At 44.0% G+C, this 144,179-nt stretch overlaps 1 protein-coding gene across 1 annotated transcript; it reads right to left on the minus strand.

Moving 5' to 3' along the window:
• Positions 1-17,143: 17,143 nt before the first annotated feature.
• CCN4 (cellular communication network factor 4) lies at positions 17,144-94,267 on the minus strand. The gene is made up of 5 exons (XM_075581835.1): positions 94,028-94,267; positions 33,782-34,058; positions 31,961-32,218; positions 23,320-23,513; positions 17,144-20,794 (listed from the first exon to the last, which is right to left on the minus strand). The coding sequence occupies exons 1-5, from the start codon at positions 94,073-94,075 to the stop codon at positions 20,495-20,497; spliced, it is 1,077 nt and encodes a 358-aa protein (XP_075437950.1). The 5' UTR covers positions 94,076-94,267; the 3' UTR covers positions 17,144-20,494.
• Between the last annotated feature and the right edge of the window lie 49,912 nt (positions 94,268-144,179).

Genomic DNA, 144,179 nt, shown 5'->3' on the forward strand with positions numbered 1-144,179 from the left:
TTTAAAATATTAAAATAAAATTACCACAATTTAACCTAATAATATCTACAAACCATAACGTGATAGTGAAAAAAAAGGAAAATCCAAATTGAATGTTCCACTCAAACAAAAAATCCAGAGAGAAATATAGTCTCAATAGAAGATCCAGGGAGCGTCTTTGCAGCTTTAAGGGGAGTGGTATAGCCAACCACTTTTGGAATCTATGAACAAAAACAAAAGCGCAAGCTCCATAGCACGTAACTGAGTAAAAAATAAGGTACATTTATTTAAAAAATCAGCAACCCATAAGAATGTGCACTTACAGGATTTCAAACTTCGTCAGGAGTCGCCGCAGTGTGACAAAACGCGTAGAGCTGTGACGTCATCGCGCTTGTGTTGGTGTACAGTATTTGGAGTCCCTGGCTTCCCTGCGCTCCGGCTGGCAGTAATTTCAAGTGTTAGCAATCATTTTATGAGGGAGCAAAGGACGTGCAGGCATTGGATGCCTTTATATCTTGCTGCCAATTGATGGTGAACCTGGGCTGTTTACATCCACTCTGCAAACCTGGGACTCACCCTACCACCGCAGATGACCACAATAGAGATTTCTCTCCCACGAATGGTTCTGTTTGAAATCATCTCTGTGTGCGAATAGTCCTGCCTACGTAAGAACTACCGCATGAGCATCTAAGCAAATAAATGACATATTTAGTGTTACATGTCATGGAAGAACGTAACCTGTAATTCTGTTTAGTATGTACATTTTTAATATGTTTTATGGGGGATGCATATCTGCATAGTCTGCAATTGCCGCAACTAAAGAAACCTTTGATTCTCGGATTTTTTGCATCTTTATTCAGATCAAACAGACTGGGAGAGATTTTATTACCAATGGTTTAGGCTCTCCTAAAAACCATTCTTGGTTGATCTTTTGTATATTTATCCAAGTCCTTATCTAATTTCAGTATACCCCAATGTTTCATCAGGATAGCTCTGATTTGTTGTGCTTGTCTAGAAAAGGTGGTAATAAATAACGGTAAGTCATCAGTCGGTTCTGTGTGATGTAATTTGTTCTTATAAAATGGCTCTCTTTTAGACTTCATTTTATTCAAGAGTACAGACCTATCTGTATGCAATGCACAATCAAATGCGCTTTTTATATCTTCATCCCTGTAACCCCTGTGTTTGAACCTGATAGATAAATGTTCTGCTTGGGTTAGAAATGCTTGGGTTAGAAATGCTTGATCTGTTGAACAGATTCTCTGAAGTCTCAGAAATTGTCCTTTCGGAATACCTCTGATTAAAGGTCGGGGATGCGCACTGTTGGCTCTGAGCAAGGAATTTCTGGAGTTCTCTTTTCTAAACATATTAGTTTGAATTCTGAGATCTGCATCTATATGTAGATGCAAATCCAAAAAGTAAATTTCAGTGTCATGTACTTTGAGTGAATTTTAAATTAAAGGAATTATTGTTCAGATATTCAAAAAACTCATGTAGTGTTTTAGTGTTGCCAAACCAAATAAATAATAAATCGTCTATATAGCGACGATAAAAAGTGATATGGTGTCTAAAAGGATTAACATCACCGAAAATGTGTAGTTTCCCAAAAGCCCATAAATAAATTAGCATATGAGGGTGCAAAAGAAGTCCCCATAGCTGTGCCTTGTGTTTGTAAGTAATAAGTGTTATTGAATAAAAAATAATTGTGTTGTAATAAAAATATAACTGAATCCAAAATAAAAGTGCTTTGTGCCGTGTGAATATTGCAGTGATTAAGATAATAACTAATAGGCACTAAAGCTAACGTATGATCAATAATAGTGTATAAAGAGGTCACATCAAGTGTGACCCAACAATAAGAGTGTGACATGTAATTTTTTGAATATCTGACAACAAATCTGAGGAATGTCGTAAATAAGAAGGAAGGGTCTTAACCATAGGTTGTAAAAATTGATCCACGTATCTAGAGAGACCATCTCCCAAAGATCCAATGCTCAAAATAATTGGTCTTCCAGGAGGGTTGACCAGAGACTTATGGATCTTTGGGAGATGGTGAAAAAGATCAGTGAGGATTTTGACCTCTTCAGCACTGTCATTGATCTTCAAAAATATGTTAGAAAACTCTCATTAAAGAAATTCTTCTTTTCCAGGGCGGATAATAATATCAGATTTCCTCCACGGGACAGCTTGGACGATTCTGGTCCAACCTCTCCTGTTGATGCACTTGAAAGACCCTCCTTTAGGGAGCTGAGTGTCCTCCAAGACATGAATGGTCTGATTACTGAACAAGAATCAGGGGAGGCATCAATGATTAATACTGATGAACAGTACAATTTTCTTACTGACAGTAAACATACCAAGTTCAAGAACAAATCAGTGTTCTGTCCATTTTTTAATAAGGGGGCACACATTGAGACCTTTGAAAAACTTGTTGAAAAAGATCTCCAGATGTTAGCCAGGGGATTTTCTTTCTCTACATGTGCACATGGTAATTTCTCCAAAGATGAAAGGATGCATCTCAGTTCGCTTGGTAAAAGAGGTGACATTATAATTAAAAATGCAGACAAACGTGGAGCTGTGGTAGTTATGCATGTTGATACATACTTAAAAGAAGCTTTGAGACAACTCAATAATATACAGGCTTATTGTAAACTAGATAGAAATCCCAAAGGTCCATACCTTAACGAGATCAGAGAGCTGCTGGAGATGGGCAAGGAATTGGGAGTTCTCACACAACAGGAATTTCTGTTTATTTATAATCCGTTCCCCACAGTACCTATTTTTCACCATCTCCCAAAGATCCATAAGTCTCTGGTCAACCCTCCTGGAAGACCGATTATTTCAAGCATTGGATCTTTGGGAGATGGTCTCTCTAGATACGTGGATCAATTTTTACAACCTATGGTTAAGACCCTTCCTTCTTATTTACAAGATTCCTCAGATTTGTTGTCAGATATTCAAAAAATTACATGGTCACACTCTTATTGTTGGGTCACACTTGATGTGACCTCTTTATACACTATTATTGATCATACGTTAGGCACTAAAGCTATTAGTTATTATCTTAATCACTCCAATATTCACACGACACAAAGCACTTTTATTTTTGATTCAGTTATATTTTTATTACAACACAATTATTTTTTATTCAATAACACTTATACTTACAAACACAAGGCACAGCTATGGGGACTTCTTTTGCACCCTCATATGCTAATTTATTTATGGGCTTTTGGGAAACTACACATATTTTCAGTGATGTTAATCCTTTTAGACACCATATCACTTTTTATCGTCGCTATATAGACGATTTATTATTTATTTGGTCTGGCAACACTAAAACACTACATGAGTTTTTTGAATATCCGAACAATAATTCCTTTAATTTAAAATTCACTCACAAAGTACATGACACTGAAATTGACTTTTTGGATTTGCATCTACATATAGATGCAGATCTCAGAATTCAAACTAATATGTTTAGAAAAGAGAACTCCAGAAATTCCTTGCTCAGAGCCAACAGTGCGCATCCCCGACCTTTAATCAGAGGTATTCCGAAAGGACAATTTCTGAGAATTCGGAGAATCTGTTCAACAGATCAAGCATTTCTAACCCAAGCAGAACATTTATCTATCAGGTTCAAACACAGGAGTTACAGGGATGAAGATATAAAAAGCGCATTTGATTGTGCATTGCATACAGATAGGTCTGTACTCTTGAATAAAATGAAGTCTAAAAGAGAGCCATATTATAAGAACAAATTACATCACACAGAACCGACTGATGACTTACCGTTATTTATTACCACCTTTTCTAGGCAAGCACAACAAATCAGAGCTATCCTGATGAAACATTGGGGTATACTGAAATTAGATAAGGATTTGGATAAATATACAAAAGATCAACCAAGAATGTTTTTTAGGAGAGCCAAAACCATTGGTAATAAAATCTCTCCCAGTCTGTTTGATCCGAATAAAGATGCAAAATTCCGAGAATCAAAGGTTTCTTTAGTTGCGGCAATTGCAGACTATGCAGATATGCATCCCCCATAAAACATATTAAAAATGTACATACTAAACAGAATTACAGGTTACGTTCTTTCATGACATGTAACACTAAATATGTCATTTATTTGCTTAGATGCTCATGCTGTAGTTCTTACGTAGGCAGAACTATTCGCACACTTAGAGAGAGAGTTAATGAACATGTCAGAAGTATTAAAAATAAAGACGAAAGATTCCCAGTAGCACGTCATTTTCTGAGATGTCAATCCGGTTCCTTACAGAATTTTACATTTAGTGCAATTGAAAATATACCATTGCATGTTAGAGGAGGAGATAGAGAGTCTTTCTTAAATTGGATAGAGATGTACTGGATTTATGCCTTTGGGACATTAGCACCCAGGGGCATGAATCTAGAGTGGGATATCTCTCTATATCTCTCTACTTATGATTTTATTTTTATACGCTTGATATCTTATGCGTTATATGTCAATTGATTGTTTTTGCAGTTCACATGGGATTATCCAGTAGAATTGTAGATAATCCATTGTAAAAAATTGTATTCTCTATTGATTGAACTTTACAGCTGTCTCTTGTTCATATGACATTGTTCTATTGTTGAATTGATATGTATATTTGTTCTCTTATAGAATTGTTTTATATATTTTCATATCTTTTTAAAAATATGCATGATTCCATTCATCAGAGAAAAATCTCTAAGATTTAATACATGCATATTTCTTGGTCTATGTCATATTGCCCTGTCCATTTATCTGTTTGATTTATCTGTTTGAGACATCTAAATAATTAAGCTCATAGATATTTATGATACAGCTCATAATTCATTAATTGTTCCTCCATTGCATCAAAATGGTTTAATATTTGTGTTTTTATTACCATTAGCATTTTTGCTACATTTTTAACTGTTTCACTTTGTGTTTTGTATCTTTCTGTATCCCTGACATGCATTGCTCCACAGCCGAAACCCACAGGGGAGGCGAGTCCTCAGTTAGGCACTCCATTGGTTGTCATTTTCCACCAATGGGTTATGCCGTCTGAGATACTTGCGTGAGATTTGATCTCCGTGACGTCATTGTTGGGGGCGCGGGCTTGTGTATGTAAAGGGGAGGTTATACAGACGCGAATCTACTCTTTGACAAAGGGACCTGTTCCCGAAACGCGTCAGAGTAACCCTGTACTCCTCACAGACCACCAAATAAAGTCTTTTAAATAGTTTTTACTGGTTTGTAGCCCCCATTCTTCTACAGCTGTGCTCCGCCATTGGACCCCACGGGACTATCTTTTCCATGTATTCCACAATACAAATAAAAGTAAGTGTGGACTTACTGTACATGTAAGGTGACGGCGATTCAGGCAAGTCTCTTTTGCACAGCACCTAATTCTGGAAGAAGTCGGAGATCGTATCAGTGTTCAGCTGTACAGTATATCCTGCGCACTGGGATCAGCAGTTTCTTCACCATAAGCTCTCTCAACTTGCGGGCAAAGGTCCCAATAACCCCTGGTAAATGCGGGTCTCGGTTCTATACTCGTAGGGTCTTGGAGCTGTTTAGAGAGCTACTGCATTGGACCATAAGGCTGTTCCTACAACAAAACGTTTCACATGCTACGTGCTTCGTCAGGCGTAGTATGCTACACCCATGTCTGGGTATATATATAGCATCATGATTGGTGAAATTCAATTAGCTTTAATCAATCACAGATACACATTGGAATTGGAATATTTTAAAAGTACCCACTTTCTACAGTTTATGGTGCTTTTGGGATCTAATGGCACATTATCATTAATAGAATTAATGTAATCTGTTTTTAAAAAAGTAAATACGTTAGTATTTTATATAGATGTATTCATGAATGATGTAGAGAAGAACATAGGTGGAAGCATTAAAAAGCAGAATGAATTACAGAATGTTCTTAAAAATTGGTACAACACATTACTAAACATCAACCGCACACAATATTTTGAAGAAAGGGATAAGGGGAAGAAATAGAAAGGGGGGGGGGAGAAAGATGGAGGGAGGATGGGTAAAGAAGAGGGGGGTAATAGACAAAAGGAGGAAAAGACAAAATATGAAAAAGAACATATAAGGAAGGGGATAAGCGGGGACAGGATGAAGGAAAGACCTGATGAATAAATGTAAAGATAAAAAAAATGGCAAACATATCATAAAACCAATCTGAATGCAGAGGACCTGAAGGGTATACTAAAAGTGACAATATATATACATATATATATACTGCACCGACACACTTTATTCGAGCAAATACCCAGTATGTACCTGGCAGATACCTGGAATGCGCCGCTCCTCACCTCTGACAAGCCCCGTTGCATTTGCCTTCCCAGCCTGGGTTCATGCCTGGCTGATGGGCGGCTGATCTGTTAAATGATAATGATTAGGATTTAATAGGCTGCAATGCTTCGCGTGTCTACCAGATGGCATAAATTCATGAATTGTAATGCAGTATATATATATATACTGTGCAGTATTGCAGCCAGCGGGAATAAAATGCTTCAATCCCTGCCTGGAAAATAACCCAATATACTCGGGCAGAAAACAGTCACAAACCTCAATACACCCGGGTATACACAAATTCGTGGGACTAGCCGAGCTCGAATAAAGTGTGTCGCCAGTGTATATATATATATATATATATATATATAGCAAATGGAAATATTACTGTATGCTCATTTGCATGTCTGACAGGTCTGCAACCCTGCCTTTCACCATTATCACACAGCACTTCCACTGCAGCAATGGATTCTGGGAAATGACATGCAAATGAGCACACAGTGCCACCTTTTGCTTCAAAACCATTCAACATGGTTCCCCAATAGGATTAAGCTTGCTGCATGGTCACAGCTTTGAGCACAACCAGGTACATACATACATACGTTCCATATTACTGATCTTTCCCCACATTGTATATCTGCTACGTAAGTCCTGTTAAGTTCCAGGCAGTAGCGGGTTAATCTATGGGCCAGTGACCCTCCTCCCCCCACCCCCCCCTTCTGCTTCCCTTGAAAGGGAAGGAAGGAAGGTGGTGACTCTTGGTCTGTGTACAGCTCCTTGGTGGTGGGTACAGTCCATGAGCCTGCTCTTCCAGAGTTTTACAAGGGGAGTAGCTAAAAGTTAGAGAGTCTGATTCTCGTCCCCAAGGAGAGTGGGAGGCTGTCTGTCTACGCCATCGGGGGAAAGCATGCCCACTCTAGGCCGGATGGTCTATAGAGCAAGACCAGAGCCCCACACAATCAGGGTAGCACCATCTAGAGGTCCTGGGACTTTAGAGGTACTATGCTGCTATGAAGAGCTTCTGCAGCAATATCCACAATAAATTCTGCTCAACTATGCCTCTGCCTGGTGTCCGTTCCTGGGTAGTAGGGTTGAGGAGTGCAGTGATGGGGCTGACACCCATACACCGTGGGTTCCATCACAGCTGGAGGCGCTGAAACACCAAGGAAGAAGAACACAGAGATTCACTTAAGCCTATCCTGTTCCTGTCTCATTACCATCTAAGCAGATGACTCAGAACCCCTGCAGCCTACAGGTATAGCACCACACACCTAGTAATACGACTATCTCCCCAGCACTGGTCCCTATGTGAGATTGGGGGTTGGGGAGGAGAAACGTGTTACATATATATAACGGTGTTTCCCCCACCCAATCACAGATAGGGGCCATTACAGGGTGTGTGGTGCATATACCTGCTGGCAACAGGAGGGCTGAGTCGTCCACTGACTCCAGGAACTGAAGGTGATCTCCCACGGTAGAACGTATTACCTCTCCTCCCAGTAAGTTCACGCACCAGGCAGGAGGAATATTGCAAACAGGAACGGGTTTATTACTACACTCTGCAGTAACAGTTACACAGCAGTCTTCTGACGGATACAGTCTGTCAGTTTTCACTGGATGATGGTCCCTGGACAGCCACTATGGGCCAAGGGCACCCGCAGCCGTCCTAGCTCTTTTCCACCTCCCTAGCAGAGGCAGAGGTATGGTCTACACTCACTCTCCCCAGAGGGAAGAGCACATGGGAAGGCCCCAATCTCAGGCTCCCAATTGTGTGACCTGCCTTCCTCAGAGGGAAGGAACAACCCTAACTTTAGGGGGTTCCTGCCCTTAAATACACCCAGAAGGCGGGCACCCCGTTGTCCCAGCTACAACAGGATGTACCACTCCTTGCTGTCACTCAAGTGCAGTACCAAAGGTGAGGGGGGAAACCCCATAGCAACTACTGGCAACCTGATAGTACCAGGGTTTACTGCCAGCCCATTAGACAGAATAGTAGTCAGGGATGACCCTGCTACATATATAAAAAATAAAATGTGTGTGTGTATATATATATTTTTTATATATGTAGCAGGGTCATCCCTGACTACTATTCTGTCTAATGGGCTGGCAGTAAACCCTGGTACTATCAGGTTGCCAGTAGTTGCTATGGGGTTTATATATATATATTATAAAAATTGTCACAAAATATTTTATTTTATAAAGGGTTTAATTCTAGGTAATCGTTTAGTCCCCCTGTCATGTGAACTGCAGCACTTGCTTGACCTTACAGCTTCCCCTTCCTCCTCGCCAACAACGCTCCCTCCTTCACCCCCAACCTTTCAACCAACATCCACCCATGTGTTATAGTAAATCACATGACATAGAGTTGGAGCTAAAATGGACACAGCTTTTATTAACCATAATTATACATTTAACATTGTATAACCAACTTTACCCTACCAGAGCACCCATTCTGTTACTCTGCCATCAGCACTCTACCATGGCTCTCCTCAATGCTATCCGGTACTTGCCTTCCTCCTAAATGAGGAAACTCCCTATATACGCCGCCCAGTAGATACACCTCATTCTCTACCCATTGTCTATAATGGGCCCATCTTGTAACACCTAAGCCTTTGAGTGTTTTCTCCGAAATAAACATTTCTACACCTCTGACAAAGGCAATAGTTTCAAGCCTTATAACATTACACATCTCCCCCTCCCTCCCCTCCCCAGATAACACATTGTCTACAGTATGTCCACTTATATCAAACAGGGAGGGAGGGATGGATGAGATGATCAAAAAAGCAGGGAGAGCGTTCCCAAAGTGAAAAATAAAGCTACTTTATTAGCAACATGGAAACATAGTGCATACACAGGCAAAAAAGCCGCCACCTACCCGTTTCAAGCGTTAGCTCTATCAAGGTGACACATTTCTACCTGCTGGAAAGTAGTGCTTTGTCTTTTTTGGTTCCTGTTTCTGCATTTGAATTACGACATCAGCACCCCTGTACCTGAGGACGTGGAGGACGTAAATCATCACCCAAGGATGCTGCACTACATGTGAGTCCTTGAGAATTATATCTCTTCTACCATTCATCACACTATATTATTTCATATATGTGTCTGGACACTTTATTCTTTGCATAAGTCCATGTGCCTGCTTCCCTTCTCTTCACTGACATACCCTGGGATGTCTATACCTCCCTGGACCCAGTGCACCAGCAGATAAGTACCCCCCCTCCAGCACCATATTATTGTGTGCATTTACCCTCCTATATTACCCTACGACTCGGTGCCCCAGCCATTCCATACCACGTGCTTCTCTGATCAACTCTATTTTGTCTACAGCCATATCCCAAAGACCTGGAAAACTGCGAGTTGTCCCAATCTTTAAAAGTTAGGACAACAACACTGTCTCAAACTACAGGCCAAAGTCTCTTCTCCTAATACTATCCAAAGTCATGGAAAAATGTGCCTACTCCCAATTAAGCAATTACTACTGTATGCCAAGACAAATTTTATCAGCCAACTCCAATCTGGCTTCGCCCAATACATTCCACAGTAACTCCCCTCCTAAAAGATTGCAATAATATCCAGTGTGGAATGGAACTGGGAGAATTTACTGGTGCGATATGCCTAGATTTTGCAAAGGCTTTTGGTACGGTTTTATCTTGTTAAAAAAGCTCCAGTGCTCTGGAATGGGAACACAATTTAAACTGGTTTCATTCCTACCTTTCAGGTAGATTCTTACATGTGTCTATCTTGGGCTCTAACTCCAACACCTTGAATGTCACCTGCAGTGTCCCGCAAGGCTTTGTTCTGGGGTCCCTACCCTTTTCAGTTTTCATTAATGATCTACTGTACCTACTGCTTGTAACAGAGCTTCAATGCACATGTATGCGTATGATACAATGTTAAACAGTATGCACACATCCCTAGCCTCTCTGACCTTGGACATACACTTCAATCTGATTTTTCAAAACTTGAAAACTTGATTTCCCAAAACAACTGTTTTTGAGAGAGTGTGTCAGTGGGCTGGAGAAAAAGAATGTTTCATTGGGGGGGAGAGAGTGTGTGTGACTGGGGGAGGAGAGAGTGTCATTGGGGGGAGAGTGTGTCTGGGGGTGAGAGAGTATGTCAATTGAGGGCAGGGAGAGTTTGTCAGATGGGGAGAGAGTGTGTCGGTGGTGGGGGGGAGAGAGTGTGTGTCAGTGGGAGGGAGAGAGTGTGTCAGTTGGGGGCAGAGAGTGTCTGTGGGGGGAGAGGGAAAGTGTGTCAGTTTTGGGAGGGAGAGTGTGTCAGTAGTGGGGTTAGAGTGTCAGTGGGTGGGAAAGTGTGTAAGTGTGGGGGGAAAGAGAGTGTGTCCATGGGGGGATAGAGAGTGTGTCAGTGGCGGGAGGAAGAGAGCTTGTCAGTGGAGTGAAGTGTGCCAGTGGGGGGGGGGAGAGTTTGTCAGTGGGTGGGGGAGTGTGTCAGTGGGGGGAGGGGGGAGTTTGGCAGTGAGGTGTGTCTGTCAGTAGGGGGGGGAGAGTGTGACAGTGGGGGGGAGAGAGTGTGTCAATGGGGGGGAGAGAGAGTATATAAGTGGGGAGGGGAGAGTTCATCAGTGGGGGGAGAGTGTGTCTGTGGGGGGAGAGAGTGTATCAGTTGGGGGGAGAGAGTGTGTGTCAGTAGTGGGTGGAAGAGAGCGTGTCAGTGGGGGGAGAGAGAGTAAGTCAGTGGGGGGAGGGAGTGTCAGTGGGGGCCAGAGAGGAAGTGTGTCAGTTTGGGGGAGAGATTATCAGTGGGTGGGAAAGTGTGACAGTAGGGGGGGAAAGAGTGTGTCAGGAGGGTAGAGTATCAGTGGGGGGTACAGTGTGTCAGAAGTGGGAGGAAGAGAGTTTGTCAGAGGGGGGAAGTGTCAGTGGTGGTGAGAGTTTGTCAGTGGGAGGGGTGTGTGTCAGTGGGGGAGTGAGTGTGTCAGTGGGGGGGAGAGTGTGTCAGTGGGGGAGCAGAGAATGTGTGTCAGTGGGGGTAGAGTTTGTCAGCGGGGAGAGAGTGTGTCAGTAGGGAGAGAGCGTGTCAGTGGGGAAGAGAGAGTGTGTCACTGGGGGAGAGAGTGTCAGTTTGGGGGGGGAGAGAATTTGTCAGTGGGGGGAAAGTGTGTCACTGGGGGAGAGGGTGTGCCAGTGCAGGAGGGAAGAGTATGTCAGTAGTGAGAAGAGAGAGTTTGTCAGTGGGGAGGGGGGAACAGTGGTATCAGTTGGAGGGGTTGAGTGTATCAATGAGGGGGACAGTGTGTCAGTGGGGAGAGGAGAGTGGATGTCAGTGGATGGGGAGTGTGTGTCAGTGTGGGGGGGAAAGATTGTATCAGTGGGGGAGAAGAGAGTGTGACAGTGGTGGGGGGGAGAGTGTATCTGTGGGGGAGGGAGTATGTCAGTGGGGGGTAGAGTGTGCCAGTGTGGGGGAGAGAGTGTGTCAATGGGGGAGATGGAGTGTCAGTGGGTGGGGAAGAGAGTCAGTGGGGGGGGGAGAGACATTGTCAGGGGGGCACCAACATTTTTTTAATACAAGGCACCGCAATGGCTAAGACCGGCCCTGCCTCCAGGTTCTCCAAACCCTGTGCTGTTGTAGCACCAAAATCCCCTATCTCTCTCAGGGACAAGTTGTGCTCTGTATCAGTGTATCTGGGATACCGGCAACTCCGATACTATCGGAGCACCACTTGTCCCTGAGAGGGGACTTTCGTGCTACAACAGCACAGTGGGTGGGGAACCTGGAGATATTTGTACTCTGTCACTGGGTATATATTCATCTCTATATATTCTACCTCTTTCCTTACCTCTTGTGAGCTATTGTATTCACTTGTTTACCATTGCAGTAGGAGTTTGTATTCAGACAAATAAAAGAACGCCATTGTATATATCATTTGTCAGGTATTGACAGAAGTTCTCTAAGAAGCTACATATGTATCCTTATGAATATCCATTTACTCTGCTTGTAACTAAGCCAGATACTTCAACATCACAGAAGGGCTCAGATATGTGGAACTATCCCTCCACTTAACCTAGTGACTTCTCTCCAGTACAAATATAGGTTATTGTAACAAACAGAGAGAATACTAATTTAATACACCTGTTCTAAACTGGGAGCATTAGGTTCACATTATTGGCTCTTATCTAATACCAGGTTTTTAGCTCGTTTGTCCTTGTTTTGTCCTATGTTGTCTTTTCATCTATGTACAGGTACTTATTTTAAATAGTTGTAATTAATGTTTATAAATATTTTTAACCATTGACATAATCTCATTATTATGATAGGATACTCCAGAGCAGTGATCTTGCTTCTTTGTTTTGTTAATACTAGAAGTCTGCTGCTACTTTTCTCTCTGGTACCTCTCATGAGTGTTTTCCAGCTGCTGCCCCCACGGCAATGGCAACAATGACAGCCACTCCACCCCCTTTTGCCAATATTAGACATCATTGTTTTACTATAATTCACTGAGCATGATTCATCATCAGATCAACCGTCTGTGTGTATAACACTCCAAAGCATTGTTTTCATGGCTAAAAAAGGGCCTGGTTTGTGTTCTCCTGCAAAAGTGTTGTAAAGATCTACTTTGCATCAATGGGGTATTAATCATTCCTTGTAATGTTCACCTCAGTGGATATCTTGTAGCTAACTCAAAGAAAGAAAAGGCAGGACATCGTGTAGCATGTAAAGTGCAATATATTCAAAATGATAACGTGTCATTCCCAGTTACTTTTTCTTAAAACTATATGGGCATGTAATGCAGATGCACATCAGGAATCGAGGTCATAGTTGGCAGCGATGGCGTAGTTTAGCCCTCGAGGCTCCGATCGCGCTTCACCTCCAGCATCTGACGTCATGTCCGGTGGATGTTGTACACAGTGGGCACCCTGCGTTTCGTGCCGCTCTATACTTCTAGGCACCACAATGTTCTCCACAAAATCAGGAACCAGACCCAAAGTGTTTCACCTTGATGACTTCCTCAGGAGTCAGATTTTACTCCTTTTCTATATTAATTGTACTCTACCTAAGAAACTACCAATTGCCTAACTGAACACACAGTCCAGTGAAGGTTGGAGCTGCAATAGTTATTTTTCACTTAACTTCCTTATATTTCACTGTCACTGGGAGCACCTCTTTTTTTCTGTTACATATCTAGTTTGGTCTGGTACAAAAATGAACAAGATTTATTTGGACAGAATCAATGTTTCGATCCGTAACTTGGATCTTTCTCCCCTTTTAGGAGAGTTGCATTTTTATACCGATGGCGCCTTTGGTGCTGGGCATGACCCCCAAGATAATAACTTTATGCACGTCAAGGGAGTGCACCTTTTTTTTCAATGTAACATATCTACTTTGGACAGCAATGCCACTCAGACAAAATATAAAGGCATTAGGGAGAATAAAAGCCATCATGCACAGAATAAATCATTTGAATTGAACTTTAATAATCCTCCAAATCCTGCTTTCATTCATCAAAAACAGAAATTCTTAAATACACTGGCGACACACTTTTTTTCGAGCTCGGCTAGTCCCACGAATTCGGGTATACCCGGGTGTATTGAGGTTTGTGACTGTTTTCTGCCCGAGTGCATTGGGTTATTTTCCAGGCAGGGATTGAAGCATTTTATTCCCGCTGGCTGCAATACTGCACAGTATATATATATATATACAGCATTACAATTCATGAATTTATGCCATCTGGTAGACACGCGAAGCATTGCAGCCTATTAAATCCTAATCATTATCATTTAACAGATTAGCCGCCCGTCAGCCAGGCATGAACCCAGGCTGGGAAGGCAAACACAACGGGGCTTGTCAGAGGTGAGGAGCGGCGCATTCCAGGTATCTGCCAGGTACATACTGGATATTTGCTCGAATAAAGTGTGTCGTTGCAGTAGGTGAAACAATAAAGTACAGTTTGTGCTATGGAAAGGGTTACGTAGCTACGTACAGAAACGAAAAATTTAGCACCTTGTATTTTCATACATACAAATATAACTTATAAAAACAGCTCTGGAAGGTGTATAGATAATCACATTTCAAAACGTTCAGAGAAAGTTTCAAAAGTTATCCCTTTTTTAGCAAACAGTCGGTGTCAGAAAAAAACCGTAGCATAATTTATGTTTGTACAGTAGAGAATATATGCAAAATAGCAGTGCCAGGTTATTATTTATTTTTCCGTTTCTTAAGCCCTTCATTGCCAAAAACATCTACAATTATCTGCAGATTCTAATGGTTCAATCACAGGTATCATTCTACTGACTCCCCATTCCCTCTTACTGTACAGGCAGTCCTTGGTTATCTGACACAATGCGTTACTCAAAATGGCGTTGGATAGCGAAACGTTGTAAAGCGAAACACGTTTTCCCATAGGAACACTGTTTAAATGAAAGGTTCCGTTCCTGAAGTCATTTTTAACACTAAAATACACCAAATATTTTATGCAGGCAATAAGATATGCAGCACATACATAAATTATAGTGTATATACTGTATTATATATATATAATATAACATAATACATAATATATTATATAGTATAATATAATATTTTATAGTATAATATTATATATATACGCTCTTACGATGCTTTGCAACGTTGTTTATGTGAATGTGTGTATATATATATATATATATATATATATATATATATATATATATATATACATATATATATACACATACATAACGTTGCAAAGCGTCGTAAGAGCGTTGGATAAGCCGTTTTGGCGTTGTAAAAATGAACATAGGTATGCATTGCACAGTGTTGGATAAACCATTCGTTGTAAAGCGAAGCGTTGTAAAACGAGGACTGCCTGTACTGCGGGAAATGGGCCCACCTCTATAGCAGGGGAAGTGCAGCGTCAGCTATTACTTTAGCACTAAAAACAGGTTAACTAGGAAGAAGTTTATTTTGATTACACAATTCATGCAGCCTACATTTTGATAAAGTGTAATTGTGGGCAAATTTACCAAAGTTCGGTTTGCTCGTTTTTGAACTTTTGGGAAAAAATGCCAAAATCCAAATTTTCCACACAAAAAAAAAAAAAAATCGATCGATTTGATCTACATTTTTAACCAAACATTTCTAGTGAAATTGTTCAACTTCACTGGAGAATCTATGCTTGAAAATTAGTGGCAAAATCACTTGTGGTACTGTAAGTGGGTTCTTATTTATATTTTGTTATTTTAACTATTTAAAAAGCCCTGAATTACAATTGTTTTCCGGGCTTTGGTAATTAGGTGAATTCGCCCATCTCCACTGAATTGGCTCAGTGGAAAAGCACTTAAATAAAAAAAAATATATATATATACTTGGTTTATTTTTACATAAAACCTATGACTTCATATGTAATTCAGGATTTTCACTGTGATTGTAACCAATGGAAATAATTGTACATGGAATAATTTGCCCTGAACATTTTACACTCAAAGTAGTGAGTCAAAAATTACTCAGACAATAGAATTAATATTTATTTTTACATAAAACCTATGACTTCATATGTAATTCAGGATTTTCACTGTGATTGTAACCAATGGAAATAATTGTACATGGAATAATTTGCCCTGAACATTTTACACTCAAAGTAGTGAGTCAAAAATTACTCAGACAATAGAATTAATATATAAGTGCATATCTCATGCTGATATATGAGCCATGAGCCTACAAGGTGCGGTATTAGAAAATGTTATAATAGGTGAAAGGTGTTAGTACAATAAATTCTACAGGGTAATAATAACATTTTCCAGATGTTGTCTGCTTGATAGTGGACAATTGTAATAGATGTACACGCTCATTAGGAAAGCTCTGTATTCAGCAGGCTGTCCCTGTAGTGCAGAAATGCTACATACACACACCCACAACTCAAACTGTATTATCACCTTCTCTAGTATTTGCATCAATATCAATTTTGTAATATTGTGTATTCTAACTTTTGTTACATTTTAAGGTTACCCAGGCAGATAAGCCTGACACAATCCTAAAACTTACCGCTGAAAGGGGGGCATAATTTGACATAACAAATGCTGGTTCTGATATATTGACGATGTTTGCATCACTATTGGCTGTGTATGTTGAGGGTTAAAGCATTATAGGGCAAATACTGTAAGGCTCAGTGGTGTTTCTGCGAATGTACCAGTCTGTGGAGCTATAATACACACCGTAGCACCCACTGCTTCAAGACAATCTAGCAAGCCCAAGTACTTTGGCCTAGATACATCAAACTCTGATACAGAAAAAAATGCGATATTTGCAGCCATAAAAAGATTTTTTTTAATGGTAAAAGTCAAACTTGTACCTCTAAAAAATAATGCATTTTTTACCGCATCCGATAAAAATATAATGCGCTGCAAATAAATTACAAAATACTGCAAATTTAGGCATTTTCATGCTTGCCATTAACTGTAATATTTATCAGAAGCGGCCTACTGCCGAAAATACGACATGTCACCATATACAATACCCACAGTATGTATATAATGGCTAATATATTGGCCATTACATAACATAAACCAAGCATGGAATATGTGATAAAAAATAAACTACAACACATTAAAGTACAGATTAACCCCTTAGTTTTGCAAGTTGTAGATGCCCCAGGGAGAGAGGTTAGGCCCACAGTGGAGTGCAGGGGGATGGGAGAGGGTCTGGTGAGCGCGGTAGGGATTAACCCTTTGTTTGTCTAAGCGATTAGTAAAGCATTATGTGGCATCACTACCTCTCTCTCTTTCTGCTGGTAGTACAATCTAGCACCCTGCTGGCTTTCACCATTGCTCTGTTACATTGCTTGCCTACTTTTAAGTCTGCAGTAATGAATGGTGAGGTAGATGCAAAACCATTATAGGTTTCTTAGTGTAGTTTATATATATATATATATATATATATATATATATAATTTACAAGTGCTCTGCTCTTGTCAATGACGAGTTCATTATGATCTTTGTATGTTTTTACAATCTAGAATCCATATTAATACAATACTATGCAATAATTACTGTGAAAGAAAAACTGGGACAGTAATTCCCAATATTCTAACTTTACATATTATGCATCCTGACCAAATGTTCTATTTTTTTGTGACTTCGCATTTCCTAACACGACGTAAATTCCATCCCACTGGTGTCATTATGCACCATTTTTTCATCCCTTAAATAAATTAAGTTCGTTGCTGTATTAGAGACACGGGCAGATTGATAGTGAAATGTGGCCTGGGCTTTTCCCCTACCTGTCCTCCTCCCGCGACGTTGCAGTCAAGTGATACAGCATCACATGGCGCAGTGACGTCAATAGAGGAGGGCTGCTCTCTCCCCCGGCAATTATGCTGTGGGGAAGAGCATGGGGACTCTGTAACCATGATGCACCATGGGCGTGTTGTGGTGCCACACGGGCCAATGGTCCCACCAGTCATTTGTCCAGTGTCCTGATGGGCCAATCTGCCCCTGATTAAAGATTCCATATTGAGGAGTGGAAAAAGTAATGCTGAATGCATGGCCCAAATAACTCTAAATCTGCTTTCATTTGATTTGGCCCAAGTGACTGCCATGGATATTGAAAAGGTTTTCTTCATGAAATAAAGGTTTAGCAGATGTAGATCAGTTCTCAAACTAAGCAAAAACCAAATACTGCACGTCTTGGCTATTGTTTGATATATACTATCATCTACATACTGTATAAGTGGTTATGTATTAGGTCTCCTAGCTGTAAAACTAGTGCCAAAAGTCACATCAGTTTTATTGCAGAAAATAAAGGAGGGGGAGAGTGAGAAAGATATGGGAGTGAGAGCTAGGAGGGGGAGAGTGAGAGAGAGGGGGAGACTGAGAGAGAGGGGAATAGTGAGAGAGAGGGGAAGAGTGAGGCACAAGGGGAGAGGGAGACAGAGGGGAGAGGGAAACAGAGGGGTGGGAGCGAGTGAGAGAGAGGGGAAGACAGAGAGAAAGGGGAGAAATTAAGAGGGGAAGAGAGTGAGAGGGTGAGAGAGAGTTGAGAGAGAATGGGGAAGGGAAAGAGGGGAGAGAGAGTGGAGAGAGGGGGAAGAAGAGTGGGACAGAAAGAGAGGGTGGAAAGAGAGAGAAAGAGAAAGGGGATTGGGGAGCGAGAGATTGGGGAGTGTGTGAGAGTGAGGGGGGGCAGACTCACAGGACTGCCAACAACCTGGGGACCCAGTAGAGACTAGTCCCGGGCCCAAGGGAAAGCTGTCGGCTAGCATACTTATATTTCTACTTTTTAAAAAATCACTATAAAATAATCACTGCCATTAGTTTACTTTGATTCTTAGTGGAACTGCACCATGAACAAAAACCCTGCAGGCTGGGAAGTGCTTCATAGTTACATAGTTACATAGTTACATAGTAGATGAGGTTGAAAAAAGACGTAGGTCCATCAAGTTGAACCTATGCTAAATTTAGACAACAGATACTTTATCCTATATCTATACTTACTTATTGATCCAGAGGAAGGCAAACCAAAAAAAAACATTAAGGGGAAAAAATAATTCCTTCCTGACTCCAAGAATTGGCAATCAGATGAATCCCTGGATCAACATCCTTCCCATGTATACTTATTTGGTATATCCCTGTATACCTTTCCCATCTAAAAAGATGTCCAACCTTTTTTTGAACAAATCTATTGTATCTGCTATCACAGTCTCCATGGGTAATGAATTCCACATTTTAACTGCCCTTACTGTAAAGAACCCTTTCCTTTGTTGCTGGTGAAATGTCCTTTCCTCCAACCTTAAGGGATGGCCCAGAGTCCTTTGTACTGCTCGTGGGATGAATAGTTCTTTTGAAAGCTCCTTGTATTGTCCCCAAATATATTTTTATATAGTTATCATATCCCCTCTTAGACGCCTCTTTTCTAATGTAAATAAATCTAATTTAGCTAGCCTCTCCTCATAAGTTAGATTGTCCATCCCCTTTATTAACTGCACTCTCTCTAGTTCCATAATGTATTTTCTTACGATTGGTGCCCAAAAGTGTACTCCATATTCAAGGTGTGGTCTTACTAGTGCTTTGTAGAGGGGCGTAATTATGTTTACTTCCCTTCCATCCATTGCCAGTTTGATGCAAGATAAGTTCTTATTTGCCTTTGCAGCTACTGCATGACATTGGGCACTATTGCTAAGCCTGTAGTCTACAAGCACTCCTAAATCCTTCTCCATCAAGGATTCCCCCAATATATCTCCATTTAATTTGTAATTTGCCTTTTTATTCTTGCATCTGAACTGCATAACCTTACATTTATCTGTATTAAACCTCATCTGCCATTTACCTGCCCACGTTTCCAGTCTCTCCAAATCCTTCTGAAGAGAAATTACATCCTGCTCTGATTCTATTACCTTACACAATTTAGTATCATCAGCAAAGATGGAGACTTTGCTCTCGATACCAGCAATGTAACCTCTGATAGGTATGATTACCTAACTAGATATCAACATTTAGTACAGAATGTTATACTTATATTATACTATTACACAGTATGTCATCATTAAATAGTCGAACGTGTTAGATGATTGAGTATTTCTACTTTAGTATTTGTTGCTAATTGGACTTTGAACTTATTATAAATCAGGATTTCAGATAAAATACATAATTGTGTACATTATTCGCATACTGTAAATGTGAATGGCACAATGAGCTGGTTACATAGTACATAAATGAGTGCGCTTTATTAAATGTATCCAGCAGAAAAGACTGCGTTTCTGAAAACTGGGAGATTTACCAGGCGTATGACTGGATAAGGGATGGTGGTAAAGCCGAATGCTAACTGTTAAACACAAGTGTATCTTTGACATTTTCAATTAACAGAAAGTAATTACTACTTTTGTCTTTCACTCACTCTTCAAATAAAAATCGAAGAGGCATCTCCTGTAACGGACATCAACAGTAACAGTGGTTTGGAATGATAAAGCAAGTATTTGAATAGCAAAAAAATTACTCTAAAATGTAGAATTTGTAGAGGGACTCGAATATCTTCATTCAGATGTCTTGTTAATCATGTGCAGAACATAACACCAATGGAGAGAATCCTTGTAATTTGGGCAATCGCTACTGGTTTCATTAATTGTACCAGTCCTTGTTTGGAGGGTCTTGAATGTATTTCAAAATACACCACTAATGACAATACCACCAACAGTTTACAAAGTTGGAAGGCCACCTTGCTGTATCCTCATGTTCGATCTCTGTTAAAAACTTCCAGCAAATTTGCCTTTGATCATCAGTTTCCAATTTCATAAAAATCATGATAACTTTCAAGATCTGCAAAAATGTCATTGGGTTTCTTGCAACTCAGATTACAAAAACAAGCATTAATCCACATGACATTCCACGAGACTCCACTTCCGTCTGGGCATACGAACTGAACTTGAATGGTCTTTGACTTGTAGGGTGTGCAGCATCTGTCATCAGTGCAGACTCCACAAAATTTGGGCCTGTATGTATTTTTACTCACACAACCAGATATGGTAAAGTTCTTTCGTTCATCTTCTCTGTAAACTGCCAAACATTTTTTGCCAGTCTAAATGAAAAGACAGAAATAAAATAAACACAAGGTTTAATGCTATGGTGGATCTTTCACAAGCTAAACTCTTTCACATTCAGTGCTACTTTCACCAATGCAGTATTGCAAGGACATACTATGTTATGCCTTGCATCCCACTAAAGCACCGAATGAGTTAAAACAAAGATGAAGGCAATGGCGTCTCTGTTGCACTCAGGAACCAAATTTTATAGTCATAGTGACTGTTATATAATGATTTTTTGATTGCAGGAAAAATGCCCCGAAACGTTGTACATTTTTCCTGCAATAGAAACGTTTATATAATGTTCGTATGATTATGAAATGATGTTCCTGAGTGCAATGGAGACGCCAGTGCGTTCTTGTATAGTACTATTTGTGAGAACCTGGATTCTCTCACAGCGCTTCCTTCTTGCACCGAACAACAAACACCAGTAAATGTGAGTGCCTCTACCTCCTGTGTGTCTGCTATTAAAACAAAGATGTCATCCAAAAAGGATCAGAATCAGTTAGGTATTATTGGTTTTGATCAAATGAGCAAGACTACCTTGAAGTTTATAGGCCTGCTGATGTCAGAAACGCAAACGAAATTATGGAGACTTACAGAAAATCAGTGAGAGTTGACATGACTGGCTAACCCAACATGTGTAATGAGTCTGTAACGCTGAGGTGATGTCATATACTATAAAAATATAGCTGGGCTGACACGATTGTAAATTAAAGAGTCTGTGCAGGCTTATCTCGCACAGCTGGTACCTGGCAGCAGCAATAGGGGCTTCTGGAGTACTATAGTAAAGAATTATATGCTTACTCTCCTTCACAACTTCCTGCACGCTTTCCTCTTAGGTCTACTCAATCCCCTACTCCTCAAAGCAACCAGTAACCTGTATCCTTTTATTTGTCTTTAGTTCTCTTCCTTGTCTTCCTTTTTTGCAGAGGTTATAGTACAGATGTAGCAAGATTTACATCTCCTGAGCTGCAGACAAAAAAGCAAATATCTGCTGCTCAGGCCACAGTGTCCAACATGAATGTGCTGCAGGGTGGGGTCGCTGGTTCAGAATAGGACCCCTACAGTGTTAGGGTCAATCCTCAGGTGTTGGGGCCGCCATGGTCATATGACCGCAGCTTGCCCTGGTCCTGGAGACAGTTACCCTTGCCAGGTAAAAACAAATAACAAAACTGTGCGCTACTACCTAACTACCTATTAAGTATAAATGTAGAAATATACACAGTGCAGTGATTCCCTGAAGAAGTAGTTAATTCTACGAAACGCGTTGGATGTAACATTCTATTGCCTTATATCTGCCTATATTGGCCTTTGTCTATACACTGGCCTGTCCTGTTTTTATTTCATCCTGTGTGCTGTTTTGGACACATATGAGAGACTTTGTAAGACTGTTCAAACTTCCCTATTGAATCCACCACTGCTGTGGAGACAGTGACGTCACTACACAGCGTCCCGCGACGGAGCGGCATCGTGGCACGCTGAGGGCACCCCAGTGAGCTGCGGTCCTATCTCTGTGCAGAGGATATACCTGCTGAGGTATAGGAGCAGCTCTATATCGGCCAGGAAGCCGGAGCGATTTCACCGAGCCCCAATACCTGCTGCTGAACCTGGCTGCATGAAGGGAAATCCACTTGGGAGTGAAAGACTGACGTCCTGCCCCAGAATCAACCGAGCTGCATCAGCAGAGGGAAACAAGCACCTGAATCTACAGCTAACAGCTGCCGAGTGGTAAACAGTGTGATACACACTACATGCCTTTTACCAATCTTTTTCATGTACGCAGATATATTACCCCCTTTTTAATCTGATAATATATTGTTGAATTTACTTCACTATTTGGCGTTGTGCGCTGTTTTCTTTTGTTTCCATACCCTTGCCAGGTACTTGTTTTATTTTAAACCTTTTAAACATAGTGCATGTCTTGCACGATAATTGGGGCTATTCATTCAATTGTGACTGTGCCGAACAGGGAACTCTCTCATGAAAACTCTGATTGGTTTTAATAGGAGTTTCTATGTGATGGAGCCCTGATGTAAACTATCATAGCTTACTGAATAACCCCTAATGCATTTGAGTACCAAGCAGCTTAAGATCCAGGTCATTTAAAATTCAGATCCCTGTCCTCAACTTCAAAGCAACAAAAGAAAAAAAGATATTTAAATTAGGATGAACCTTTTCTGAAAATATGAGCGATTATGCAATAAATGGTGGTGGCAGTGCCATACACGGTGAACACATTCACTTCAATAGGTACCTGGTGTATCATACGACAACTGTACTTGGTACCACAATTATCACAATATGTACTATATATGTGAGTATCATCTCTCAGGGACACAGAGAGTAAGATAAAATGAAAACAACAGTGGTTCTAACACAGTAAGCTGAACCCTGTTCAAATAGAGGCTTCACATTTCATGTCCCCCAGGCTAAGAAGGGTTAAAGAACGTGAATCCGGCTTTTTATTGAGATCAAAGCAACACAAATATATCAGTCACTTGTCAAATCTCTTTCGTACCCTTATGTGTTTTGTTATATCCACTTCACATGGTCGCAGGTTACATAGACGACGTTCCTTCAGGAGCTTGCACTTGTCATTATCATTGGATATTCGTGTAGATATTCCCATCCCACAAGTTTTAGAACAGAGGCTCCACTGGGTTGTTTGAATAATGCAGTTGTTGTGCCAGGATTCACTATCATCTGCATAGGCTACAAGCAGAAAACAAAACAGTGGGGAGGGAATATTTATTAGGGCACACAAATGATGATGGTAGCAAAACTATGGAAAGCTGTTTCAAATTTTGTTTGCATTTCAAAAACGCAATTACATTCATTATATGGTATTCTTATTAATCGTTTATTTTTGACTGTTGTGCATTTAATATTGCAAAGTTCAAAGCTTCTTCACACCATCTAGAAGCTTTGGAGAGACCTTACCAAGAAGCATTTAATCATGAAGCGTGTCAAGGTTATGCTACAGAAAGGAAGCTGTTCAATGTAGGGCATTAAACTGCTTAAGCAGGGTGAGAATACACATCTTACTGATGTTTTCAGATAGCAATTACTCCTAGCTATGCAATATTAAATAAGACATTCATACTTATTCAGACATTCAGCTAATTATTTTCTGATCTAGCACCTGAACTATTGTACAACAAGAACTCCCTACAGATATCACCAAATAGAGGCTGATCAGAGTATTGGGATGGGAAGGAGGTCGTTTCAAAGTAACTATGGCAGGGGCATTGCTGGTCTCAGATAACTAATAAATGCAAAATCTCCTTTCCCCACAAAATTATCTTTTAAAGACCTTTATTGAGTAGGTTGTGAAGCTGTCTTCCCCATGCTAAAGAATAAGTCAAACATCTCCAGCAAAGAGAGAGCCTTTACAGCATTTTGAATAAGTATCTAAGTCAATATAATAATAATATTAATAATAATAATAACAATAGAGGGGCGCATGCGCGGCGACTGAACTGCATGGACGTCTGAGCCATTTGCTCCGTCTTCAGCCGGCGGCAAAGTATTAAAAACTAACAGCACAACACGATTAATAAATAAATAAACTGATTCAAAGCTGCCTTAGGACGGCAGGATGTCGAAGGGGACTCGCTCAAAGCGTACATCTACAGTCCTCACCGATTACTTCACGAAAGGGGATTCTGCACGCATGAAGAACCAGGAGAATATGGCGCGCAGCGGCTCCGAATTGGAGGAGGAGGAGGAGGAGGTTGGAGCAGAGAGGGAAAAAAGCACCACGGACAACCCAATCGTTAGACGAAGCGATTTAAAAGAATTCTGCCAGGATATCAAGAGATGCCTGCAATCTGAACTGGCGGAAATACGGGCAGACATATGGGGGATTGGGGAGAGGACTGACTCGTTAGAGAGGAAAATGGATGCCACAGCAAAAGCACCCCAACGCACTGATAAACAAGTGGCATGGGTGCAGGAATCGGTCAGAGAGATTGTGGACAGGCAAGAGGACGCGGACAATCGAGACCGAAGGAACAATTTACGCATACGTGGGGTGCTAGAAACAGAGACAGATCCTGAGGATTTTATGGGGAGGTGGTTGCAACACCTAATGCCTGACTGAGCAGAGCGAGACCTGCACCTCGATCGCTGCCACAGAGCATTGAGAGCTAAGCCCCAACCTGGAGACCGACCACGTGATATAATCGCTCGATTCCATTTCTTCCGAATTAAAGAAGCATTTGGACAAATGACCAGAAATGAGGTGGAGTTTGAAGGTCACAAAATCCACGTGTATCAGGACATTTCCCCCACCACCCTAATAAAAAGACAACAGTTGTCCCCAATTACGAAAGTCCTAAGAGAGGAGGGAACCCGGTATAGGTGGCTGTACCCCTGTGGCCTTCTGGTGGTCCAGAACGGTAAGGCCCACACTATAAGGCGCCTTGAAGATGGTGTCCCCTTCCTCACGAAACTGGGGCTCCAAGATAAGATCCCAGAGGGGATGGAAACAGGAGAGCCAGCTCCCGAGCCAACATGGAGAGAAGGCAGAAGAGGGGAAAAAAAGAAACAAGCCCGCAACACTAAGTGAAGTCCCCCGCGATAGTTCCAGTTTGATGACATTCACTACCTGTTCCAGATGAGGCCTAGATGATGCAAGCTCAGCCCTGGACTCCCTCAGGTCAGTGGCACTCCTGTACCTGGGCTCGGACGGCGCTCCCCTCCAAATGGCGGCCATCTTGGACTGGCATCCACCCCATACTGAAGGAGAGGCGGAGCGGGGAGGAACCAGGGGAGGAGCTATCTCCTCTCGCGAGACGCTAAAGAGATGGTAGCCTTGCCACACACAAGATGGCGCCGCGACCGGAAGGAGGGATGACGACACAAGCAACAGCCGGCGAGCGCCCTAGATACCCGCGCTGGATAATGACAATGCACTAGCACAAACGGGGAGGGAGGAGAGTGAACCGGGGGACCTTGGAGAAAAAGGGAGAGAACAGGGAAGCGCAAAATGAGGGAGAGCAGGTAGAAGAGGGGGAAGCTCTCCGAATCAGAGGAGAAGTAGAAAACATAAGGAGCGCCCTAAAATAAAATAAAATAAAACCAAAGCTAATGGGAAGGGAGGCATGAAGCAATACAACATATGAGGGATGACTCCGTACTACCTAGCTTCACCGCAAATTTACAAATACACAGAGTAGAAGGAGGAGAGGTGGACACACATGACACAGGAGACATATTAGGAAATCTGGAGCGCCCTGAACACAGCACCCTCAGGCTTAGATACTCGCCCTCTACCTCAGCCACACAGACAGGCGACACAGAGGGAGCACCCCTTTTGGGCTACACGAACAGGCCGAATTCATAGAGCATACAGAACACCTACAAGCTCAAATTGAACCCCCAAAATACCCATAACATATATATAAGCATATAAGTTTCACAGAGGAGTGCTACTGAGCATGGCAATATGTATTTAAAACCAGAGACATAACATAAAACACAGCCAAAGCTCAGTGCACATCCAGAAAAACTTATATACGGTACAGTGCCTAAATATACATGTATAAATAACTAATAAATAAAATGGTCTTTTAGTTTAACATTTTGGCCAAATTGTTGTAAGCCCTTGAGCCAAACTTCACGGCAGACCACGTTTCAAGGGTCCCTACACTAATATAAATTCTTAATAACCTGTGCATCCAGATTTATAAAAGTTTTATATGCAGATGCAGCTGCCGGCCGGAGCTGCAGTCTGGTCGGTGCCATGAGCCTACAACCTCGACTCGGGGAACCCACCCCGAAGTGTGAGGAAGTCCTTGGGAGGAGGGGAGTTGGAGCCGCCAAGCAGGCAGGCGGAGGCCTGGAAGCGACCCCAGGAGACCCCCACATTCCAAAGGCATGGGAAGGGCAGTGGCCCGGGGCCACTAGTATCTTCCCCACTACATGTACCTTCCCTATTGTCTCTTTTGTCCCCATTGTGTACCCCACCCCCCCCCCATATCTTCTACCAAGGTGGAGCAACATTGCAGCCTGAAGCACTGCAGGATTTTGCAGGGACGTGGGAGATCCCGAGGACCATCGGGCCACCTTGCTGGGAAACTTGACTGACGACAGGTGAGACACACCATATAATATGGCACTAAAGGTCATATCACATAATACGAAAGGACTTAACTGCCCCCGCAAAAGAAAGGTAGCCCTCACAGACTACAGGAGAAAGGGTGCAGACGTGGTACTACTACAGGAGACACACTTTAGCTCCACCAGCTTCCCAAAATACTTTGACAAACACTATACGCAGGCGTTCCTATCCTCCGCAAAGGAGAAGAAGCGGGGAGTAGCAATACTTATCCATAAAGGAATAGACTTAGTGGTAGATACAATTAAGAAAGATAGAGAGGGGCGGTTTCTCCTACTGACAAGGTCTATCCAACAACAACATATCACATTGGTGTCTATATACGCTCATAATGGACAAGACACTGATTTCCACACAGCAACTTTTAAGGCAATTCAGAGACACACCAAAGGCGCTCTAATAATAGGAGGCGATTTCAACGCAGTGCTGAACACGACTCTAGATAGATCAGGACCCCCAAGGGCGGGCCCACAGGCAAGACCAAACGCACTGGAAAAAGGGCTTCTAGACTTAGAACTAGTGGACATCTGGAGGGAACTACAACCCCTAGACAAAAATTATACTTTTTACTCCCACCCACATAACTCCTTCAGCAGAATCGATTACTTCTTTGTTAATAGCAGACTGGTCCCGCAGATCTCCCACACAGGGATCCACGATATTTTGTGGTCTGATCATGCACCCATAGAGCTACGGTGTACACGAATAGGTATGGACAGGCCAAGAGCAAATTGGAAACTGAATGAATCTCTTTTAAAATACCGGAGATACAACAAAGGATAGGTAATGAAATTAGACAATTCTTTAGAGAAAATAAGGGGAGCGTTCAATCTCATATCACCCTCTGGGAGGCACACAAAGCAACACTAAGAGGGACTTTAATCAGTATTGCGGCCAAGAGAAAGAGAGAGAGAAACGCTAAAATAATGGCAGATCAACAGGAATTGAGAACCCTTTGGGATCAGCATAAGCGGTCTCCTGACCCCGCAACCCTTCAAAAGATTAAAGACACTCAGACGAAGCTAAATTTGTTACTCACATCTCAGGCCGAGAAGGCGCTGACTTGGTCAAAGAGGAAATTTTTTGAAAAAGCAAACAAGCCAGATACCTTGCTAGCCAGAATGCTCAACCCCAGGGGAAAGAGTTATAACATTCAGGTGATTAAAACACAATCAGGTACAACCTCGGCTAACCCTCAAAATATAGTGGGAGAATTGAAAAAATTTTATGAGCAATTATACGATGGGAAGAAGGTGTTCCGCTCCTCTACCACAGACGGGGCCCTTCGGGATTTCCTGAGGGGTGCGAACCTCCCAGGTCTGGGGGTGGTTGAAAGAGAGGTATTGGGTAGAGATTTCACCTTGGAAGAGGTTATGGAGGTAATCAATAATTTGAAACCCTCTAAGGCCCCGGGTCCTGACGGATTCTCTAATCTTTACTATAAAAAATATAAACAGCAACTGACACCTCATCTTCTACGCATGTTTAACCAAGTACTGGGGGGAACCCCTTTCCCTCGACATATGCTCCAAGCGTCCATCTCAGTAATACCCAAACCGGGAAAAGACCCGCAGGAATGTTGTAGCTACAGACCAATTTCCCTGATTAATTCGGACATTAAAATCTATGCGAAATTATTGGCCAACCATTTGAGTCTAGTCCTACCCAGGCTGGTGCACCCAGATCAAGTCGGGTTTATCGCGGGCAGGCAGGCAGCAGATAACACCAGACGAATCATTGATCTGTTAGAAATAGCCAATACAAGATCAATTCCAGTTATGGCACTCAGCCTGGACGCAGAAAAGGCATTTGATAGGATAGACTGGCCATACTTAGAGGCTACACTTGGAGCATTTGGACTGGGGGAGAAGGTGACGAGAGCTATTTTGGCCCTATATTCAGATTCGTCAGCGAGGGTGACCCACCGAGGATACGTTTTGGATCCCGACTCAATTAGAAGTGGCACGAGACAAGGCTGCCCGCTCTCCCCACATCTCTTTGCTTTATGCATGGAACCCCTAGCTGCTCAGATTAGAGACAGTAGGGACATCTCAGGTATTGTCATTGGAAGCCAGTCGCATAAAGTGGCACTCTATGCGGATGATGTATTCCTGATAATCGCTAAGCCCCTTACCTCTCTGCCAAACCTATTTGACTTACTCGGGAGGTTTAACAGGATCTCCGGATTCAAAATTATTCAGGCTAAATCCGAGGCCATGAACATAAATTTGCCAAAACCTTTAGAGAAGCTGATCACCCTCAATTTCAATTTTGCATGGCAGCAGAATCACATTAAATATCTGGGAATTAACGTGACAAAGACAACCAAGCTGCTATACCAGGCCAATTATCGTAAATTAATAAGCACCCTGAATGGGGACATCCGGCGATGGGCTACACATACAATTTCTTGGATCGGGACGATCCACTGCATTAAGATGCATCTGCTCCCCAGCCTTCTTTACCTGCATCAAACCCTACCAGTGCCGATACGATTGAAGGAAACCCTCGCGCTTCAATCAGAAATAGATACATTTATCTGGGGAGGTAGGAAGGCGAGAGTAGGCAAGCAGATAATGCGTAGACAAACAGGGGCAGGAGGGCTGTCGGTACCTTGCTTGTTCTCATATTATAAAGCGGCACAATTATGCCAAATTGTGCAATGGCACGCCGACCCGGACTCAAAAAGATGGGTCGAGATAGAACAGGAGATTTGCTCCCCAATTGACTTGAAACACCTAATTTGGCTCCCTAAAAAGGTGCGATCGGACACCAAATGGCCGCTATCCTCAATGACCAACTCACTCTCGGTGTGGGAGAGCACGAGGCTTAAGTGTTCCCTGACCCATCAAAAATCTGGTATGACCCCCCTATGGGATAATCCATTTTTTGCTCCGGGGCTGAACGGTCCTAATTTCGCAATCTGGAAAGCTAACCATCTCAATAGATTAACAGATCTGGAGGGTAGAAGAGGCATACAAACTTTTGATCTACTAAAGTCTGATAACAATATCCCGAATGCTGAATTCTTTAGATACCTCCAGATCAGAGCATTTTACCAGACGTATCAACCAATAAGCCCATTAACAAATTACGAAAAGCTCTGTCGATCAGTGACAACCACTAAGGGACTCATATCGCAGTTATACAAGGAAGTGATGGGTTCGGAGGTAGAAGTGGCCGAAAAACTGGGTTATATGACCAGATGAGAGTCTGACCTGGGGGAGGAGCTGGAACTAGAGGAGTGGACAAAAATCGCGACTGCGGTCTCCAAGAGCTCCATGTGCACGACCCTACGGGAGAACGCATATAAAGTTATGATGAGATGGTACTACACCCCCACAAAATTAGCTAAATTTCTGCCTGGTTACTCCCCATTGTGCCCCAGACAATGTGGACAGCAAGCAGACTTGCTACACATGCTGTGGTCCTGCCCCAAAATAGTCGGGGTCTGGGAACAAATCAAAGATTGGCTAAATAGAATCCTAGACGTTGAGGTCCCGTTGGACCCATGATTGTTCCTTCTGAACAGGCCGCAAAAAGACCTATCCAAGCATACCCATAAACTGATATCGCACTTTGCAACGGCAATGAGGGGAGAGATCACAGCACGTTGGAAACAAAATATGATCCCATTAATAGCAGCAATTCGGAATAGAATCTGGACGGTCTGTCAGATGGAAAAACTGACCAGCCTCGTACAAGACACAGGCGAAAATTACCTAAAAGTCTGGATGCCGTGGCTGGCCCAGATAGACATACCGGGGGTGGACAGGTCCACAATCTGGCAGTGATAGAGAGAAATGCGTTCTCCCGTGGTAGTGCAGCACAAACACAAACAATGACAACAAAAATAAGAGACAGACGGGAGACATTGAGAGACCCACGAGGGGGGCGCAGATGAGACCGGTGAGATCCCAGCCACCCCCTGTAAGAGATGGGCCGAAGGTGATAAGGTCCGCAGCGGAACCACAGTAGAAGATAATCCCCCCCCTCCCACCCCCCCTATTTACCCTACGCTTAGAATAGAGGTGTCTGTCTGTCTGTATGTCTCCCCAGTCTGTCCTGTGCATAGCTAGAATACATGGAAACTGGACTTTGATCTGATTCTGTGATGGATAAAAATGTATGCATTGTCTGATGTACATATGACCCTTTAATAAAACTTAAGTTGGAAAAAAAAAAAAATAATAACGATTTTGGGCCTTAAAGGGATATTTTATTTGTACCCTGACCTAAACCAGGTTCCCCAGAACACATCCAGGGTCCCCAGATGTCTGTGCACCCACTGGATCCACAGATATGTGTAGTTTCTGTGTAACAATTTTGACACAAAAAAAAAAAGACAAATATTGCCGCTGGACTACAAGCATGACAGCGGTGTCACCAATAGAAAGTCTACCGATGTAGTGGCAGTTTTTCTATTGGCTGCTGGGCCAAGTCCTGACCCTGCCGACATTGTGTCACAGAGTATTCCACCCATTGCCGGAGCACCCACAACATGCTTCCTTCTTTGTCTTCATTTCTTTGTTTTGGTCCTTCAAATATTCATGCAGACTTCAATGAAAGTATCAATCTTTTTAATCTACAAGTAAATCTGCATCTTAGTAAAAGCAGCTGCTTAAATCTAATACATTCTAATAAACTAACTGCTTATTCCTCACCCAAATCCATGGTAAGGCAGTCTGATAGAATTCATTCCTTGAGAGTCTCTCGTCAAGCTTCCATAAATGATTTGTAAGGCCCAGGTCGAGTTGGTTACCAATGGCTTATAGAACCTCAACCAGTGCCGTCGTTTTAGAGTTATTTATTTGAATAATATTGGGGGTTATGCATTAAATAGTATTCTATAGACTTTTGGTGCATAATACGGCTGCTAAAAAAACTGGTGATGACTCTCTGACCTCGGAATTTGCTTTTTTATGTTAAATAATATATATTTCCTGATCATTCCTGGCCCACGGAGGAGACAGCAGTCTGCGTCACTGAACCTCACTTGATATGATACAATTTACTAAACAGACTTCAGAACACAAACCTGAAGAGGCGACATGACGTGGAGATGCTTTTCTAAACCTCTTCATATCATCACATATCCACTGTTCACAGCATTTCCCTGCCATTTTAATGCGCTTAGGGTTTTGACACCAGACTAGTGGTGGTCTGGAGTTTGTGCAGAGTGGCATACATCCTATGTCCCCATTGAGGCATGTGCAGTTGAACTTGCAGTTGGGCTGGAAACTCTGACCGTTTGCGTATCTGATTCCATTGAGAAGACAGCCAACTCCAGTCATTTCTAGCAAACGATAAAGAACACGAGAGAACAAAGGTGTCAACACTAAGAATTATGATCCCCTGTGTTTGCTTCATACCACCTAATCAAATGAAAATAATATTAATCATGTAATGTCAGCTTCACATGTTGTATCCCATGAGCTGCTGAACAGTTTTAAAGAACAGTAGAAATACGAGAAGAGAATACATGGAAATAAGGGAAATATTTTTGGAAATAACCCAGAGTTCCATTATTAAATTCAACATTGTGTGCAAGAGGCTGAAGAATTCCTACGGACTGTAAATATGACTCTATCCAGTAACTGTTACCACTGTGGACTTTCTGTACGCTAGAGCTAAAATAATGGCAAGCAGTATTTCATTCCTTTTGCCAGTGAAGAAACATTCCTTTGGAAGAACTTTGTGATAGGCTTACTTACTACTGGTATGTCTTATCTGACTACGCCTACGAAATTCGATGTACAATGAGCAATCCAACTTCCAGTAGGAAGCACTCAGCTACTCTACTATTTTACCCCCTTTTTTAGTTTGCTTAATGGTTATGTCACAAGATATATTTATTAGCTTTGTGAGTTGAGACATGAAATCTGAACTGCTAAAAGAAATGGCAGGATGGGAGTGGCAAACACATACAGCAATTTAGTTGTTATTTCTAAGGAATTGAAATACGAGTATGCAGACTACTGCAGACTTAAAAATGTGTTTTTGTTCCCACACTCACACATTAAAATGAATTGAAAGAGTAATTGAATCTGAGTGTGGGACTTCCGTTCTTCACTTTCCTTGATGTACAGTATGAATATGTGTTCCGGTGGATGGCCTGTGACGAAACGGCAACGTCTCTGAGCTAATTTGTGCCACTAGTATGTACATGTGCTCATTAATACTAGTAACTATTGTGTATATAATTGCAAAGAGAACAATAACAGATACTCTGTACAGTTGTAAAGTTTTTACAGGCAACTGTACTGTATGTAAGCACTTCTTCCAGGCAGAGAGAGGAATGTACTAGCCTCTCATAGTGAGCAGAATGGAGATATAAAGTAGATTTTAGAAAATCCCAATGCCACACAAAAAATGTGATTATTTTCTGAAACACAAAACTACAGGGAGACTGCATGTAAAATATGAATGGGTAAATTAAAAGCAAAATATAAACTAAAAATAAACACCTGAAACAGCTAAAGTGACTTTTTAGCCTACAACACTAATATATACACATCATTCTTCATCACAGAAACGCACAATAAGATGCTCTAATAACCCTCTTACAGTATAAAGTATATGTCACAGAGTAACAGCGTGAGTACTTGTTTTGAACTAGAGACTTGGTTTCCATGTTATGACATTGGCCAGGACTTACGCAAGTAAAATAAATATGGTATGCTTAGATATAGGTGGAAAAATGAGCAGCATGGAGTTGAGGTGCTGGCATTAGAAGACTGAGAGCCCACTTTACAAATCCTTTCCATTATTTAGTTGAACTGTATTAAGTACTATGTAAAATGCTATTAATACATTAATAATACGATTATAAATATAGGTACCAATATTTAATACTTACGTCCACATAGTCCTACTTCGTACCTAGGATAGTCCCGGCTATAGTCACAGTACAGTCCTTTATGGAAGTCACATACATCAGCCTCTGTGCAATTTTCTCCCAGCTGTTTGGCACATGCTCTACAGCAATCACATCCGTCAGTGACCAGGCTGACTCCTGCACGACACACAGGTGGGATCTTTGGGCATTCACAAGGCCACTTACAATACTGCACCCGCTTGTAACCTTCTGATACTGCAGTGACAGGTGACATGGTGGTGATGTTTTGGGAAATAACCTACAAAATGTAAACAAAAAAAAAAACCTTCACTTCACTTGGTCATATTAAATCAGAGTTAATGATCAATATTGGTATCATACTTAAGTAAATATGTCCCTAAACAGATATAGATAGCATTTGATTTACAAAATTGCCTATTCACGGTCATGATTTGTTGTACAGCAGGTTGAAATTATAGTGTGCAGAGCTTTGAAACTGGTCTTATTTCCATGTGTACTATTTAAAACTACACAACACCAACACCTCCTCAAATAATTAATATTCTGGATCTTTTATTTCAAAACTGAAGAAACTTGGTTTTGAAATATATGATACATTTGATCTAATTGTAGATATCATTAGCATCAGCTTGGAGAAAAAACAGTTAAAATAAATACTAAAATGTATACACCCACGTAAGATATAAATCTAACCTGGATCACTGTTTACTGTTTATAGTTCTAACGCAACAAATGTGAGTATTCTAGTATTAAGACCGTATGCAAAGTAAAGGGTTCAATGATAATTGTAGCACATTGAGGGTGCATTGCCTTTAAAATAAATAGGTTAGAAGCAACGAGTTTCTGGCGCTGAATCACATTCATTTCAGCTCAAGTGACCCCTTGCTTCCCGAGACACTTACATCTGAAGGTGCCAGTACCCCACCTCTGTTTAAAGGTCCAGTGGAAAGCGGCCCCATAGGAAGCATCAAGGTATGACATTACGGCTTCCCATTGGTCCGCGGGACACGGGATCTTTAAGCACACATTTTCTGTGTCCAGCTGCTACCACCAGTCTCTTCAGATGTAAGTATCTCAGGAAGCACATGGTCTCCAGAAGTGAAATCAACACAGTACAGCTCTGGAGACCCCCTGGTTCAAGCCTAGAAAAAAAAATGCATGAGATAAATCCACATTAAGTTGTAATATATTGTGACTAATATGGCAGCAGATAGAAATGTGACTGGTGTTTTGTCTAGACCCGTAAAAGAATATATGCTTCATATGGTATTTTGTGACAATTTGCCAAACTCATGTTGATATTGGAACACATCTTGGGCCTCATGCAGAGAGCATAGAATTTTAAAATTGGCGAATTTCATAAAAAGTAGCTTTTTTGGAGAGTTTTATTCTCCATATGCAGAAAAGTGCGAATTCTGCTATGTTTAACATGGATGCGTGTGGCGAGTTTAAATTGGCGAGATGCGCGCTTCAGAAACGTGTAAAAACAAATTTGCGCCTTTTTTTTCCCCTTTACTATAGGCGGCGAGCGCCATCTTGCCATCTTTTCCTGGCGCGGCAAAAATGCGAGAATCGCGCCATTTTTTGGTGCGAACAGCCGCTACTTGCCGTTCGCACCTCTCTGCATTCGGAGAGTTTTAAAAATGGCGAGATGGAGGTTCTCGCCAGCCGCGAGGCGAATTTTATCAATTGAAAAAACAAAATGGCGCGTTTTTCGGAACTCGCCATTTTCTGCCGGTTTCTGCGCGAAATTGTACAAAAAATGGCGAATTTCGAAATAACGATGCTCTCTGCATAAGGCCCCTTGTTTTAATTCAACATATCTTTTTAACTACCCTGTAATTTTGACCTATCTTTTGACAATCTGCAGAAACAATCAATTCATACGAGACGAAAATAACCCGGAGAAAAAGGAATTCCAGCAAGTCAGAAAAAGTCAAGGACTTTCCAACAAATTTTTACTTTAAGAGTTTGAGGGGCCTATAATGTTCTTACAGTGTACAGGTCGAGCTGGGTTTTAGCCTGAAAAAAATGTCCTCAATATATCTGATACTTAGAAACCGGGTTGATGAATTCTTGATAGAATTAAGATTAACCTTTACATTGTTCTTATTAGATTGCTGATACAGCATGGGCCCTGGCATGCCTGAGCCCCTTCTGATGTACCAGGTACGACATACAATAGGCACTTTTTCTATAGGGTGGACAAGCCAACCACTCCAACAGCTAGATCAGTTAATGGATCGATCACTTGACTTTGAAGAGCCGAGGTCAAGAGGCACCCATGTGCCGCCGGAACCATGGCAGTCAAAAGTTTAAGGCAGCAACTGTTCTTATTTTTACAGGATGGGAAACGTGCGGATTATCGGGAGCTGAACCGTGCTATTTTCAGCTTCGGAGACTACTGGCTCCTAGATACTTATTAGTGAAGTTAACGGGTAGAGATGGATGGGAAAATAATTTACCAAAGATCGAATCTGCGGCAAAAAAAACAGTATTTATTTACAAGTGCAAATATTCGTGAGTTTTTTATAAAAAAGGTTGGTTCGCCCAACTTAAAACGCCTTTAAAACCTGAATAGAAGTTTCCATAAGGGAATGACACCATTTCACTTAAATGCATAACCACCCTATTCTCATAATATGAGCGGGTAGGCCCGATGCAGTTATATTTGCAAAAGATTCACAATGTGTAATTTGTTTTTTTTTTTATAAGGATTACAACTGTAAATGGTAACAATGACATAGCATAATGTTAAGAGCAAAACTATGAAGCTGCAGTTACAGCAATCTAAAACATATGTGATATAGAAAGAAGTTACCAAAGAGTAGTATCTGAGAATGCTAGTATAGTGCAGATATCAATCACATGTAACTCAGAGTACAGATGCAGCCACCAGTATTAGAACTCTTGCCTTTAAAATTCTGGGGCAGTAAATGCCTCAACTTTGCTGCAACTTTGCCTCAACATTTCTGTGAGATTCTTAATGGCCCATGGATTAACACAGCAGGGGTCCCTGCAGTCCCATTCAGTTTGAATAGGACTGCAGGGACGGCCCACTGTGTTAATCCGATGGGCCATTAAGAATCTCACAGAAATGTTGAGGCATTTACTGTGAGACTGCCCCAGGATCTCCCAGAATTTCCCAGGTAAGTGTTCTAATACTGGTGGCTACATCTGTACCAGAATCCAGGCACTCTATAGGAAATTGCAATGAAATCACAAAATATGTGATTGCGTTAGACCTATATTTGCTATGTATATAACGGCCACCCTTTACTGTACAATGCGAAGATAACACTGGGCAACATGGCGGTGATGTTACACCATGTCTAATCGTCAACAGAAAAACTTTTACTATGTTTAAACAAGACCAGTGAACATGCCTGGGAAACATAAAAAAATAAATAATTTGCCCAATAATTAAGTAAAAGTATGTCTGTAATATACTATTACATTACCACACAATTTGATCCTTTCCCTTAGATAAAGTGCTAAAACTGTGCCAAGTCAGTTGCTTTTCAGTTTGTACAACCGTGCTGGCAATGCAACTGAAATGTGTGCATACGTATTCCGTTAGTGTAAGATTAATACAGTGTACAGTATATGAATCACTGTCCTTGTGATAATACGTCAAGCAATCCCCCAAGTCAGGGGAGAGCAATCTTATTTCCCTGTGCCCCCCTGCCGGCTGTACCCCTCTCGGCGTGTTCCCCCTCCCCTCTTACCTTGGCTCCGGCGTCAAGATGTCACATGACCTCGCATGTTGCCATGGTGACGCATCTCCAGAAGCCGTCTGAGCCAAGGTAAGTGCAGTTTACAGAAGCCTTCGCCGCTTCCTCCGGCACTTATTTTAAGTGCCTTCGGGAAGCGCGTGGGGTCTCTGTAAACCTCCAGCCCCCCCGCAGACAATCTTGCGCTCCCCAGTTTGCACACCGCTACCCTGAGACAATGTTTTTCACCCGGGGTTCCACGAACACTTGGGTTCCCCGGGCATCCCTAAAGAGTTCCAGGTAATTTTCAGGTAATTTGAAAATTGTACCAAATACAGAAGATTTTACAATGCATCTGATGTCAAACACAGTATTAGAGAGGGTTGGGGTTCCTTACAATGCATCTGATCTCAGACGAGCTGTTAGAGAGGGTTGGGGTTCCATACAATGCGTCTGATCCCAGACATGCTATTAGAGAGGGTTGGGGTTCCTTACAATGCATCTGATCCCAGACATGCTGTTTAAGAGGGTTGGAGGTTCCTCAGAATTTCACATAAGGTTCCTTCACCAAAAAAAGGTTGGAAACCACTGCCCATAGAAGTGAAATGTAAACACTTTGAGGGGAAAACAGAGCACCTTCATCTCTACTGTATCTTTATTTGTCCTAGGAGAGAAAAAAAACTACAAACATGACCATAATATCACCACCGGTTCAGGTAGGTTTAAAAAAAAAAAAACAATGTAATTCGCACGTTGCTGCTTTAAAATTAAACAAAGACACTAAATTGACAGATAAATATGGTATAAAGAAAGTGTTCAGACAGAAGAAAAATCTATGAGGTTTGTTATCATTTCCTTACGAATACAATTTCTTTCCGTAGAATTGTACATTCCATACATAGAGAATCATCAGGCATCTTCAGATGACACATACTCTTATGTCTGAGATTCGAAAAACCAAATGAAAAAGCAAAAAAAAGACTATCCAGGAGTACAATGTAGTCCAGACAGACCATCATCACCCTGTTTGGTTTGCAGAGATACAGACAACTGCCAAACCACAAATCCAAAAATCAAACTACCAGGGAGTGTGTCAAAAGGCCAGATGGCAAAGCAATGAGAATGTGTCAGGCTATCTGGCACCCAGATCGCAAAGCTGAATCTAAACAGAGTTTGTTGAGATCGGTTATAACCGCTTATCTGCCATATGAGATCAACAAGAATTGTACAGCCTCTGGCTGCAAAGGGATATGTTACCGTTTAAATAGTGCATTAGTCACAGCTGAAAGACTTTAAGGCCACGCTTACAGCCCCGGCTATAGCGATGGTGCGCTGCGTCAAAACAAACAAATGTAATCTATCACGTGTGCCTGTAGTAGGCGCGACCGTGACGTGCGACCAAAATCGCTGAAATCAATTGAATTAGATTTTTACTGCGACTGCCGCACCATGTGACGGCAATAAGCCAATCACATAACATCAGCATGACATCAGCGCCTCTTGCGGTGCAATCACAGTAATACTTTTGGGTAGTGTTCATTGATGTGTTCATGTGGATGATACCAACGGTACCTTCCATGGTAAGTGTCTTGGGAACAAGGGAGTCCCCAGAGCTGCAATGAATGGGGTTTAGGTCCGGGGACAGACTGCTTCCTGTCAATATTTAAAATAAAAATAGGCAGAAGGAACTGCTCCATTAATGTCCTGTTAACCTGACTTTACATCACATGTAATGTTTAGTCATGTGTTCTCCTGTGAGGAGCATTGTGTTAATTGCAACGGCTGTCACTGATATTTACAAGCAAATGATATAAGAATGAGGTGTTCCAATAACAGCGCAAATCCACGACATACTATTCCTCTCATATGCACTGACCGTGACCCCTTGCAGACGCTCTTACCAGAACACCCGCCTACGGTCTCTGTATAAGAGCAATCATAGAAATAAATGGCACACCACTGTTAATAAAGACATGCAAGTATAATTCTGCTTCTGGTGCTTACCTCCCAATGGTCCCGGCGTCTCAAGGCTGGACCTGATAATGGACCTGATAATGGCACAAAAATGAAGGAAAGGAGGAGCACACAGGAGACTTGATTTGAGTTTTGAAAAACTTCAATAAGGTGTTCACAGCATCATAGCTTTAGTACAGATAAAGTTTCAGGACTAATGTGTCCCTTCCTCAGACCCAACTTAGAGTGTAAGCTCTTTGGGACAGAGACTCCTTTTCCTGTTACTTTGAAGTCTGAAGCGCTTATTCCCACTATTTGTTATTATGTCACGTGTGTTACTGCTGTAAAGGGCTATGTACAGTGGCGAGAAAACGCTTGTGAACCCCATAACATTTTCATATATTTCAAACCTAAAATTTAATTCGATCCTAATCTAAGTCCTGATAATAGACAAAGATATTTTAAAAAAGATGGGAAATTAATCCCTGATTGGTGCTCCCAAAACTTCTGTGGTTTGTTAATGTGAAGATAATAGTAAATACTGTTTCTTGAACAAAAACACAGGAACCATGAAAAATAATAAATCAACACTGTGGATCTGTAGTGAATGAGCAAAGCCCAACTGCATGTGGAATGAATGCGGTCTCCACCACACCTGATGTCCTGTGCGGGAATAACAGAGGGGGAGGGAAAGAAACACTACTCTGAAAAGGACCCCGCATAATGGAGCTCCCCCAGCGATCGCTCAAACCCCCTCCCACAGCTCCACGCAACGGTGAGTGGTTGACTGTGACCACACTGGCTATTAAATGAACAGTCCCACTTGTAAAAATTGGTAACATTTTAAACATTTTAAACCGTTCCTGTTTATGAGAGCACTACGCGCCTCATTCCCCATTCAGACAAGTTGCACTCAGCAACATGAATAAGCGTTAAGTGGACAACAGGCATACATACTCCATTATGGAGGCACGACATATTAGTCCACTTATAGATACATCCCTTGGATTGGCCGAGGCGGATAATCCCGCCATCGACCGCCCAGTATTTAAAGTAGGGAGGAGATCCATCTAATCACTCCCATTACCCTGACGAAGCGCCTACGAGCGTGAAACGTACGTCGGTACGTGATGACGCACTTCTGGTGACGTTATCCGGAAGCGTGGGGACCCAGGAAGCGAGCAACCTGTTTGTGAGACTCTCAGGTCGTATGAATGTATGAGATGTACAACAGAAGCTGATTATGGTGTGAGAAAACTGTCGCCTTAGAACATAAGCAGTGCTACACATAAACTGTTCACACAGCTCCAAGTACATAGAGGTATTCAGATAGAGTGATAGCGACGCCACGGGACTGTGAGTGACGCGCTTGTTTCTATTTTGGGGACATAGAGGCACTTAGTTGGCTGTATACATCTGTGACCAGGAGTACACCTAGGCTGTGTCCAAAACATAAGCTGTATGAGCGAGATATATCTCAGGTACAGCGGTACTCAGGTGACCTCTTCTGTATACCATATATAGTGACGTCACCCAACCATTGAATAGTCACATGGAGGCACTATCATATGGGGCTCACTATATTACAGATACCTAAATTACTTACCAACTCCTCTATAAACCATCCAGGTTATATCCTGTACCCAGAACCTATAGGAATTTTTTTTTTTTATTGTATTATACCCTATATACTGTCCTGATTAAAATTAGGAGTCTCGCCTTGCTCTGGTAACTATACCAGTACTTGTTCCCTACACCCCTCTGCTTTCCCTTTTAGCCACATAGTGGTGTTTTAAATAAGTATTGTTGCATATATGTTCAATAAATATGATTTTAAAATTGTTTATGTATGGCTATGGGGGTAACTCCAAGGATTGAATCTTTCCTAGCCTAGCATTTGGAATTAGTGAGTGCAAATAGGATTCTTTTAGGCCACTGCTGTGACCTTTCCCCGTACTCTATTCTGAGGTCCCCCAAGATTTATTTTGATCATGGCATGACGTGTTTCTACACACCTGTATGGTGAAGACCAAACTCACAAAGTTTCTGATCTTTATATAGGGTGGGGCCTCCCAAACTCACCCCTGAAGATCTACCTAATTATTTAAACACCTTATTCTAATTATCCCCTTTAATTTAGCTGATAAAACCAGAGTTTCGCATACTTTTGCTCATACGCTGACTTTTAATTACTCATTGTTTGTTTAATTCATACATCACTTTGTTTCAAAAGAGATGAAACTGGTTAATATAAAACGTATTGGATATTTAAGAAAAGACTGGTTTTGATTCAAGGAGGTTATTATAGAAAAACTATGGAATTTCCGCAATCATTGGGGTTCTCAAACTTTTTCTTGCTACTGTACATGGACAATGCTACAATATATAAATAAAGATATATATTACGTTAGTTAGGTTATATCTAAACTTGCCGTTACTCACATCCAGACCCTGAAATAGGGTTTTCAATAGGGTTTTGATAGGGTCTGGATGAGTGTAACACCAGTTAGGTATGACTTAAGGCAGGGGTGCGCAAACATTCTCCCTGCCTGCTCTCAACCCCTCCCCCAAACCTCTCCCCTAACCTCTCCCCTGGCTTGGCTCCGGCTTCAAATGACGCCGCAGGGTCATGGGACGTCATGTTGCCATGCCGTTGGAAAGTTAAAATAAGTAAAGTTACAGAGGCCTCGCGCGATCCCATGGATTTAATGTAAATGCTTTCGGGGAAGCGCAGGGTCTCTGTAACCGCCGCCCCCAACCCCCCCCTCCCCCAGAAAATCTCTCGTCCCGCCAGTTTGCTCACCCTTGACTTAAGGAACATAGCATTATTTCCCTCTCTTTCTCAACTTTAGTTAACTTATTTCATGGTCTACATCTGGGTAATACCATGACATACGTCATATTATTGTTAAGCAACTGCTAATCCAATTCTAATGAGATATAGAATGCCCATTGTCTTTGCATATAATTAGCTTTGTGGATATGCTTTAACCTCATGGAAAATACTGTCCATTCCTGAATTTGGTAGCATGATTTCCCAAGCACTGATTTAACAGAGCTAGGTGGATCTAGTCCTACAATATGTCTCGCTACACTCCAGAAATCTGGAGACATTAGGGAAAGTCCATGCACCTGTATTTTCTTTATTGTAGCATAGAAAAGTTACAGCCTGTTCCTCCTAAAAATGTACTTTTAAATTTCCGAGCCAGAAGTAGAATATTTTCAATATACAGCATGATAGTGAAGAGTAAACAAACGTAAATTCTGTTTATTCATTAAATAAAAATGATGACATTGATGTGGCATAAAGCACTTGAGCACAAAGTCTTGAGTCTAACATATTTTCAGAGTGTTAGACTGAAATTAGTAGGTAAAACATTTTTCTTTTCTTTTTTTTTTACTGCCAAAAACCATTGCACAATTAATACTGAGCAATTAGCTCCTCGTCCTAGGAGTTACACCAACAGCATTATAGCAGTGAACACTAGGTGGCTCTATTTAGCTCTGTCTACAAACTTCACCATGAAATCACAAGTAAAGCAGCATTGTGGCTCTATTTTAAGCAGTGTGGCTTTCCCAATATAAAACTAATTCAGTACTTAACAAGTATCATTTTAGGGAGTTTTTATTGTGGGTGAATAATAACACTTTGAAGCAGGTATATATTTTCTTTAACTGTGCATACAATGTCTTGTATATCAGGTATACCCTGTTCATTTATGTAAATTGTATTTGTAACCATGTATTATTTGTCTTAGCTCTATGCTCAGTATATACTTGAAACCGAGAGCTAACTCTCAATCTATTACTTCCTGGTAACACATTTTATAAATAAAAATAAACAAGTCTGTATATAAAGTGTCACTAAAATGAATTGTGACGTAACAAATTCATACGTCGCGGTGCAGCAATGTATGAAGCCGAGTTTGAAGTGAAGCTCACTCATTTCACCTATTTAATTGCAGCTCTTGCCAAGCTCTCCCTCCATTAGACAGGTTATGAGAGCTTTCTGCAGGTGCAGCAGTGTTAGGACTTACAGATGGGCCATACCGTGAAGTGTTCTAGGCTTACATACAGGGTGCCCATAAATTATTCACCTTAATAATTTATACTGGGGGTGAATCATTAATGGACAACGTGTACATGGGCCAAAAAATTACACTAAATGAATGACCCTTACTTATGAGAATATAAACTGATAAGTATTTCACCATATAACATGTCAAGTTGGATGTAGCACTAGGCCTTATTAACTTTCCTCTATACATGAGGTCACTATCCTAGTAGCATTCTTTTACACACACACACACACATATATATGTATATGATTTGCAGAATTCGGGTCTGTGCCCAGTGTAAACTATTTTCCCCACAAAGGATAAATGACGCTAGGGGAGGAGTTAGAGGCGGAGTTTGTTGGTGGCGCACAGATGTAATGATATGAACTTGTGTGCACCATAATTGCTTCAAAAATGCCTGCCAATTTTTTCTTGGCGTAAAAGATAATGCATTCACACGTATGAACCTGACAACACCATGCAAGGAATAAGAAAATGGGTGCCAAATGTAAGAACATAATGACATCTTTAAATATGCCACTAAAGATTTTAGGTGAGAAATCCATTGAAGCAATGCACTCTTGCAATTCATTTTCATATAGCAATTTTATTTTATGCCCATGTGTTTAAAGGCACTAGAAAAGGCCAACGGAATGCAATTATTCCACTCTGATGTAATGAATGAAAATAGAATTGCGCAATAACAAGATGGAGTCTGGTGTAGTCAGCTTAACTGGGTGAAAAGCAAATTCCACTGCACAGGGAACGCAGGGACTGTATTCAGAGTTTACATGACAACCGGTTTTGTTTCTCTAGCATTGCATTCACAAACAGATCCAAAGAAAATCCTAAAAGCAGTCAGTAATTATATTCTCTAATGTAAAACAAACACAAAAAGGTACAGCATGGAATAGTTGAAACGTAGAAAACCAGAGAAACGCAAGATATTCTTTTTTTCGCCCTAACCCATTCACTACCACAACAACATACTGCTTTGCAAAGAAGGGGTTAACAGAAAAAATTATTTTTATTAAGGGGCAACACAAATATTCTATTCCTAGTGTAGCGGTCATGTAAAATGGCTACAGTCATCTCTCCTGCTGACAGTAAGGCCTGGTAAGTTGTGGGCATGCCAGCAGTAATTATGGAGGTTTGCCCTCACACCCTGGTGGGGTGCCCTGTGTATGGATGGGAGTAGTCACATGCTCTGACTCCATGGTTAGTGATGTCAGAGGTGTGTCAGCTTCCAGAGTGTACATAAGGCACAGCACTGTGTCTAAGAGTTAGTTCTGGCAGGAGTTCTAGTCCTAGTACAAGTTCTACAGAGAGAGGAGGAGGAGTTCAAGTTCTAGCCTGAGTTACTGAGAGTTCTAGTTATGTTATAGTAACTGAAAAGGAGACTGTGTCCAGGGACCTGGCACAGGGCAGAGATCCCTGCGGGGATAGGGAATCCCTATCTAAGGAGAGATACACCTTTTAAAGGGAGGCACTGACTGGACATGAGTGGCTAAGAATCTACTGTGAGGGGCAGCTAGCCCACTCAGGCAATAAAGATGTTCTCAATCACAAACCCTCTCGTGTACATGTGTGGAGTGAATGTACAGAGAGGAGCACCACGGAGGAGTTCCTCAACAGGACCATCCCCATGCGGACGCAGGGACCCTGATGAGGTGGAGGCGCTGCACTGGAACTAGGTGAGACTCAGCACACTACCTCAGCTGCCTGTCTGGACGGGTCCTCCCCACACACCATCATGCGGGAGACTCAGGAGTCCTGTTGCCAACAGGTGCACCACCAGACACTACCACACTGTAATGGGGGCCGGTTAGACCACAGGGGCCAATGTGAGATTGGGTGGGTCAGGCCGGTTCAGAAATACCGTTACACTAGCATGAGAAAATTTTACTTTTTTTATCACCCTTCAAAAACATACATGCAGATGTGTATTATAAAATAAAGAATAGAAGATGATATTTTCACGAGTACCTGACCAAATCCTACCTAGTCCCTACTCTACCATTGAAATATTTATCCATAATGCCTTCTCCATGGGGTTATTCCAGGGGTGGCCAACTCCAGCCTCAAGGGCCACCAACAGGCCAGGTATTAAGGATACTCCTTGCTTCAGCACAGGTGGGTCACCTGTGCTGAAGCAGGTTTATCCCTAATACCTGATCTGTTGGTGGCCCTTGAGGACTGGAGTTGGCCACCCCTGGTTTATTTGGTCTCCTGGCCATGTGCTACAGTACTTCCATTATTTTGGGAGTTCCTTTATGATATGTGCACTGTAGCTTAGTGTTTACAAGATGGTGTTCTCCTCCACTGCACTTATTGCAGGTACGGTAGTAGATACAGAACTTGGCAATGGGCAGGAACCACATCTGACCTACAGTTTTATAACAATAACTTTATTTAATATAGAGCTTTTCTCCCAAAGGGACTTAAAGAGGTTTACAATATTGTCATTGTCTGCACAGTATGCATTGCTGTAGATAGAATATTACAGGCACAGCCGCTGTCCCGTAGAGCTTACAATTTGTTTTTGGTAGCTGAGGCACAGGGAGATAAAGCGACTTGCCCAAGGTTACAAGGAGAGGACACAGATCTTAACTGAGCTCCGGTGCTTCAGTGTTTTCAGAGTCAGAAGCTTTAATCACTGAGCCGCTCTGTTGCAGGGTACATGCAACTAAACACGCAGGTTCTTTGAATAAGGTTTATTTATTTTAGCCTTAAAACATACAGCACACCAAAAACAAATAACTTCTCATCAGCAAACAAAAGAAAAATAGCTTTTTTTTTAGCAGGCAGAGCAAAAATAAGGCAGCTACTCTTTTGTATGCAGGAGCCAGACAGTTCATAAACCATATACTTTGCAAACAGACCTTGTATCAGTAATCTTTTCAGTAACTCACTCCTGTCTCCTGACCAGCTAGCTGCATGTGTGCACATCCTGGGGTTTTTAACACACCTTGATTAGGCAGCTGGGATTCAACTAATTGCCATGAGCTTCCCAGCTGAAGTTAACCTCATCACTGCTGCACTGCAGACTAAACATATGTCACGCTCCTTCAGCACTTCAAACTGGAATTCAGGGGCACAACCAGAAATTCATACTGGGGGGTGCAGTTTTTGTTTTGTACATAAATAAATGAACGTGCAATATATCTGCTATATGAATGTATTTATTATTGCACATGTAATGGTGTTTCCCCTACCCTCTGGGAGATTCCACTGTTACCAGGTGTGTAGTGCTGGATACCTGCTGGCTTACAGGATGCTGAGTCGTCCGCCGGTGGTAGTGGAGACATGATTCTGGGGTAGATTCTTGCTCTTTAGCTCATGGGTGTCAGCACCTCCATCCCTTGCAGGCTCCAGGAAGGTGTAAGCAATCCCTGCAGGAGAACTTACACTGCTCCCCGCTGATAGATTGCACACAGGCAGGACTATAGTTGAACGGGAACACTTTATTATCTCTCCTCCTCTGTATACACAGCATAAACGGTATCTGCCTTAACAGTCAATTGGTCTTAAACATTAGGATGGTCCTTAGACGTCCACCCCTGGCCTAGGGCACCAAGGGCAGTCCCAACTCTTCCCTGACTCCCTAATAGATTCAGAGGCAAAGTACCCACCCCCACTCCCCAAGGGGAGGGGACAGAATGTGCCAGAGCTCTGCACACCCCTGTTGTGGTACCTGTTTCTCTCAAGGGGCGAGAGACACACACCTACATTTGGGAAGTGCAGCTACTTAAGTACCAAGGAGGAAGGTCCAAGGTCTGAGCCCCTAATTGAGCAGAACACAGGCCTTAGCCCACCTCCTTCCCTGTCACTCGAGGAAACTGCTTCTGTGGGGAAAACCCAGGATTGGTCCTGATACTGCCTGCACTGTTACCAGGGCTTGCATGTCAGGGGGGGCAGACTGGTAGCCAAAACCGGACATGGCTACACACGCAAAAGAATAAACTACTATTTCAACTTACAAAACGAAGTCTAGTTTCCTTCTATTGTTGTATAGTATCTTAAAAACCTTATCCCCCGCTACTCTTATGTTTTTATAAATATAAAATTACTGAGGGCAGTGGTTGCAGGATGGAGAGAGACAGATAAAGGGGCAGTGGATGGAGACACAGGGCAGTGGGTTCAGGAAGGCTCAACAGAGGGGTGGAGGGGCATTGGTTGCATGAGTGAGAGAGACTGGTGGGGTCGTGGGTGCAGTGGGCAGAGAGAAAGGAGCAGTGTGTGCAGTGGTCAGAGAGGGACAGTGGCTACAGGAGAGGGGGTAAGTGGGTGTTGAAGAAGAGAGAAAAGGCAATGGGTGCAGGAGAGGAGGTAAGTGGGTGTAGGAGAGAGGTCAGAGATAGAGAGAGGGCAGTGGGTGCGGCAGAGGGGTAAGTGGGTGAAGGAGAGCGGGCAGTGGGTAGAGAGGGGCAGTGGGCATAGAGAGAGGGGGAGTGGGTGCAAGTCCTAACTCTGAGGGCATGATTACAGAAGGAGTGCATCTGCTCTGAATGGCTGCTGCCTGCCATGTGACCTCCTCCTTCTCAATGGATTCTGGGACATGTGGTCCTGCTGCCTTGCTAAGTTGTAGCATTACATTAGGTGCTGACTACAACTCCCTGTAGAGGTGGGAGGGAATCTCCCACATGTTGTCCTCCTTCTCTGCTGCCCAGCTCCAATATGCACCCTTGCACCATTGCTTCCCCCCTGGTTAGTGCTTGAATTATTGCAGTGGGGCATACAGCTCATTTGACATATGGATACTGTATGTGACACTGCTATATAGTATCAATTTGTCTCATATGATATAATCTACTTATTCCAATTCTGTCAGGCGACATTAAAATGAAAAACTACATTTGTTTACTTCACTATTTTCAGAAAACGATATGGAAGACCTTTAGCAGAAATATAATTGGTTCTTTTTAGTTTCTGTCAGAGAACTGCTCAAAATGTGAATATTTTCTGCTACCAAATGCCAGATCCTTGTCTATGTTGCTTTCAATATTTAGCCATTTTGGACCATATTTACTAAGCAGTGCTAAGGAGGTACAACACCTTGCCACACACTCACTTGGTGACTATTTTACTTGTGGACTTCAACACCAAAGTTTTAAAGGAAAATATAGTGATACGATGCTTGTCTTTTTAAAAAAAAATACATTTGTCACATGCACACAAAAAAAACCCCATTCAATTCTCATAAACTTTTGGACATATGAATTTTCTTGAAGGTCGGTTTCTATGGTTTTCAAATATTATTTTGGAATTCTTCCACTTCCCACATATAGCATTAGACGTACATTAATTGTGCCAGATCACAGACGTAACCATATATCTCTGTGCTTCTAGCTTTAGTTTACAGGTGTTTTCCAAGTCACAGAGTAAATTCCGATTCAGTCTGCTAGCCCAGTCTTCCAAGCCAGCCTAATTTATATGTGGGCAAATTAACCCTTTCACATTTTTACAATCCAGACTTGAAACAAGCCGTTACTCTCTTTTTTTATAAATAAAGATGCATGAATCCAGATGTTTTATAGACGATACCAGACTGTGAAAGTCAACCGTTTGATTGCTTCATGTTTTTGTGATTGCCAGTTTTTTGTTTTTTTTTTGTATTAATATCCTTCCATCAAGAACGTTTGCTGAAATGTTATACTGCTGCCGGTATTACTACAATGCTTGCAACATAGTGTGCACAGACAGATACCAACACAATGGATGCTTCATCTCCTTAATTCAAAGGGCAGCCGGTTGGGATAAGATTCAATCATCCTAAAATGAGCAATCCATGCAATATCCTACATGTGTTTGTTTTTTAAAATAAATCAGTGATGTAGTATTAGATAATACGTACAGTACTACATTTTTTTAAATTCAACTTGTAATGCCATTTTAATGAGCTTTAATATAATGAGCATCCTTTGATTTCTATAGCAGGTTTTAACACACTACCTCAGCAGTGCCAGCTCTTTGCAACACTTAACTATTTGTGATAATCTGTTGCTAAAATTCCCAGCAGTTTGAGCTGCAAACTGTAACAATGGATAATGTTACCTTAGTAATATAAGAATACATTGTAGCTGCTTAGTTACACTGACTGAAGGATTGATTGAAATTGAAAAGAAGCCATTTAGTCAACCCTGGGAAGAATGATCTTTGCTGATCGATTACAGAACAAATCGATTGGCAGCTTAGGTAATTAATTATCCATAAAAGGTAATCAAAGGCTGCATATATTAAAACGGGTATTCATAGGAGTGGAATCAAATGGAGGATATAATATAAAAGAACAGAAAGAAAAAGACACACATAGTAGAATACTGTATGGTGGAGAAACAGTATCCATATAAGCCACATTCTGTGCTCAAGGCGGTAGAAAATAATGGGCAATTCCCTAGAGGTGTGGGGCTGAAAGAGTTGCAATGAAAATCAGACTTGAAGAGTGTAGAAAAAATGCACATAAAATGTATCGTAAAAGTCTTCTTATCGACGAGTCAGTCAAATTGAAATCCTACTCACAAGATTCTTCTTGGAATAAAAGCACAAGTGTCTCATGGGGTCCCGAATGTCAGCCAGTCCGTGCGCGGTGCTGCAAATCCACTGCTGGGCATCTCTTAAGGAAGCCGTCGAGGAAGCGACACCAGTTGTGAAACGCGTAGGGTTACCAGCAGAGACACCTGGAAATCCCTTGCCAAACACTGCACAATTCTGTGACGGCGTCAGAGAGAGGTGGAGCCAAAGATGCGACCACGACACCTCACAGAGCTGCAGCTACTTGGGCATGCCCAGATCCACAGACACGTGATCGTGAGGGCATACAGAGATGTGCAGCAGTGGAGTAACAGCACCCCTAAGTTAACACTGGCGTTAACACTGTACTCCCTGAAGAAAGTACTGTGGTGTTTGAATCTACAAAAGTTGGCATTATTGTTATTTTAACTACAGTTATTTGTGTGTTCAACCAGGGAATCTGGAGTTAACGCAGGGGAAATAAAGCTCATTTGTTTTGATTAACATAATGTTAGTTTCATGTTGCTTAGTGAATCTGGATTTACAGGGAAATCAGCAGAAATGAATACATGTGCATACGTGTCCAAGAGAAGAAGGAGAGGTGCTGGAGTCATATTTTCAAAGATGTCAAATTGCTTTATTGAAAGTATACATGGTATATTTTGGTATAATATTTTTACTATAGGAAAAAGGTTTGCATTTGGGATAAGAAGAGGTAAAGTTGACCATACTAAAAAAAGGTCATTGAAACTATGTGGCTGGAAATATATGTTTTAATGGCATTACATTATGTGCTTTTAGCTTGCCAAGTACATGAACGTTAAGTTTATAAGCTGGATAATTGAAATACCAACTTTTTCAATGAAGTTGTTTGTTAGTCAAATGGAAAAGGTGAGGCTAGGACAGAATCCAGTCTTATCTGGGCTACTACTATGTCACTGTAAAATGTTACTTCTACTACTGACAAAAGAAAAAAAAAAATATTCTATAGTATTAAAGAAACCATTCTAGATACTACAGTGCCCAACATATTTAAGCCTGAAGACTGTATGTGTAGTAATGTTTTTGTTCAACAATTTTAAGAAATATTGTATTTAATAGTATTATTAATAGTATTATTATCTTAATAGACCTGATTTCAAGACCTATAGTAGACCTACAGTGTCCATCACTATAATCGGGTGTACTTCCCGAGGACTTGGGGTGCCAGAGACTGATAACGCAGGCCAGTGAGCCGGACCTCAGTAGTAGAGAATGAACACTGCTGAAGATCAGAGTAGTTGATTGCCTGAAATCCAACAGGTTACACGTTACTAGACAGCATAGATCTAGTAGAGAAAGTGGTTGATCTTTTTGACTAGGTGACTGTGACTGGAGGGGGTAACCAGGCTATATAATAAAGGTCAAGCCCGTTTGGTTACCCCTGCTCCGTGAAAGGGGGCAAAGAGAGTTAGCTCTTGGACCAATAACATTGTATTATTGTATTGTACCTTGTGTAATAAAACCATTTTTTGTTTTGTTCCCTTTCTGGGCATGCAATCAAACAGGGATTGCTAGTGTATGAGTTTCAAGTGGGGATTTGCGGAGGAACCGTTATCTGAATGTGCCTAGGAGGTTGGGGTCCTGAGTTACCGGGTCCCTAATAAATGTACCTGGGAATCATGCCTCATTCTCAGATACATGTAGGCACATTGTCCCGGCAATACCTCTCCTTTAAAATGTAAGCGTGACTCAGTACTAGGGCGCACTGCTTCAGCACAACTCGGAAAGGGGAATGAGGCACAGGGATAAATATGTGTTCCTTTAGCTAGGAAATCCCTTGGTTAAGGGGGGTACTCCAGCGAGTGCCAATGTGACCCACAAACAGTATATGGTTTGTGGTTACCCAACTATACATAAGGTTGGGGGGAATCTGAGAGTCCAAACCGAGACAAAGGGAAAGCATGGGGGGCATCATGTAGACAGAAATAAAAAAGAGTACATTTTTCCATTTTCTGTTCCCTGTACCCAGAGACTCAGAGTGTATTAAAATGTAGTTTTAATATGTTTAAAAATTCGGAACCCGTGTCCAAACAGGCTGCCCGTGCAGACCCATAGGCGCCGGTATGTCTTCTGGACATCGGAGTTCAAAGCAGCTAGAGGATGCCCACAGGTGTGAACAGCGTTTGGTTTGCGTTGAAAGGCGGAGTACTAGGTCAGGTGATCAATGGCAGTCCTCCGGGTTGCCACTTGTTCTGCCAGACCTAGGGGCGCCTGCCCAGCGGGTGGCATTGGGATAACTGGGGGGAGATGTGGCAGGCTTGCACATGTCCCTTGGCTATTTCAAATTTCCTGCTAACCCGGCTTTTCTACCCGGCTTGGCTCTGATTGGCTGCTTAAGAAAGTTCCCACGCGCTGATTGGCTGTCCGGTCTGCTTCTATTTTATGAATGAAGCAGGGAATACTATGAGAAGCCATGAGCCAATCAGATGGTGTATTCCATTTGAGTCAGAGACGAAAGAGCGCGGGAGGGCTTTTCAAAGTTGCTTTGTTTGGAATAGCAAGGCAACCGGCTTCAGTTTCAAGCCTGAAAAGCCTGCCCGCCAGAGACTAAGTCGAACATTTTGCGCCCAATTTCTCAGAATCAAACGTAGTGGTCGCGGCTGGGATTTTATGTCGATTTGAGTTCCAGGAGATTCTGGGATAAGACCTGGTCAGTGTAAAACTCTCCTATAGAATTCCCGGCACCTAGCTAAGTCCAGTTTTCGACCCCAGACCCCCATTAAGTGTGTCTTTTCATCTGTATTTTGTGTTTCACTGTGCGTATGCAAATTTATGTCACCGGTTCCGGATTCCAGAACGGTACTGGATTTTGCGTTTGTCCCCGCTGTTGACCGGGAGAGCCCTGAAGACCTTCCAGGGGATCCCGACAGCAGACAGCAATTATTACCAGCATGTAAAGGCTCTTTTACTGCACCAGTATGCCCTCACTACAGAGGCATACCGGGGAATGTTCCGGTCGGGGGAAAAGACCATCCAGGACACTCACATGATGTTCGCTGCCCGGCTCACCTAGCATGGCACCCAGTAGGTGGAAGGGTGCAAAGCCACCAAAAACACATCTTGCTGGACTTGATGTTCAAGGAACAGTTTTTACAACAGTGCTAGCTTGAGGTGAGAGATAGGGTGTTTGATCGCAAAACCCATCACTTGACGGGAAGCAGCTAGCCTGGCTGATGAATTTGTAACCGCTGTCAAGCAGGAAGGCGCCTGCCCAGAATGGAGCAACCCTGGCTCGGGCACACAAGGGCACCGAGATCAATACCGGCGCTCCACACTGGAAGCCCAATGCGTCTGCAGAGGGGAGTTCACCCAAGCCTGCAGAATTCAGAAGCGTTGCTACTAGTGCAATCGGACTGGGCACATAAAGCTGGACAGCCCTGATTTGCCACGTTCTCCAGTGGTCAGACCGGTCACCTTTGTGGTTTATAACATCTTCCCCTGTGGACAGCCACCACAGGTGGATCATCAGGAAAGGAAGGAGTGATGCTGTGTTCCTCTACTGTCTGACTCTGTGTGGTCTCACCACCTATACATAAAGCTTATTTGTAAGTGTATTACTGAACTTTTATTTGCATCATTTATAAAATAATCTGCACTATTCTTGTGTCTTCTCTGTTCGTCTCATATGGAAATTCTACCCATCATATCCATCTGGTTCTGAGGGACGTCCTCTATGAATACTTGAAGAATTGCCCTAGAGTTGGTAACTCCGAACAACCACAGTGCCCCTTTCAGCCACAGCAATTGTGAGTGAGATACCTATGAACTTTCATCTTTGGTGTCTGCTAAGCATTGAAAGAGTGCTGCCCCTAGGCTATTGTCAGAAATATCTGTGTATAGTTCTAAGGGCAATTTAAAGTCTGCCAAACAAAGCACAGGTACAGATATCAATCTGTTTTTTAAAGCAGCTAATGCTTGTTCTTCGGCATCAGTCCACATAAAAACGGTATCCCTTCAGGTTAAGGCAGTCTTGCACTCAGCAAGCAGGGAAGAGTTTTGAATACATGGTCTAAAGCAGCCAGCAGGTCCCAAGAATTGCCTTCATTGAGGAATGCTAAGTGGAACAGATTAAACTTTTATGGGTCTCCACCTAACCCATCCTCTGATGCCCTGTGACCCAGTGCTAAGATATTTCTGGACCCAAGAATACACATTTAGAAGCCTAGCTGTCAGGCCAGCTCCAACAAGTCTTTCACATGCTGAGGCATTGTCCGAAAGATGTTGTTGCAATGAAGAGTAATCCAGAGAACTCTATCCATTAAGCACTGGAAAGAAGCAGTGACATTGCACAGTCCAAAATGTAGCAACTGTAGAGGAGAAGAACTCCGAATGTAATAGCACTCTCTCACCAGATTAGATGATTAATATATGATTTAAAATATATTTTAATATGAACAAACGATAAAATACAGGGCTTTAAAATATTATTATAATATTATTTGAAAGCCCTGTATTTTAACGTTTGTTCATATTAAAATATATTTTAAATCATATTAATCATCTAATCTGGTGAGAGTGTGCTATTAAATTCGGGGTTCTTCTCCTCTAAAGTTGCTACATTATTATCGCTCCAATAAGCACCATCACCTCTAAAATATCATTATTAAGCTGAAGCGGGGGTTTCTCCCTAGTCTATCGCAGTACAAAATGTAAAACAAAGAATTGGAAATATGCGAGATGAACGCTATTTTTAAGCAGGCTGCTAAATCCAATTCCAATTGCTAGGTCCAGTACAAAGAAGCATTTTACATTAGTCAGAAATGACAGAGCATCGTTAATCCACAGCAATGGGTATTTTAGCCTTAAGGGTTACATCACAGAGACGTCTGTAATCTACACAAAATCTGTGACCTCCGAAAGGGTCAAAAGTAGTTGGTGAAGCCCAGGGACCAGTCGTGGTTTCAACAATTCCATTATGCAACATTATGTGTTGACCAAAAAGTGCACATTGAGCAGGAGACACTGCAGAAAGGAGATGCCACTAGCAATGCAGATCATATGCTTACATGATGGATTACCAAGTCATTTTTCTGAAACAGCACAGGGCAAAGCTTGGCTCTACACAATGCCTATCTTAGCTTGGTCAAGAGCCCCTTTAATATTTATCAACAGCTGATCACTGGTTCCTGAAATAGTTGGAGTAGATATCGTAACAGTTTCATATACAAGATGCATTGACTAAACGGTCCCCTTTACTCCCGTGAGGCGGTTGATATTATGATAAGTAGAAAAAAAGGAAAAAGTGCTACAGATGCAGTGGCCGTTATCCGAACATTTCACGATTTGTTTTCCTGGGCATACCCAGGTCGTGCAGCATGATTTCTTCAACCTTTCCCGCGTTACTTGTGCCAGCGCGCATTCATGGAATACAGTAGAGTTCGCGAAAACGGCTCCGTGAAATGTTCGGATAATGGCCGGTGCATCTGTAATAGCGCTAATGCCTATATGTGATCTAACTTAGGGGCCTATGAAGAGAGCAGCGAATTTAAAAATTGGAGAGTTTCAGAAAAAGTAGCTTTAATGGAGAGTTTTATTCTCCATATGCAGAAATGGGCGAAATCCGCTATTTTTAGCATTACTGCATGTGGAGAATTGTAAAGGAGGAGATTCGCGCAGCTGAAAGGGAGAGAAAAAAAAAATTGCGCATTTTTTTTTTCCCCCTATAGCCGGCTTCTTGCCAACTTTAGTTGGCGGAGAAAATTGACGAAAATCGCGCCAAAAACAGCCGCTAGATGGCGAGCGCGCCTTTCTGAATTTGGATATTTTTCAGACTGGCGAGATGCCAGCCGCGAGATTTTGAAAACGAAAAAAAAAAATGGCGCGTTTTCCGTTACTCGCCATTTTCGGCATTTTTCTGCGCGACTTTCGTCAAAAAATGGCGAGTTTTGAAATAGCGCTGCTCTCTGCATAGGCCCCTATATGTGAGAATATTGGAAGATCGTGGTCTTCCAATATTGCTAGCACACAGTGGTGATAACAAAATACTTATACATATAAGTGAGGCTGCCTGAAAAAATGACCGTTACAGATCAAAGAAACATCACACTTGTGGCCACTATACCGGCAGCATTTCAGCAGACGTCCAAGAGCTATTGCCATTCTGTACAGACACAGAGGGGGAAAATGCACGCTGAGGATGAGTGCTGATGCAGTCTGAGTGGGGCTGGATGTGAGACGCCAGTGGGGACATCACAGAGCTCTCACCGGGCAAAGGCGCTTTGGAAGGAAGCAATTGCGGGTTATCTGCAGATTATCCGACCACATGGAGTCATCTCACATGCCTGAATATATCCTACTTCTCCTAAGTAGGATTCCAGTTTTTCCCCCAACCGGACGAGCTTCTGTGCCACATATCCAGACAATTTGTTGTCTAAATATAATAAGGCACATATCACATTGTCTATTTTTACTTTCATTTAATAAATTAGTTTTCTATATCTTAGCATATCATTAGGTGTTGTCTCGTGTATAGATGTTTGTTGGTCTTGTTGGTTAGTGCTGTGTCTCAAGTGTAGTCCTGTCTTGTTAGTTTCCTGCAGTATACACTATGATTTTTCCATCTGTTTATTCCCACATGTCCTGAGAACCTCTCCGTGGACCTTTGGAAACCCATCCGGATTTACCAGACTGGACATTACAGTACCTGCATTATTGGACCATTTCAATTCCTAATATCTGGACATTTACAGAGGCGCCTGAATTTATTTGTTGTCCATTGTGATAAGTAGGGTAAACAAAATTTTTGGATTTGAATGTTTTTCCACAACCTCATTCTGTCTCAGACTGCAAACCATTAGAAAGAGTCACTTGCACCATGCCATCATAATTAATGCAAACCTTGTACTTATACTCTGCCCAGCAAAATAGGTTAGGCACTATAAGTCATCATGCATAAACTGTATCTCATGCCTGGTGAAGGTCAAGGTAGTTGCTTTACGTGGTAGAAATGTATGCCATCAAGAGTGAAGATCCGTTGTAAGCTAAGGTCTTAGAGCCAGTGCATCCACCACCTCACTATCAATAGTAGCTGCTGCACACGTAACCAGAAATACTGCTACATTTTGTACATTAATCATGATTGATAGATGTGGCCCAAGAGCATCATAGGATGGCTCTGAACATTCTCTATAGAACTATTTGACATGTCGCTGCCCCAGCCATGTCGAGTTAGCAGACGGCCATTCCTGTGCCCACTGATTTAGCTGTTCTGATGTCCAAGGTGGAGGTGTGTGTGTTACATGTTGAACACATTTGCTTGAACACATTGGCTCTCCCACAGCTATAGCATGTGGCTGGTACTTGATTAAATCCCCTATGCTGTTCCCTTTGCCTGTACTGTACTGTGCCATTAGGTATTCCTGAATATTACCCCTTACTAAACCTTCAAGTAACTTCCCCACTATTGCTGTTAGGCTTCCAGGTCTGTAATTCCCTGGTTGTTATCTAGCTGTCCTTTTAAATACAGGCTTTATGCCAATCTTGTGGTACTGAACTTGTGGAAAAGGAGTCCTTGAATATTAAGTATAATGATTTGGCTTGAATATGGTAGTTCTCCTTGGCGCAGAATACTCTTAGATGATTACAGTTAGTGTGTAGATGAATATTCTTTTGTTTGGTTCCTCAGTTCTCACACGTATGAGGAAGAGATAGTGAGAAAAAATCATAGTGTAGTATGTCGAATACAAATTTGACTTTAAATACAATTTCATTTGGCTGACAACCCAACAGGTAGTATCACTCTGAGTAAACTATGGGCCTCATTCAGAAAGCGTTCATAAGCCACTTATCAAGCACTTATCACCCAAAATGCCTACTGCTATTCAGTAAGCAGTGATAAGTGGGTGATAAAAGACTGAATTGCTCAAAAAAAATTGGTCATAAAAAATATCACCGAGGCAGCGGTGATAAGCCACTTATCACCACTTTTCGGCATGTTCATAAACTCGTGCAATTCTAGTAGCAGTGAACGCCTATCACCGCTCTAGAATGGTGATTTTATCACAAAATTCTCACGCCAGAAAAAGTTGGCTTAAAGGTGTTGGAAACCTGCAGAGAAGCGGCGAGATGGGACTTAGAAAAAAAATGCATTTTTCCTGCATAGGATTGATGCCGGGAATCTCTGGAGCTGATATCCATTATTATTAGCACCAGAGACCCCTGGCATGAATCCTGTGCAATAAAAATGCATTTACAGTAAACTTCATTACCATAGCGGAAAGCCTCAGGGACCCCCAACTTCCTGAGATACAGGCCCCGTTAGGGGGGCCAGTATCTCTTATGCATTTAAATGTCCGCGTCACTAGACCATGGGATTAAAATGCATAGGAGATACCGGCACCCCATATCGGGGCCTGTATCTCGGGAAGTAGGGGGTCCCTGAGGCTGAAACCAATGCGGTTCAGCTCAGGAGACCCCCTGCTCATCTTAACTATTAACAAAATTTAAATTTATACACATAAATTTCGGGCGAAATTTGCACAGGGATAGACGGCTCTCAGAGCAGCTCTCTCTGCAGCAGATACAACTCGCCGGGTAAGGCCTTTTCAGACGGTGGTTCATCAGATCACCGGCTTATCACCCGTTTTGTGAATTTTGCTATGACAGGTAATGAAGGCTTTCTGAATACCGTGATAGCAACGCTCATAAAAAGGGTGATTTAAATGGTCCGGGGATTTTTTTTATGAACCTTCTCTGAATGAGGCCCTATATCTCTTATGCCGCTACAGATTAGCTTAATGGTTGCGATTTTTGAGGTTAGTGGTTCTAAACACCTCATAATCAGTAAGCCTTTAGCAACCTGCTTATGACCCCGGTAGATATAAGACTGGGAATGATGGCTAGTTAGTTGAACTCTGTGTTTATGATACCCTCAATGCCTGACACAAACATTTAACTGCTGTGATTGGCAAGAAAAGTGGTTCCCAATAATACACACTAAAGATCGTTCTGTACATATCCAGCATAAATTCCAGCAAATTTAACTGGATCGTCCTTGCTTTTAAAATTGACCATTCACTGCCAGGGTGAAACATATTTGGAGATTCGCTAGTATATAGAGTCAGAAATGTATCAGGTTAGTTAACGCATTGTGGCTGAATGCAACATTTGTATCCAATCTCCAAGATATTCTAGGGAAATTTTCAACAAAATCCTCCCTGTGAGTTAGTTAGTTCATGGAAGCGTTAGCATCAGACCCCACCAGTTTCAAAACTAACAACTACATAGCAAGGTTTAAAGGTACATCTCTTTTAATCACAAGAAATCTGCAACTGCAGTACATATAGGGCAAATACCGGCCCTCTGAACTCAGACAAATCATGTCAGCTTTCTTCATCAAGTGACTAATCTGTGACTCTGATATTCACTGTTCTAATATTGGCTTATTAATACTGACAATTAAGTCCCGCAAACCCCTGTCGGATAGCAGATTGTTGGAAAGCGGGACCAATGTTAACCGGTGGCAATTTCCATCAGATACACAAAATTTGCGGCGGATAATGCATTTTTTTAATTGAATTAGCCGCCATCGAAAAACGCATCCGACGGAAAGAGGAACGTCGTAAAGCGAGGACTACCTGTATTATACTGAGACACCCTTAATTTGGCTATCTGTTTGGTCAAATGAGTTTATCGTCTTTGTACACTTAATTTTAACTTTAAAACATTATTTTAAATATAATTAACTCTACTCTACTTCTGGTAACCGAGTGCTCTCCAAGCTGAGTTATTTTTTCTTCTGTAGATTACATTCTTAACTGAGCTGGCAATCGTTTGGTGCTCCTGTTATAAATCTGTCAAAATCCTGCTTGTGTGACTAATGAAATGGCTGCCTTCTAACTGTGCAGTTTGCCGTTTGGAACACAGCAACAAATCTGTTTTATAATACTTTGTTACCAAAGGGCAGAGCTCAAAAAGGTGTGTGTGAGAACCTGTTTCAAAGGAGGAAGTGTATATGACTCTTTCTAAATGGATGCTGTTGTATTATCTAATACTACAGAACTGATTCATTTTTAATATTGGTGCCTCCCTGCTTGCTAAACTCCCTATTCACTTTACTCCACCCCTATGATCCATAACTAAAGGAGAGGAGATTTTAAACTAGAAAGGATGGGGGAGGGACAAGCAGGAGGTCATGGACTAGACAGAATAGACAGAAAGGGGAAGCCGACTGCAAGCTAATTCTCAACCCCTCCCAACAATCTGTCTACCTGATCCACAATGAGCCGAACCCGAGCATCTGAGACAAACTGTTTAGTTGAGGCGGTCATGTTCATGCCCTCTCTACTCTCCTAATGAATGAGTCCCCTACCACCACAACCTGCTTACGTCTCTGAGTATCCTGCCCCCTGTGCTCTAAATCAATATCCCCCAGTCATTCCTGCCCTAACTCCCCCAATATCTTTACTCAATCTGGCAAATCTTGTGGGATGGGTCAGTTTAGAACTGACCTGCCCCTTCCTCCTGCTATTGTGCCTTCCTTTTCCTGGTTCCCGGTCACTGCTCCATCCTCTGTACCACTAACTCTAGCCAGGGCCAGCTAAGTGAACAATAAATAAACTCCTTTCAATTAGAGAATCTCAAGAGACCACCTGCTCACACTTCTCACAGCGGTATGCTCCCTGGAATGGCTGCTCCAAGTGCACATACTGTACATGTGGCAAGGTGTGCATTGAGTGGCATTCTCAACACTGCTCATTTTGGCAAATCTGGAGTATTAAGTGCTAATTAAAAATTTACTTCTCTAATCTATCTACCTTGTTTCAATCGTCCTTTGTATTAACTTCTTCTGGTTATAACTTCACATTTAATTCAACTGCACTTCAACTAAACTGCAATTCAGTCACACAGCTCAGGGCGTGCAAGCTCATTCTATTGTAATAGCCCAACAATCCCTTGCCTCCCCCTTGAATTGCAAATGGCAGGTGCATGGGACGGGTTGGTGTTGGTTTACTTTGGTGACTGGGTGAATGGGAGAGAAGAAGAGATGCAGAGGATGCAATTGCGCATGTCAGTCTGTGCCAGGCTTTGTAAAGGGAACAGGGGTGTTGCTGACCTACAGGATAGTCACACGTTGTTGGTACAGTACAGTAGTCAAAAAATAAATAAAAGTGTACAGTAACGGGAACACTGCACCACTCACCTACCTATACACTGCCACAAAAGGATTCTGGGTTTTTAGATTTATTCTTAAGGCACTGGTTATAATTGGGCAGACAAAATATAGAGTTGTTCAGAACAATATAATAATTAACATAAACATCACTATCAAATTTTTTTGTGTTTGGTTATTTTTTATTTTTTTTGCGTTTACTCAATCTGACAGATTTGACGTGAGATTAACCTTTGCATATCTGGGACCATTGAAATTCTAGGTGTACCATTCTAAGTACTTAAATCCTGGACTTCCCACTCTTGAATTGTATATCAACTGTGTAATGCGTATAAAGAAATACACAGCCTTCTTACTAGGTATTGACTAAATATGTGTGCAAGTCTAAGGATTTTTTACATTGCTGACTTGGCTTGCAAAAAACGAAACAGCTGGAAGTCTCACCTTCCGACGTAGGTGTATTGCCAAGCAGAGATGCCAACATATCACACCAGAGAGAAAGACGTATTTTCCTCTGCTCTCAATCTGACTTATTACAATAAATTCACCAGAATTTACAAGTTATGGGGAGTAAAAAGATGGGGGGAGGGGGGAACCCTGCAACATACTGTATACAGCAAATACTTGACAATGAGTGGTAACTTTCAATGTATCACTTCCTGGCAAAACAATACCACTGGTGGGTACATTTGCATGTCTCAGACAGGTCTGCAACCCGTGTTGCCCTATTATCTCTTAGCATACAGTCCACTACAGCCAGGGATTCTGGGAAATGACATGCAAATTAGCACTCACAGAGTGTCACCTTTAGGTTCTCATCCATTTTAACATGGACTGCTATAAAAACATATGCCTGCTGGATTACACAGCTTTTCCAGCACAGCCTGGTTTAAATAAGTGCAAAGCCAGCAAATCTACTCACATACAGTACAGTTGTGTCACCTTTCGGGTCTCCTCAGTGTGAGGTTGGTTACTGGCTATGCAATGGGAAGTCGGTAGTAATAAATTCACTGACACTGAGAATCCTTCCAACATCTTGAACTATGCAAAATCCCTGCTGCATTGTAGTATGTAGTTTACACAAAAATAATAAACAAGCTCTTTTTCCTGGCCTCCTTATCCAAAATAATTATTACCAGTGCCAACACATAGCTTTGAACTACTCTGCATACACAAATGAAAACAATATAAACAGAAATGTTGAATATGTTAAAGGAGCAATCCAAGCAGGCCGTTTTTTTTTTAATTTATGTAGCACCCCTGTGAGAATACTACTTACTTAAGGGCCCTCGAGGGTTAACAGCAGGTATAGCTACAGTGTACCGCCTCTGTCCATATATGGGAGATGATGACTAGGCGGAACCTAGCCACTCCAACCTTCTACATGGTGCCTAGTGATGTCACTAAGTAATGATAGGAAGTAGAATGTCATCCCGCTCCCCTAATCGGCATGGTGACTAGTGATGTCACTACAGGGTATATATGTGGGGATGTAACTGTAACGGATTTTCTGACCTGTCTGACCCACCCAATCTCACATTGGCCCCTGTGGTCTAACCGGTCCCCATTACATAGTAGTGTCTGGTGGTGCACCTGTTGGCAACAGGACTCCTGAATCTCCCGCATGATGTTGTGTGGGGATGTGAACACAGACAGGCAGCTGAGGTAGTGTGCTAGAGTCCTACCTACATACAGTGCAGCGCCTCCACCTCATCAGGATCTCTGCATCCGCATGGAGATGGTCCTGATGAGGAACTCCTTCCTGGTGGTGCCTTCCGCTGTAGAGTAACTTCAGTCTCACACAGTGGAGTTGATTTAGAACTGGACATCTTTATTGCAGTTAGTATGGGCCAGCTGCCCTTCACAGCCAGCAACTCAGCCGCTCATCTTGGCTGGTACTTCCCTTTGAAAGGTCTGCTCTCTTAATGAAGTGGAATCACCTCTCCCCTCAGGGAGATCACCTCCTGTGCCAGGTCCCTGGACACAGTGTAGGCCCAGCCAGCCTTGCTGCTGCTGGCCTTTGAATTAGAGCAGTGTCACTAGTTACTTCACTAGTACACTCTGGCCTTCTGCTCTGCTCAGCCTTGTAGAACACCTAACTTTGGACAGTGCTGTGCCTTATATACCTCAGGAACCTGGCACATCTCTGATGTCACTAACGGTGGACTCAGAGCATGTTACCACTCCCCTTGAATACATATGACACCTCACCAAGGTGTGAGGGCAAACCTCCATGATTGATGCTGGCAAGCCTGTAACTTTCCAGGCTTACTGCCAGCATGAGAGAAAACTGTAGGCCATTTTACAGCATGGCTACATAACATTCTAGTATAAGATCCCAGCAGGAGACAGAGATGTCTATCTCATGGTATATAGAGTAAGTCCTGTTATTCTGCAACTATGTGTGTTAGTAGTGGGATCAAATTGTTATTTTCCAGTCAGGGAAATAGTCACTCCAAAAGAATAGGGCCCCTCTATATGGCACTGAGGCATATCCAACCCACAAGAGGGGGTGGCAAGGTAATCCATAGGAAACTCCTCAGTAAGGGCCTACGAGTATCACCCCAGAGCTGTTCTGATAGAGTGATAGGGTGTGAATCGTCATGCAAGAAGTGGGTATATCCAGCAGCCAGGCATTGGGTTGCCACATACATTGACGCAAAGTGAAGAAATGTGCCTCTTTGGGGGATTCTGCCTGAGCATCCCAAAGAAGAGGTTGGTTAATGATTCATGTGAATAAAGTTACACAAAAGTCCCTGGTGCCCTTCTCTTGTTTGCTTACCATACCAGCCTACCCGGATGCCAGCTCCCTGAGAAAAAGGTAACAAAGGTACTGAGCATCACCTGAACAGACTTTAGACACTTTGGTGTGGCACCTTCTGTTGACCGGGGGTAGAGGTGTTACATAGAATTAAAGCAGGGGGTCTGCTGATCTGAATCCTATTAATTTCAGCTGCTTCCAGAGATATCTCCGAAGGTTTAAAGCTTGCACGTAACATGGGCCAACAGGAATCCATACTGGATGACGCCATAGCCTCCTATAGGCCCACAGGAGCTTTGAAAAGCGGCTATTATGTGAACCCTAGCTAGCAAGCCGGAAAGGCTACTGGCACCCCTACGGAGGTAAGTTTCTCCAGAAGCAGAGGGCCCCAGAGCTGAAATGAATGAGGTTCAGCTCTGGAGACCCCCTGTTTTAATCCTATTAAAAAAAGTGGAAATTGGAAATAAACCTTCTTTTGTTTATGTAGACAGGTTCCTCCTGGGCTACTAATCTGCGTTGCCTAACACATAAGCCCTCGTACCAGCGCAGACAGTGTTAATGTTAAATCTATGCTCCTTGCTGCAGCAGTAAACAACTCCCTTGAGTGAGAGGGGGGATGGAGCTAAGGCCTGAGTACTGCCCTATCAGGGACTCAGACCTAGGACCCTCCCCAGGGTACAAAAGGGTCTGTAGCCTAAATTTAGTCTGTCTGTGCAGAGTTGGAAGTGTGAAGCCAGGGCTCTGGTTCACCTTCCTTCCCCTCCATCAGGGAAGTGGGGGAATGGACCTCTGGGGCCTCAAGCCCTGGGGGCTGAGTCCAGGGACCAAAGTAAAGAGTATGCTGATATGTATGCTGAGTACTACTGTACTTGCTGCAATAAATAACCGTTCCTGTTTTTATACTCCTGCCTGAGGCTGCAGTTTCTTCAGGGAGGGAGTGAGTGTTTGTGAGACACACAAAACAGTGTTTTCGCAACTATTCGTATAGGCCCTGTGGGAATGGAAGCACTGCAACATGGAGTGAATAGCTGTGAAGATCCCTAAACCTGTCCTGTTTATCTCCAAACAACACCGGTGGATGCTCAGAGCCTCCTGTGAGCCATACAGGTAGCACCATCACCAGGTAACCACAGGAAATCTCTGTTAGGGTGGGGAAGATGGGCTACACCTAAAAAATGCTTGCCCATAACTCCCAAAAAATGAATGAGTATTTTATGCAAGGACAAGATTGATAACAGACACAATATCTGGACAAGTTAATGTTCCTAACATCTTATCCATTCGGTAAGCAACAGAAGTGTAATAGTATCGAAGTACATAGTATGTGAAATCTCTAGGGTATATTTGAATTAATTGAAGAAGAAAAAAAAACTCTTTTGCATGTGTATCGGAGAAGCTATGTTGGAAAGAACGAAGGCTACTCATTCTACTCCAATAAATATGCAATGCATATCTCGTGTATTATAATTGTACATATTTTACTATTCTAGCCACAATTTACTATAGAGAATATGGTAAAAGAATCATGTTACATTTGATTGCTATAACAGTAAGTTTAGTATACTGCTATACAATTCAAGTTTTTGCCAAAATGGTGACTTCATTTTTTTTTTAGTATAAAACTTTAAACTCTGAAAAAGATAGCAGTCTTTGGGTTGTCTCCCAATTGGTAGTGGATATTCCTCTCTAGCACAAGCAAATCAAGAGAATATGTGAGCTGCAACTATAATGGTTGAATCAAATCTTACATGTACAGTATACTGTAGACCACATATTGGCTCCAATTGTAAAATAGAGAAGACTGACTGTACTCCAAAAGCAGTACCTTTATGTTAGTGTAAATTAATAAATTAATATTATGTTATGATGAAGACAATAATAAATGTTATAAGTGAGATTATTTATAATGTCTGGCTCCATTTTTTAAAGATATACATATATCTGTATAACGCGGTCCTCGAGGTCCACCCGATACGACTGCGTTATAACCAGGATCACAATTTTAAAAAAAAATGGCCGCCGCGATCAGGGATTCCGCGTCCGCTGGAGGGGGAGAGCTGGGTTAACTCTCCCAGCTCTCCCTGAAGCCAACGTCGCAGCAGCAGCCCCATGAAACACTTAACAGCAGCAGCAGAAGCTGATCTGTGCAGAGAAGATGTGAGTCTGCGAAAGGGAGGGGAGTAGGGGGAGGATCTCACAGAGTCTGGGCCGGGATGTCAGCTTTTTCTGTGAGTCCTGTTGCTAGGAACCAGCTTCCTTCTGTCCACCCCCTCCCGCCCCCCCAGTGGAGGTACAGGGAGGGAGGGAGAGGTGTATGTGTGTATGTGTGTGTGTGTGTGTGTGTGTTGTGATGTGCAGGAAGGGGGTGTGTGATGGGCAGGGGGGATGGGATGGGATGTGTAGGGGGGGTGATGTGCAGGCAGGAGAGATATGATGGGCAGGGGGATGGGATGTGCAGGGGGTTGATGTGCAGGCAGGGGGGATGTGATGGGCAAGGGGGGATGGGGTGGGATGTGCAGGGGGGTGATGTGCAGGCAAGGGGGATGTGATTGGCAGGGAGGGATGGAATGGGATGTGCAGGGGGGGTGATGTGCAGGCAGGGGTTGTGGTGTGCAGGAAGGGGTGATGTGCATTCTGGGGGGTGATGTGTAGGCTGTGGGAGTGATGTGCAGGCAGGGAATGTGATGTGCAGGAAGGGGGGATGTGATGTGCAGGAAGGGGGGATGTGATGTGCAGGAACGAGATGTGATGTGATGTGCAGGGGAGTATTGTGTATGTCCATCCGTCCATTAGCAATAAAGCTTTAAAAATGTTGCTGTTAAAAAACGGGTGCCACGCTCACACCGTGTTATAAGCGGATCTGCGTTTTAGCGGATCACATTATAACGGGGTTGAGCTGTATATATATATATATATATATATATATATATATATATATACAGCACAGCTCAACCCCGTTATAGTGTGATCCGCTAACACACAAACACATATGCACACACACACTCACATTTTCATAACACTTTTTTAAAATATTATATAATTAAAAACTAACATTTGATTCTTTATAAATAAAACAATCCTTTTATATTATTTTTTATATGAAAATGTCAAAATAATTTTTTATACAATATATGTCAATTCATTTATTAACAACCTAATTTAATTATATTTGATGTTTTGGAAATATTATTTTATATTTGGTACTCTATTTTAAAGTAAGTGAGTTGTTTCTTAAAGAGGGGTCCTATAAATAAAGCCAGATAGTCCTTACACAAACCATCCCCTGATGGAGTGGCTGAATGCTATGAAACGCGTATGGTCGTTTGTGTTTCCAACGTCATAATTGGTATTTGTGCCCTGCATCTTCTGGCTGGTGAGCGGGGAGGATTTAGAAATGACATCTGGGACTTTGGAGACTCTAATGCAATCTACTGTATTTGGCGGAGTGTATGGACACGGAGGCTTTGTAATGACAGCATTACACACAGTTTTCCGTTTCCCTGACTGTCCGGATGTGGATGCTGTACCATCTCTGGAATAGTGACAATCACCAACGAATAGTGGGAAAACAGAGGTCGACGAGTTCCGAATCTACTCTGCATTTACCAGCAAACCTGTGACTTGTATTTATTGAGAAATCCATCTACATGCTTATTTATCTTCTATGGCATTGAGAGGCAATACCTATGTGTTCCACATTTTTATTAATTCAGCAAAATGTACTTCATTATTGGATTGTGGGCACTTTTCCTCTTTTTGAGATTCAACAGTCAATTCGTTTGGAAACTATGTTAAGAAAATATAATGGCTAAAGCTCCATATGTTAAACGTTCGAAAAACAGAGTTATGAGTCTACCATCATGGTCCGTGTGTTTTGTTATGAAATGGTTCTCACACGTGTACGAGGTCTTAAAAATCCGGGAGCCTTTTAACGCTGGGACATAATACCATGGCCTTCCAGCGAATGAGAACCATTCGGAATGAGCGTGTATTGACAAACCTAGTAACAGTGAAACCCCAAACAATCACAATAGCGGACATATCCTACAACTTATTTACTGTGTGTTTGTTTCTCTGCTTTATAATATAATGAATGCAGGTTACTCTATAGACAGAAACCGTGCATTCGACAGAAATAGGGCACAAAAACATTGAAAAAAAGCGGTTATTTCTTGTGTTCACAACAAAGAGTGTACATGTTGAGGGGCTGTAAACCAGGCACAATTGAATTGCTCTTCTTTCAGCTGTATCATGTTTATTTCCTTCTGAGGATTATTACAGCACACAAATTAAAGTCTCATGAAAGTTAAGTGACATGACCACTTCCTTGTTTCAATGACTCAGCCTCTTGTAAGTGTAACGGGTATTCCCTGTGAATACAGACGCTACTACCTGCTGTGTAACCTGTGTGGCTCTCAGTAGCCTAAGCCTCCGCTTGGGGAGCCTGGGGTACATACATATAATACGATCTCGTGGTGCAACGCCTCCACCTGGGAGGGATCCCAACGGAGTGGGAGGAGGCCCTCACAGGAAACAATCACGTTAAGCAAACAGTTGTAAAACAGAACTGGCTTTACTGCATATATATAAGCATAACATTCACTAAACACATTAACGGTTAGCACTGCATAAGGATATTGCATAATCCCCACACTCACCACCGTGTATCCCCACACCGTGTCCAATCACACTATACAAGGCCCTTGGCCACTCTCCACGTAAGTGTCCCCAAGTGATACCCCCACCCTTTAGGCGTGCTTCTTGCGTTGCTGTACAGTGTTGGTGCACTTGAAGAATGATACCTGCCTGGGGCTCCCACCCTGGGTTCCGCAGACTACGACAGTGATTCAGCTCGGTCCGACGTCGTCCTCCGCACCGCGTTGGGTGAATTCCAGCGTGGATAATATCACCTTAGTCTCAGTGTCTTTGGTGGCGTTCTGAGCCCAGAACCGACCTCGCAGGGCTGCACAGCTTCAGCGCTGTGTCCCTGACTATGCAAATAGCTAATGGGGCAGTGTCCCTATCTAGGGCCTGTCCGTATAGCACAACAAGCTACACAGTGGCTCAGGGCTGTCTGGGGCCTAGGGGGCTGCTGGCCTAGTACAGGGAGTCACTGACTCCTGCACCCTACCTCCTTCCCCTAGTTGCTCCTGACGCCGACTAAACATGCTCAAAACCCCGCGAAAAGTATCTATTCTCCTCTGCAGGGAGATGCTGTAGCCCTATTGGGATCACGTGGGGCACTCCTGAGGCTCATGGGAGATGTCCCTCCTGTGAGCCCTCTCCTGATTGGCCCTCGTTCGCGCGATTCTCCTGCGCATGCGCGGACTTCCCTGCTGGCCACCGCACCGAGATCTTCAGTGCGCATGCGCCAACAGTTAGAAGATGGCGGCGCCCTCGCCGCCCTGCTTCGGGAGCGCCGGGAGCCCTGACAACCTGATCGCAGCCTTGGCAACCGGCCGCACGCATCCCCGGCAACCCCCGAGCAGGATCCTGACCGCCCCCACTCTTCCGAGCGGCCGACGGGACCACCATTAGGCTCGGCGGCACCCGCGATCGCGAGGAAGGTGAGGGGGGGGGGGCGGGCTTGGCAGGCATGAGGGACCTGGCTACATAAGCTTTGCCAGTTACTTTATTACAAGGGTTGATGACTCCAGTCCTCAAGGGCCACTAACAGCTCAGGTTTTCAGGATACTCCTGCTTCAGCACAGGTGGCTCAGTCATTGAGTCACGGATTGAGTCACCTCCTCTGACTCAGGAATATCCCGAAAACCTTGGCCAACCCTTGTAATAAAGTAACTGGTAAAGCTTGCAAGAGGCTGAGTTGGCCACTTCTGCTCTAATACATTATTTGACGAATTAGATACCATAATCATCAAGTTTCTGCTCTCTGATTAATAGAAATATGCCCCAATGAATAAATGATCAGAAGTGCGTGATTTTACACATCATAGTAGCTACAACCAGGGCCACAGACAGATTTTCTGGGGCCCGGCACTAGAGCTTCACCCAGAAACAATAAAAATACTTACTGTACTTATTTACTGGTTTGAAAACATTTTATTACACCACTCCAATGATTGTGTGCGGATCCAAAATATTTGTAAAAATAAATAAATTGTGTTCTTAATGTACCATAGCATGTAACACACGTCAAAAGTATTAGTGTGAGTTATATTAAAAAGTAAGTGTGTAACAGTCATCATGTATTCTGTATACAGGCATACCCCGGTTTAAGTACACTCACTTTAAGTACACTCGCGAGTAAGTACATCTCGCTCAATAGGCAAACGGCAGCTGACGCATGCGCCAGTAAGCACGTCCTGAACAGCAATACCGGCTCCCTACCTGTACCGAAGGTGTGCGCAAGCGGGGAGACTATAGAGCCTGTTACAAACGCGTTATTAACATCAGTTATGCACGTATATGACGATTGCAGTACAGTACATGCACCGATAAGTGGGAAAAAGGTAGTGCTTCACTTTAAGTACATTTTCGCTTTACATACATGTTCCGGTCCCATTGCGTACGTTAATGTGGGGTATGCCTGTATTGAGATGTACAAATAGTTATTGAACAGATAACTAAAGAAAACATTATAACCTACAAATTACTGAAGATATTAATCTAAGAATTTTCATAAATGGTAAATAACATAACAGTTGAACTTTTAATTCTGTGATTAATACAATCTAGTACAGCAGTACAGTATGTTAATAGGGGTCATAGGGATTATTATATTACTTGGAATACCATTCTCAAAACTTCTTTTTCTTTTTCTCTGTCTTTTGATCCTGTGGATCTGACCCGAAATGTTGTATGTCATTCAAGACTGTATAATATTTTCCTGAATTTGCAATGCCTTTTTTTCTAGCCTCGGAGCAGAGCACAAGGTTCTCCCTAATCAAGAATATGGCTGAACGAGCCAGAGCTTTTGCAGATTTTTTTTTTCTGAATTGAAAACAATTTAAAATACGCTGTTTTAGTATGCAGTTTCCCATATAAAGTAACAACAACCACTCATAAAGTTTCCACTATGTAGCTTTGAATCAAGCATGCAAACAGTTCAGTAAAAATCTGCAAACTAAATAGAATGAAACTAAGTATAAAGACGATATCCAGGTCCAAGTTGTGTTATTTTTGAGTATGCTTAAACATAATAAAGATTGTTAATTGTCTGATCTATTATAATTTACCTACCCCAATCCAGCACGTATAGATATAGTAAAATGTCGACATTAATATATCTCAACTTTTCAGTTCTTTTGGGGGTTTTTTTTACGTGAGAAAAAGACAAATGATAAGGAGATATTCTGCTTATTTCCCCTGCCTGCTCTCAAGTCAAGAATCCCATTGTGATCTTTGGCTTTTTCCTAATGCAGACACGGTTATTTATGTCTCCCACACAATGAAATCCTCAAGGCTAGCACAGCATTGTACTTCAAAAGCTCTGTTGTACCCGGTCCTGAGGAGCCACAAAGATTTTCTTGGCGTAAAAATATTTTGGCCAGACTCATAGTAAAGAAAAGTGTGTGTCATTAAATGTACATATTTATTCATGGTGATTCATTGCAGAGATGTCGTCCTCTAAGGACTCAAATCAGCAAGATTTAGGAACTCCAGACTAAAGAATGCCATTTTCATTGGAAAAGGGCTGACTTCGATCAGTGAGATCCCACTGACGTCTGAGACCATTTGATGCTAAGAATCAGCAAGACGGACTGCAAATCAGTTAATAAATTAGTGAGAGTTGCCATGCCTGCGTTTAAGCGTCTGTAACACTGACTTTAAGGGAGCAATCCAAGCACGCAATCATTTGACATAGGATTGAAGTAGGGGGTCTCTGGAGCAGAACCCCATTGATTTCAGCTCCAGGGACCCCCTGCTTCCAGAGATACTGACCTTCAAAGGAGGTCTGAGTATCTGCTGCAAGTTTAAAGGTCACACGTCACATGGGCCAATATGAAGCCCCACCGGATGAAGTCATGGATTCCTATTGGCCCACAGGGCACGGTAGCTCTGAAAAGCGGCCAATATGTGATCGCTGCAGCAAGCCGGAGCACCTACAGCAATCCCTCTGGAAGCATGGGGTCCCCAGAGCTGCAATTAATGGGGTTCAGTTCCGAGACCCCCTGCTTCAATCTTATGTTAAACATTTAAAAAATTCACACCAAAAATTGTGTGCTTAGATTGCCTCATAAGGGAGATTTGAGGCAGCAAGATAATAAGGACAAATAGGATTGGCAGGGAATAGCCCTAAACATCAATAATGTCAATGCCCTTGTAGAGGTTTAACCCGGGTGTGAAACCCAGCCTCAGCTCTCCTTGTGATCTTCAGCAAGTCACTTTATCTCTCTGTGCCCGCAGCATAGGAACTTAGCTATATAAAAAAAAACTAAATATTACTCTTACTACTAAATGTATGCTTGGTCGACAGGATCGCTTTAAGGCACTGGTGGGTCCTGGGCAAAGTATAAACGAGCTGACCCTTTGCTTACAAGAAAATACCATACAATTTAATATTCTAAATGTATTTGGGATAAAAAACAATTGGACCTGGGTGGAGTTTCCCTCCCATTAAGGGTCACTAGACTCCTTTCTTCTATTGTGAGATTACAATATCCTTCCATGTAATATTTGCATATTTGCATATTAGAAATGCAGATATCTTTTAACTTGTATCAACACCACCCACTGGAATGTTAATGAGCCAAGAGGACACAAAGAACTTTTTGTTCACACTTGCATTGAAAATCAACCACCTCAGTGTACATTTGCATTGCCCCAAAGGTGGACAGCCGGATGGGGCTCCCCAAGAGCTGCTCCCCTCTGCACAGGACCAGCGAGCTAAGGGTTCACATTTGCTTGTACTTTGTGGAACATCAACCCCACCCACTGGAATGTTAATGATCCAAGAGGACACAAAGAACATTTTGTTCACAGCTGTATTGAAAATCAACCACCCCAGTGTACATCTGTGTTGCCCCAAAGGCGAACAGCCTTTGGCGCAGTCGAAGGGCGGCCAAAGAGTGTGAGCCGTTTGCTGCTGTTTGCTGTTGTTTCGTGATGTTAAAGCTGCTCTATTTCAATCAGAAAATCACAAGCCCTTTATCCCCTATACCCAATTTTCCAACTCTCTCGTTCCATGAACTGTCTGTGAATTGACTGTATAACCCTGTTCTTTTAATATAACCATGTATTTTTATAACTCTGTGCCCAGGACATATTTGAAAACGAGAGATAACTTTCAATGTATTACTTCCTGGTAAAACATTTTTAGAAATAAAATTAGGTGCTCCGTGAAAATAAACCCTTTCCCCCAACAAAATTATGAAGGTATATACAGTAAATATTGTTTTCTTTGTTTTTTTTTTTAATGAGAAGCAGCTGTAATAAATAAGAATTGCATTGTGTGCGATATTCCTCATATTGCTTCTATACTACAGCATGTTCATTTTCAGGAGTGTACAAGTCTCTAAACATGAACTTTTGTCTGAAAAATAAACCCATGTAATAAATATTAAAGGCTTAAACTCTAGAATCAGCCACTTTGGATCCACAGATCTCTGATGGGTTGAAATTTTGTTTTTCAAAATTCTGGGCATAAACCAGAAAATACTCACACACAGTAACGTTAAAGTAAATAAAATAACAAAAGTAGAGTATTTAGCATAAAGTCATTAGTAATAATTAGGCAAGGGCATAATCTTGGGCCAACAACACATATGTATAAGGCAAATATCAACATACAAATAAAAAATAATATTTTTAGATAGAGCATTGCCGAGCACATAGACATTTTCAGGCATGATCCCTGCTCCATAGAGCTTACAATCCATTTTTTTGGTGTCTATGGTACAGAGACAATGTGACTTGACAAGTCCCACATGTCTGACAATGGTCTGCAGCGGTGATGTGATCACTCCTTCCACCTTCTCTGTTCAATTGTCTGGTAATGTCATTAAATAATAAGCCAAACCAATTTATTAAATCTCTGTTAGTGTTCTGCTCTCCATAGAGTAATCCTGTTATTTTAGTTTAGATTGTTCTAGTCTCTTCAGCCTCTATTTGTATTCAATAAAGAGCAATTTCCAAGAAACAGGTTATGTTTCCCTCTAGTATAGCTATGTTACGTATGCTCAGTAAATCTCATGGTTGCCTGAATCATAAATGTAGACTGAAAGTAAACAGGATATTCTCAGCAGAATACCCATACAGTAGCAGCTGCTGTCTACATGGTAAGAACGCCATATGGGAATATGTATCAAAATGGTGCAACTTGTTCCAAAGCACAGAGCAAATGTTTGCATCGGAGTACTGTGCGCCTGCGGCATATCTCTGTATCTTTGTAATATGGCTTCATTTAGCGCAGATCTCTTTGGAGCAGAGGCTTACACCTCCTAATCCTGGTGCTTTTATAGCACCAAGGAGCAGAAAACTGAATCAGGTGTAGGCACAACTTTGATACATCGTATTATAATTATTATGCTGACTCTCCTCCTCTCACTCTGCCTATAATACCTCCCCATAATACGCATGGCTCAAGTGGAGCTAATTGGGACAAAAAAAAATCTTATTTGGAAATGCATTACTCTATCATAACGAGACCAGATGATGCTGGGAGTTATAGTATATATGTAGCGGGGTACCCCTTGGCTACTAAATCTACCCAATGGACTGGCAGTAAACCCTGGTGTTCACAGGTTTGCAAGTAGTTATCATGGGGTTTTCCTCCTTCATCCTTTGGTGCTACGCTTGAGTGACAGCAGGGGGTGGCATATCCTGTTGCGGCTGGGCAAATGGGATGCCCACCCTCTGGCTGTACTTAAGGGCAGGACCGCCCTGCTAGTGGGTGGTTGTCCTTCTCCATGAGGAAGGCAGGTCACGTCTGAGAGCCTGAGATTGGGGCCTTCCCATGTTCTCTTCCCTCCGGGGAGGAGTAGAGTGACTATACCTCTGCCTCTGCTAGGGAGGTGGGGAAGAGCTAGGACAGCTGCGGGTGCCCAAGGCCCGTAGTGACTTTCCAGGGACTATCTCCGGTGATATCTGAGAGAAGAGACTGTGATCCGGCAGGTGACTGCTGAGTACATGTATTACTGCAATAAGAGTAGTAATAAACCCGTTCCTGTTTTGCAATATACCTCCTGCCTGGTGTGTGATCTAACTGGGGGGAGAGTACAAGTTCTACCATGGAAGATCACCTCAATATCCCTGGAACCTACGGCAGATGAAGGAACTGCACTGCTAAGTATTACATGGGGTATGGACCCCAGAAGCCTGTTCCCGTGTCCCAAAGTTACTGCGGACGACTCAGCCCTCTTGTTACCAGCAGGTATGCACCACAAACACCCAGTAATGGCCCAGATATGTGATTGTGGGGGAGGGGGGACACCGTTACATATAGATTATAAACATGATTAAAACATTTTTTTCATATAAATGTATAGATTTATTTATTCTGAAATTAAGAGGTCTCAGATGTCGGCATGGTGTCTTTTTTTGTTTTGTGGCAATATCTTGTGTTCTTGCAAGGTTCTTAGATAATATATGAGCTATGGTGTATGTGTGGGGGGTGACTTGTGGGAGTGTAGGGGCATAATAGTTATAGATAAGTTTAGTTTTTTTCATGAATTTTTGTATTTATTTTGTTTCGTGTTATTTAAAAACTAATAAAATTATTTTTTTTAATATTAAAAATGGAGCAAAAGCAACTTGATACATTGATGCAGAATCATTCAGTGTTAAAAGCACCCGTTTGCAACACTTGGTACAAATCCCCCACAGACTGCATCAGAGAGTTGCAATGTGCCTCCGACCACAGTATTCCTAGTGCATTATTCAGCTTTCATTGTAGCTGTCTGAGCCTCAGGGTCTCCCTGCCCAGCCAGGAGAAAGCTGGTAATGGAAGTTATGAGACAAATCAATATAGAGTAATAAAGAGGAAAATATTCCTGAGCTTAGTCTCTAAGCCACAGCCTCATTCTATAGATGTACAGTCTCGGATTTCACTCTGCCAGGTCATATTGTGACTAGCAATCATACATAATCAGAATGAAGAGGAATATAACAATTATGGATAGCATTTAAAGCCATTTCTGAATAACCTCACTGGTTTACTGTGTCATACTGTATGATAAGAAGAGACAAAAAAAAGTTACAAACAAATTACAGTTCCTTCATTAGAGTAGATTTTTTTTTTTAAAAACAGAGTTTTAAAGACAACCACACCCTTATTAAAATCTCTATATACTTAAAGCTCTACAAATAATTATATTAAATTAATTAGCTTCAGGTGCCAAGTGGTAGCCATCTTAGATTTGTGATACTTTAAGGGCTCTCAAACTCAGTCCTCAAGGGCCACCAACAGGCCAGGTTGTATGATATCCCTGCTTCAGCACAAGTGGCTCAATCAGTGGCTCAGTCTTCGACCGAGCCACTGATTGAGCCACCTGTGCTGAAGCAGGGATAGCCATAAAAGCTGGGCTTGTGATGGCCCGTGAGGACTGAGTTTGAGACCCCTGCTCTAAGCGATGCCAATGTAAATAAAGGAGTAGGCTGCACACCACAATGAAATAATAAATACATACAGTTTACCGGTGCTGCTGTTCAAGGAGTACCTGTTAGAGTAATTCCAGGGCAATACTCAGGAAAAAAGGGGATCCAACCCTCTATAGTTTTGATTATAATGCTAATTTATTTGTGCCACACAACGTTTCGACCTAAATAGGACTTTCTCAAGTGACTAGGCATGCCAAACCAGGTGACCTAATAACATCTTTTGGGTTTAAATATCACCTCTATGCTGACGACACACAAATATACTTTTCAACACCCGACCTTACACCTGCTATACAGACCAAAGTTTCTGAATGTCTCTCTGCTATATCATCCTGGATGGCCTTAAACTCAACATGGCTAAAACAGAGCTCCTCATACTTCCTCCCAAACCTGGCCCTACTACCTCCTTCCACATACTGTTGGAACTACGATCATTCACCCAGTAGCCCAAGCACGCTGCCTAGGGGTGACACTCGACTCCTCTCTCACATTCGCCACTCACATTCAAAACATTTCTAAAACTTGACGCTTTTTCCTCCGCAATATAACAAAGATACGCCCTTTCCTCTGTTGCTCGACTGCTAAAACTCTGACTCAGGCCCTCATTCTCTCCCGTCTTGATTACTGTAACCTCCTGCTGTCCGGCCTTCCTGCCTCTCACCTGTCTCCCCTACAATCTATCCTAAATGCTGCTGCCAGAATCACTCTACTCTTTCCTAAATCTGTCTCCGCGTCTCCCCTCCTGAAATCCCTCTCCTGGCTTCCAATCAAATCCCGCATCTCACACTCCATTCTTCTCCTCACTTTTAAAGCTTTACACTCTTCTGCCCCTCCTTACATCTCAGCCCTAATTTCTCGCTATGCACCATCCCGACTCTTGCGTTCTGCTCAAGGATGTCTTCTTTCTACCCCCTTTTTATCTAAAGCCCTCTCCCGCCTTAAACCTTTTTCACTGACTGCCCCACACCTCTAGAATGCCCTTCCCCTCAGTACCCGACTAGCACCCTCTCTATCCACCTTTAAGACCCACCTTAAGACACACTTGCTTAAAGAAGCATATGAATAGCACTGTGGATATTCTGAACACATGATACATAAAGCTTGGCCCCCTGCAGACGCACTTACCAGAACTCCCTCCTACTGTCTCTGTACGTTCTCCCTACCTACCAATTAGACTGTAAGCTCCTCGGGGCAGGGACTCCTCTTCCTTAATGTTATGTTTATGTCTAAAGCACTTATTCCCATGATCTGTTATTTATATTATCTGTTATTTATTCGATTACCACATGTATTACTACTGTGAAGCGCTATGTACATTAATGGCGCTATATAAATAAAGACATACAATACAATACCATGAGACAACTTATGGGTCATACACTTGACTGGCCTGTAGTTCGTCTTATTACTTAGAACTGCTAAGCAAATAATGCCCAGAACGCCCCAGCCATTCTTTACTAATGTCTTTAGATTCTACTTCTTCTAAAATACAATTCATTTTGTCTCCCACAGTACCACTGCTTCATCTTTATGTATTTCACTGTAGCACTCAGGGTGGTGTGGTGGAGTCCCAAGAAACATAGGTATCACTGTCACGGGAGACCAGGCAATTTACAATGAGCAAAACCAAGGAGTAAAACAAATTGCGATTTATTCCTTGGAAACAGACGTACACACAGTGGATTACAATTTACAGACGAAAACACACTTACTGGGGGTCTGGGCTACCTTTCCTAGTGAAATAGCAACGAAAATAGAGTTTTTACAAAGTCCTTTAGATGACTGGGACTAAGCCCGAAAAGTCCTAGAACTGAACTTACCATGCAGTTCCTGACGCCACCGCTCTTTCCCCTCTGGGGTGCTGAAATCCCTTGACCGGGAGCGAGTACCAAACGTCCTGGTACTCTTTTCGGCTTGCAGTTCCAGCCGCGACTGCTATGAAGTATTCTGAGAACTTGGCCCCGAAAACGTAGAAAAATTCTCGCCTTGAAATTTCCGAAGCCGGCTCACTGACATCTCTCACAGAGCATCTTTGAATTTACCGCTGCTGTTTTGGCGCTTAGAATCTCCTGAGCTGATTGGCCGCTAGGTTTCTTATAGGATTTCAGCCCCTTTCACAGAATACCTCAACCAATCAGAGCGTGGGAATTCTGCCACCAGCCTATCAGCGATTTGTGGTAGAATAATTTGAATTATATTATACTGCGTACAAGTACTAGGGACATTAGCAGCAACGAGGAATATGTAGTAAAATTGTGGAAAACTAGAACAAAACAAAGATGAGTGTCTTTTCTTAAAAACTAATTGTTGTGGTGTCAGCTGTAACCTTCAAAATACCTGCGATTGTTTTAGACGAGTTGTTAATCTATTGAACACTGAAATGATAGAGGAAATGTCTCACAGGGCCACACTAAAGAATTGCAGGTCTTCATTCAACATTACTTCTGCATATTTGTACAAGTAAAGAATCACTGGGTATTATTTAACAAGGACAATATGACAGTACATTTTATTGTGTCACAAAACAGCATTGACATAAAAATGAATGTTCTCCCAACTCTATTTTTCAAGCATAACAAATCCAAACAACATGACAACTGAAAACTGCTTAGGAATACAAAAATACATTAGCACCACACAAAACGTATCCACAGTACAGGCATACCCCGGCTTAAGGACACTCACTTTAAGTACACTCGCGAGTAAGGAAATATCACCCAATAGGCAAACGGCAGCTCAAGCATGCGCGTGTCCGCACGTCCTGAACAGCAATACCGGCTCCTTACCTGTACCGAAGCTGTGCGCAAACGGGGAGACTGTTACAAATGCATTATTTACATCAGTTATGCACGTATATGACGTTTGCAGTACAGTACATACATCGATAAGTGAAAAAAAGGTAGTGCTTCACTTTAAGAACATTTTCGCTTTACATACATGCTTCGGTCCCATAGCTTACGTTAATGCGGGGTATGCCTGTACTGTAAACTCCTGGATTTGCCAAGACCTCAAATTAAGCCATTCTTAGAAGTCTTGTAAAGCTAGGTCTAGACAATTGAATAAAGGGATGTGATGTGATGATGTGATTACATAAGTGAAATAGTGTCATCTACTGTTTGTTTGTTTTTTTATAAGCAGCACAGTATGCAGAATTATAGAATTATTATCGGATTGTAGGTGTTCTTATGGTGTGTATTTGCACAGTTATAGAGTTAAATGCTCTTGACTAATAATAGAAGGTCATTACAAACATCCAATTGGTAGTCAGGCCAAGACAAGAACTTCAACTATATGTACATTGCTTGTATCTCTTAGCTAATATTGGTATATTTATTACCTCTGGTGTAAACCTAGGAGTCAGATTATGGAGGCAAATACAGTAAAGCAAATAACAAATGGTAACCCCAATAGAAGGGAAAACAATTGAGATGAAAATATTATCTAACTCAGGCTATATCTAAAGGATTGAAATCCATCCCATGTAAACCAAGTCAATTGTGTGTTCCACAGAAAAAAGAACCAAAGTTCCAATGCCAGTGCTCGTGTTCACAGACGTATCCAAACGTCTTCACTCATATATAACATGTATCAATCATATTGTTATAACATTGTAAAAATGTCTTTCTGGATAAGCATGAAGAAGTTACATGTATAAAAGTCAATGATACTCGCAAACCGGAGGTGAACCTCAATAATTGCACCAAGAGGGGATGTCTGAAAGATGCCACAAAAATGGCAGATCCAGGCCCCCTATAAAGATAACACCTCCTGTGGTTAGACTTAAACAATGTCTCTTTAAAATGAAAGTCGATATAAATCATATGATCACATCCAATTACTCCCGACCGTGCTGTTTGGAGTCCGGAGATAGCATGCTCCTAGCTTGCAGTCAGATCCCGGGAGCGAAAGCCTGTGCGGGAGGATAAAGCAGGGCGACACTTTTCCTTCCCCCCTGGGATCCACTTCCGGAAATTGCGTGTTCTAATTCTTTGGTTATTCTCAAAACTTGGTCCATCTGGACTTTCCTAAAGATATCTTGCAGCTACAGATGACGATCACTGGTCTAAGACTATGGAATACATTATGAGCAGACAAGAGGGCCCATTCAGTAAAGTCCCAAAAAATGATTTCCCCTTTTTAACATTTTTTGCAACTGTAACTAAAAATTCAAAAGTATAAGATTTCACCTATATCAACAGAAATATCACGTTCAAAATATGCTAATCTACATTCAACTATAAGCGGAGGAAAAAATACGGTGATGCGATTTCAATATTTGTCCTTTAGTCTAATAGTCAGATATAGCCATCTTACCTACCAAAGACCACTGGAATATACTGTGCTGCAATATATTCTTGCTAGCTTGTGCAGGGAAAGTACAACATATCTATTTATATTAAACTCTTACTAGCAACGGAGGGCATGAAAGCATTATTAGTGTATGCCTTCAAAATCGTTATTACTAGTAAGCTATTGCTTACTACTCCTAACATCTTATACCTGAGACAACCCAATACAGGCATACCCCGTTTAAGTACACTCACTTTAAGTACACTCGCGGGTAAGTACATCTCGCTCAATTGGCAAACGACAGCTCACGCATGCGCCAGTCAGCACGACCTGAACAGCAATACCGGCTCCCTACCTGTACTAAAGGTGTGCGCAAGCGGGGAGACTATAGAGCCTGTTACACAAGCGTTATTTACATCAGTTATGCACGAATATGACGTTTGCAGTACAGTACATGCATCGATAAGTGGGGAAAAGGCAGTGCTTCACTTTAAGTACATTTTCGCTTTACATACATGCTCCGGTCCCATTGCGTACATTAATGTGGGGTATGCCTGTATTGTTTATTTTTTATTTATTTTTTACTTTGAATCCTAATTCTAGAGTTTTTGTATTATAGGCTATGTAACATAGTAGGTGAAAGCTCTAGGGGAAACATCCTTGTATAAAATGGATAAAAAGTAACACTCAGTGTGTTTATATACGTATCATGACCAGAATCCTTGTTTGTAGTGTAACCTCAATATGACTCTAGTATTAGATGCCATATTTCCTAAACAGTACTAAGACATAAGAGACTTTACGACACTGTAAAACACCTTGGCCTATAATTCCCAAATGATGCTATTCCGTAAAAAAACACTTAATAACGTGCTCCAGCGTCTGACTCCATGAGTTCCATTCTCTAAATAATGTGTCTTACAGCACGACAAGGTTTAACACCACTTATGGCCCTCTATTTATAATATCAAATCCAAGTAATTAACCAGATTAGGATTACTACAAATGAAATGTATAAAACCAAAAAACTAAGGGGGGAACTCCGTTATATACTAGACTGAAATTTTTGCTCTGCGCCCCAGGAAATCTGTTGGCGGCCCTGAAGCTCACTCTCCTTACCAATTCACTCAAAATGACTCCACCTGGGGTTGTAAATTGTAGGTTTGTCGTTTGAATTCTAATTTAGAATATTTGCTTTATATTTGAAACACTAGCAATCCATTTGGGTCTAAAATTCTGAAACTATTTAATTTACAATGTAGCTAACGACCATTTTCCATATGATCGCAAATCTTCTTTGTCTTATCCTTTAATACGGGCTAGTGGGTTAATCAACAGACAAAATGGGAAAGGAGAGTGTCAATATCATCAGTATTGGAAGTCAGAGATGGCATCAGAGAGACAATCTACATGTTTTATGTTTTATGATTTATGTATAATCAACATTGAAGGATGTTCCTTCAAACATGTGTAGCCAGGACTGGTTTCTGGCTACCAGTCTGCCCTCACTGACAGTAAGGCCAGGTAAGAGCATGTCTTCCAGTAGTAATCATGGGTTTCCCCCACTCCTAGCAGTACCCTTGAGTGATAGGGGGAGGAGGTGGAACTAGGCCTGAGTATATCCAATCCTGGATCGGACCTGGTTCCCTCATCCTGGCTGTACTTAAGGGAGATTGCTGCCCAAATTTAGTAGTGTCTCTCCCACTTGAGAGAGGCAGGTCACACAGCTGAGAGCCTAAGCATTGGGCCTTCTCTGTTCCTCTTCCCCTTGGGGGAGGGTGAGTTTGGACCTTTCCTCTGCCACTGCTAGAGGGGTAGAGAAGAGCAATGACAGCTGTGGGGGCCCTTGACCTGTAGTGGTTGTCCAGGGACCATCCTACAGCTGGGTAGCCGACTCAGAGACTGTAATTGGGCAGGCCACTGTCGTGTTGTAAGTGCTGACACAATAAAACTGTTCCTGTTCATATACCTCCTGTCTGGTGGCTGATCATACTGGGGAAGGAGAGGGAGTATTTATACCGTAGGAGATCGACTCCATACTTCTGGAGCCTGCTGCAGATGGAGGCACTGTACTGCTAGAGAACCACATGGGGTATGTACCCCAGAAACCCCACAACCACTGGCGGAAGACTCATCCCTCCGGCTAACCAGCAGGTAGCATGCACCACACACGCTGTAATGGCAGAATCTCCCATCGGGTGGGGGGAAACACCATTACACATGATTGTAAATGTACTACTAATACATGACACTAAGCATTTATATAAGTATACAAAACTGAAAAGTTCAATAAAATGTGTTTTTTTAAAAAAAAAAAAGGAAATGTACAAAACAAAGAACTTCTCACTGAAGGCCATACTATTTACAAGGTCTAGGGTGCTCAACTCCAGTCCTCAAGCCCTCCACCTCCCCGCAACAGGTCAGGTTTTCAGGATATCCCAGCTTCAGCACAGGTGGCTCAATCAGTCCCTGCTTCAACTGAGCCTCTGATTGAGCCACCTGTGCTGAAGCTGGAAAGCTGGAAAATCCTGAAAACCTGACCTGTTGGGTGGGGGGGGGGGGAGGGCGGCGTGAGGGTTGGAGTTGAGCACCCCTGTACTAGGTGGTTATTCTGGAGGCCAGGGTCATGTGTAGTATGATTAGCCCAGATAGGTTAAACTCAGCCCCCTTCCCAAATCACTCCAAGTCCTCTAATATTTCCTTCACTTTATTGGAAAAGCAGCAGTAAATACAGGCACTTGTGGATGGTGTGTTGTAGTGATTTGTAGTTAGAAGCAGGTGAAAAGGATAAGGCCCTGTCACTAGAGCAATTACAGGAGGGGTACTCACTCAGCCAGTGTTGGAGGTGGAAAAGGAAGTCCCAGTGTATGCTGGGTAGCACGATAGCCTGGGAACAGACCATCTGTAAGCACTGCAGAGGGGGAGAGGGCAGACTAACCCATTCTGACAGAAAGGCTGAGGTTGCTGTAGCAACTCACTCGATGAGTGTGGGGAGAGCTATCTTCACTCTGTTATCCACTGAACGTATCACGTAACCGCTTGCTCTTCTCCCTGTTGACTCAGTTGACCCTGCACAGGTTCTGAGGGTATAGGGTGAGGCATTGTCTTGTAAGTTGAATAAGTTGAAGAACTCCGTCTTCGCCAATGATCTGTTGCTTTGGTCGTCGAGGATTGCATACATCCGAATAGCCTTCTCAGGTTGTCCTTGGGGGTGCACTGCGACAAGGTATATTTTGGAGCAGGACATTTTGTCACTTTCTTTTTCCGCAAACCTCAGTGCGCTGAGACGTGACGGATGTTGGATCTCCTTCCTCCTCGCCATGCTCTGCTACGGGAGGATGGGTTGTTGAGTTGGTGGAGTGTCAGCGACTCTGGATGTAAAGATGTTACGTGCTTGTCACTTTTGCACACTGTACATTTGATTTCTTCTTTACAGTCTCTGGCTAGGTGAGTCGTGGAACCGCAGCACCTGAAGCAAACTCTGAATTCTCCAAGTAACCTCTTGCGTTCCTCTAGGGACTTCAACCTGAACCCAAAGTACTTGTTAAGTGGGTGTGGCTTCTTGTGTATGGGACATTCCCTATTTGGGTCACTTGGTTCCTCGTCTCCGGTGACCGACTGATCGGGAGTAGTTTGGGTCGTGGGAGGCACGTCCGTCCTGTGGACCGAGATGGGTGTTTGAGTGTTACCGTATCTCGGCACTGGTCTCTCATTCCTCGGGCTGCTTGCACTGTGTGTGGTTTGCGCACCCAAGATGAAACTGGGATCGTTCCTTGTCCTTGCCGCTTCGCGGATGAAGCTCAAGAAGAATGAGAATGTGGGGAAGGCGACTTGCTTCTCCCTTTTGTACTTGGAGCCTTGTGAAATCCATCTTTCTTGGAGGTTGTAGGGTAGCTTCTCCAAGATGGGTCTCACTCCATGAGCTGAGTCCAAGACGTTGAGACCTGTTAAGGAATGGTCTTTCCTTGCAAACTCCAGCTCTTGCAGCAGGTCCCAGAGCTCTCGTAACTTTGAGTAGTCTCTAGTTGTGATCTTGGGAAAGCTGTCGACTCTTTTGAAGAGCGAATCCTCGACTGCTTCGGGGCTACCGTAGCACTCTTCTAGCCTTTCTCAAGACCTACTTGGGGGTGGTTCGCGTTTGCCGTCCGAAGCCTCCTCGTGTGCTCCCTGGATTCGTTTCCCAGCCATTTGGATAGCAGGTTGAGCTCTTCCCTTGCTGAGAAACCCAGGATGTTGAATGCGTCCTTGAATGTGAACTTCCACGTCCGGTAGTTCTCAGGACGGTTGTTAAAGTTGGTGAGTCCTGTTTGCACCAGGTCATGCCGGATCATGTACTTGGCTATGTCTGTCAGGCCTGAGGCATCGGCGTTTTGGTCCCGTGCGGAGGTAGTTGCTGGGAGGGTCTGTGCGGTCGCCTCTTCTTTGGCGTGGACGCGTGCTGACTGCTGGTCGGTGTGATGGGCTGTGTTCTCCCGTGTGGGTGTACCTGGATTGCGAGCCTGTTGTGGTGCATCTGTGTGCGCGCTGGCGTGTGGATCACTGTTGCGGCTGTGGTTATCCCAGGCAGCATGTACCACTGAAGGAACAGCGTCTTCTCCTCGTGGACCTAGCAAGTCTTCGGTGTCTGTGGAGTCACTCCCTCCGTGTTGAGATGGTGCGCTGGTGTTTACACTGAAGAGGCTCCTTATGTAGTCTTCAGTGCGTTGGGCTGGATCCTCTAAGGCTATCCGCCTGTACAGTTGCTCCCCACCGTCCTGTCTCGCGGCTGCTTCTAGGACTTCAGCTTGGGCTATAGCGGCGGCGGCGTCGTCCTTCTCTTGATTAAGTGCCTCTAGTTCTGCATCAAACTCGGCTTTCCTACGCGTAGTGGCCGCGGCAGTAGCGGCGGCGGCAACAGCGGCGGCGGCAACAGCGGCGGCTGCGGCGGCAGCAGTGGCGGCAGCATTAGCGGCGGCTGTGGCGGCAGCAATGGCGGTAGAGGCGGTGGCATTAGCGGCGGCTGTCTGCTCCTCCTCTTCTATGCACGCTCTTCCTGCTCTTACGGCTGCCTCTCTCCGACTATATTCGGCCCTGGCACGTGCGGCCTCTGCGGCGGCTCGCGCCTTGGTAGCGTTTGTGCTTGCGCTGGACGCCTTAGATTGCGCTGATCTTGCTGACCTTGACGAGTGTCTGGATGTGCTAGAGCGATGTGACGCGGTCTCCAGGAGGAGCTCTTTTCTCTCGCTTTGAGCGTCCGTGATGGCGTTCTGCACGATGCCATCACGTTCTAGGTCGATCGCCTTTTGCAGGTCGCGTTCTCGCAGGCTATCTTCCGCGTTAGTTCTTGTTAGATAGGTGAAATATGCCTGTGACAGTGCATGGTAGCGCGAGTGATCTATCTTCAATTGAGTTATTGCCTGCTCGAGCTGTTGTACATAGTTACCAGCGCCGGCGACATTGCATATCCCAAGTGTGGTTGTTTCCCTGGCCAACTCTAATTTAGCGCGGTGCGCTTCAATGTCAGTTTCATATTTTTCGAGGGCCTTTTGTGTCAGTGTGACTGTCCGTTTAGGCCTTGCGTCTGCCTGCACCTGTTGCAGTTGCGCAGCGGTCTCTGTGTCTGAGTGGTCACTCTCCTGCGTGATATCTGGTGAGGCTCTGAGTTCTGCCATGCTGTAGGTGTGTGTAGGCCTTTAGCCAGTGCGTGTGGCGTGCGGTCTTTTACCTGTGTCAGCGATGGGCGACTGTCTCAGATGATGCCGAGCGGTGTCCTGCAGCGTTCAGCATAGGGATAGCTGTACTCACAGGTGTCCGGTCGCTCTGAACCGTGTCCTAGCGGGTGTCCGGTGGCGTGGCCCTTGGTGGCGTCAGCCAGGAGACATGCGCAGGGATAGGTGAGATGGTAGCTCTTCACTATGGAGCTGTGCAGAGAGTGGGCTCAAAGACAGAAAAGAGCAATCAAAGTTCTGTGTATATTGCAGTCTGACTGCAGTGCTGCTGCCTTGAGTGAGGTTGCAGGCTAGTGCAGTGTAAGCTGCTTGCTGTTTGAAAGGCTGCTGCAGGCTGTGTGCAGTGTAAGCTGCTTGCTGTCTGAAAGGCTGCTGCAGGCTGTGTGCAGAGACTGTACTGTGTTAGCATAAAGTCTTAGAGTAGCAGCTCCTGTATGTATATTTCCAAGACACACGGTCTTCCTTTTCACTATTCTGGAGGCCAGGGTCATGTGTTATGTGTCATATGATTAGCCCAGGTAGGTTCAACTCAGCCCCCTTTCCAAGTCACTCCAAGTCCTCTAATATTTCCTTCACTTTATTGGAAAAGCAGCAGTAAATACAGGCACTTGTGGATGGTGTATTGTAGTGATTTGTAGTTAGAAGCAGGTGAAAAGGATAAGGCCCTGTCACTAGAGCAATTACAGGAGGGGTACTCACTCGGCCAGTGTTGGAGGTGGAAAAAGAAGTCCCAGTGTATGCTGGGTAGCAATATAGCCTGGGAACAGACCATCTGTAAGCAAGGCAGAGGGGGAGAGGGCAGACTAACCCATTCTGAAAGAAAGGCTGAGGTTGCTGTAGCAACTCACAGGCATAATTCAGAGACAGGGATTGCAACACTGTGTCTTTCACACGGGCACTGTGTGTGTGCACAGAGCAAAACACATGCAGATGGAAATGAGAAACTGACAGGCAGAAACTGCAAAGGAATGGGGGGGGAAGGGTCAAACAGAAATGTGGTTCTTGTTCCATGACAGTGGTACTAAGCCATAAGACATAATATGGCACCATCACTTGTTTTATGGCACCGTAAGGTGTCTTATAGGCTTAGCACCACTAAGTTAATATGGCGCTTGTCTCAAAATATATAGTACTAAAGTATGGCATTGTGCATGGCATTGTTTACCTGTTTTGCAAGTTTAAAACCAAATTGATTTCCAGTGTGTCGAATGTAACCCACCTCCTAAAGGGGGTGTTAGTGTTGGTTAGGCTCGCCCTGATTTGCTATGGGGATCCAGATGCCACACAGGGGTATTCAAGGAGCCGAAATGGTTCTGGAAGCTTAGGTTCCAGGAGGACATGAGGAGAGGAGCCTCGGGGAGAGTAGACACCCATGTTCTTAATGTAATAGTATAGACCAGGCCCTCCTACTTTGTTATGTTCTAGACAGGGACAGTAACCTTGTCAGTTAGGATCCCTAGAGAAGAGTAAGAGAGTCCAATATAAGTGCTAAGTATGAAACTGCATGTTCCAGAGGTGCATCAGTAACGAGGATTCCCGAATGCCAGCGGAACGTCTCTAACCGTGGATCTGCATACACATTCCTCTCTGTCTGAAGTGGAAATATCCATAATAGCTAAAGGTATTGGGTTACATATACAGAACCCGCTATGATCCCCAAAGGGCCTAGTATTACCGAAATAATGAGGAAAGAGGTTCAACAACTATAGGAGGGGGTCCTGGTCTTATTACAGTAATGTAACAAGATATGTACCTTCATTCAAGTGTTAAGCAAGGGCACTGATCAAAGAAAAATTTTCATGTATGTCTGATGTAAAATACAGTGTAACGTGTCAATATATGGATGAACGGTCCCTGTATTTGGGGAAACAAATAAATGACAGTTGTGCTATAAAAGTTCCTGGCACAAATTATTTTACAACCTTGCTACAGTACCTCATCGCACAGCCGCCTGAATTCCTGCACCCTGAGTCAAGGTAAACCATGTGGAGTAGCCATGTAAACATCACACCAATGTAATCTCCCTAGGAAGCCGGGCAGGGAGAGTTACACAAACATAAAGCAAATATCCTACATTACTTTTAGTAGCATTATTGCATGGGAAAATAATAGTTGACATCGAATAGTAAAAGCCCACCGTTTTTGGTGTCTTCCCAACAGAAAAGTGCTTGAGTGGATGGATGATTTCTGCTTCTAGCTTTTTGCAATTATCTCACAAATATCTTATTTTTCCATCATCATCATCATCATCATCTGAACGCAATCTTCTGAGTTGCTCATAAATTCATAACTATTCAAAAATATATACATCTGAGCTTCTTTTGGCATATTTCCAAAGTTCTCGAAACCACAGTATATCAGTCCTGGAAAGATATATTTATCCCTTCCCACATGCACATTATATTGATATTTTCTCCCTTTTGTCCTCTGAAGTACTTTTCAAGAATTCAACTGTAAGAAGCTTATTTCTACATAACATAGCTGAGAATCCTTCTATGTTCCACTAAACTGTTGGAAAATGAGTAAGTACTTCAATTGGTCAATAGCAGGTGATACTTTTTTTTTTTACACCAGTATTACCCAGAACTCTGTCTTTTTAAAATCACAACCTGTTGCTTAGCATTTGCCTTTCTCTATACTAGTCCATGGATTCCTTCCCCCATTCTCCTGATCTTATCAGCTCTGCCTGTTTGCTTTTCTACATGGGAAAAACAATCTGTAGATCAGCACTGTTTGACAGAAGAAGAAGAGAGAAGAGAGCATTTCTCCAGAAAGCTGATTTTTTTAAAATATATTCTGTTAGTCCAAATTAAAACTATAAGCTGCTGTTGAGGTACTCATTGGTTTTTGCCCAATTGTAATCGGACAAACTAAAAAACCTGTACAACCAGCAAAATCACAAATGCACTTAACCTTTCATTTTTTTTGCTGACTACCCTTCTATAATATGTTCTCCTTGCGTCTGAGCTCCTTCCTCTTCAATAAGCACTGACACTACAGTAGAATACTCTTTACTTAATTATTATTATTTTTTACCGGTTTCCTATGAATTACTGTATTTCCTTAAACGTTCAAGGCTTTTTAAGTTTGGTTCAAATAATTACACTCCTCTAAACCTTTTTACATGTCACTGCAAATCTATTCACTCAGCTTTTATCTGTGATCATGTTACACCTTAAAGCATTCTTCAGTGTAGCACCTTACCTGTCTTCCAACTGCTTTATCCTATTTTTCATAATTGAACTAAAACATACTGCCCTAAGAAAGCCATTCAGCAATAATTCAATCAATTATAGCCAAACCTCGCATACTGTAACTTTCTGCCAAAAAAATGACTCTTCTTCTTAACATCTAATACACTTATAAGTCTACTGTACAGTAGCTAGTTGCCTTTCTGTACTTACACTGTTATACCATATGTAATTATTGTTCAAGTTTCCCATTCACAATATTGCTTAGATAAGATCTCTTGTGTTGGGACTACCTGTTCACTTTGGTTCCATTAATGATTGTAGCATATACCCTACTTCTGACATTGTGCACTGTGTAACAGAGGTAAGATTAGTGTATATCAGTAATAGCTTTACAGTACACCATACAGTACTTCCATGCTTTGTTTTTGGAAGCAAGCCAAATAAGATCTGTTACTATGAAGGTGTGTACACTTTAAGTCAAAACTGGTGCAAAAACTATTTTAGCACATTTGTTCAAATATTTTTTTTTCTTTTTAGGTGCTGTTATTTTTTGTCAAGTAATGTAAATACATAGTCACTTTTACTATTTGGAATCATCCTGTAAGAGTTCAATCTTTACCAACAGGAGAGTATGTAATGCTACAATGCTTATATTCCAATGCTCTTACTCCCAAGCATACAGTATGTAGGAGTCTACAAATCAATATTTGTAGCAAAGCTGAGACAATACTTAAGTGAAACTCTTTTGAAATTTATTCAAAATTTTGCTACACATTGTATATGAACACTTGAACTTTCTGTACATTTCTTATTCAGATTAAAACAACGTTTTGATTTTAAACAAAAAGGTCCACTCATGTAACATGATTAAGGACATAACAAATATACTGCAAATTACATTATAGGATAAGTATCTGTCATTTAAATGTAGCATAGGTTGAACTTGATCGACACAGGTCTTTTTTCCACCTCATCTACTATGTAACTATGTAACACACAAGATTATTAACATTACATTCCAGCACAACCATTAGGCATAACTACTCTATGCAAACAAAACTGGGCAAACATTAACCATACTGTAAATGTTGGTTAGTAGGGATTTTTAAAACATTCATCCAAGTGGTATTTGCATTTCCCATTAGTTGGATGTGGGTCAGCGGTCCGAGCTACATTTTAAACATAGAGTTTAATTTCATGGCTAATAAGACAAATCGCCAATAACGATTATCTGCAAAAACCTTGAAGAATTCTGCTTATTATGTTTCATGCATAATAATAAAATATATTAATAATATGTTCTTGTATAGCACTGCTAGTTTTATGTGGCGCTTTACAGAGACATTTTGCAGGCACAGATCCCTGCCCCATGGAGCTTACAATCTATGTTTTTGGTGCCTAAGGCACAGGGAGATAAAGTGATTTGCCCAAGGTCACAAGGAGCCAACACCGGGAATTGAACTAGGTTCAAACTCAGTGCCAGTCAGTGTCTTTACTCACTGAGCCACTCCTTCTCCCATAATTCATTTTTCTTTGCTTTGTTTGGCTTCAGCTTGTCCAGCACAAGTTTGGGAAGGAATGTGGAAAGATACTTAAGAAATCAATCAATTAATTATAAGATTAGAAAAAAAATTCACAGCTGGTGTATTTAAACCATTGTAATGTGGGAAAGGATCACGATGTAATGCATTGTGCTCTAATGAATTGCACTCAGTTCAATATCGCTCATAGCAACTTATGTTCCTGGAAACTTTCCAAAGATATGTAAGACGAGTTGAACTTCTTTTATCTGATTTGGAGGTAATAATTTACTACTAAGAATAATACCTGAGGCAACTGGCATCGCTCTCCATGGCCTGAACTTACATGATATTAGATACAAAAACACAATTGTATAACTCTTCTGGTGTTCTCTGCACCCTATACAGTGAGGTGATATTGTCTCTGTGAATTCCATTCCCAAAGCTTGTACATGTGGCATGGAGAGATAAAAATCCTTTTCCCAAAGGCCCACATTCTTGGTTTCAGTCTTAGATCTGAGCTTCTCACCTCCACTTTATAATCAATCAATAAGTCTGTCTTGCATTCTACAACCTTTATAACAGTTCTTGCCATTGCAGTTGTACAGCACTGAGAACCTTATAGGCAGGTGTTTATTATAGTTACAATGTTTCTTACAAGGTGATATTTACCAAGCACTTCAGCTGACAGTCATGCAAAAGACACCTTTTTGTTCATCATGAAACCAATATCAGTTCCAAACCCCATAAACTGACACCTCCGCTTTATTACTTCGATGTAAAAAAAAAAAGAATTATACCAAAAAAAAAAACACAAATATTAATCTGCCATGATATTATGTGTTTTAAATAATGACACTTCTGTAAAGCAAGTACTCTCATAACATCTCCATATAAATATGTCCTAAACTACATGCTTCTGTGACCAGGAGTAATGCAGCTAAATGTATTGAAATGAAGAAAGAGTTATGCTGCATTTCAAATGACTCAAAGGCTCTGTATCATGCCACAAACGTTAGTGCTTATTTTGCTGCAAATTGGGATGCAATATCTATGCAACAGGCAGCGCCTTCTATGTATTAATCCTCTTTGCACCACTTTCTTATATGTCTGCGTTGGTCTGTGAATATATTCGGATTTATGAAGCGTGAGGAGAGTTACAGTATTTGCATGTTGGTGCAGGTAAATGTATGAAGAAATGTGTGGCTTGCGTTACTTTTGTTGAAAGGTTTTCTGCATTGGTTACCTCAGTCACCTTGAAGATGGCATTTAAGGTGTTTGGGAGCACAGTTACAGCACAAAAATGTACCACATTCTACAACAGTATAAATACTCTCAATACATACTGCGCATCACACAAAGAATACGGCAATTGTGTAGACGCAAATGCTGCATACATAGACCCAAAAGAAGTCTCTTCAATATCATTCAATCGCCATTGTTAACAGACATTTTCATTTTAGTGAATAAACCAACCAGCGCAGAGGTGGGCAATTCCAGTCCTCAAGGGCCAACAACAGGTCAGTTTTTCAGGATATACCTTCTTCAGCACAGGTGGCTCAATAAGTGTCTCAGTCTTCAACAGTGGCCCTTGAGGACTGGAGTGTCCCGCGCCTGGCCTAGTGTGTCAATTAAATGTCAGAACACCCAGCACCAGAGATTGATTCATAAGCCATGATGTGTGACAGTGATAGAAAGTATTAAGTGAAAAACAGTTAGGACCATGACATACTGTACTTCATACTTCCATGCTTTGGTTTTGAAGCAAGTCAAACAAGGTGTGTTACAATAAAGGTGTGTACATTTGAAGTCAGAACTGGGGCCAAAACTATTTTACCAAATGTATTCTGTTACTTTTTGTTTCTTTTTCGGATTTTGTGCCGGAATTGTGCCAAATGAGCACCAAGCAATGTAAACACATAACCATTTGTAATATTTGGAAGCAGCCTGTAAGGGTTTCATCTTTAGCCCACAAGAGACTACAGTATATACTGCTACCATGCTTACATTCCTGTGTTCTTACTCCCATGCACATATATAGGTGTCTACAAATCAATATCTGAAGCGAAGCTGAGACAATGCTTAAGAAAACACAAAAGTGCATCACATGTACCAAGGAAAATCCTCTAACTGAAATCCTTTTTTTCCCAGTATATGACTAGTTTGGCACCAAATTGATATGATAACGATCCATGTTCTCTTACTGGTGTCACTGGAGTTATTAGGGGCAATGTGGATGTTACATGCGTCCTCTAAAAACACAAGGGACTGCACCACTGGACAGCATTGCTGCAGTTAGTTTGCAATAAAGTGGATGCTGATTATTCTGTTTTCCAGCCACATAAGACAACTTGTTTTCCACTGTTCCTCGCCTCCCTCCCTGCTTGCTTTTCCTGTGCTCTGTGCCACGTGTGTTGACTCTGACCCAGAAACTCATCACTTACTGTATCATACACGAAGCTTGTAATAAGGGGTGCACTCTCATTCCTCTTGCCCATTTGTTTTGTGATGTCCAAGTACAATAAGGTTTTATACAGCACATCACACATAATGCTTCATTTCTTTCTGCCCCAGGGCATTGGTTTGGAGAGTCAGAAAATAATTTCCTTCCCACCTTTTCCTGGTCAGTCAGTCTAGTTCTGTTCACCAATGTCTCCACTTGACTCTATTTCCCCTGTGTGTTTCTGGATCAGGACTACACAACACATACTGCACTTAACCCCTTTACTGACAAAGCCCCCTGCTAATGCTATAATTATACACCAGTGGTGCAGTTCATGCTAAGACAGTGCAGAAGCTGAAAGCAATTCGTGTGCCTCTTCAACTCACCTGACAAATGCTGCTTGCTGCTAGAATCCAAGGTAGGAGCCACCTCATCACTGGAAGCCAGTGTCAAATACATTGATTGAACCCAGACTCAATTCTCTTAGGTGCAGAATCACTACTGTGAAGTCATACCAAGCAGTCCTTAGCTGAGAGGTACATAAAGGCACATATGTCCTTTTGTCTGTCTCTCTTTTGCTTTTTATTAAAGACAGAACTGACGTCAGGTTTAAGGACAAGCCCTGCATTTTCCCTCTTGAGACACTTTCCCTGCCTCCCCTTCCATTCTCTCCACCTCCTGCATTCACTTTGCTGTGCTCTCAGCCTGAAGTTCCTTAAAGGGATAGTAACAATACGCTGCTCATCACCAGCACACAATTGCAGCACTGCTTTCAAACACTTTCTCATGCATCCTCAAATTGCATGTGTGCCTGTGTGCAACCTGTATGTGTAATGCATTCCTGTTACAGGTGTTGTGCCACCAAACCACTAATGCCAGGATTCACTAGGTGCAGATACAGGGTATAGCACCCTGATGCGTTAACTTCCATTGACTTGAATGGCTGAATCTGGGTGCGATACCCCACATTGGCGCCTAGCGAATCACAATTTGGTTTTGCTGGCACTCGATTGGTTTTGGTTATAGATTGGTAAGGAAATAGAGAAAAAAATTAAAATAAGCAGGATTTAATTTTTTTTTTAATCCAACCACTTTTGTACCTAAGCTTGTGATTTTTCCTTTCGTCAATACAAAAGTTTGCCTAGTTTATTTAAAAAAAAAAAAAAAAAAGTTAGAGGGTGATTTTCTGGGGTTTGGCTCAAATATCGCTTGGATTAAAACATTTCTCCTGGAATTCCACTCAGACATTTGAGCGAACGATGAAGTTAGCAAAGTTGGACTTTCGAACCACAGAGCGGCCGATCCTAAGGGCTCGCTCAGACAGGGCGCTACGCCTACTTGCTAGCGTTCGCACCCCCGCCGCTCGCTCCTGCAGCCCAGCGATCTGTGCTCAAACTGCAGGAGGCAGATCGCGACATTTGGGGCGTGGCAGGGGCATGTAACGAACGCGTCACGGAGCTGGTTCGTCTTTATTGGCTGAACCAGCTCGTGTCACGCGACAGTAGCCCCAAATTTCAATTTGGGTTGTGCCGGCAAAATGTCGCAGCGACAACGCTGCACTTTGCTGTCGGTGGAGTTTTCAGTTTGAAAACTCTCACCGCCTAACCCAAATTTGCGACGGACGGGTGCGCGCACGTTAGCGCTCGCACGTCGCATCACCTTCTGTCTGAGCTCAGCCTTAGGCTAAGTCCAGGCTGCCGCAGACCGCGCAGCGCAATCACATCGCCTTAAGGCATTGATTGCACCCATAGACCGTGCGAGCGCACGCATGACAGCAACAGGGGCGAGACAGGCAGGTCACGTGAGCTGTTCGCCCAATGAGGGCGAACCAGCTCCGTGACGTCACTCATACGCCCCTAAGACACGCCCTCCGATGGCACGTCTACCGTCCGAAAACCGCACCCGCATCACGAGGGTGACGTCACGGACATGCACGCCTCCTCTCGGGCGAAGGCAGCATGGACCTGCCCTTAGTTATGGCTTAGCAGATTTTTCCCAAAATATTCATTGCAGACACAATGTTGCAGCCTGTAAACGTAAAAACTGTCACTATTAGTGGATAAACTTTTCTCCACCGAAAACACAGGTTTTTAAAAAAATCGCATAAACGACATTTAATAACTTATAATAGTTCTTATAGGTAAAGTAATAGACTACAAACAGTACAAGATATATAACCCAGCATATTCAATAATAAACCGTATGAGAAAGACACCAGGCAGATAATAAAGATACAGATGCAGCGGCCATTATTTTAACAAATCACACAGTGTATTCATCGGAATACCCATGTCATGGCGCGTGATTTCTTCCAACCTTACCGCCCCTTCCCGCCTTAAGACACGAGTGCAGAAAATTGTATTTTAGTGTTAAACAGTGTTAAACACTGAAATTGACACAGTAGCACAGTAGCACAGTACTGTACACTTACAATTCATTCATTTCATTGCATTTAATTGCACACTATCCATGAAATTCCAACAAAGCGACCGCGATAAGCGTGGGTGCCTGGGGCGATTGGCCGCGTTTATGCCGCGTGGAGTACTGCAGCGCACATGAAAACGGCGCCGTGATTTGTTAAAATAATGGCCACTGCATCTGTATATAAAAGTGCATTACATGTGTGAGGTCTAGTCTGTATTGCAGTTGCTAAGAGGGATAGGCTTGTTTTTCTTTATGTTTCCCGAAAACCAGTTATACATTTAAAACATTACCGAGGAGTAATCAGAAATGTCTACAGTGTGGCGTGAGGTGTACTTGTTCATTTTACAGTGTGCAACATTTCTGTTTATATCAATAGTAGCGAATATGTTTGTAATTTGGAAATTCTGCAATGTCTGAGTTCACCATTCCTGGAGATATTGATTTGACTTTACCTTTAGGAGAATAAGTCCTTTAGTGCATTATATATGAGGAGTGCTAAAGAAGCCCCTGAAGCTTACGGAAAGGGCATATGACTGTGGCCAGAAGGGGCTAGCCCTTGTTCAGTAAGGGGTTAAGGATATGGGGAGAGCATAGGAAGGCCAGGGAATTAAAGGAAGTGTGGGGAAGATGCCAGAGGATGGCGGTGCAGACGCATATTTCATGGGGGTGTAAGAACATGGTCCTCTGGCTGTCAGTGATGATCCCTCAAAGGCCATCTCCCTTTCAGCAGGCAGCTGACAGCTCTATGTACACCGGGCAGTCGACTGGGGCAAAAGCTGGTGTCTGCTGGTTGTACAATGAGGGCCAATGCAAATTTAGGACAGGATGCAAGTTCAGGCATGAATGTGCATAGTGCAAGGTGGCCCATCCTGCCTCAACATGTTTTAAGAGAGGTAAGTTTGGCAGGTCTAGACAACAAGGAAGGGCTGCTGTGGGCTTGGATTTCAGTCTAAGGGTTAAAGATCTGAACTGGGGAAGGGATCTGGGTTTGGTTTGGTTTAGCTGAATGGTTCCTCCCCCTCTTATGGTTTGGTCATCCAGTGAGGTGATGATGTTGCCTCTGGCTGGGTCGGCAGGTGGCAATCAGGTGGTACGGTATATATGTGCTCGGGTTCACCTAGCCTGGTAGCTCCTCACCCCCTGTTTATTAGTATTTATGTTAACGATGTTGATCAACAAAAACTGTGGACTTTCCCCCCCAAAATGCAAGGCTTTTGTCGTTCTTTAGGTGGAGAAATTGGGTCAGGTTTGGTATTTAGCTTTTCTTCCCATAGCCCTTAGGCAGTCCAGAGTCATGTTCAGCCCTTGGTGCAACCTGTGAGGGCCTTATTTTAATCAGTCCGATGTGGCAGTTTGAACTCTTTTCAGACTTTTCAGGCCCAAAACAGCCTGAACACTGCACTACACTATATTCAATTAGCTGACAATATGGCTAAAGTGTGGTAAATACTGTAAAAGGCAGCGGTGCACAAACGTTTCCGTCTGCGCCCCACCGCCCTGCCTGCTCTCCCTCCGTGCTCTCACTCCTTCCCCCCTTACCTGTTCTCTGCTGTTTTCTGACATAATGATGTCATGTGACCCCGCTGCGTCATTTGACAGAAGCCATAAGCCACCTGAGACAGGTAAGGGACGTACAGAGGCATTGAGCGTGCTCCCCTGCTGAGGAAGAGTGTGGGGCCTCTATAAGCGCTGCGCCGCCCCCAGAAAATGTTTTGCCCCCCTGGGGTGTGCCCCCCAGTTTGCACACCCCTGATATATTCCTCCATGTCAAAGGTAAAATAATTCACAGTGGATGAACGTAAAATACATTCTTATTATATCTTGTATTATCTATCTTTTAGTAACACTGATCATGTTGTGCATCTCTTGAGATGTGGTTGTTATACGTTATGTGGATTTTAAACTAGACCTCTCAAGGTCCCAATTATAGAAGATTGATTAAAAACAAAGATCTTAACTAACCAATATCTAAACATTTTTTATGTCCCAAAGTAGGGTTGCAAAATCTTACATTTTGCTCTATCAAACATGTCTCTCCTGGTGGGAATAGGGTTTACCTTCTCCACTGCAGAGAGGCATACTGCATTTTTAGTGTGTAGCAGGGTCACCCCTGACTACTAATCTGCCCTTCTCCTGGCAGTAAGTCCTGGTATAAGCAGGCCTTGCCAGTAGTTATCATGGGGTTTTTCCATTCACCTTGGGTTCTGCACTTGAGTGACAGCAGGGGGTGGTACATCCTGTTGTAGCTTTGACAACGGGTTGCCCGCCTTCTGGCTGTATTTAAGGGCAGGAACGCCCTAAATTTGGAGGTTGTTCCTTCCCTCTGAGGAAGGAAGCTCACATGACTGGGAGCCTGAGATTGGGGCCTACCCATGTGCTCTTCCCTCAGGGAAGAGTGAGTGTGGACCATACCTCTGCCTCCACTAGGGACCATCTCCAGTAAGAGCTGATCTAAAAAGTCTGTATCCGGCATAAGACTGCTGATTAGCTATTGTGTTAATGCAAAGTGTGTAGTAATAAACCGTTCCTGTTTGCAATATACCTCCAGCCTGGTGTTTGATCTAACTGGGGGGAGAGTACAAGTTCTACCATGGGAGATCATCTCCATACATCTCTGGAGCCTACGGCATATGGAGGCACTGCACTGCTAAGTATTATCTGGGGTATGGACCCCAGTAGCCTGTTCCTGTGTCCCAAAGTCATCGCGGACGACTCAGCCCTCTTGATGCCAGCAGGTATACAGTATGCACCACACATACCCTGTAATGGCCCCTATCTGCGATTGGGGAGGGGGACAACAACGTTACAACTGTATACATAAATACAGAATGGGATCTTAAGCACTTTTTACAACATTGACCTTGATCTAGAACCAAGATCACAAGTAGTACTGTTTCTATAGGGGATTAAGATTTATTGAAGTTTTTTGATATCGTATATTCTGTATTATTGGGTTTATTATGATTATTTATTAAGATAATACAATTTCTTTGCTGTAATAGAGATTGAATGCAGGACCACATTCTTTTGTATGTTTTAAATTGTTTATATAATTTGGAAGGATTGTTTTTAATATATGCTAATTGAGTGCTTTATATAAACGTCATTTCCGTTACGTGTAGACTCTCCTTGAGAAAGCGCCGATGGGTACAAAACGTGTAGGAGGTTTTTTTGTCCTGTTGTATGAAGATAAACTAAATAAAGCTTTTTTTTGTTTTATATTTCCCTCTATTCGTGGTCTCCTGAAGAATTTTTTTTCAGCTGTGCATAGTTGTTTTTTGCCATTTGTTTATATAGAATTAGCCCGTCAATATACTGTACTTTAAAAAGGGATTGTGATTGTCTCTGAAGTACATTGGGCTATATTTACTTGGCAGTCTTAGACACCTTCAAGTGCTGGAAGATGCCTTACAGACCATTCAAGTAAATGGGCTCTAAGGTGCCTTGCAGCCTGGTAGACATCTTACTGGATGACAGAAGACTGCTAAGTAAATATGGACCTTCTTCTGGTTTCATTGACTAATTATAGTAAGTTTGAAATATCACTGTGTCCCATCTAATTGAAGTCTGTCAGCTTACAACAATATTTCTAAAGCTATAGAATATACTTTGCATTTGATGTGGCCATATTAGTGTACTGTACAGAACAAAAGAAAAACACTGTACGCCAATTATATCAAACAAATTAGCTTTCTTTGGTTCCATTATTGGGACACAAACTCCATACATTATGGTTCCCAGGTTTCTTGAGAGACCCTGCTTTGGACACCACATTTTATCTAGGAATTGTGAGCTGCGGACTAAGTTTGAGATGAATAGTATACAGCTGAACTTGACACCTGGAAGCTGAGGAACATGGCTGTGAAACAGTACTGTAAGTCAGACGTGCTGTGAATCATCTTCTGACTAAACTGTGCCTGCTTCTCTCCCAAACGTCTGGACTGTGATCTAATTTGTGTTACATAGATGTTAAGCAACAATCTCTTTCTTTTTTTTTTTTTTTTTACAGGGTTGGAAACAATTGAGTTTCTGTGCTGAACCACGTTTTTTTCCAGTTGTGGGGAACACCCCAGTTCCTCTACCTTGGATCTGGGGTCAAACAAAGTGTACTGACTTTAAAGAAGATGTATTTTAAACAGGGTCTTCCTTCACAGGGATACCATCAAACAGGGTTTCTCTTCACATAGATAACATCGAGCAGGGTTTTCCTTCACAGGGATTCATTCAAACAGGGTCTTCCACCTTCAACCTTGCCACCTTCTATTGAAGAAGGATTTGGAGAAAATGGTGCTCACATACAAGTGTATACTCAAAGCATAATGTGCCATACATATATTGTATAAGCATTGATGAAAACACTGGAACTGTCCATAAGAATTAGAAGTCCATAAATATATAGGAGGGATAAAGGACCTAGTGGTGTCAACTTGGCAAACACAACCAATGGCCTTTGTATATTAACCCCCACTGAGTAGAGTAATCACGAATAATGAGGCTACGTAAATATATAAGGGCTATTGCCCATTACCTGCCCATAAAGGTGTCCAAGAAGGTCCAGTGTTCCAGGGCGTGCAATCCTCCACATTAGAAGCAGCAACAGGTAGTGTAGAATGTATGAGCACAGCAAAAAAGTCCAGCAGGAAAAAGATAAGTTGAGGGCAACTCCAACTTAAAATAAAAAGGCTTTATTGAATCAGCTCACAATGGAAAAAGAACGTGAAAGAAACGCACCAACGAGGTTCATCCCGTAGGACTTTATTGTGCCAAATTTGAGGGACATCGGGAATGTGCTCGTGATACCTGACCACTACACTCGGTACGCCCAAGCCTTCCCCACCAAAGACCAAAAGGCTCTCACAGTGGCAATGGTATTATGGGAGAGGTATTTTGTCCACTACATGCTACCCAACCGCATGCATTCGAACCAGAGGCATGACTTCGAGAGCAAATGCATCAAAGAGCTGCTGAAACTACTCAACATTGAGAAGTCCCGCACGACCCCCTATAATCCTGAAGGAGATGCCCTTCTGGAACGATTCAATCAGACCTTGCTGGACATGCTATGCAGGAAAGAGTAAACATGTGGAGCACTTGGTGCCGCCTACAACTGCACTAGGCATGAGTCCACAGGGTTTTCACAATATTTTATGATGTTCGGGAGAGAAGCCAAGTTAGCAGTGGATATTTGCCTGACGGTGTCAACCGATGGAGTACCCCATACAACTCTTTATCATTATGTCCAAAGACTGAAAGACAATCTCCAGAGCGTGTATCTATTAGCGGAAAAAGCACCAACAAATTGAACAGGAACAACAAAAAGCGACATGATTATAAAGTACTCTATCAGGAAGTTCAAATGCCTGGGAGTCTGCCGTGCGCTTCAGTGTATCAACACAGGTCTAGGAGAATCAGACACTGGAGAGATACGAGGGAGCTATGCAGGGCCACAGAATCAACCGGTGCAGGGGGATAGCAATATTACCTCACCTGCTCCTCCGGTTTGGGACCCACTCTCCTCGCCTGCTCCTGCGTGCCACCGTCGGTATGAATCAGGAAAATGGTGAAGAATCGGCGCAACTGCGCATGTCTGAAAAAAGGCTCCCGGATGTCTCTTCAATAAGCTTTATTAAACACACACCAGGGCTACACCAGCATCTCCCCCTCAACGCGTTTCACCCTTACACAGAGGGCTTCGTCTCGGAGTGGGGAGAAGTGGTGACAGCCTGTTAAATACCCTAAAAGCCAGCGAAAGCGGAATAAAAAATTAACCCCTTCAATACTTTTCAGCCTCTTCATAAGTGACTATGTTATTAATTCTTAAGTCTATGTTAATCCCTTAGAGCATTCTCAGGTCCATGTTAGTCACATAAGGTGCATAATCAAAACATAAACATATACAGGATAAGACTGTTTGGCTGCATATTGAGGTATGTAAATATATTAAAATGCTGGTTACAACACTGCATGAAATGATAATCCCTATATTACATTATTAGAGCCAAACTGATATAAGTCCATTATTATGCATATATATTTGGACTTCCTTTATCTTCAATTACACCATTGCTAATAATGCGTATGCTGTTTGGCAATGAATTGTAGGGAGTAAAAATATATAAAAAAACAACACAAGACATGTAAATTGAGCATGGGAGAAGGGGAGGGAGGGGGAAGGAGGGGAAGGAGGGAAGGGGGGGGGGAGGGGGAGGGAGGGGAGAAAAGGGTGGGTGGGTGGGGGAGGGAATGATGAGGGTGGGGGGGGGGGAAGGGGAAAGATATGGAGTGAGGGGAGGGGGGGGGGAAAGGGGAAAGGGGGGGGGGGGAAAGAAAGGGGAAAGGGAAAGAACAAAGAACAGGGAAAGAAAAAGAAGAAAATAAAAATAAAAGACAAAAGACAAGAAAAAAGAAAAAGACAGAGCGGAGGATAATAATAATATCCAATTAACATACTGTACATTCTGTAGTTAAGAGGACAATTATATATTAGCATGATAGCATAAGCTTTCCCCAAGGTAAACTCCTCTATATGTTTTATAGAAAACATCGCAAGTCCCAATCCACATTTAGTCCGTTGGGCTGTAGCGTATTTAATGTATGGATCCAATGCGCCTCTCGTTGATATAAGAGCTTGGTTCTATCACCTCCCCGAGGGGGTATGGCTATATGTTCAATTGCGCAACATTGGAAATTTTCTACAGTGCCCAACGGACAGTTGTTAAAATGTAATGGGACCGGATGTGTCATGTCTTTGTTTTCAATTAACCTTAAATGTTCTAAAATGCGGACTTTTAGGGCTCTACTTGTTAGCCCCACATATTGTTTTTTACATCCGCATTGTAGCAAGTAAACAACAAAGTTCGTCTGACATGACATAAACGTTCTTATATGGAATTTCCGTGTTTCCTCTTTGTTAGAAAAATGCATAGTTTTCATCATCTTAGGGCATATCTTACAATGTCCACATTTAAATGATCCGATCAATTTGGGAAAAAAGGACAGTTTGTTTTTGTTATTGTTTGATGTTTTCAACATACTAGGTGATAAACGATTCCCTAACGTAGCTGCTCTGCGAAACACTATTTTGGGTCCCACACAGGCCATTTTATTTAGTAACGGATCTAAAGATAATGTGGCCCAATGTTTGCGTACTATTGCTTTGATCGCATTAGCTTGCTCACTGTAATTGGTAATAAAGAATGGTGCTTCTGCGTTCTCGACTTTTGTATCTGACTTAGCACAACCACCCGGCATATTTATAAGGGTATTCCTATCTATATGCAGTGCATGCTGATATGCCTGATCCAGATCTACACCGTCATATCCCCTCGACAGGAACCTCTCTCTCATCTCGTCTGCCCTGTGGACAAAGGCCTCCAATGTGGAGCAGTTCCGGCGCAACCGCAGGAACTGCCCCTTTGGAATGCCTCTGACCAGGGGGCGTGCATGACAACTTTTAGCATGAAGCAATGAATTTCTGGCATTCTCTTTTCTGTAAATATCTGATTGAATTTGATACTCAATATCAACATATAAATTTAAGTCCAAAAAATGAATTTGGTTTTTGTTATATGTGTGAGTAAATTTCAGATTAAGTGTGTTCTTTGCCAGGTATTCAAAAAACTTCAAAAGGTCTTCTTCCCCACCACTCCAGATCAGAATCAGGTCATCAATGTAGCGTTTGTAAAACACCACATGATGCCTGAAGGGGTTAATATCTCCAAACACGTGGGACATCTCCCACCAACCCATGAACAGGTTGGCATAGGAGGGGGCAAACGAGGTCCCCATAGCTGTCCCACGTGTTTGGAGATAATACTGTTTGTCAAAGAAAAAATAGTTATGGGTGAGTGAGAATCTAATACTGTCCAAGATAAAGGCTATATGTGCTGGAGAAAGCGTGGAGTGATTGTGCAGAAAAAACTCAGTAGCTGTAAGACCGTGCTCGTGATTAATAATATTATACAGAGAGGCCACATCTAGGGTTACCCAGATGTAGCTCGGGTGCCAAGTTAAAGGTGCTAAAAGATATAAAACATGCTTGGTGTCAATAATGTGTGAAGGTAAAGAAGAAACAAGTGGCTGTAAAAAGTGATCTATGTATTGGGAAAGGTGTTCACCCAGGGAACCAATAGCTGAAATTATGGGTCTACCTGGGGGTGCAGTGAGTGTTTTGTGTATCTTGGGCAGGTGATGGAAAATGGGAATGATGGGATCTGGAGTGGTAAGGAAGTCCCGCTCATTGGGTGAGAGGACGTGTAGAATCTCACCTTCGTCCAAGAGATCCTGGAACTCTCTACTGAACTGTGGAGTTGGATCCCTGTCGAGGGTACGGTAGGCCTCTGGATCATCTAGTTGCCGCTGAGCTTCAGATATATAATACTCTCTGTCGAGCACCACTGTTGCACCACCCTTATCTGCTTTCCTAATAAGGATAGAATCATTATCACTCAGAGATTTCAAAGCTGCCCTTTGATCAGCCGTCAGATTGTCTCGCTGCATACCCCTGGATCCTATGCCTTTTGCTAGGAGTGAGAGGTCTCTCTCAATGCCCTTTTGGAAGATGTCAATGTACTGCCCCCTCATATGTGAGGGGTAGAACACTGACTTCTTCTTGAGGCCAGAATTTACACTCCCCAGGAAATCAACAGGATCATCTAAGGTATTATTCTCCATAAGGAGATCCATAAGGTCCTGTTGATTACATTGATCCTGAAAACCCAGAGGGATGGGGACAACTTGATTAACATCATAAATGGGTAACAAAGTGTTAGATACATTGCTTCTGGTGGAGAAAAAACGTTTGAGGGTTAACTTCCTCGTGAATTTGAATAGATCCACCATTGTAGTGAATAGGTTGAATGAAGTGCTAGGGGCAAAAGATAGTCCTAGATGTAGAATAGACAGTTCTGCTTGCGTCAGTTGATATTTAGAAATATTTATGACATTGCTGTTTTCAATACTTAAGTTTTCAATCTCTTTGAGGGCATCCCATTGTGGGTTCTTCCTCCTGCCTCTTCTTGTCTTCCCTCGTTTTTTGAAGACTTCTTACTGGCTGGTCGGTCTGGATGCATCATCTCACTGGTACCTGCCTTCTCATCTCCAGAAGATGGGTAGAAGTCACTCTCCGAGAATGAAAAAGATACAGCATGTGATGTTAAATCATTGTCCCTATTCCCCTTCAAGATGGATCTATTACCCCCACCTTCCTTGGGTGATTTCTCGGTTTTTGGTTTTCCTTTACTCCCTACAATTCATTGCCAAACAGCATACGCATTATTAGCAATGGTGTAATTGAAGATAAAGGAAGTCCAAATATATATGCATAATAATGGACTTATATCAGTTTGGCTCTAATAATGTAATATAGGGATTATCATTTCATGCAGTGTTGTAACCAGCATTTTAATATATTTACATACCTCAATATGCAGCCAAACAGTCTTATCCTGTATATGTTTATGTTTTGATTATGCACCTTATGTGACTAACATGGACCTGAGAATGCTCTAAGGGATTAACATAGACTTAAGAATTAATAACATAGTCACTTATGAAGAGGCTGAAAAGTATTGAAGGGGTTAATTTTTTATTCCGCTTTCGCGGGCTTTTAGGGTATTTAACAGGCTGTCACCACTTCTCCCCACTCCGAGACGAAGCCCTCTGTGTAAGGGTGAAACGCGTTGAGGGGGAGATGCTGGTGTAGCCCTGGTGTGTGTTTAATAAAGCTTATTGAAGAGACATCCGGGAGCCTTTTTTCAGACATGCGCAGTTGCGCCGATTCTTCACCATTTTCCTTATCAGGAAGTTCAGCCTGGGGATAAGGTTCTCCTGCGAAATCTGGGCGTACCCAGAAAGCATAAGTTGGCTGACAGATAGAGGGATGCCCCCTTCGAAGTAGAGTCACAGATGCCTGGCCTCCCTGTTTATCGTATGAAAGATTTGGAGGGTAGGGTAAAGGTATGGCATTGGAACCATCTGCTATCCATTCCGCAAGTGGGCAGTGATAATGAAATTGGTCAGTCGGCCATGATGCCAATAAAGGTGAAGGAAGACTCCAGTGGAATCCAGGATCCCACAGATGAAGAGAGCAAAGGTTCAGTGAAAGAAGGTTCTCCCATCACAGAGGAAGAGTCAGGAAATAGTCCTGTTCATCAGCAGTCATCTCCGGTGGCTTCAACCAGTCGACCTCTTGACACAAAAAGTCATAGCTTTACCCCCAAAAAAGACTGTTCAGATAGACAATTATGCTCTATAGGCCAAGGCCTCAAGCCACTGGAATCCTCTCAAACCAAGAAGATGTGGAAGAAGAGTCAGAAGAAATGATTCAAGAGGTTCGCAGCGGTCAGAGACTGAGACGCCACTCCAATGAGGATGGCTTATGATTCATTAGGGTCACCCCACTATGAATTCTCAGAAGTCGTCTCGGTGCAAGCTTGCGTCTATAATGGTGATACTCACGGATACTCAATGGTGAATGCTTTTTAATTACATGCTGTATTATGTTATGTTGTTGCATTTTCCATTATATAAAGTTATGTTTATTTTGGTTTCTCATGCAGGGACTTTGTGGTCTTCACTGGGAGGAGAGTGTAGCGCAGGGTGCTCCTCTTACCTCCGTAGGAGATGTCTTGGCTGATTAAAATAGAAAGACTACAACTCCCAGAAGCCCTGGGGGGGAGGTAGCATCACATGGGACGTTACAGCCAATCAGGAGTGCATCCATAGTATTGCAGGGAGCTGGTTCTGTGGCTGGGGGATCGGAAAAGTTGCTGCGGCCATCTTGCGGTTGGCGCCGCATGTTAGGAATGGTCGTTGCATAGCATGTTGGCCATCTTGGGACTGGCATGGCCGGAAGAGGTTGAAACTGACAGGATGTCCTCCGGTGACCTTGTCAGATCATCCGGAGCCAGGCTAGAGGAAGTAGTGTCAGGGGAGCCTGCCAAGCTCCCGGACTAGGCCCAAACCTGCCCCTAGGCCCCAGATAGATTCCCCTCACTGTAGACATGTGTCGCAGGGCTGGCATTAAGTATAGGGAGCTCCTGTAGAGAGAGACAGAACAGCGGAACCCATCGGAGAAGACCGGAGCACAGAGGAAGGCTTTCCAGTGCGGCCTACGGACATACATCACCCGGGACCCAACGTGGGACACGGTTGTTGTGCTTGCTCCTACTTGAAATGTTGCCTGGCTGTACCTGTGAGGTCCCTACTACTCGGGTGTGAGTGCTGTACCCTTCCGAAGCTGTGAGCTGTGAGCTGTGAGCTGTGGTAAATCACATGCTGGTGTAGGAATATCCAACATTTCAGCATTGCTGTGTTTGGTGCACGTGGCCCGGGCAGACCAGGAAGTATCTGTGTGTGTGGTCCTGGAGCTTCTGCAGTGCTGGGAGAGGACTGAGGCAGACGCAGCTAGCTGGAAAAACCTGTCCCTGCCCATAAGAGACTCCTCGTCTGAGCCCAGGTGTTAACAACAGCAGCAGCAGCAGCAGCAGCAGCAGCTATCCATAAGAGGGGATACTCTTTGAATTATCCATTGCCTGATTACATCCTGTTTTCGGTAAGCAGGTACCCCCACCCGAGTTGGAGAATCTAATCTAACTAATATATGTTTTTATGTACTATTTTATGTGTAATAAGTGTATTTTATGATATTAATGATATGCCATATTAAATGCCATTGTGAGTAGTTACCTGTTGTTCTCAGCATCTGTTAAGTGTTGTTTGTTTATGTATGTGTATGTTTTACAGTATTATGCTATGATTTGATTTCTTTGTATATTTACATGTTCACCCTTACCACGTGGAGCATCCAATCGGACGGGCGATTTCCGTGGCTCTGGTTGTATATTTTATAATATATCTACTATATATTTGTGAAATCACTGTATGTCTGCGTCCCAAGGGTCAATCGCATTGGACCTTGGCCCTGTCACTCCAGCTCAGGCCATGCCCGCCCTCGCACACCTCTCATTGGCCTACGTCCAACACCAATGCCACACTGTCCCACCCCTCACTGACTCTCATTGGCCTGCGTCCAATGCCCGCCCCCGCACACCTCTCATTGGCCTGCGTCCCACCCCTCACTGACTCTCATTGGTCTGCGTCCAATGCCCGCCCCCGCACACCTCTCATTGGCCTGCGTCCCACCCCTCACTGACACTCATTGGCCTGCGTCCAATGCCCGCCCCCGCACACCTCTCATTGGCCTGCGTCCAACACCAATGCCCTAATACAGTGTTTCCCAAACTGTGCGCCGCGGCGCCCTGGTGCACCGCGGCTTGGCTAAAGGGGCGCCGCGATCAGGGCAGCGGGAAACAAGGGCTGCTAGCTCATTTAAAAAAAAAAAAAAAAAAAACATCTGAGGGGAAGCAGAGGAGCGGTCACGTGACCGCTCCCATCCAATGGGACTGCAGCCTGCCCGGCATTGCAACTTCAGTGCCCGGCATTGCAACTACAAAGCCACCAGACAGCAGTGTGTGTGTGTGTGTGTGTGTGTGTGTGTGTGTGTGTGTGTGTGTGTGTGTGTGTGTGTGTGTGTGTGTGTGTGTGTGTGTGTGTGTGTGTGTGTGTGTGTGTGTGTGTAAAACGGGCTGCAGGGTGTGTGTGTGTGTGTGTGTGTGTGTGTGTGTGTGTGTGTGTGTGTGTGTGTGTGTGTGTGTGTGTGAAAAACGGGGTGCAGGGTGTGTGTGTGTATATATGTATATATGTGTGGTGTGTGTGTGTATATATGTATATATGTGTGGTGTGTGTGTGTGTGTGTGTGGTGTATATATATATATATATATATATATATGTATGTATGTATGTATGTATGTGGTGAGTGTGTGTGTGTGTGGTGTATGTGTGGTGTATATATATATATATATATATATATATATATGTGTGGTGTGTGTGTATATATATATATATATATATATGTGTGATGTGTGTGTGTGTGTGTGAATATATTTATCAAAGTTGCACAATGTTAATAATTTATTCTCACATGTCTTTTTTTTTTAAATGTTTAAAATATTATATAATATACACACACACACACACACACACACACACACACACACACACACACACACACACACACACACACACACAGCTACCAAGTGACAAACACACACAGTGATACCCGCCTCCCAAGCGCGCTTGCTGTCTCCTCTGCCAGGACAGCAAAAAGCTCCTGGTAGAGCGAGCGGCAGCAAGCAAGAGCGAGCAGCAGCACCTAAGCGCTTACTATGTCCCAGGCCGGAGGAACTATAGCCGCGTTGATTACAGATGCAGGGGCTTTGTGCATCTGTTCAGCCCGGCTCAGCGACGCTGAGCTGCCTACGCTGAGAGAGGGAGGCCCGGCGCTCACGCTGGAGGAGCAGCACCGGGAGACAGATGTCTCCCAGCAGCACTGCAGCGTCACCCCCCCCCCTCCCTCCCCGCAGCACTGACCTCCCCCGTGCAGGGACCGGGCCGTTCAGCCATACCCTCCCCCACCCCCCCGTATCTGTGTGTATTTATTTGTGTGTGTGTGTGTGTATCTGCATCAGTGTGTGTGTATCTGTGTGTATTTATTTGTGTGTGTGTGTGTATTTGTGTGTGTGTGTGTATTTATGTGTGTATTTATTTGTGTGTGTCTGAGAGAGAGAGTGAGGTCAGAGAGAGAGAGAGAGAGAGAGAGAGAATGAGGTCAGAGAGAGAGAGAGTGAGGTCAGAGAGAGAGAGAGAGAGTGAGGTCATAGAGAGAGAGAGAGAGTGAGGTCATAGAGAGTGAGGTCAGAGAGAGAGAGAGAGGGGGGGGTCAGAGAGAGAGTGAGGTCAGAGAGAGAGAGAGAGTGAGGTCAGAGAGAGAGAGAGAGAGAGAGTGAGGTCAGAGAGAGAGAGAGAGTGAGGTCAGAGAGAGAGAGAGAGAGTGAGGTCAGAGAGAGAGAGAGTGAGGTCAGAGAGAGAGAGAGTGAGGTCAGGGAGAGAGAGAGTGAGGTCAGAGAGAGAGTGAGGTCAGAGAGAGAGAGAGAGAGAGTGAGGTCAGAGAGAGAGAGAGAGAGAGAGAGAGAGAGAGTGAGGTCAGAGAGAGAGAGAGTGAGGTCAGAGAGAGAGAGAGTGAGGTCAGAGAGAGAGAGAGTGAGGTCAGAGAGAGAGAGAGAGTGAGGTCAGAGAGAGAGAGTGAGGTCAGAGAGAGAGAGAGAGAGAGTGAGGTCAGAGAGAGAGAGTGAGGTCAGAGAGAGAGAGAGTGAGGTCAGAGAGAGAGAGTGAGGTCAGAGAGAGAGAGAGTGAGGTCAGAGAGAGAGAGAGAGAGTGAGGTCATAGAGAGAGAGAGAGAGTGAGGTCATAGAGAGTGAGGTCAGAGAGAGAGAGAGAGGGGGGGGTCAGAGAGAGAGTGAGGTCAGAGAGAGAGAGAGAGTGAGGTCAGAGAGAGAGAGAGAGAGAGAGTGAGGTCAGAGAGAGAGAGAGAGTGAGGTCAGAGAGAGAGAGAGAGAGTGAGGTCAGAGAGAGAGAGAGTGAGGTCAGAGAGAGAGAGAGTGAGGTCAGGGAGAGAGAGAGTGAGGTCAGAGAGAGAGTGAGGTCAGAGAGAGAGAGAGAGAGAGTGAGGTCAGAGAGAGAGAGAGAGAGAGAGAGAGAGAGAGTGAGGTCAGAGAGAGAGAGAGTGAGGTCAGAGAGAGAGAGAGTGAGGTCAGAGAGAGAGAGAGTGAGGTCAGAGAGAGAGAGAGAGTGAGGTCAGAGAGAGAGAGTGAGGTCAGAGAGAGAGAGAGAGAGTGAGGTCAGAGAGAGAGAGTGAGGTCAGAGAGAGAGAGAGTGAGGTCAGAGAGAGAGAGTGAGGTCAGAGAGAGAGAGAGTGAGGTCAGAGAGAGAGAGAGTGAGGTCAGAGAGAGAGAGTGTGAGGTCAGAGAGAGAGGGAGGTCAGAGAGAATGTGAGGTCAGAGAGAGTGTGAGGTCAGAGAGAGTGTGAGGTCAGAGAGAGAGAGTGTGAGGTCAGAGAGAGTGTGAGGTCAGAGAGAGAGAGAGAGGGAGGTCAGAGAGAATGTGAGGTCAGAGGTCAGAGAGAGAGTGTGAGGTCAGAGAGAGAGAGTGTGAGGTCAGAGAGAGAGAGTGTGAGGTCAGAGAGAGAGAGTTCTGAGAGAGAGAGTGAGGAGAGAGAGTGAGGTCAGAGAGAGAGAGTGCGGTCAGAGAGAGGTCAGAGAGAGAGAGAGTGAGGTCAGAGAGAGTTAGAGTGTGTGAGAGAGAGTGAGAGTGTCTGAGAGAGACACCAACTGCGCACTGCAACTGTTAGGTATGTTTGTACACCTATGTATGTATGTACACCTTTGTTTTTACTTTGGGCGCCGCGTAAAAATCCTGATCGCCTTGGGGAGCCTTGAAAACATTCTGATTGCCTTGGGGAGCCTTGAACCGAAAAAGTTTGGGAACCACTGCCCTAATACTTCCACACTGTCCCACCCCTCACTGAGTTTTGGGAACGCTTTGCTTTTGCAACACCTAATCCTCTAATCCTCAACCTGCTCTGGGGCCACGCTTCACAGCTATCAAAACCTTCACGTCTGCTACCACAGACTGCCGAATCAGGTACAGAATCTACACACAACGCACAAACACAGCACACACACACACATTCACACAACATCAAACACTGCAGACTGCCTCTTCAAACCCCCCCTCCCCTCCACGCCACACATCTCCCTCCCGCAACCGGACCGCGAGGCCGCGGCCTCCACTCACACACCATGGCAACGATGTCCCTCCCCCTATCCCGCCACCTCACACAGTGTAGCTCCCGCGAACCGCACAGCACGCCTCATCTCCTGCACCTCACACAGCTCCCTACCGCAACCAGACCGCGAGGCCCCCTACCCCGCTACACCATGCCACCAATGTCCCTCCCCCTATCCCGCTACCTCACACAGTGTAGCTCCCGCTACACACCACTCCCTCCCGCTACACACCACTCCCTCCCGCTCCATTCCCTCCCCGGCGGGGGAACAGGCAGGCTGCCACGCGGCGCCTAAGATGGCGGACCCCCTTCCTCCCTCGCGCTCCATTCCCTCCCGCTCCACTCCCTCCCGCTCCACTCACCACCCTCCTGCTCCATTCCCTCGCGCTCCACTCACCACTCCCTCCCGCTACACACCCACTCCCTCCCGCTACACTCACCTCCCTCCCCGGCGTGGGAACAGGCTGCCACGCGGCGCGTAAGATGGCGGACCCCCTTCCTCCCTCGCGGCGCCGAGTGAGAAGATGGCGGCGGCCGGAAGTACAGGTAGGTGTCGTGTGGTGTGTGTGTGTGTGTGTGTGTGTGTGTGTGTGACACTGCCCCCCCTCCTGTCCACTGCCCCCCCTCCTGTCCACTGCCCCCCCTCCTGTCCACTGCCCCCCCTCCTGTCCACTGCCCCCCTCCTCCTGTCCACTGCCCCCCCCTCCTGTCCACAGCCCCCCCCCCCTCCTGTCCACAGCCCCACCCCTCCTGTCCACTGCCCCCCCTCTCCTGTCCACATGCCCCCCCTCTACTGTCCACTGCCCCCCTCTCCTGTCCACAGCCCCCCCCTCCTGTCCACTGCCCCCCCTCTCCTGTCCACTGCCCCCCCTCTCCTGTCCACTGCCCCCCCTCTCCTGTCCACTGCCCCCCCTCTCCTGTCCACTGCCCCCCCTCTCCTGTCCACTGCCCCCCCTCTCCTGTCCCACTGCCCCCCTCTCCTGTCCACTGCCCCCCCCCCTCCTGTCCACTGCCCCCCCCCTCCTGTCCACTGCCCCCCCCCTCCTGTCCACTGTCCACCCCCTCCTGTCCACTGTCCACCCCTCCTGTCCACTGTCCACTGCCCCCCCTCCTGTACACCCCTTCCTGTCCACTGTCCACTGCCCCCCTCCTGTCCACTGCCCCCCCTCCTGTCCACTGCCCCCCCTACTGTCCACTGCCCCCCCCCTCCTGTCCACTGCCCCCCCCCTCCTGTCCACTGCCCCCCCCCTCCTGCCCACTGCCCCCCCCCCTCCTGTCCACTGCCCCCCCTCCTGTCCACTGCCCCCCCCTCCTGTCCACTGCCCCCTCCTGTCCACTGCCCCCCCCTCCTGTCCACTGCCCCCCCCTCCTGTCCACTGCCCCCCCCCTCCTGTCCACTGCATCCCCCTCCTGTCCACTGCCCCCCCTCCTGTCCACTGCCCCCCCCTCCTGTCCACTGCCCCCCCCTCCTGTCCACTGCCCCCCCTTCCTGTCCACTGCACCCCCTTCCTGTCCACTGCCCCCCCTTCCTGTCCACTGCCCCCCCTCCCCCCTTCCCACCGCCTCCCCTCCCCCTTCCCACCGCCTCCCCTCCCCCTTCCCACCGCCTCCCCTCCCCCTTCCCACTGCCTCCCCCCCCCTTCCACCGCCTCCCCCCCCCCTTTCCACCGCCTCCCTCCCCCTTCCCACCGCCCCCCCCCCATTCCCACCGCCCCCCCCCCACCACCCCCCCACCGCCCCCCCTTCCCACCGCCCCCCCCCCCCTTCCCACTGCCCCTTCCCACCCCCCCCCCTTCCCACCGCCCCTTCCCACCGCCCCTTCCCACCGCCTCCCTTCCCACCGCCTCCCTTCCCACCGCCTCCCTTCCCACCGCCTCCCCACCACCTTCCCACCGCCTCCCCCCCTTCCCACCGCCTCCTTCCCACCGCCTCCCCCCCCCTTCCCACCGCCTCCCCCCCCCTTCCCACCGCCTCCCCCCCCCCCTTCCCCCTCCGCTCCCCTTTCCCCCCCCTCCGCTCCCCTTTCCCCCCCCTCCGCTCCCCTTTCCCCCCCCTCCGCTCCCCTTTCCCCCCCCTCCGCTCCCCTTTCCCCCCCCTCCGCTCCCCTTTCCCCCCCTCCGCTCCCCTTTCCCCCCCCTCCGCTCCCCTTTCCCCCCCTCCGCTCCCCTTTCCCCCCCCCTCCGCTCCCTTTTCCCCCCCTCCGCTCCCTTTTCCCCCCCCTCCGCTCCCCTTTCCCCCCCCTCCGCTCCCCTCCACCCCCCCCCTCCGCTCCCATCCACCCCCCCCTCCGCTCCCCTCCACCCCCCCCTCCCCTCCCCTCCACCCCTGCACCCCCCTCCCCTCCACCCCCCTCTCCTCCCACCCCCTCCCACCCCTTGCCCCCCTCCTCTAACCCTTCCCCCCCCCGCTCCTAACCCTTCCCCCCCCCCCGCTCCTCTAACCCTTCCCCCCTCCTCTAACCCTTCCCCCCTCCTCTAACCCTTCCCCCCTCCTCCACCCCTTGCCCCCCTCCTCCACCCCTTGCCCCCCTCCTCCACCCCTTGCCCCCTTCCTCCACCCCTTGCCCCCCTCCACCACCCCCTCCTCCCCTTCCCGCCGCCCTTCGCCTTCCTGCCCGCCTTACCGCCTCCCCACCCCCGCCTCTGCCTTTCACCCGCCCTTACTCCGGCCGCCTCTGCCTTTCACCCACCGCCTCACAGCCGCTGCACGCACTCAACAGACACCCGCCACACTCGACACATACCTGCCGCCACACACACCTGCTGCCTCCCGCCCCTACGCACCGACATCACTGTCCCACCGCCTCACACCCTAGCAGGACCCCCACGCACAGACAGCACTCACAACCCACGCGCCACCCGCCGCCTCACACCCTCGCCGCCTCACACCCTAGCAGGACCCCCACTCACAGACAGCACTCACAACCTACGCGCCACCCGCCGCCTCACACCCTAGCAGGACCCCCACTCACAGACAGCACTCACAACCCACGCGCCACCCGCCGCCTCACACCCTAGCAGGACCCACACTCACAGACAGCACTCACAACCCACGCACCACCCGCCGCCTCACACCCTAGCAGGACCCCCACTCGCAGACAGCACTCACAACCCAAGCGCCACCCGCCGCCTCACACCCTAGCAGGACACACGCCTCACATTTTTACATCACTTATGGCACCAAAATATACATTGTACTGTGGTGTGGTTACAATAAACCATTTTTATACAACATCGTATTACTTTTCTTCCATCTTTCTTTTCAATATTATTATCCAACCTTTACAACAAATACTCACCTATTGTTCCACAATTTATAAATAATACTACCTATTACGCATTTACATCCCGGGCAACGCCGGGTCTCTCAGCTAGTATTTTATAATATCTATTAGAATTGCTTTGATCATTACAGTGTTGAGCGCCACTGATATAACTTCTTTCCACTTCTATAGCCTGACTAGGGGTCAGGGTTATATCACCGGCTGCCAGCTCACTGTGGGATATAGCGCTACCTATTTGTTTTTTCTTCTGGCTGTACCTTAAGCCAGGGAGGTATTGTGCACCAATGCAAGGGGGAGGATAGCGCTTCACTCACACACATTAGGACGGATTTGCTTGCAGGACACTGGGTCACAGGTGCCCGAGCACCTTAGGTACTATATGGGGCTAGTTACCCCATGACTATTGTTGTTACTATTGTATTACTGTGCATTGTGTTGTAAGTGTCATGTTATGCTTTTTGTGGGGCCACAGTAAAGGAGTTATATTTTATTGATTGTGAGTGTGTTATTGGAGTATACCCTAGGTATACAAGTCCTATGATGAGTCAATCCTGTTACCCCAGGATCCTCATAGGTGGAGGCGCTGCACCATTTAGAGATATACAGAACACACAGTCACCCCAGGCTCCCTATGAGCAGAGGCCTTCTGTACATCCGACAGGTAGCACCAGCAATTTAGTAGCCGCTGATTCCCTTAGAGTGGGGGAACACCTGTTGCAGACTGTAACAGGGGACTTACCCTGTTCAGAAAACTTGCCTCTAATCCAGACGTGTGCTGGTTAATTGACCAGCACCTGGTTGATTGGAGGTGTTAGAAAAAGCCTGCCTCTGAGACAGGAAGTGAGACTCCTTAGCTCACATGTGAGCTGAACTAGGAGACAGACCAGAGGTTCCTGAGTCTTCCAGGTGAGACTGACCGAGAGAACACAGATGTCTGGAGCTGACAAATAAGACTTCTAAACCTGGATGCTGATTAGCCGGAGAAAAGGCAACAACCCAGCAAACAGATAAGACTTTATTTTCAAATGACTGTTGTCTATATATATATATCTATATGACTTGGGCTGATGAATAGCTTGGGTCGCCACCCAGTTAAAAAGGACTGTATTATAGGGATACATATATGCCAAAGTGGAGCAGGTTTTGTTTGGCTCATTATTTCTCCTTTGTTGTTTTTTTTGCTGTGTTTAAAGCGACAGGCACAATAAAGCCTTACTTTAATTTAATCTTAAAACAGTCTCCCTTGCGTACCTCTGCACATGTCCTCCTACACAGACATATCAGGCTACATATGCCATAACCCAAGGAAAGCTTTTTTGATTAAAATAAAGTGTAAAGCTTTAAAAGACCAGGTCAAAAAAATTCACATTTGAAACATCGTAGCAATGGAATCATACTTAAAATTTTTAATGTTTTGGCTTCCCTCACAATTTGATTAACTCATTTTTTTTAATAGGTACTCTGAAAATATAGGTGTATACCAATCAAGAGTTGGGATAGTGAATTAAAGAAACATATGGATGATTATCACACAAAGATAGGGATAAGGAACAGAAAAAGGTTAGATAGAGACTATGAACAACAAAGGGTCTATATGTGGCCAAGAAAAAATAATAATGTTCAAAGGTATTTTACACTCTATCATTCACAGAGATCTTCTAACAGTGATCTCTCCTCTGAACAAGTTTCCATAGGAGGTGAACAATCTGATTTGGGAACTGGAGCAGTCCCTATGGTCACGAGATCTAAATCAACTAGAGAGAGGAACATACAGTAGATATGGTTGTGGGAGTTCATCCTGTCCTTCTCCTCTTTCTTAGATATGCACAAACACAATTTAAGGCAACACAAAGAGGAACAAACAAGGGCAAGAAGTCCAAACAGGTAAAGGACACGACAACAGTACAAAAGCCCATCAGCCGATCTCCAAGTGGCCCGTTATAAGTGGCAGGACTACTGAACAACTGACGTTTAAAATGAAGTTCAAACGAAGTGAAGAAGTGGACACCCTCAATTGGCCCTGATTCCTGCATTTGAACTATGCTGGAAAGGAGGATATCATCTATACCAGATTGCATCATTACTGCTGTGATGCTGCCTTTACCATTTATATTTGCTGTGACTTCACTTCTTCTCAAATTATGCACTTCTTTTTAACAGCCTCAGTATGTCTCTAACTCTATTCATCTATCTCCATCTCTCCTTCCTTCACCACTTCTCTGTTCACATGAACTCCTTTCTTACCTGCATCCTCTGACACCACACAGCTATATCCCCGCACTAAAAAACACCCCTAAAAATCATCCTCACACATCCTCTTTCTATCCATGCTTCTCCTCCTTGCTTCTGGGGATATCTCTCCCAATCCTGGTCCCTGCCTTATTCCTACATGCGCTCGTCCTCGCCTGCCAATTGCCTCGCCTGCCATTCTACTCCTTCTGGTGTCAACCCCTCAAACCTCATACCCATCCCCTGCCACCCTCCCTCCTCTCTCCCATTCTCCTGTGCCCTTTGGAATGTTCGCTCCCTTTCTAACAAGTGCCTCTCCGTACATGACTTTTTTCTCTTGCACTCTCTGCTCCTATTTGCTATAACTGAGACCTGGCTCACTCAGTCTGACTCTGCTCTGGAAGCTGCCTTCTCTTATGGTGGCCTTTCTTTCTCCCACACTCCTCACCCTGATGGCAGGGGTGGAGGCGTGGGGCTCCTGCTCTCTTCTCTCTGCCTTTTCCTCCCTCTCTTGCTTTTCCCTCCTTTGAGGCTCACACTGTCCAGATCTTCTCTCCTCTCCCTGTCCATGGGGCGGTCATCTATCGCCCACCTACCTCTACTCATCCCCCTTCTGCCTTTCTCTCTCACTTTGAATCCTGGCTCTCTTTCTTTCTCTCCTCATACTCCCCTGTTCTTTTCCTTGGGGACTTCAACTGCCACATTGATGACCCCTCTCTCCCTTGGGCTTTCCGCTTTCTCTCTCTAACCTCTTCTTTTGGCCTTCAACAGTGGACTGCAGCCAGCACCCACAAGGATGGCCACTACTTAGACCTGGTTTTCACTAAAAACCTCTCTCTCCAATTTCTTCATTTCCCCTTTTCCTCTCTGACCATCACCTCAATCTCTCTATCTCGCTTCTCCACCTCCATCTATCCCCCGGATCTGCAGACACCAGCCCTCTATTCACTTACCTGACTTTGAGTCCACTTTAAGCTCCGCCCGCTCCTCTCTCAGCTCTGCTATAGACCCTGACAACCTGGTCAGGAACTACAACTCTGCCTTGTCCTCCTCTCTTGATCTACATGTCCCGCTTTCTCTCTGCCGCCCTCGCCCTTCTAACCCTGGACCCTGGCTAAATTCCCACACGCGCATGCTGCGTTCCTCCACTCGTTCCTCTGAATGCCTCTGGAGGAAATCTCATACTCTCGCAGACTTCCTTCAATTCAAATTTATGCTATCCTGTTTAAACTCTGCCCTCTCGCAAGCTAAACAAGCCTACTTTTCTTCACTAATCAACATGCACAAGTCTAACCCACGCCGACTGTTCTCTGTCTTTGATACTCTACTCAAACCACCCTCAGCTGCCTCTCCTTCCTCCATCTCCGCTCTGGACTTTGCTTACTATTTTAAGGAAAAGGTGGAATCCATACGTCAGTACATCCCCTCTGTTTCTTCCTCCCATCCTACACCTCTTCCTAACTCTGTTCCTGCTTTCCTTGACTCTTTTTCCACTCTCTCAGAGGAGGATGTGTCGCTGTTGATCGCCTCTTCTCACTCTACCACTTGCTCTCTTGACCCCATTCCCTCCCATCTCCTAAAACCTCTTGGTCCTACTATAATCCCTATGCACACATGACATTTTTAACTCCTCCCCCTGCTCTGGAACCTTTCCATCCTCCTTCCAACATGCAACAGTTATACCATTACTCAAAAACAGCAAGCTTGACCCTACCTGTCTTTCTAACTATCGACCTGTCTCCCTCCTGCCTTTTGCCTCTAAACTCCTTGAACGTCTTGTATTCTCTCGCTTGTTCCATTTTCTCAACACCTATTCTCTCCTCTACAATCTGGCTTCCGCACTGCTCACTCCACGGAAACAGCCCTCACTAAAATAACTAACGACCTCCATGCTGCCAAAGACAGAGGTCATTACTCGACCTCTCTGCAGCATTTGACACCGTCGACCATCCTCTTCTCCTTCACATTCTCCATACTCTTGGTATTCGGAACAAAGCTCTATCCTGGATCTCATCCTACCTCTCCCATCGTACTTTCAGTGTCTCTTCTGCTAGCACCTCCTCCTCCTCTATTGATCTCTCTGTGGGGGTACCCCATGGCTCTGTCCTGGGACCTCTTCTCTTTTCTCTGTACACATTCTCTCTAGGTGACCTAATAACATCTTTTGGGTTTAAATATCACCTCTATGCTGACGACACACAAATTTACTTTTCAACACCCGACCTTACAACTGCTGTACAAACCAAAGTTTCTGAATGTCTCTCTGCTATATCATCCTGGATGGCCCTCCGCCGCCTTAAACTCAACATGGCTAAAACAGAGCTTCTCATACTTCCTCCCAAATCTGGCCCTACTACCTCCTTCCACATTACTGTTGGAACTACAATCGTTCACCCAGTAGCCTAAGCACGCTGCCTAGGGGTTACACTCGACTCCTCTCTCACATTCGCCCCTCACATTCAAAATATATCTAAAACCTGTCGCTTTTTCCTCCGCAATATAACAAAGATACTCCCTTTCCTCTGTTACTCAACTGCTAAAACTCTGACTCAGGCCCTCATTCTCTCCCGTCTTGATTACTGTAACCTCCTGCTGTCCGGCCTTCCTGCCTTTATTTTTTGGGGTTAGTGGTGGGAGTGAAATGTAGTATTTCAAGAAGAAAACATGGTATATATAAAGATCATGTTCTTACATGGCTTAGGTTTATGCTACATCCAATATGACAAAAATACACAGTAAAATACTTATATATTCTCTAGAAAAAGGGTCATTTAGTTTAACCCTTTGGTCAAAGCATTGTAAGCCTGCGAGCCACAACAAGGCAGACCCAGTCCGCAGGGCAATGCTCAATATCTCTCCTTTTTGACACTTTGTGATGGTAAGGGGGTACCCAGGCCAATAATAAAGGTAGAGAAAATGGAATTACCCAGTATACCGAGGCTGCTAACAGGTAGTGCACACACTTTATGGCAACTTGATTGAAGAGAGACCCAGCAATGATTAATGAAACAATAAGCCTCCGGTATTGAAAACAGGGAGTTGGGTAATAGTAAGCCGGATAGAGGTACAGGGGGACACCTCCCTAAGGGGCGCCCCCAAGTAAATCACAGCCCGGCACTAACCGCCTCAATAATCTCCCTGAAATACCGCGTGGAGGTTAGGAGTACTCACGAAAAAGCCGTCCCTGTTGGTGCAGGGAATTCTGCAGCGGCTTCCTCCTCTGGTGTAGCTGGCGTCAGCGTGCTCCTCCGGAAATGATGACACAGGAAGAAGGGGGTAAGATGGTCCGTGGTTCACAGCAACTTCAGCAGCCAACGCATGGATGTCTAAAAAAACTTTATTGATCGCTAGCAGCAAACATCAGGCAACCACTCTAACATGTTTCGTCCAGGCTATGGACTTTTTCAAAGTCCATAGCCTGGACGAAACATGTTAGAGTGGTTGCCTGATGTTTGCTGCTAGCGATCAATAAAGTTTTTTTAGACATCCATGCGTTGGCTGCTGAAGTTGCTGTGAACCACGGACCATCTTACCCCCTTCTTCCAATAATAAAGGTATTATGCCTGGCTGGGTGCCCCTGAGCCATATTGGGGAGTTTGAAGTGTTAGCTCTGAAACCCAGTTATGGCATGTGCACTGTATTTCAATAAAAATGTATGTGTGTGTGGGAGGCGCATGCGCGACGGAACGGAGTATGGTTGCATAGGATACTAGCTCCGTCCCGCGCGATCATAAAATACCGAATAACACTACCTAAAAATTAAATTTGGGGGTTCAAACTTCTAACCGGAGCACTATCAATATACCAGGATGGCGCCAAAGAAGTCGGGAGGGCAAAAAAAACAAAAGCTGGCAGATGTAAGGACATATTTTGGTGGAGCAGCAGAAAGTGCCCCAGCCAGAGAAATGGCCGACACAGACACTGAGATAGAAGGAGACGATGAAGATATTAATACTCAATCTCAACTCCCAGTCAGACGCTGTGATTTCGAGCGTTTATATACAGACCTGAAAAAACTGCTGCAAGCTGACATTAAAGAACTCAAACGTGAACACACAAAACTGGGGACGCGCACAGACGAACTAGAAACTAAGGTAGATCTCACAATTAAAGCAGGGAGAAAAACTGACAGAAAAGTGGCTGACCTACAACAACAGATGGAAGACATAAAAGACAGACAAGAAGACGCGGAAAACCGCGACAGAAGGAACAACATTAGGATCCGCGGAGTCCCTGAAGAGATAGGAGACTGCGAGGCCTATACAGAAAGATGGCTGGAGTCCATCATGCCGGACAACCCAAAAGACAAACTACTCATGGACCGCTGCCACCGGGCCCTACGATCACGTCCGGCGCAGAAGGAGCAGCCGAGAGATATAATTCTCAGACTGCACTATTACTCCACCCGGGAAGCACTACTGCGAGTAACAAGAGGATTGCCAGAAATAGTGTTTGAGACCAATAAAATACAGATATTTCAGGATCTGTCTCCCCTTACCTTAGCGAGGTGTCGCACCCTGTTCCCGGTAACCAAAGTGCTCCGGGACTCAAACACACGCTATCGCTGGCTATTTCCGTTCGGACTCCAAGTCACCCAAAACGGAAGATCCCTTATACTAAAAACCATCGGAGACGGCCCAGGATTTCTGAAAGCTCTTGGCCTACACAGCCCCCCGATGGGAGCAGCAGAGGAAGAACCAGCCCTGGAACCGGAATGGTCCAGCGGCCCATCCACCCCAAAACCAAAGCGCACAAAATGAGGCCAGCAATAAAATGCAATAGTTTGTTACACAGAACACGTTGTTTTGAGTTCTCCCAAGTTTATTGTTAAAAACCACGTTGTGCCAAGGCGGGTACCGACTAGAAATAGTCCTACACCCACACAGTGATGGCAGCCCCATGCCGTCTATCAGTAACAAACCCCTGGAAAAAGGGAAAAAAAAAAAATCCAAGCCTTCTCGTCACGTCCGCCCAAGAAAGAACCAAGGTCTACGGAAAAAACCTACGAAACTCACTTTTGGGGATCCGCCATGCGGGCTGAAGAAGATGGCTGACATGCTGGAGCTTCTTGCACCTCACAGTGAAGCGCACGGTGAAGAAATGGCCGACGCGCGGGAGCAGCAAACAGCACATCCTACTCGGACTATCCACAGAGCCAAAATGGCCGCCGCCGGAAACCGGAAGCGGATGTCTCCACACAGCGGAAGAGACACCCACGCCATCTTGGAGGTGGCAGAGCAACCCAGCACATCCACAAGCCGCGAAAGCCCCCGCAGGCAGTGGAAGACATCTAAGAGACACCGGCTGGCATATCTGACGAAAGTCAGAGTCCGGGCAAGTCTCATGCTGAGACACGGAACACGACGCAGAGGAGGACACGGACGTCCAATAACGTCATCAACACCATGTTAACACCCATATTGTTAACATTGAGGGGGCAGAAAGAGAGGGCTCCCAATCAGAGGCAGATAGTCACTTTAGTGATACTGTAGTGATACCGCCCGCAGCATGGGTCATGAGAGAGGAGTAGAGAGAAGAGAACTAAGGGAGAGTTACAGAAATAACTACGAGAAAAGTAAATAAGACATCAAGGGGTTGCAACATCAGTTGAAGGAGAGAGGAAGGCACAACACAAGTTACAGTCAGAGGTTATGCTCCAGACACACATAAGACCCTATACACTTATATCGGTCTATGTACATGTACAGGCTGCATGTACCTACAGTTACATAAGAGTTAAAGTTGGTATCTAGATATACCTTTCAATGGTAGTAGACAAAAGAGCGCGGGCCGGAGGGTATGAGGGAGCTCTATACCCCGAGGTAGGCATGTGCCTTAGACAGGATTCGGGAGGGAGGGTCCCCCAGAATCTTGTCAAAGTCCTATGGGGAGGGAATGCGGGAAGAGGCCCTAGGGGAATGGGGCCACACCCCCCTAAGGCGCTGGACTCTATATCAGGACTGGGGAGTCTTGATGGGGAGCCCATACTGTTTGAAAATGTTCATTTAAACAGTCTTTCTTGTGTTATATCATGTCTGTACCTACCCTCTCGTGTCCTACCTTCCTTCCCCCCCCCACCTCCCATCCCAGCGACTGAGGTCGGCAATGAAGCAGAAGAAGAAGCCCCAGCAGACCGAAAAAGGAGCAGGACGTCGCAACAGGCACCCAACCAGAGGTTATCAGCTACCATACAGCTACCACCAGACGCAGATCCAAATGGGTAGAGAGATATGTTGCCTTTCCCATAATGTAAAGGGACTGAATCACCCAGCTAAACGTAAGTTAGCCTTTAAAGACTATAAGAGATACAGAGCTGACATCCTCTTCCTTCAAGAGACACACTTCTCCAAAAAGAGTTACCCTAAATATATAGACAAGGAATATCCCACAATCTATCTTGCCTCCGCCTCATTGAAAAAGAGAGGGGTGGCAATTATATTCCACAAGAACCTACTGTTCGAACTAGAAAAGAAAGTTATAGATCCTGAGGGCAGATACATTATCTTAATAGGTTCCATTCAGGGTCAAGCTATAACATTAGTCTCGCTGTACGCCCCTTGCGAACAAGCAACAGAATTCTTTACTCTTTTTTTTAGGCGCCTACAGAGGGAAGCGAAGGGCCAAATCATATTAGCAGGCGACCTGAACAGAGCGTTAAACTCAAAGCTAGATAGATGTACAGCCCCTAACCAGTCCAATAAACGAGACATACTAACAATCTCCCATGGACTTCGGGACTGTCAGCTAGTAGACATCTGGAGGGAGCAACATCCACAGACCAAGGACTATACTTTTTACTCCCACCCCCATGACAGATATAGCCGGATAGATTACTTCCTTGTATCCAACAGACTGGTCCCAATGGTCTCCCACACGGGCATACACGACATTTCGTGGTCAGACCATGCACCGATAGAGCTGCGGTGCGAGCTACAGTTGCGGGATAGACCGGGAGCGAATTGGAGAATAAATGAACTACTGCTAAAAATACCTAAATTTGATCTCGAAATCGCAGACAAAATCAGAGAATACTTTGAAGAGAACGAGGGAAGTGTATCCTCACCTGCCACTTTGTGGGAGGCCCATAAGGCTACCCTCCGCGGTTCTCTCATGTGCCTAGCTGCTAGACGCAAGAGAGAACAAGAGAGTCAGATTAAGGACCTGAAGGGGAAATTGACCTCCCTGACAGCAATACATAAAACCTCAAAAAACGAGGCAATCTTGACCCAGATCCAAGATACCAAAAAGCAATTAAATCTAAAACTGACATCTCACGCTGAAAAAGAGATGAGCTGGACGAAACGCCGATTCTTCGAGAAAGCAAACAAGCCAGACACGCTTTTAGCAACTAAACTTAGAAATAAACAACCAAATTACCAAATACAATCAATTCGAACACAGGGAGGAGAACTTACCTCCAACCCTACGCGAATCGTGGAGGAATTTAAGCACTACTACGAGTCGCTGTACGATGGGGGTAAGGTTATCCACAACCAAAAAACAAATAAAAATCTCCAAGAATTCCTGAAGGAGGCAAATTTGCCCAAATTGAGTAGAGTGGAAAGAGAGGCACTACAGGTAGACTTCTCTGTAGAAGAGTTGACGGTTGTCGTGAAGTCTCTTAAGCCAGCCAAGGCGCCAGGTCCAGATGGGTACTCCAACCTCTATTATAAAAAATACATAAAACTCCTAGCCCCATACCTATTGAAACTTTTTAACTCAGTACTGCAGGGAGTTTCCTTCCCGGCGCAGATGCTCCAAGCGTCCATTTCACTGATCTATAAAGCTGGAAAGGACCTGGCAGACTGTAAGAGCTACCGGCCCATCTCTCTAATCAATACAGACATTAAAATTTTCTCAAAACTCATAGCTAATAGAGTGGGTATCGTCCTTCCCAAGCTGATACATCCAGATCAGGTAGGGTTCATTAGTGGCAGACAGGCGGCAGACAACACCAGACGAATAATTGACTTTATTGATCTGGCCCAAACGCAAAATATCCCTTCGATGGTGCTCAGTCTGGACGCCGAAAAAGCGTTTGACCGGATTGATTGGCCGTACCTGAAAGAGACGCTTGGGGCGTTTGGCTTCGGAGGAGGCTTATTGGAGGCCATTATGGCACTGTATGAGGGGCCAGCAGCTGGGGTGAGGCATCAGGGTTTCCCTTCAGAGCTTTTTCAGATTCATAGTGGCACGAGACAGGGATGCCCGTTGTCCCCCTTGCTGTTCGCCCTATGCATAGAACCCTTGGCGGCACATATTAGGAACAGCCCGGATGTCAAGGGTATAACTCTTAAAGAGCAATCACATAAGGTTTCCCTGTACGCAGATGATGTGATCCTGACATTATCGCAGCCCCTTACCTCTCTGCCCAATGTGTTCTCAATCCTGGGGAGATTTCATCAAATTTCAGGGTTCAAAATTAATCAGGCCAAATCAGAAGCTCTCAATCTCAATCTACCTAAATCAACCGAAAAACTAATTGGACTCAACTTTAATTTTAAATGGCAGCCCTCTACGATTAAATATTTAGGGGTTAACCTCACCAAAGACTATAAAACCTTATATAAGGCAAATTACCCACAGTTATTTAAGACACTAAAGGAGGACCTACGGAGATGGGCAGAATATAACATCTCGTGGATAGGCAAGACACAAAGCGTAAAAATGAATCTTCTCCCACGAGTGCTGTATCTCTTTCAGACCCTCCCGATTCCCCTGCCAAGAGAAGAGATCCTCTCTTTACAGTCCGCAATAACAAAATTCATTTGGAATACAAAAAGGCCCAGAATTAAACAAGATATCTTGAGGAGGCCAACCTCAAGAGGGGGGCTGGGCGTGCCGTGCTTGTTGGCCTACTACGAAGCAGCTCAATTAACGCAGATTCTGCAGTGGCACACAGACCCGAGTCTTAGGAGATGGGTGGCACTGGAGAGGGGGTGCTGCGCCCCGGTGGAACTAAAGAACCTGATATGGTTACCCAAGAGTAGCCATGTACGGATGTCTACACCACTGCAGGCCATGATAAATTCCCTGAAAGTATGGGGGGCCACTAAATTTAGATGTTCTCTTACATCACAGTGGTCATTGATGACCCCCATATGGGGCAACCCAGATTTCGCTCCTGGCCTAGACAGCGCTCAGTTCAAAAAGTGGTTCCTAGCAGGCTATCTCCGACTCTATGATCTTGGCAGCAAGGGTATAGTTAAATCCTTCGCTCATGTAAAAGAGGAAAAAAACATTCCGAATACTGAATTATTTAGATACTTACAGATCAGGGCCTTCTATACCAGGACCCCAGTTCGGCCACGGAGAACAAATTTTGAGCAGCTGTGTGCCAGACAAACGGACACACGGGGACTAACCTCTCGAATGTACAGGGAAGTGATTTGTCCGGAGACAGCTGACACACCCAGACTTAAATATATGAGGCAATGGGAAGCTGACTTAGGGGACACACTAGAGGACGAAGACTGGGATAGGATCCTACAGGCGGCAGCGAAGAGCTCTATCTGTACCACGCTAAAGGAGAACGCCTATAAAGTCCTCATGCGTTGGTACTACACCCCAACAAAACTCTCGAAATTTGTCAGTGGCTACTCCCCGCTCTGCCCCAAACAGTGCGGGGAGAGAGCAGACTTGCTACACATGCTGTGGTCGTGCGCAAAAGTGGCCCCAATTTGGGAGGAAGTACAGATGTGGCTACAGCGGCTACTGGAGGTCGAGGTCCCCTTGGACCCGTGGCTGTTCCTGTTGGGCCGGCGGGTTCAGGGGTTCTCGAACGCAACACACAGACTAGTGGCGCACTTTGCCACTGCCACCAGATGCGAGATCGCAGCACTGTGGAAGCAACCACAAATTCCAATTATCCCCAAAATCAGAAATCGAATTTGGTTCGTCTGCCGGATGGAACAGTTGACAAGTCTGGTCAACGACACCGGCACAAATTTTCTAAAAGTGTGGTCTCCCTGGCTGACTCAGACAGACATCCCTGGGGTTGATCTTACCAACATATTGCAATGATATTTAGCAAAGGCGTTCTCCAGTGGCGAAAGGGATCCTTGACATTAGGCTTGGGGATAGGCGACGTCAATAGGGAGAATTGGCTAAAGGATATTACGAACTAAAAGAGGATAGTAAGCTTATAACTACATAAAAAGCTGCGGTCCCGGACCTAATTAGGTACACCTAAATTGGCACAAACCAAATACCACCAGTGTCGCTCACCACCCCCCCCACCCCCCTTCCTTCCCCCCCTCCCCTATCCCTGGTTCCTTTGTTCGTCCGGTATGTCATGTCCTGTTTTGAATGTTGAGTGGAGGAGATGCACGGAAATAAGGTGACGCTTTATAAGCTAATGGATTGTGTTAACATGTCTGTATTGCCTCACCTAATAAAATGAAAGTTATAAAAAAAAAAAAAAATGTATGTGTGTGTTTTAATGTTCCAGGAGTGCCAACCATCGGAGATTCACAGGGCATGAGTTTCAGGGATGATTTTTCGATTTTACAAAATGTTGTCAGGGTGTTTTTGGGTTGAAGGGGGCCAGACTTGCTGGTTACCCTGAAACATGTACCCAGGAATCCTACCAGATTCCTGGAGACATGAAGACACAGACCCCAGGACAAAATACTCCCTAGGAAGCAGTTAGTGGCTCATTGCCAGATCTCCCTGCTTCAGCACAAACCAGAACAGTAAGCCCGGGCAGGGAGAAATCACATTCCAGGGTCCCCCGGTTTATGCCCAAACCCCCAGAACCCAGTGTAGGGATTCGGAGTCTCTCCCACCAGGTATAAGGTGGCGAGAGTAAAAATGTTTCTAAGTCCAGCGCTTAAATAATAAAAGTGGCCGTTTGCTAACTTTAGTTAGGAAGCTCCTAACGCTCTGAAACTTGCTGTGCGCATCATTCAGGTAGAAACATATAAAAAAAACAACGTAATTTTTATAACTTTTAATAACAATTGATGAATGAAAGTCCCCCTCAAATAGTGTATTACACATAATAGGCATATTTGGGCTTTCATTCAGGACACCAGAGATAGGGAAATACTCATTTTTTTGTAGCACCCCACTTAGTATGTGTGTAGTGACTCACTGTAAATGATCTGAGGATGTGCAGCTCCGGACTTCTAAGGTATCCCGATGGCTTGATGCCACAATTTCTGTAAAAGTCCGGCGTTGAAAGGGTTCATTGTCCTAAGTTGTTAGGTGGGGAGGGGTTCCTCAAGTACCCCCATTCTAGTGTAAAGTCCGAGCAGTTTGGCAAATGGTGGCCAGCCCAGACTTAGTGTCGCCAGGTAGAGCGTCTGGGTCTCATATGCTAAGGAGCAAAGGTGCTACGTTCGAGCATGACTTTAGCAGAATGAGAAGCCCCCTCTGCCAGGTTTGTGAAGTATTGGCAACTCCGGGATAGGTGGGAAAAGATATTCCCATGGAGAGATTGGCTGCACTTGTTAGGTATAGGGTTCTGAAACCTGTAAGAATTCCTGCAGCCCATCAGGAATCAGATTTACCTTAAGATTCATCTAAGATTTATAAGTTATCATCAAGATTTAGAGATTTCGTAAGATACCAAGATTCCAAGTGCCATTACCGTGGTGGCAGAACGAAGGAAGCAGCCCCATCGGATTACACAGCGGTTGTGACTTGCACCGTTGACCGAGTACAGTTCCAAATCGTTTCGCAAGAAACTCCCGCTCCTGGGAAATTTCTCCAAAACTTTATTTTTCAACATTTTGTTCTGGAAACCAATTATTTCATTTGCCCGTCCCAGTAAGTGTATTTTCAGTGTAATTGTGGAATATCGTGTGTATGGCATTTCATGGAATAAATTACAATTTATTTTACCTCCTTACTTTGCTCATATCATATGATCCAGATATAAATGTGTTAAGAGACCTGTTCTCCCGTGACACTCATATACATATGTAGAACCTGCGTGCTGTCCCTTGATGTCGTGTTGCAACCGGTATCGTATGGTCTGTTATTGCTTTATGGGATAAGCACCAAAAGTTATTCACTTGCAAATGTGTGCCGGCTGTGCATTGGATTCTATACATACATATATATATATTAAATATAAAATTAGACAGCGCCTAAGATAGTAACCAGCCACACAGTAGACTCCCAGTAACAAGCAAATCACCAAAATAGTCAACACAGATGACTTATATTAGGTACTATATACCGAATATATATGGTATATGAACTCTGATGGAGATTAAATGTTGTAATGGGAGTAAAAAGTGTGAAAAAATAAAAATATAAAAAATGCAAAAAATAAAATAAAAAAATAATAAAAAACCAATGAAAAAATAAAAATGACAAAAAATGTTCTTTCACTTAATGAAAAGTAAACCTGGTAGGGATTTTGGAAAGTCCAGGCTGCTTCTTCCTTGGGGTCAACAACCTCCCAGCAGATTCTATTGAAAAAAAAAAGGAAAAGCACCCGATCCATGTGTAAAATCCAAATACAAAGTTTTAATATAAATAACAAGACAAATGCACACTCACAATTTGTCAATGCAAATACATTTTATTTGTCAGTGTGCATTTGTCAGTTTGAATAGGACTGCAGGGACCCCCCACTGTGTTAATCCGATGAGGCAATGTTGAGGCATTTACTGTGAGACTGCCCCAGCATCTCCCAGAATTTCCCAAGTGTTCTAATACTGGTGGCTGCATCTGTAAGGAGAAATTAGTAAAGAACGCATACATTTTTTGGACACCACAGTTTCGAGGATGGGCTAGTAAAAAAGAACATCTATAGAAAGGCCACAGCAACAAATTCCTTGCTGCAAGCAGACAGTGCCTGCACTAAACATCTAATTAAGGGTATACCAGCAATGTCTGAGAGTAAAAATAAATTGTGATCAAGACATACATTTTGAGGTTGAAGCTAAGAAATTACAATCAAGATTTTTAGAGAGGCTATGCACCAAAATTCCTGAGGAGCGCCTATACAAGAGCTAAAGTAAGCAACAGAACTGACTTTTTAGAAGAAAAACAAAATAAAGAAAAAATAAATGAATACTACTGTATTAGACCAGTATGTACTTCACTTATCAATAAACGTAATGTCGTGGTGTACGTCCCTGACGCGTTTCATCACAATACTGCATCTTTACTTTATTTTATTATATTTAATTTTTTTTTTAATAGTTTTAAACAGCATGATCTCTTTTTGTTTACCTTTATCTTGGCTGCTATAAGTGTACCACGTATAATACTATTACTAAGAATGCTAGGGTGTTCCCTTATGTCCCCCCCCCCCATGAGCTTGAATGTAATGCCGTTCATAGCTAATTGCGTCATTTGGGGGCTTGGCCATTTAAGCTGTTTCACCAATCAACCAAGACGCTCTGGTATATATTTGCAGCTAGCACTGTTCATGTCATTTCCCTTTGAAAAAGTTGCAGTATTGTGACGAAACGCATCAGGGACGTACACCACAACATTACGTCATCACGTCACGTGCACGCTTTACGGCCGGAGCCACATTACGTGGAGGACTTTATTGATCGTTATTAGAGGATGAACGCTATCTGGTGAATCGTTTGAAGATATCCTGTTGGACTGCCGATGTGACACGGGACGGTGCTTGCCTCGTTGGTGATTTTTTATCACAAATTGCCTGTTTTATACATCTACATTGTGAGGGTTTTGAATCCCTCTTCCACCCCCCCCCCCCCTTTAATTAAATGTACTATAATACACTATGGGGCGTGCACTCTCTGTCTTCTTTTTGTTCCTTTAGATTCTACATTGGAATTGGTTATTCCATCTGAGAGCAGCGTGGACCCCTGGACTTTGTACATTTTATTCTGATATACCCATTAGAGCTCATTCTAGGGTTTGCAGATATGCACATGTACTTTTTTTTATTTAATATTGTATATGCATGAATATTTTCAATTCATGCTTTTAGAGTGCATTTTTTTAGTTTGTTTGATATTATTATATATATATTATTTGAATTATTTCTTTAACATTTATATATGATTGTTAGTATTTTTTGGAAGTATCATTATAACCTATATATATATATATATATATATATATATATATATATATATATATATATATATATATATATATATAATCAAAAAATAAATAGATGATACCGTTCTGTGGCTAACGAAATGCTTTTATTTGTGTGAGCTTTCGAGATACACTGATCTCTTCTTCCGGCGATGTTACAGTGAATGAAGCAAGCAAAAGATATACTATAAACAGTGTCTATTGGAATGTTATCTGTGCTGGTCCTTCCCCCGGTGTGGATGTGTTTTATGGCTGGAGGTGTCAAAAGGTTCCTGAAAGCAAGTGATGAAAGAGTGTGTATGTGTATCAGTGTGAATAAACATGAATGGAGAGCCCACAGTTTATTATTATTGAAGCTCGGCTAACACGGTACTGATACCTCTACATGTATATACATATATATATATATATATATATATGTATATATATATATATATATATATATATATATATATATAATTCTATATATATATAGCAAATGGAAATATTACTGTATGCTCATTTGCATGTCTTAGACAGGTCTGCAACCCTGCCTTTCACCATTATCACCCAGCACACAGCGCTTCCACTGCAGCAAGGGATTCTGGGAAATGACATGCAAATGAGCACACAGTGCCACTTTTAGCTTCAAAAACCATTTTATACATGGTTCCCTCTTGCCCCATGGCAACCTCTTGCCGCAACCAAGATTATATTATGTAGCAGGCTTCCCCCTAGCCCCCTTACCACCGCCGTAGCCATTACAGGATCGCGCGTGCGCAGTAAAGATAGCGCACGCGGTCCCATTGCTACAGAGGTCCTGAGTGGACTACAATTCCCAGCAGCCTCTGGGGATTGCCTTTTCACCAACATCACGTGCAGCCAGCCAGCAAATAGGGTTTTACAGCTTGTCCTGTGGAGGAAGGATACAATGTTGCGGGAACCACGTTGTCAGTTGGAGCTGGAAGCAGGAAGGGGGAGGAAGGGTGTAGGGAGCAAGTAGCTCCTGCACCAGGTAAGGTAGTTCCCCAGATCCCAGGCAGGCCCCAATCCCCACCAGGGTAGGGGGTAAGTAATAAGGGATGGCCCCTAGGTTAGGGAACCTGCCCTTAGCAGTGTGTGAAGTGTGTTGTCTTGTCAGTGTCACGGCTGTCAGTGCTGTGTGCACTGACAAGTAGGCACAGTGTGTGTGTGCAGCACGTTTGCTGCAGGTACCGGTTGAGTGCAGTGCGGTTGCTGCAGGTACCGGTTGAGTGCAGTGCGATTGCTGCAGGTACTGTGTGAGTGCAGTGTGTTTGCTGCAGGTTTAGGGAGAAGTTAGTGAGAGGGGATCCGGGAGGTGAAGGGAGAGGTAGAGTGAGTGCAGGGGGTCAGTGACCCACCTGCATAGGACAGGCTACCCCGTAGGCCCCTAGGAGTGTTCCCTGAAGTCACCAAAGGTTGCTGTGCTGCAGGAACGCCCATAGTGGTAGTGAGCATCACCCTTCACTGTGTAGACAGCTAGGGACAAAGGGACGAGTGTGCGGAGCAGGCTTGCTGGCGCGTCATCTGGGACCAGACGGCTGGACATTGAGACCCAGGAGGCAGACCGCTAATTCATCTGACCCTTTGCGAAGAGGTACCAGTCACCGCCGTGACCGGAAGGTACTATAACAACAAGTGCACCAACACCGGTCAACAGGCGCTGATCCCGCCTTAGGCTAAACTCTTTAGGAACACTGAGCGAGTGGTTAAAGAACTGAGCCTATACCTATAGTACTATACATGGACACGGTGTGTGGGGCACGCGGTGAGGGGACGGAGACGTTACTCCTGATGAGAGTGGCCGAGCCACTAAGATTATATGAGCGTTAGAGTATAATTGTGTAAGATATATGTTATGTTCAGTAAAGCCCTTTCCTATTTCACATCCAGTGTATGTGTTCATTTGTATGTGTCCTGCGAGGAACAACTCCCGCTCTGCTGGGAGCCATCACAGGTGGAGGCGCTGCACCATATAGTAATATTAAGAGTAATTCACCCCAGGTTCCCCGTGGCGGAAGCTCAGCCCTCCTGTTTGCCAAACAGGTACAGCACCACACTGATAAGTAGTCAGATACACCTACCCACCTCAATCTCACTTAGGGTGGGGGTAAGAGGGCTACAATTATATGTACATTATGAATTTATTTGTGGTAACGTGGCGCAGTCACTAACTTCAAAGAAACACACACAATTTAGTTTGAGCATATTTCCTCAACCAATCAGACACCTCCTACATGTTCAGCTATGGCCTTAGAAACACATGTAAACCAGAGACAGGGTATCAGTTAGTTAGAGAAGAGTCAGGAGGGAGAGCTCATGGAAGAATTCCAACAGACATAATTTCAGGTAATTATGATCATAATTCTTGTACACTTGTAAATCTGTATACAGTATATCTGTTTTATATCAATGTATGTTTAGATAGGATGAACTATATTGTATTGTTTTGTTAGGCCTGTAATAAGTACAAACCTTATAAGGAAGTATAATAAGTACAACCGTGTAATTGTTATATTTTGTTGCTGTTCTAATAAATTTAGTTTATTTTATTGAAGCCAACTCTATCGTGTCAATAACTCTCATAAACCAGGGTTAAATGTGTAATGTGTATGCTATTGGAATACATATCTACACATCTATTTCCTTAAGTAATAGTTTTGCTAGTATTATTTTATTAATTCTTATAAGCCCGCAATAATTTTATTGATGGATAACTTATAAATGCATCTATATTCTTATGTCTGAATAAGACTAAAAACATATATTTGCTGTTTAATTCTTATAAGCCACCAATACGTTTATAGATGGATAACTAATAAATGCATCTGTATTTCTATTTCTGGATAAGGCTAGACATATAGTTTTCCTAGTTAATTCTTATAAGCCAGCAATACTCATTTAGATGGAAACGATATTAATAATATCTAATAAATGCATCTATATTTCTATTTCTGGATAAGGCTCAACATTATCGGTAAACTTGCAGCGTAATGAGATAGCGCTGGAACTTTTCGAGCAGGAGGCTTATTTAATGTGAATCATCATTAATCTCCAATGAGATGCTGCATCGTGGATAAATGAAAATCAGCAACCGTGCTTTACAACGCCTATCCTTTCACTGGTATTCCGGTAAAAATGAGTAAACATCTGGGATAATAAGCCAGGGTTGGATTCACACAATAATACAGTGCTGTAAACAACAAACTGCATTTATATTTACATCCACCAAATCGGCTGCAACAGAATTTTATACATAAACAAATAAAAGGGCAAGATGAGCCAATTGGGTCTTTTTTCCAGCCCACCTGTCCAAAATACATTCTGTATGTATGTATATCTTTATTTATATAGCGCAATTAATGTTTGTAGCGCTTCACAGCATCAATACACATGATATAATATAAATAATACAAATAACACATAATGGGAAGAAGCGCTTCAGACATAAAAGTAACATTTAGGAAAAGGAGTCCCTGCCCGGAAGAGCTTGCAATCTAATTGGCAAACAGGAAGAATGTACAGAGACAGTAGGAAGGTGTTCTGGTAAGTATGTCTACAAGGGGCCAAGGTTGATGTATGAGGTGTATAGTATCTGCCACGAAGCTACTCATATGCTTCCTTAAGCAGGTGTGTTTTGAGGTGAGTCTTAAAAGTGGCTAGAGAGAGTGCTAGTCGGATATTGAAGTGAAGGGTATTCCAGAAGTGTGAGACAGACAGTGAGAAAGGTTTAAAGTGGGAGAGGGCTTTAGACACAAAGGGGTAGTGAGAAGACATCCTTGAGCAGAACGCAAGAGTCGGGATGGTGTATAGCGAGAAATTAGGACTGAGGTGTAAGGAGGGGCAGAAGAGTGTAAAGCCTTAAAGGTGAGGAGGAGAATTTAGTGTGTGATACAGGATTTGATAGGAAGCCAGGAGAGGGATTTCAGCAGGGGAGGTGCTGAGACAGATTGTAGGGGAGACAGGTGAGAGGCAGGAAAGCCGGACAGCAAGAGGTCACAGTATTCGAGACAAGAGAGAATGAGGGCCTGTGTCAGAGTTTTAGCAGTAGAGCAACAGAGGAAAGGGCGTATCTTTGTAATATTTACATTCTGTGAACTCTGTAACATTTTCCATATATATATCTTTAAATTGAATTTTTGCATATCCAGTCTTCTTGAATAATAGCCTTCTACATGGTATATAACTCGGACGCCTGTGCATATCACCAGCACGTGCAAATTATTTCTCCACATCATCACTGATATATAAAGGATCTAGTCCTTAAGATTAATTTTTTTTTTAAATTCTAACAGGATACATGGACTTTTTAACCAGGTATTTTTTGTAATCTAAATATCACATGGGATAAATAAATGTATTGATCTTTGTACAGATGGCTGTTCCTTAAATATATATTTTTCTGTTTAGTGTTCTAATATTGTGTTCTGATATTGTGTGTTCTGATATTGTGTGTTCTGATATTGTGTGTTTTGGTGGAAACCTTAGGTTTCCCTTTTTTGTTGTTGCATATTTGGCTATACACAATACAGATTAGCACCCTTTTATTATTTCTAGTATTTTTCTGGAGTTCAGTGATGTAGACTCAAGTTTGAACTTGATAGTATAGTCAAGTGTGTATTCTTTTACCAATAAAGTGTTACCTCCACTTTTAGCCAGTCACTGTCATTTGTTTCTATAAATCTGTACCATGTAGGTTAAATATAAGGTTTATTTGTCCTTCTTTCTTTCCACCGTTAGTAGAGGTAAACAGGCAGAAGAAAACTTGAAGGTTCTGCGTATAGCGATACTCTATATGGAGCATATGCTCTAAAGGTTAACAAAAATATGAATTTTCCCTAACAACAGAAGGGATCATTGACTAAAGAGCAACAGATGTTATAACACGAGTGTGTGACGATGTCAAATGTATCTACTTATCACAAATCTTAGTGCAATTTACATTTGTTCATTAAAATAATATATAAAAAAACTGTTTTGTAAGAGAGACGACAAGATACAGGTAAATCAGAGTTAAACAATCCTTTTATATTGATATTGATTGAATAGTTTGGGAAAAGAGCATACATTTATATTTAAACTTGTTATGTTTATTTCATAATTCATGGGGCCACTTTGCAATAAGATACAATTGTCTGTCACGCAGAACACTTGTGGTATGTATTAAAGTGCTGTTACAGGATGCGAACACTTTATATTTTTGGAAAGTAAAGATCTGATTTACAGGTTTGGTCTGTGTCCCTGTTTCTGTATCTCTCTCTCACACTGTGAGATGGAGCCAAGAAGGCTGCAGTGAAAAACAACAGCGTTTCGAAAGATCTACTCATATTTCCGAGGATTAATTGGAAATGTCCAAATGTTTGTGAAATTCAATGTGACAGGAGTTAGTGTTTTCTGGAACTTGGTATACATTTTCGCTGTATTGCTCGATTCTGTCATTGGCTAGATATTTAATAATAAAAGCATTTTTTACAAGTTCGTGCAAAATAAATGTTGTGCATAGTTTGCAAATACGTGGAACTGGGAATAAAGTGCTAACAGATATACATAATGCCTAAAACATACTCATGTTTCACATGTATAAATAATGACAGTCTACTTAAAAACAAATATTTTTACTGAAACCTGTCACACCTAAAATCTTTATACATTATAAATCATTCATGTGAAAAATAATGACACTATCAACCACTCTTAAAAGACATTGATTTATGGCAGCTTCTGATCCTATTATGTCATTTTACTAAAATTCCTTGTGTTAACACTATCACGTAAAGCTACTGAAAAGAATAATAAAACGTGTTATCTCCTTAATGCACACATGTGTAATTCCACATTATTTATGTTAATACTGCCTGCTACGATTTGTACACCACTCAATCAGTTCCAGTTGGGTTAACATAACAGTAACACCCTTTATAATTTATCTGTTGGATATACAGTGTATATATATATATATATACACATCTAGTGATCTTCTGTGTTTGGTTAAAATTGGCCATCATGGCCTTTAAAATTTTGTAAGGCCAAGGGCCTTCCTATCTGCAGTCTCTTTTAATGCCTCAGAGAGATACTGGCTATGATCTCAGGTCCTCAGTGGGGTCTGCCTCTCTGTGCCAAGGGTACTGCACCCTACGCTAGGTAGGCAGGCTTTCTCCTGTGCTGCTTCAGATGTCTGTAACTCAGTACCACTAGAGATCAGGTGTTTATCGACTTTACCACTGTTCCGAGCATGATGTAAGACTTACCTTTTCCTTTGTTTTTTTTCTGCCTAACAAAATTAATTGTGTATGTAGCGGTCATGTAAAATGCCTACAGTCATCTCTCCTGCTGGCAGTAAGGCCTGGTAAGTGTGGGCATGCCAGCAGTAATCATGGAGGTTTTCCCTCACACCCTGGTGGGGTGCTCTGTGTATGGCTGGGACTGGTCACATGCTCTGACTCCATGGTTAGTGATGTCAGAGGTGTGTCAGCCTCAGAAGCTTACATAAGGCACAGCACTGTGTTCTAAAGTAGTTGCTGGAAAGTTCTACCTGAGTTGCTGTCTAGTTCAAGTCCAGTTGAGGAAGAGTTCTGTGAGTTATGATATAGTAACTCCATGGGAGGCTGTGTCCAGGGACCTGGCACAGGACAGTGATTCCTGCGGGAATAGTGAATCCCTGATCTAGGTGATATACCTATCAAAAGGGAGCACTGGTGAGATGAGCGGCTGAAGATACTCCTTGTGGAGGGCAGCTGCCCTGCCGTGTCAATAAAGATGAGTTCAGCCAGAAACCCTCTCGTGTATCTATCTGGAATGAGTGTACAGAGAGGAGCACCACGGAGGAGTTCCTCGCCAGGATCATTCCCTTGCGGACGCAGGGACCCTGGTGAGGTGGAGGCGCTGCACTGGAACTAGGTGAGACTCAGCACACTACCTCAGCTGCCTGTCTGGACGGGTCCTCCCCACACACCATCATGCGGGAGACTCAGGAGTCCTGTAGCCAGCAGGTGCACCATCAGGCATATTCACACTGTAATGGGGTCCGGTTAGACCACAGGGGCCAATGTGAGATTGGGTGGGTCAGGCCGGGCCAGAAATACCGTTACATTTGGAGGCGAGCTGCTGAGATCAGATCTGTCATCAGGACAGGCTCTAGCTAGGCACACTGGGAAACAGGGAGAGTGTCTGCTGCCACTTTGTGCTGCGTAGGGACGGACCTAGGGGTGGTCAGGGGGCTGACGGGATATTGTCAGTTCGCAGGGACAACCTAGGGGCCTGAAAGGAGTGAGGGGTTTGGAGCGGGGCTATAGCTGACCGAGTCACCTTGAGGCAGTGCTAGTTGGTAGGATGCCAGAAGGGATAGCCTGTTAACTTGGTCAGGAGTCCTGGAGAGGGTCTGCGCTAGGCTGACCAAGACAGGTAGACGCCCCAAGTACTGCATGGCAAAAGCCAGAGTACCTAGCCCATTCCAGACACTCACCGTAGGGAGCACAGACTGGGAGGAAGGAGCCACAGCAGACACTGAGAGAGTGAGCCTAGCCTGAGGTAGTGCAACACTGGGTCACACCTAGATAAGGTACACATGTGGTGGTGCATCTGAGCTAATCTTTATTGTACCGGTGTGGTGGCTGCCCCGCAGAGTGGAGCCTCATGTACGACAACTGTTATGAGAGAGTGGAGGATCCGCGTGGCGCGGAGAACGTAAAATGGCGGAAAGAGGCTGATGGGGAGGGCACCCGTGGCGTGCAACCCACTGAAGAGCAGACTGTCGCTGAATTGTCCTTAACGAGTTTGCTCTGGAGCGGAGCAAAGGCTGTGGCTGCCCCGTTTTTATCCTGCCTGGGACAGCGAGGGGCCACCTTTGAAGAGTGTGAGGACATTGCAATAATTGGGGGAGAACCCCGTGAGGAGAGCGAACGAATGGATTTTTTGGGCGCCAAAACCAACCAAAATGGCGGTTCCCGCTTGCTAGGGAAACCGCATGGGCCAGGCACAGAAAAAATGGCTGCTGCAGGACTTGCACAGAGCTGGCCGGGAATGGCGCGAACAGCAGAGCCCCGCCCTGATGGGGGGCATGGCGCGAAAGCTATGGCTGCGCCGGGATGGACAGTGACTAATTCAGCCCCTGTGCTGAGTCAACCGTTGAGTTTATGGGACCCTCCCCTGATTTCTACCAGGGGGAGTGACTTTCAACTATGGCCTGTGGGGATGCACCCACTGGGCCCAGGGACTGATATCCAGACGGCGCCACTACAAAAAGTAGTTCCGGCCGTGGAAGAGCCGTGCAAAAAGGATGGTTATCTTGCACAGAGGGCGGCTGCCAGGAGAAGGCGGGAACTAGCCGTGGGAAAAAACCCCGACACCCTTGTGGGGAAATTGGCGCGAAAACGCAGACCGCGCCCACCAGGACTGAGAGAGGTGCGGCCTTAATTAAGGGGCATGATATTCCCCTGTGGGACCCGCCCATTATTGCAACCCCTGGGGGCGGGTTCCAACTCTGTCAGAGAAAGGAGGAGCCGAAGCAGGGAGTGGCGGATCCAGCAACTTCCACCAGTCAGTTGCGAGGAACCACAGAGAAGGAGAGACCTGTACAGGAAGTGACTCCTGTACAAAGAATGGCCTGCTCCTCCACTGTGGGCACTATGGTCTCCACCCAGCCCTACTCAGTGCCCGGCGGGGTGCTGGTGGTGAGGGTGGCCAATACAGAGACGGTGGTCGGGCTCTGTCTACAATGCGGGCTGCCCGGAGGTACTGTGAATACGGTGGCATGTTGCCCTCATTGCGGGACTTTGTATCTGTGGCCTATGCCCACGTTCATCCCAATACAGCCTGCTGACCCCCCGGTGGATGTGACACGGCGCTCTGCTGAGTCCCCGGGCGCGCTGAGGATCAACCGTGCGAGTCCCGGAGACAGGGGACTGGAGCCGGTCAAGTCGGCTGGGTCAATGGCCATTGAGGCGGCTGGATTAAACCCCGCGACAGGGGCAAAGAGACTTTCACCCCGCCCCGAGACCCCTAGGTCGGGGCGAGGGGACTACTCTGATGAGGACCTCCGTGAGCTGGCGGTAGCAAAAACGGAGCGGAAAAGACAGACGGGAAGAACGACGCCCCGTGGGGTGAGTGACCGGACGTCCCCTGCAGATCGGCGATCCGACCGACGGAGTCCTGCCACCCCAGGACATGGCGGAGATGGGAGAGAGACGCCTACACCCCTGCGGACGGGTAAGCCAAGCAGCGCTATTACTTACCTGGTTGCAGCAGACGGCATAGAGCTGGAAGGGCCGCGCCAGGCCTCAGGCACACGTGGAGGGACGGCATCACTTCCGGTGGCGACGGCGGAGCAACCGGATGTCGTCGTGGAAGAAGAGATCCCGCTTGGGGGTCCCACGCGAGATGGCGACGCTTCCGGTTCCGGGGAGGACGTCACTTCCGGTGGCGACGGCGGAACCCAGGAAGGGGAAGCAGCGACGCTTCGGCGATTGGGGGAAGGTCCCCGACCGCTCGTATTGCCCAGAAAATGGAGAGACGATCTCAGGACTGAGGAGGGTGAGATATCATCCTTGGACCAGTCTACGGACAGCCAGGAGCGGGTCGTAACCCCGTGGGGTCCCGTTCCATTCCCCTATACCCAACCCCATGCCCTAGCTAATGCCCCTACCCCTATCACACGGTCACCGGGTTCACCGCCCAGCTTGGAACTTGTGGACATACCTTTGGGGGGGGAGGAAAAACGGACTGGGGAGAGGCAGCTCAGTGGAGCTACGGAAGGTGATTCACGGGGAGGGGGAGAATTGAGGGTGGCGGATACAGCACCCCAACCGGCAGTAAAGGCTCCGGGGTCCTCGAGGTGGTTCAACTCGCGATCCACAAGGTCGTCAGGGGTATTTTCATTTGACGACGACCGGGAACCAGGGCCTAATCCCTTTAAGGAGACCCGGTGGTGGGCTCCACTATTTGAGGGGTACTCCGCATGGATGGACCGTACTCGGTTCCTCATCCGGCGGGAGGACGTGGTGGATTTCTGGTGGAAGGAGGGAGAGTTTACACCCGAGCAGAGGGATAGGGAATTACAGGAGAGGTGGTTCCAGCTGGAGCGTAGAGACATAGCGCCCATGGGTCCTGACACACTGTCAGATCCAGTCGATCCTGATGAGCCCCTATCATGGGTGTTACCTGGGAGGGCAGGTAGTGCTGATCTGATCAGGGTCAGTAGGGCGGAGAGGGCTATAATAGTCAGATATAAAAAATCCCATGGGTTGGAGTATCCCTATGTTCCGGAGCCCCTGATGGATGAAATTGAGGACAATAGGGAAACGTGGCTCCAAGAAACTATAGAGCTGTATTTAGTCAATAGGGGGAGCGCCATTGTAGGTAAGAAGGCGGAAGAAAGGATAGACACCCTGATGCGAGTGTGGAGCATAGGGAGAAATGTTCACAAACATAGGGTGACCTATATGCCAGAGAGAGGATCGCCTAGGCATTACTATGTCACGGTCCTGGATATGGGTAACCGGGAAGTGAGGAAACCTGACCCAGATCACTATTATTAAGGGGGTACTGAGACATTACGCGGGTTCGTGGCTGCTGGTCGGGGCGGGCTTGGCGGAATGTACTGAAGTCATGTTTACAATATGCTGAAAATTTGTATGGATGTTAACCTAATTATGTTTCTGTTGCAGTGCTTCCTGGCAAGAGGTATCTAAATTTAGGTCCCAGCGAGGACGATGGGATTCACCAGGGGGAGAATGTAGCGGTCATGTAAAATGCCTACAGTCATCTCTCCTGCTGGCAGTAAGGCCTGGTAAGTGTGGGCATGCCAGCAGTAATCATGGAGGTTTTCCCTCACACCCTGGTGGGGTGCTCTGTGTATGGCTGGGACTGGTCACATGCTCTGACTCCATGGTTAGTGATGTCAGAGGTGTGTCAGCCTCAGAAGCTTACATAAGGCACAGCACTGTGTTCTAAAGTAGTTGCTGGAAAGTTCTACCTGAGTTGCTGTCTAGTTCAAGTCCAGTTGAGGAAGAGTTCTGTGAGTTATGATATAGTAACTCCATGGGAGGCTGTGTCCAGGGACCTGGCACAGGACAGTGATTCCTGCGGGAATAGTGAATCCCTGATCTAGGTGATATACCTATCAAAAGGGAGCACTGGTGAGATGAGCGGCTGAAGATACTCCTTGTGGAGGGCAGCTGCCCTGCCGTGTCAATAAAGATGAGTTCAGCCAGAAACCCTCTCGTGTATCTATCTGGAATGAGTGTACAGAGAGGAGCACCACGGAGGAGTTCCTCGCCAGGATCATTCCCTTGCGGACGCAGGGACCCTGGTGAGGTGGAGGCGCTGCACTGGAACTAGGTGAGACTCAGCACACTACCTCAGCTGCCTGTCTGGACGGGTCCTCCCCACACACCATCATGCGGGAGACTCAGGAGTCCTGTAGCCAGCAGGTGCACCATCAGGCATATTCACACTGTAATGGGGTCCGGTTAGACCACAGGGGCCAATGTGAGATTGGGTGGGTCAGGCCGGGCCAGAAATACCGTTACATGTATAATTTTAGTTTGTTCTTAAATTGACTGTAAAGTATTGTGGTGTCCCCTTAAGTGGAGGCGTGTTTTACTTAAAAAATAAATGATGATGATAAGGATTTCAATTTCAGCGGGGATGAGCTTACGACATCTCTATGTCTCAGAAATATAAGTGAACTATTGTGTTCTTATATTTCTGAGGCTTAGAAATTTCACGAAGGAAGATCATCTATGCTATAAGGAATGAACACCTGATATCTAAGCCTAAGAGATTGAATGTGCCTTTTTTTATTTATAGCAGGTATGTTATCTGTGCCTATTCTTCCCTGCTCTGTCTATAAATCCTGATAGCTGCAGACATGACAGAGCTAATCTGTGGGTTATTGACCCCCCCCTTGTGCTTCTCCTGGGAGTAACTAAAGGAGGGTGGTGACTCATGGTAAGAGAGAGATCCTATCGTGATAGGTCTGATGTCATGAGCCCGCCCCTTCTGGAAGTGCTTTTAGGAGAATGCAACAAAATATACTGTGTCTTTTGGAGCTCTGCTTTCAAGCCAGCAGGACATGCTCCAGAGCTGCAAGCTCCTCCCCATTGCGAGGGCAGGCATGCTCAGCTCAGGCTAGGCCTGAGTAACATCATGGACCCGCACCCCAGAATACCAGGGGGTGTGTACCACTCAGAAGCTGTGATCTGCTGCTGTACTGTGTCGCTCTGGGATGAGCTGCAGTGGATGCAATAAAGAATACCCTTTGACATATACCTGCCTGGATGTCTTCAGTGTGGAAGAAAGGAGGTATGTGTGTGTGTGTCCCATAGGGAGTCTCCTGATTCTATTCAGGACCCATGGGACTGGAGGCGCTGATACCAACTGTGCAACAAATACAGAGATCCTATTATGCCTGTCCTGTCATGTCTCATACCATCAGGTAGACTACTCAGCCCTCCTGTGAACCTAACAGGTATATCACCACACACCTCTAGTAACAGTGTAGCTCCCCAGTAAAGGCCTGATATGAGATTGGGGGGGAGGGGGGTAGCAGGGTTACATACAATATTGATAAAATGTAAATGAGGCTTTCATCCCTTCAGTATATATATACTACACGTTTATTGGGAACGTATTACACTATTGTGTATTCTTTTATCTCTTTCTATGTCCCATACACTGCACTCCCCAACTTTGAAGATTGCTGGAAGAACCATACAAATGCTTCTAAATAGCGGTTACAAGCTGTATTCCAACAATTGTCATGTGTTTTATGTACGTTTGAGAGATTTGTTTTTCTCAATTTTTTGGAACATTGATTTTTAACTTTGACATTTCACTCTATGTAGTAGAGATATTACAATTCACGGGATTGCTATCGCAT

Source organism: Ascaphus truei, chromosome 2 (assembly GCF_040206685.1).
Source record: "Ascaphus truei isolate aAscTru1 chromosome 2, aAscTru1.hap1, whole genome shotgun sequence".
Lineage (NCBI taxonomy): Eukaryota > Metazoa > Chordata > Amphibia > Anura > Ascaphidae > Ascaphus > Ascaphus truei.

Excerpts from the sequence above, each read along its gene's own strand:
- CCN4 (XM_075581835.1), bottom strand. The coding sequence starts at position 94,075 with ATGAGGTGGCTCCTACCTTGGATTCTAGCAGCAAGCAGCATTTGTCAG. Across the intron at positions 32,219-33,781 it reads CGAAGTAGGACTATGTGGAC|AAATGACTGGAGTTGGCTGT; the intron begins GTAAGTATTAAA and ends ATCGTTTGCTAG. Across the intron at positions 20,795-23,319 it reads ATATAACAAAACACATAAGG|ACTGGCAAAAAATGTTTGGC; the intron begins GTACGAAAGAGA and ends CTTTTCATTTAG.